Genomic DNA, 133,916 nt, shown 5'->3' with positions numbered 1-133,916 from the left:
AACTTGAAGCAGATATTGATTGTTAACTCTCTCATTCTCTAGTTCTTTGAATTCTCTATTTTCATTTACTGCATAAATTCGCAAGCTTTGTGCCTTCAACTTGTTATCTGTGCATGAATCCTGGGAGTGCTTTGGTAAGCTTCATTTTTTTTTTTTTTTTTTTTTTTTTTTTGGTTTACGAAGAGCAAAGAAAATTTCCATCCCATAGAAGCAAATTATTGGCCTGAAACGGTTGTCTGTTTGGTTTATATGAAAAGAAAGAAAAACAGAACTTGGAATTTGAAAAAATTTCTATATATTCTCAAGGAAAGAACATTGCTTTTTTGTGGTTTTCATTTTTTGAGGCTCAAATAAAGTCCTTCTCATTTTGCTTTGTGATCTATTTTGTTTCTCATAACTTGTTTCTTATATTCATTTACCTCTTCTTTTCTTGCATCCTTTTTTGTCCTTTGCATTTCTATTATTTTTTTTTTAGTGCTTATGCAGCAAAAAACCATGCAAGTTTTAGCTAGTCTTTACTACATTGAAGCATTTTGTATCAGTATTTCGAAGATTGAATACACAAGGAAATGTGCTTACTTTTTGATGTGTTGGTTTGCAGAGTTGATTTGCTTGGTGAGATTCAAAAGATTTTAGGAGATGAATAGTTCGAAGACATAGAATCGAAAATCTAAAATTTTCTAAATTGATTAGTATAGATTGGTTCTATAGTGAGAGGAGTGGTGGAAATAATGGCTATCAGATTGTGTTCTATCATCTCAAGGTTGCAAATGGAGGAGAGAACGAGAATCGAAAAGGAGAAGAGAAGAGAATTGAGGAGAATGGAGGAAAGAGAACAGATACGGAAAAGAAAAGAGAAGGAATATACCGTCAAACCATTTTATTTAACATCCAGGTAGATGGTTGGTGCGCAATTTTCGTCCTCCAAATCAACTGCATTCAAATTAATTCTAAAAAGACCACTAGAAGTGTATTGTTGCACAATTCACCTAAATTGATTCTAAATCATGAGTTTGGAAAAAAACTTTAAAAAATCTAGATTCACACATTTTTAACTCCAATAATGCAGTCAATAATAAAATTTGTCTTTTTGTTGTTCGCATTCTTGAATGAATTATCTTGATTTTTTCTGAAGGTCTTTATTTTATTTATTTTCCTTTTTTTTTTTTTAGCTTAATAAGTTCTTCCGCTTCGACGAAGTTCCGATTTGCCGAAAAAGAAAAGAAAGAAAAGAAATGAAATGAAAAGAGGAAAAGTAAAAGGAGAAACGAAGGGATAGAAGACGACAATCTTATAGTTTGAGGAGTCCAGATAAAAACGCGCCAAATCAACAAACCCTCCCAGTTCCATACTAAATTTGCCCTCACTTCCACCATCGCCATCACCTGTTACAAATTTACAATGGGCAAGCAAAAACAGCAAGTAATATCCCGCTTCTTCGCTCCCAAATCCAAAATCCCATCGAGTCCTGCTCCTCCTTCGTCTTCTTCTTCAACCCCCCCTCCAAAAATCTCAGCCACAGTCACTTTCTCTCCCTCCAAACGCCGCCGTACCTCCCGACTCTCCTCCCCAAATTCCAAACCCTCAAAGCTCCCCAAACTCTCCCCCCACACCCACAATGCCATCCCCCCTCTCCCGAACCCCTCCCTCCACGAAAAATTCCTCCACCGACTACTAGAACCTTCCACAACATCTTCAGAACTGTCATCTCAAAACCCGAAACCAAACCCGACCAAATACACCCCCTTAGAACTACAAGTCGTGGACCTTAAAAATAAATACCCTGATGTTCTTTTGATGGTGGAAGTTGGTTACAAGTTCCGGTTTTTTGGTGAGGATGCCGAAATTGCGGCAAGGGAGTTGGGGATATATGCCCATTTGGATCATAGCTTTATGACGGCGAGCGTGCCTACTTTTCGATTAAATGTCCATGTGAGGAGGCTTGTGAGTGCTGGGTATAAGGTTGGTGTGGTGAAGCAGACCGAGACCGCTGCAATTAAGGCGCACGGGGAGAACCGGCTGGGCCCCTTTTGCCGGGGGTTATCGGCATTGTACACTAAGGCGACGCTAGAGGCAGCCGAGGATATGGGGGGAGGGGAGGAGGGGTGGGGGGGAGAGAGTAATTATTTGGTTTGTGTGATGGAGAAGGGTGTGCTAGAAAAGAATTTGGAGTGTGGAGTGGAGAGTGGGTTTGACGTGACAATCGGGATGGTTGCGGTGGAGATATCTACGGGAGACGTTGTTTATGCGGAGTTCAACGATAATTTTATGAGGTATGCGCTTGAGGCTGTGGTTTTAAGCTTGTCACCTGCAGAGTTGCTTCTTGGGAAGCCTCTCTCTCAGCAAACGGAGAAGGTAGCTTCGTGGTTACGATGATAAAGTTTTAAGCAATGGAAAAAATGACATTTTTTCTTCTTCTCATGTCTGAGAAATATAAGGTGCTAAATTTGTGCTGATGTTAGTTGGGGGCTTCACTCCTCTTGTCGGTTTCTATTTTGAGTTTACATCATTTTTTTTTATCTATAGATAAGGTGACTTTGTAATTTTGTTAATTAGTAGGTGATAGAATTTAAAATGCAATAACAATTGAAAGGGAAAAGAGAAAAAATAGAGAGAGGATGAGATAAAGAACTTTGAGGTCTTGCATCTTTGTTATTCTTAAATTGAATTTGCATCATAGATTACTTCTATTTATTGGAGAATTGGGGATAATTCAAAGATGGAGATGATACAAATAAATTTTTAAGATATATAATCGAACCATTCCTGAGATGATAACAAAACCTAAGATTTGAAATTCTTCAAATTATGCTCTAATATAGGCTTATTTATCTTTTGATGTGTGATTTTCCTGGCCTCTAAGTTGGACTTGCCTAATATAATGGGACTTATTGTAATTAGTTGTTACTTGCTTATGCTGGACCCTCTTCAAATGTTCGTGTGGAGCATGCCTCAGGAGAATGCTTCATAGATGGAGGTGCACTTGCTGAAGTGATGTCTTTATACGAGAACACGAGTGAAGATAATTTAGTAGATCATCCATATCATGCAAAACAAAGCACGAAGGTCACAGAGCAGGGAAACCATCGCCTGACAATTGAGGTATTGTATCTTTTAGTATTTTTTTTCTTGACGGAACAAACTGTATGGAACCTTTGGTATTCTCCTTGCACTCTTTTAGAGATAACTGCTCTTTCAGCAGATCCTGTAATAGTTGAGTGACGTCCTGATTACTTATCCTCATTGAGTTAGTTAAATTATGAGTGGTATAATTGCTGCAAAACTTTCTAAATTTCATCCCCTTTTACTAAAAATTATGATTAAATCTTTATTTCTGCCTAATTAAGGTTATTGTTTATAATCAGATGCTAACTTGCTGAATTTTTTAGTTCTGTACTTATCTCTCTCTTGCATTTTTATTTTTAATCATTTTTCATTCTTTTACACTTTACTATTTTGGTTTTGAAGGGGATTATGAACATGCCAGATTTGGCTGTCCAAGCATTGGCCTTAACCATTCGGCATCTAAAGCAATTTGGTTTTGAGAGAATCTTGTGCCTGGGAGCTTCATTTAGGCCCTTCTCAAGCAAAATGGAGATGACCTTCTCAGCCAATGCACTTCAACAATTGGAGGTAATTGCCTATTTTTGTTATGCTGAAGGTTCTCACCTTGGGGGTTTCTAATAACACTAGTATCTTGTGCTGAGCTAGCATCATGTCTGGCTCCTCTACCACCAAGGGACTTCAAAACGGTTAATCTTAGGATGAGGGCCAGTGGTGAATCATCTCAACTTCAGGAGTGAATCAGGCTCATTGACTCTGATGCTGAACCAACATACTTGGTGTTTTTATAACTTGATTGTCATCCATTATCACTCTCATAGCCCACATGGGTGGGCTGGCAGCCGGAATCCGGTGTTATCTTTCCAATGTAGGAGGGCTTAAACGTTTTTTACTTAGACCTAGTTGGAAGAATAAGGAACTTCCTGTACAAATATCATCAGGAATTTGTGAGCACTCCCAAAGAATGTTATATAATATATACAATGGGTTGTTTGGAGGCTTGAACAACTTCTTTTAATTTGATATTTCTTTAATGATTTTTTCAAACATGTTGGGATGTGGTGAGGGAAGATTTAATGAGAGTTTTCCATGAATTATTTTCGGTTGGGAAGTTTGAGAAAAGCTGTAACACCATATTTATATTTATCACACTTAATCCTAAGAAGATTGGGCCATCGGAGGTGAAAGATTACTGGCCCATTAGTCTTGTGAATGAGGTGTATAAGATCATATCGAATGTGCTCACAAATCGCCAAGGGGAGGCCCTGGGGAGGTTCATTACAAAACCCAAAATGCATTTGTGAAGGGTAGACAAATTCTGGATTCAATTCTCATTGCCAATGAATGTCTAGACAGAAGACTAAAATCTGGACAATCGAGGATCCTATGCAAATTAGATATGGAAAAGGCGTATGATCATGTTAATTGGGAGTTCCTACTCTATTTGCTTGGGAGGTGTGGGTTTGGGGAGAAATGGTGCTCGTGAATTAGATGGTGTATCTCAACGGCGAAGTTTTCAGTCTTGGTAAATGACAACCCAAATGGTTTCTTTAACAGCTCCCGAGGTCTAAGATAAGGAGATCCTTTGTCCCCGCTCCTATTTGTCATTGTTATGGAGGCGTTTAGTATAATGATTTTCGCCTTGGTGAACAATGGATTTATTGATGGCTTCTCGGTTGGTAATCTTACTAGGGGCTCCATTAATATATCTCACTTATTGTTTGCAGATGATACATTGATCTTTTGTGAGACAGAACAAAACCAAATTCAAGCATTGAAGGCATTATTACTTTGTTTTGAAGCGGCATCAGGGTTGAAAGTGAATTTTGATAAATTAGAGTTGATGCCAGTAGGTAATGTTTGCAATATTCGGCAATTGGCTAATACTCTTGGATGTAAGCTTTCCTCTCTTCCCATGAATAACCTTGGTCTTCCCTTGGGGGTAGGCGCAAGGTCTATATCGATTTAGGATACAGTGATTGAGAAGATTGAACGCAGATTGGTAGGTTGGAAAAGATTGTATATTTCGAAAGGTGGCAGGATCACTCTAATCAAAAGTATTCTTTCTAATTTGCCAACGTATTTTTTATCTGTATTCCCAATCCCAACAAGTGTGGCGAACCGCATCAAGAAACTTTGTCATGATTTTTTGTGGAGTGGGTTAGGAGGCGAATTCAAGTTTCATTTAGTCAAGTGGAATAAGGTATGCTCTCCAGTCTCCATCAGTGGGTTGGGTATTAGAAAGTTGAAGATTGCTTACTTGGGAAGTGGATGTGGAGATACAACATGGAACCGGATGCCTTATGGAAGTCGGTGATTGAACTTTAATATGGAGGTATGTTGGGGGGTGGGGCACTACAGAAGTTCACGGGGCTTATGGAGTAGGAATTTAGAAACACATATTAGAGGAGGGTGGGGTATATTTGCTAGGCACACTCAGTTGGTATTGGGTTTTGGGTCTAGAATAAAATTTTGGCCTGACCGGTGGTGTGAAGATCATGCTCTAAAGGGTTCTTTCCCTTCAGTTTTTAGAATTGCATGTGAGAAAGATGCATCAGTGGCTGATTGTATGGAGTTCTTTGAGGACCTAGTCCGATGGAACATGAATTTCATTAGTGCGGCCCAAGATTTGGAAGTTGGCAGCATTGAGGAGTTTTTTGGTCTTCTATACACCATGATACCGAGAACACAAGGCGCTGACACGATGTGGGGGTTACCCACCGTTAATGGTATATTCTCGGTCTGTTCTTTTTATAAGACTCTTACACAACCATAGAACACTGAGTTCCCATGGAGAAGGATTTGGCGAAATAAGGCGTCTCCCAAAGCGGCATTTTTTGTATGGGCAGCAACATTGAGTAAGATCTTGACATTGGACAACTTACAGAAACAAAGGGTGATCATAGTAGAGTGGTGTTGCATGTGTAGGAAAAATGGTGAAACTGTGGATCCTTTGCTATTGCATTGTGAGGTTGTTAGAACGTTATGGAATGAAGTGTCTAGCAGGTTAGATCTTGCTTGGGTGATGCCTGCCATAGTGATTGAGCTCATGGCCAGTTGGACCAATCTATGAGGTCTCGCACAAATCTCAGCAGTGTGGAAAATGGTTGCGATATGTTTTCTGTGGTGCCTATGGAAGGAGTTAAATGACCGGACATTTGAAGACAATGAGCGTTCATTAGAAGAACTTAGATTATTTTTTGTCAACACTCTTTTTTCTGTGGGCCACAGCTGTAGATTTTCGTGGCCTCAATTTTCATGAATTTCTAGTTTCTATTTTCTCTTCCTAAATAAGTGTTACCTTTTGTATACCATCTTGTATACTTGGGCTATGCCTATTCATATCAATATAATCGTTTACTTATAAAAAAAAATATTTCCTTATTAGTAATATTCCATTTCAATAAGACTAAATTGCTGTGTCCATTGTACTGATTAAAAACAAATATTATGTCCATTCTCTTTAGGTTTTGAAGAACAGCACCGATGGATCCGAGTCCGGCTCCTTGCTGCAGTTCATGAATCATACTCTTACTATCTATGGGTCAAGACTTCTTAGGCACTGGGTATGTGGTGGTCCGGTGGATGTGGATTTTGATGGATTTTGCTTGCAATTTTATCTCTTTCTTTCTCCAGTATTTGATTAGGTTCCATTGCATGACACAGGTAGCGCACCCTTTATGTGATAGAAACATGATTTCTGCTCGTCTTGATGCTGTTTCTGAGATTGCAGAATCGATGGGGTCTTCTAGGGCTTCGCAAAATATTCAAGGGTTAGATGGGGAAAATTCTGATACCACAGTTGTACAACCTGAGTTTACTTATCTACTTTCTTCAGTTTTGACAATGTTGGGGAGGTCACCCGATATTCAACGTGGTATAACAAGAGTCTTCCACCGGACTGCCACCCCGTCCGAGGTGATGAATGACTCATTCTTTGTCCTGCTAATTGTCCTGCTAATGTGTATTGCTATGCTTATATAGGTCATTCATATGTTGCCTTTCCAGTCAATGCTACTAATTTTTATGCCTTGGAAGTGTATTTATTACATTGTGTGGCATGCTGACAGTTTTTACACGATTGGATGTTACAGTTCATTGCAGTCATCCAAGCTATTCTATGTGCTGGAAAACAACTTCAGAAAATTCACCTTGAAGAAGAGGATAACGTCAAAAATATGCGAGCCAATACTGTGTACTCCAAGCTGTTGAAAAAGTTGATTTTGACTGCTTCATCATCCATTGTAATTGGCAGTGCTGTGAAATTGTTGTCTACCCTTAACAAAGAAGCAGCTGATCAAAGAGATCTAAAAAATTTAATTAGCACTTCTAATGGTCAATTTCCTGAGGTTTGTACTATGTATAAGGGGTTTCATCAGCTGAAAGTGGCGGGTCCCCCTCCCACCCGGCCTTCTCTGTGTATGTGTGTGCTTCATCTTGCCTTTTTTAACTATGCTCTCTGAGCCCTCTTGGTATGATTCTTTATCCATAGGTTTCTAGAGCCCAAAAAGAGGTTCATATGGCACAGGAGAAATTGGATTCTCTGATTGATTTGTATCGCAAGCAGCTTGGAATGCGCAAATTGGAATTCATGAATGTGTCTGGAACAACACATTTAATAGAGGTAGTTGAGTTTGAAATTCAGATGGACTTTTTTCTTGGTTATTTGAGATTCCTGTGCAAGTTGTAAACATTTTTTTAAAATTCAAGATTCCACCTGTCTTGTTGCTTCATAGTTAACTTTGTACTTCAAGTGCAATTTTCTTTTTCTCCACGTACTTTACAGTGCTGTCTTTGAATCAAGTGTTTGAGTTGCTGTCTCCAAGATAGATTCTGGTAAATGACTAGGTATTTATGTGTTCTAATATTGTGGCATTTTTAGTGTATTTACCATGCAGTCCTGTTTTTTCCATTTCTTTTTCTTTTTGAAGTTGGTGAGGGGAGGGGCAGTTGGTAAGGTTCAATTAACTGATGGTCTATGTTTCTGTTATTGTTTAACCTAATAATGAGTAAACAAGTTATTTAAAAAAAAAATAGATCTCTTTTGGTTGGTGGTGTTGGTGTGTTTATTTGTTTGGCTATTCAGTGTTATTGACCATGTTCGCTTTGTCTTCCTGTTTCAATGATTGGCGTGACCTTACTTTTGGTTATTTTCCTCAAAAAATATATTTTGATATTCAAATAATATATATATATATATATTTATGATAAGTAAGAATAGGATATCCCAATTGGAATAATAATAATTATTATTATTCCAATTATATCTGCAACGTTCATTTGTATACCTAACTTAGAATAGCTTTGTTGCAGTTGCCCGTAGATGTGAAGGTACCCTTGAATTGGGTTAAGGTAAATAGTACCAAAAAAACAATACGCTATCACCCACTGGAAGTGTTGACTGCTTTAGACCAGTTATTGCTGGCAAATGAGAAGCTGACAGTTGCCTGCCGAGCTGCTTGGGATAGCTTTCTAAGGGAATTTGGTAAATATTATGCTGACTTTCAAGCTGCTGTTCAAGCGCTGGCTACTTTGGATTGTCTGCATTCCCTTGCCATTCTTTCCAGAAATAAGGTGAGAGTTAATTACCCCTTCTGACCCTAAATAATACCACTCATATCCCTTTTGGGAAGTTCCAGAAGTATTCTACTGTAACAATGTTGAAAAATAAGTTTTGCACTTTCCACAGTAACTGTTTTCCATTTATTACATTTACTATGATGTACTCCCACAATAAGCAGTTGCTGTTCTTTTTTTCCTAGTAAACTGGGGGATTGCGATCCCCTGATGTCTCACAAGGTCCCATACTTGGGGGCAGTGGAGGTACCAATTGGCCCAAGGGCCATTGGCAAAAGCATTTATTGTTACTTTCTTAGAATTTGTGCTTTTTGTCCAGGTGAAAACTAATTTGTGGCAAGAGTAAAATTTCCACTATATCTGCGACTTTAACTTGATGCTATATTTTCCTCTTGATTAATCTGCTGCAGAATTATGTTCGTCCAGTTTTTGTCTATGAAGATGAACCTGTTCAAGTACACATCTCTTCTGGTCGTCATCCAGTATGTGTTCAAAATTTATTAAATTTTTTTTACCTCGGTGAGGGATCTTATTGAGTCTAATTTAACTGATATTATTATGTAACTGTCAATATATTGCTTTTCAATCAAGGGATTTAGTCCTTGAACTACATACTCTTATGAATTCAGAAACCTATTTCAATTTGTTTGCTGAGAGGCTCTTCTATCTAATCTCAGGGCTTTGGCTATTATTGGGTGCAACCGTAATGTTTTTGTGTGGAGTTTATTTCTATATCATTTATGACTAAATTTATGGTTAGTTAATAAAAGAATGCATGGCATGGCTCAGGAAAAAAAAAAAAAAAAAAAAAGGAAGAAGCAAAATTCTTACTGTGAAAATTATATATGTTATAGATGAGTTAGAGTTGAAACACTGATAGAAAGTTTCAAATATATGATCTATATTTTGGAATCCCTATTCTTAGGTTTGGAACACTTCATATTCTTTCTTGAACAACACTTAAATCCTTTTTCCATTCAATATAGTACAATTGGTAATTGAAAAATGCCATGCAACTCCACAAACAGGTTATAGAAAGAATATAAGTATAGCAATTCTTCTTGTGCATTGTGTGGGTGCACAAATAGTTTATAAGTAGTATTAGGGATGCTGTATTACATAGATCATGTTTCTTTCCTAGCATAGAGATTAAGTGCTTGTGTGTATTTAAACTTAAAGAAATTTTGATAGTACTTGCCATAGTTATCATTTTTTCCTAAGGGAAAGCAGCTTCTGAAGATGAGGGGGCAGAGCACGGTGACTCTTCCATATAAGTTGATAGGGTCAAGTTGACGTTCTGGAAAGCTATGTTGCAATTTCTACATAATTCTTAACATGTCCAGACTCTCTCTCTCTCTCTCTCTCTAGGCTGGTAGAGACACTGTGAACTGTGACCTATTCTTTGTTGGAGAAGTGGTTTCCAAGTTTCTGCCTACACCCTCTGGGTCACAAGCTGAACTGGCATGCTGATCTGTCATTTGGGGAGAAAGGACTGGGGTGGGGCCCCTGAGGGTGGATTATGTTGGTGGTTCTAGTTAGTAGTTTATGTTGACATAGCTTGTAACCTTTAGTAAATAATTTAAGGAATTCACTTTCTTTCATCAAGTATAGCTGAGACACTTTAATTTGTTCAAGTTCTTGGATAAATCATATTTCATCAATAATGTTTATTAAATTGCAAAAAAGAAGATGACATGATACTAGCGTGAGTTTGTAATACTGATATGTTTAGGAAAGGCCATTTTCCCGTTAGTCATTATGGCCTCCTGTTTACTGCTTGCCACTTTTGACCAGGTTTTGGAAACTATGTTACAAGACAATTTTGTTCCAAATGACACGAATTTGAATGCAGACGGTGAGTATTGTCAGATTGTTACTGGACCCAACATGGGTGGAAAGAGTTGCTACATTCGCCAAGTTGCTCTCATTGCCATCATGGCTCAGGTAAGTTCAAATCTCCCAACTACTCTCTATTGTTTATGATCTAGGGCATTAACTGTATCAATAGGAACCATGCGCAACATTTTCAAATCAGTTTCATTCTTTAAAAATTGGCCGGTCCTCTTGTTTTCTCCATCCTGTCTACAGAGTTACACTTTTATGTAGAAATTTTCTCTTCAGACACAAGTTTCAGTTTCATTGTAGCTTTTGGATTGTTGGAGTCGTGCTATATGCCTTACATAATATAAACTTCATCGTTAGTAAGAAGACCCAGTATTCATCCTTGGAAAAATGCAATTGATTAGGGTTCTTGAATATTAACCAGAGTTCTTCTTTTTGCTTTTTTTGTTCATCTTAGTATTTATTTGCATTATAATCTGTGATGGATCTAGTATGTTTCTCTTCAGCTGGTGCTGATTGTTGAATACCTTTTGTAGTGTCCAAAATTTCCCTCTTACGGTTTTTGTTTGACAAGATGGATCTCTTACAGAATTTGCTGTACTGGAATTTTCTATGGTTCTTTAGGTTGGTTCCTTTGTACCAGCATCATCGGCAAAACTCCATGTGCTAGATGGTATCTACACCCGAATGGGTGCTTCTGACAGTATCCAACAAGGGAGAAGCACCTTTCTAGAAGAGTTAAGTGAGGCTTCAAATATACTCCACAATTGCACAGCACGTTCATTGGTTATCATTGATGAACTCGGGAGAGGCACAAGCACACATGATGGTGTAGCTATTGCTTATGCTACATTGCATTATATGCTAGAGCAGAAAAGGTGCATGGTTCTCTTTGTCACCCACTACCCTAAAATTGTGGATATTAGAAATGAATTTCCTGGCTCTGTGGGGGCATACCATGTTTCATATTTGACTTCACATGAAGACATGGATATAGAAAACTCAAAATCTGATCATGAAGATGTGACTTACCTATATAAGCTTGTGACTGGCGTTTCAGAGAGTAGTTTTGGTTTTAAGGTTGCACAGCTTGCACAGGTAACTTGAAATCTCCTGTCTCTCCCTCTCTCCTTGCAGTTATGTGCTGTGATTCATATTATAAATTTGCCTCTTTGTGACAATCTTTATGAAGTGGATTTCTACTGAAAAAGAGTAAATCACATATACATGGCAAATGACAAGCTTACCTTAAATTTTGGTTTTAGCGGAAATTTAAAGAAAGAGGGAAGGGAGAAGTGGGAAAAAGGGAAATTTAAAAAGTTGGGAAGGGAAATTAATATCTTGGGTAAGTAGATATTCTGTTTTTACTCTAGGAGGATGAGCCTCTTTTGCAGGTGCTTTTATATTGGTGTGTTGTCACCGAAGCTTCACATTTAGTACATGTTTTGACTATTGCTTTTGTTATTTGCAACTCCTACCTTCTGCAGCTACCTTCAACATGTATTAGTCGAGCCATTATCATGGGTTCCAGGTTAGAAGCACTTGTAAACAACAGGGCAGGAAGTAGATTGGGAAAAAAGCATCTCCTTGAGAAACTCCTTATTGATAATGACCCACAAACACAAAAGAAAATGTTGGAAACTCCAGAGTGCTTCCGTCCTGGAGGGACATGGGATTTAGAAGACGTCAATGTTGCATACAAGGGATTCTTTTTTAGCTTGAAAGCAGCAGTATCTGATGATGAAGTTGCAAGAAGCATCCAGCTTTTAAATGCTAGAAGCATTGCAAAGGATCTAGTAAGCAGGTTAGGATGAATTGGATTGGGTTTGCCTCTCTCTCTCTCTCTCTCTCTCTCTCTCTCTCTCTCCCCTTTAGTTTTTTTCTTCGGAGAAACATTTTTTAGGTGGACTATGTTTTTTTGGGTGTCTTGGTTGGTGGTGCTTCTGTAGAACTAATTTTCATGCGGCAATTCAACCCATTCCATTTTGCAGTCGGTGACTCGGTGGGGAGAAGGGTACTGGGGACTAGCATCATATAGGATGCACCTTATCAAATTTATTTTCCAAGTATGGCTAGCAAGCTTGTGCACTTGCACACAGTAGATTATATGAAATTGCATTATGGACTTGCTCTGATATATCCATTTTTAACTATTTTTCAGGGTACAAGGCCATTCCTGAAAGTGTTTTTGAGATGGCATGTCTCATTCTACGGCAAGGAGAGCTAACAGTATAGCAATGGGGGCAGAGTTCACGTGAAATTCTTCAATTTTGTAGGTAATAGTTTTGTGTTAAAAATGTCTTTGGAGATGGCATACATCATTCTACTCCATTTCTGTTGCCTCTTTCCGTCCTCTCTCTCATTCATTTCTATTTCATATCCATGTGAGTTATCATTTGATGTAAATATCACAAGACTCCGATGTAACCCGAAAATGTAATTGGTGAAACTTAAATGTAAATTAGTATATGCAACAGAAAAAAGGGGAATTCCTTCTTCATTTCTCTCATTTTCTTTTTGGGAGGGAAAAAGAAGTTGTAGCATATGTAAATGAGTTAATTCTCTACCCTGAAAGGGAAAGTGACGAATAGCTTGGTCGGTCTATGTCAAGCTCAAGTTTCCTGGCTAAAACTGAAAGCCAAGTGTTTCCTTGACTATCTTGATTATGTTATGAACCCGGTGGCTGAAATTTGGACAAGAGGATGAAACCTAGAACAGAGAAGTGAAGAGGAGAATAAGTGAAGAGATTATGCGCATTGAACTAGAAGTGTGAACTGTGAAGTGCTTAAGTAAGAACTGGAAACGACAACATAAAAAGGGAAGGAAATGTGTGCTGTGGGTCCAGAAGAAAGAAGTCGTGTGCGTGCATTTTGTTTGGAGTTGGGACAGTGTGCGTGCGTTTTATTTTAAGTCTGGACAGTGTGTGTGCGTGCGTGCGTGCATTTTATTTGCAGGGGTGAGCGTTTAATAAGTGTAAAACGCACCATTTGAGTTTAAAGACTTCAAACGGTGTGTTGGGGTTGAAGTATGGAAATGGATACATGTGCGTCTCAAGTCTGTGAGGTAATTTTCAATGGGTCTGTCAGTTTATTTGCAAGTCTAGCAAGGTTAGTTTATCAAATAGTAGAGTTAGTTACATGTCAGAAATGAGGGAATAAAGGGGAAAGAGAGACGAGAGAATAATCTTTTGGGAAGAATATTGTAGTTGTGATCCCATCCAAACAGCCACCAAAATAAGACCCAAACACCCACAAAATTCATATAAACAGCCACCAAATCAAACCCAAACAACCACCAAGATCCCATCCAAACAGCCACCAAAATAATACCCAAACACCCACAAAAAATTCATCCAAACAGACACAAAATCCATGCCTTCTATCCAGAGCATTAACCTGACCATACCATAGACTGCTTTGGCTGAAAACACTCGATCAAAAAACCAACAGCAGCAACAAGTTGATGCCGTACAAGTTCAGATGGACCAAACTAAACTGGAGCTCAATGAGGTTAAGACAGATGTTCAAGAGATTAAGGACATGTTACGAGCCCATTTCGCCCAACAAAACAATCTTCCACCTCCCCCACTTCCACTCCCACACAACTCATTCCAACTGGAATTTGAAAACCAAGACCCAAGAAGATTCAACTCCAGGGGTGTCAAACTAAAATTTCCTTATTTTAAAGGATCTAACCCAGTTGCTTGATTTTTTAAAGCCAACCACTACTTTGATTTCCACCAAACCCCACTACCTCATCGTTGTCGATGGCTTCTTACCACATGGAGGGCGAGGCCCTTGTATGGTTCCAAGAAGCTGAAAATGGTGGATTATTCCGAGATTGGGAGATGTTTTCCAAGGCTTTACTCCTTCGCTTTGGTCCCACGGCGTATGACGATCCAATAGAGGTATTGATGAGGTTGAAACAGTCCGGTACTGTGGCTGCTTATATGAGCCAGTTTGAGGCATTGGCCAATCGCGTGAGAGGTCTTTCCGACTCTCACAAGCTGAGTTGCTTTCTCAGCGGCTTGAAAGATGAGGTTCGCATCCCAACCCGTATTTTAAACCCTGTACATTTAAATGCAGCATATGGGTTAGCAAAAATGCAAGAGGAGTATCATTGTTGTACAAAACAATTCACTAAGTCTACGGGAGAAAAATCAAATGCCATGGGAGGGGGTAATTCCTTTCAAAGCTCTTACTCGGGTGAGACTTATCACAAATGGAAAAACCCAACGCGGGGTACTAAATCTGTTTATTCAACACAAATGAATGAAAAACATCGCAAGGGCTTATGCTACCATTGCGATGAGAAGTGGAACCCTTTGCATAAATGTAGAAGTCCAAAAATCTACTTGTTACAAGGAAGTGAGGATGAGAGTGAAGAGGAGAAGGAGCTGCCTAGTGATGATAATGATGAAAAAACCCAGCAGGAAACACTGTCCAGCAGCAAAGAACAGCCTGAAATATCCTTGGCTGCTATTGCTGGAACCCCCACATAAAAAAACGATGCGTGTAGTTGGAAGTATTTTTGGTGAACAAGTGGTTATATTGTTGGACTTGGGCAGTTCACACAATTTTATCGACACGGTTGTAGTCTCAAGATTAAAGCTGCCAGTGGATTACTCAATTAATTTGAGGGTGGGTGTAGCCAATGGGCAAGGCCTAAGTAGTGAAGGAATCTGTAGAACAACCCATTTAAAGGTCCAAGGTAACTTGCTAAACCCACATCTTCATTTATTGGACCTTACTGGTTGTGACATTGTGATGGGCATCCAATGGTTGGAAATATTGGGTCCTATTACTTGGGATTTTTCGAAAACCCTTATGAATTTTGTGTTGAATGGCAAACCTATAGAATTCAAGGGATTAAAGTTAAACTCATCGGTAGTAGAGGACGATGATAAGTTGCTTAAGGCGACTATGACTACCAGGAAGAGCATTTTACTGCAGATCATGTGTGAGGAGGTAACAAACGAGAAATGTGGAAGTGTGGATGGGCAAATTTTTGATCTGTTAGAAGAGTTTGAGGGGGTATTCAGTGAACCCCAAGGGCTGCCACCACCTCGTACCCATGACTACCATATAGTCCTCAAGGAGGGCACTCAACCAATTTCCAATAGACCTTACCGATACCCATATTACTAGAAAACTAAGATTAAGAAGATTGTGACTGAATTGTTGATTTCAGGGGTGGTTCGGCCTATTTCTAGTCCATTTTCGTCCCCTGTTTTGCTGGTTCGTAAAGTCGATGGTAGTTAGCGGCTTTGTGTGGACTATAGGGCACTCAATAAGGAAACGGTAAAGGCAAAGTTTTCTATTCCAGTTATAGACGAGCTGCTGGATGAGCTCTTTGGGTCGGTGATATTTTCTAAACTCGATTTACGTTTGGGCTATCATCAAGTGAGAGTAGTGCCTAGTGACATCCCCAAAATAGCATTTCGTACTCATGAGGGACATTATGAATTTTTTGTGATGCCTTTTAGCCTTACCAACTCGCCCGCCACATTCCAATGGCTCATGAATGATGTTTTTAAATCTTTTTTGAAGAAATTTGTGCTTGTATTCTTTGATGACATTCTAGTATATAGCAAGTCAATGGAGGAGCATGTGGGTCACCTAAGAGAGGTGTTAAACATGCTGAAACAACACTGCATGTTTGCCAAAAAATCCAAGTGTCGGTTTGCGGTTAATGAAGTTGACTATTTGGGCCACATTATTAATGATAAAGGAGTGATGGGAGATCCCTCGAAGGTTGTTTCTATGGTAGAGTGGCCCGAGCCTAAGAATGTGAAGGCCTTACGAGGATTTCTTGGGCTCACGGGATATTACCAGAAATTTATCCAGAATTATGATCTCATCGCTGCTCCACTTACCTCATTACTCAAGAAAAACGATTTTTCTTGGAACCCGGAGGCTAGCAAGGCTTTTACAGCCTTAAAACAGGCCATGTCCCACCCACCAATCCTTAAACTCCCTAATTTTAGCAAGCCATTTGTAATTGAGTGTGATGCAAGCGGAAATGGAATAGGGCAGTGTTAATGCAGTTGGGGTAGCCCATTTATTTCCTGAGTCAGGCCCTTAAGGGCAAGGCCTGGCTACTTTCGACGTACGAAAAGGAATTATTAGCTCTTGTGACAGCAAGACAAAAGTGGAGGCCCTACCTCTTTGAGCAGCCTTTTATCATAAAAACTGACCAACAAGTCCTTAAGTTCTTGCTAGAACAACGCGTGGGAACTGAGACGCAACAGAAATGGATTACAAAACTAATAGGTTATGACTTTTCTATTGAGTACAAAAGGGGTAAGGAAAATAGGGTGGCGGATGCCCTTTCAAGAAGGGAGGGGGAAGACCAAGAGGCTATTTGCTCAGCTATGATTTCATTTCCTACGCCTCTTTGGATTGAGGAGTTGAAGAAAAGCTACCTAGATTCTATGGAGTTAGTCGAGTTACTTAAAAACCTGCACCAAATCCAGAACATTCCTAAAGGGTTTTCCTTACAACAAGGGTTGATTGTTAAGAAAGGAAGGTTGGTTTTGAACCCGGATTCAAATTTTAAGCTAAAAGTTCTGCAGTACATTCACAACAACCCCCAGGCAGGTCACTCCGGGTATTTAAAAACATACCACAGGGCCAAACGTGATTTTTATTGGAAATGGATGAAGAGGGACGTCAAACAGCTGGTGAGAGAATGTGAGACCTGTTAAGCTGTTAAATATGAAACAACTTGTCCAACAGGGTTGTTGTAACCCTTACCCATTCCCAATCAACCCGGGACCGACATATCACTTGATTTTATTGATGGTTTGCCTAATTCTAAGGGATTCAATGTTATTTTTGTTATAGTGAACCGTTTTTCGAAGTATGACCATTTTATAGCTTTGTCTCACTCCTACACAGCTCAAGTAGTCGCAGATGTGTTTATGAAAAATATCTTTAAGTTGCATGGGTTTCCTAGGTCCGTGGTGTCGGATAGGAACCCTATTTTCTTAAGTTCTTTTTGGCAGGCTTTATTTCACTCCCAAGGTTCTTCTCTTGACTACAGTTCGGCCCTACCATCCTCAACCCGATGGCCAAACTGAGGTGCTTAACAAAGGTTTGGAATGCTACCTAAGATGCTATGCAGGAGTGAAGCCCAAGTCCTGGTCAGTTTGGCTACCTATGGCGGAGTGGTAGTATAACACCACTTATCATACATCAACAAAAATGACCCCCTTCGAAGCTGTGTACGGGCACCCTCCCCTTACCTTGCTATCTTATGTTCCGGGAATAAGCACTAATAGCTCAGCAGACCAAGTTTTAAGGGATAGGGATCAGGTGATACAGTTACTAAAGAACAATTTGAGTGAAGCCAGTAATCGAATGAAGCACTTTGCTGATAAAAAAAAAGACTGAGAGACAGTTTGATGTAGGGGATTGGGTCTATTTGAAGTTATTACCGTACAGACAAAAAACCCTAGCTATCCGACACAACCTGAAATTAGCTCCCAGATTTTATGGGCCTTTTCAAATTGAAGTTAAAATAGGTGCAGTGGCTTACAGATTAAAGCTTTTCGAGTCTTCCAAAGTTCACCCAACATATCATGTCTCATGCTTGAAGAAGAAAATCGGCCCCCAAGTTCCAGTTTTTCCATCACTACCACCTACAGAGCACACAGGGGAATTAAGACCAGAGCCAGAAAAAATCATTGAAAGACGTATGAAGAAACAAGGGGAAAGAGCAGTTACCGAGGTCCTCGTGAAGTGGTTGGATTTGCCTACTGAAGAAAATACTTGGGAGTTATTGTGGGGTCTGCAAGGCCTTTACCCACACCTTGTGGGCAAGGTACTGTGATGAGAGGGAGTTTATTATGAACCCGGCGGCTGGAATTTGGACAAGAGGATGAAACCTAGAACAGAGAAGTGAAGAGATTATGTGCATCGAACTAGAAGTGTGAACTGTGAAGTGCTTAAGTGAGAACTGGAAACGACAACGTAAAAAGGGAAGGAAATGTGTGTTGCGGGTCCAGAAGAAAGAAGTCGTGTGCGTGCATTTTGTGTTGAGTGGGACAGTGTGTGCATTTTATTTTAAGTTTGGGCAGTGTGTGCATTTTATTTTAAGTCTAGGTAGTGTGCATGTGTGCGTGCATTTTAATAAGTGTAAAACGTACCGTTTGAGTTTAAAGACTTCAAACGGTACGTTGGGGTTGAAGTATGGAAATGGATACCTATGCGTCTCAAGTCTGTGAGGTAATTTTCAATGGGTCTATCAATTTATTTGCAAGTCTAGCAAGGTTAGTTTATCAAATAGTAAGAGTTAGTTACATGTCAGAAATGAGGGAATAAAGGAGAAAGAGAGAGACGAGAGAATCATCTTTTGGGAAGACTATTATATTAGTGAATGAGGAGGTTTGGGAGCCATCGAAGTACTCTCGTGACAATACAAATTCTGCTAGTCTTTTTAACAAACATCTTCCGTGCATTATGTTCTTCTTCTTGCAGCAACCATCTCTTATGTTTCTTCATCTTCATCTATTACAACAGCATTTCAATCATGTTCTTAACGGATTAAGTCTAGGCTTCAAGTGTTTCCTTCCCATTTGAAGTGCCTTTTTCTTTTCTCGCTGTTCTCATACGTAAATTAGTTCATCCTTAAAAGTCGAACAATTTTGATAAGCTCGATACTTGTCATTTACTGTATAATTGAAAATGTTTTATTAATTTTTAAACCACATAAAAGTGGCCAATCATCTTGTTCTTGTATGCCACACTTACCTTTTATTTTCGTCACAAACATGTAATCGCAATGCTCTTAACTTTCTCCGATGCAAAATTAAAACATTTCATGGTCTCTAGTAATTTACGTACTGTAGACTTGGGATTTCAGTTCAACGAAATATAAGAAAATATCTGTTCATTTAACATCTTATATTTTATTATTTCTCTCGAATTTCAACACCATTTAACAATAAAATGGCAATGGATGACAATTAGATAATACCGTTTAAAATGAGATAAAATGGCAGTGGTCGGATCACTTTTTTCAAGTTCGAAGAATAAAAATTTTAAAGACTCGGTTTGGATATAGAAATACTCTTAATTTATCTCAATTCATATAATCTAATTATGATAGTTTTTTTAAATTTTTATATAAAATATAATAAATAATTTAATTTTTTTAAATTTTAAAATAATAATAATATTAAAAAAGAATATTTTATTCAACTTTTAACTTTTATCTTAATCAATATCATCTCATCTTAACTCATTATTCCAATCTCTAAATGAATCAAATTGTGCAAAAACAAAAAGTACAGATACTGCTATAATATTTAATGCATTTTTTATTTTTACTTTTTTTACTTAATTGTTAAGTAAGGATTTTAAAATGAATTTCTGATTTTTATTATTATTTTTTAAATATTTAATAAATTTTAAAAAGTTCAAAAAAATAAAAAATAAAAAACAAATTTTCTTTTACGTATTCTGTAGCTGTTTCGGTGGCCTCCCTGGTAGCACCACCCTAAATTCAAACTATCCCACATTCCAATCCCTTTAAAATTGGGAAATCCCATGAACATTCGCAGAGGAATCCACTCACTAATCTTAGGATTTCTAGAGTCTCAGTTGTCAGTGTAACTCGCCGTCACTGGCATGTCAATAGTCAAACTGACCGGTTCTTGAGGGAGTTCGTCTATAAACTGCCAGGGCTGTTTTAGTAAAATTCTCGGCTAGGAATCCGCATCTCTCTCTCTCCTGTTTCTTGGGCAGACGAAGAAAACCAAAAAAAAAAACCAGCGGTACTTACTTTATCGTTAAGTTTTTTCTTTTTTAGAGCCATGCTTAATCGTTAAGTAAAAAAAAAAAAAAAAAAGTTACCAGCGGGAAGAGTAGCTTTTTTTCCAAATAAAAATATCTCATTGACTTCCAAATCAAATCCAAACCAGTCCGACGCCCAGAACACGCATCTGATCGAGAAGTGCAACATACAATGTTTGAATGAAGGTCAGTCTGTGTCCCTTAACTTTTCGTTTCTTCAAATATGGGTTTATATATATGTTTGCGTGTACGTGTGTATGAGTGGTCTTATGTAGAGGGTGGATGTTGGATCAGGATAGGAAGATCTGATTGGATAACTTGAAACCCAGAAGTGTTTTGGGATTGAAAACTTATAATTGTGGCTTCTTTTAGGAATTTTTGGAGTTTACAGTGGTCACGAAGTTGAATTGTCCAATTCAGATGTACAACTTCTAGATCTTGCTTATGCTTGATATTACTATTTTACTTTGTCAGTTGATTTAATTCTTGGGTTCTTGGCAGTTACGAAAACTATTATGAGACATGCGTCTCGCAAAGTTCATTTCTTCAACTCTGTTTATGTGTGTGTGTGCAGTAATATCATAGGTAACAATTTGAGTATGCTAATAACTGAAAAAACTTTTTTACCGTACAATCTCCACTTCGGGTGGGAGTAACCTCATACAAAAATTCCAAACACAACTTGCATTATTTTGTTGGAAACACAGCCCGATTGACTATTGCCACATCTGGATGCAGTTATACAACAGTACATTAGCATAATGTAACTTGCTTAAGAAACTATCACCTTTTAAACAGAAAATTATTAGGTACTCCTGAAGTATAGATGGCGTTGGACTCTCGACCTATCATAAAATGTTATGCCTTTAAAATTGTTTACATAAGTACTAATTTTTAATGATATGACATGTTGTGATATGATGGAAGTACTAGTTCTTTGACTATAAAATAATTAGTCCCTGCACACATAGTAATTATGAAATACACTACCTATCCATAACTGCATATTTTTTGGCCACCTCATATTACATGACCGTGTAATTCCCCATTGCCCAGTCAATCACAACTGCTCCACCTCACAAGTTTTCTCATGTCTTTGCACGATTTTGGTCACTGCACTTTTTGGCCATCTTATTCATTGGAACCTATCATTCACCTCCTGAATAGGAACTGCGTGTAAGTTCAAGCTTGAAAAACTGCTGTCGAAGGCAATCAACCTCTTCCCAAGTGCTCACTCTTCATTGATTGTTTTATTTTTTCTTCAATTTGAATATTGGATTCACTCGATGAACTACATTCAATTAGAAAAATCTGAGAGAATCAGCATTTATGGTCATAGCCTCAGGGGTAAATTTCTCGCTGCGTTAAAACACCATCCATATTTATTTCCAATCGGGGAATCTCCTCACGTAGCTCACTCACATCAGCCTCCAAGCTTTCTCAATTTGCTTCTTGTTAGTTTTCATGCTCCAATATTGATAGGTCTCAATTGAAAAAAATTTACACCGGATAATCTCTACTTTGGGTGGGAGTAATTTCATACAAAACTCAAATCACAACCTAAAATGACCACAACCACATTACCTATTAATACACTGTATGAAACGAGATCAACAACACGTAAGGCACTAAAAACTACCACTTGCACTCACAGTAAATAGAAGCTAACACCACTTATCCATTCTGCATATTTCTTAGCCACCTCACATTACATGTACAACCTAGCTCCCTGTTGCCCACGATCATTCACACATCTGCTCTCATGGCTTTTGCACAATTTTGGTTACCATGTTCATCAGAACATGTTACAGTATTTATGTTATTGCATGATTTGTAATCCACCTTTGTAGGATTTGTTGGATTTTCGGTTTTGACTTGTTGAATGTTTAATTCTCGATGAGTATAACTCATTTAATTCAGATTCAGGCACTGAGCTACTGTTGGCCTTTTTTTCCCCCCAACTACAATTCTTTTCAAGCTACTTCTTAAACTAGAAGGAACTACTATCTGCCCAGTGAAAACTTTGTGGATTTTCGAATCACTAGCAACTTTTTTTTAATCTTCTTCATGTTTGTTATTTCCTCGCTTAGATGTCTGGAGCTATTCTATGTACCATACCTTTTTGTTCTGTATCCCCTGGTCTTCTGTTATTTGTTGTTGGAGATTTCTATTTTCTTTATACCCTTATATCTCACACTTAACCACAGATCTTAGTTGTTACTGTTCCTTTTTTTCCTTTTTTTTTTTTTCTTTTTAATCCACAACATCACCTTCCATCCCATTACTGAGAGGGACAGCTAATTGGCTCTACTGAGGCAAATACATGTTAAGTGGGCTTGACTAGGTTCTAGCATTATTATTTTCTTACTTAAAAGTCTTTAGCTATTCTATAAGTTATACTTTTTCATTCTGTATCCCTTCATCTTCTTTTGCCCTCATCTTTTTATAGCAACCTCTATGAAATCGTTATATTATTTATGGCCTTATATCTCTCAGATAGCATAGATCATAGCTACCATTCTTTTGCATTTTCTTTGAGACAACCTCGGCCTCCATCCCATTCTTTTGGTTTGGGGTGGTGCATTTGAGCTAGAGGTATTAGCTGCTTTATGAATCCTGCTTGCACATAATTTTTTCAATAAAGATTGTTTATTAGAATATTAGCTGCTTTATGAATCCTACTTGCACATAATTTTTGCAATAAAGATTGTTTATTAGACTTAGAGATTTGATACAGCGCAAGTGTTTATTTAAGAAACAGAATGGGTGATTAGTCGTCTATTGAAACCTGATTATGTAAGAGGTGTGTTAGTATCATTTATATTTTTACTAATTTCATTTCTTGTTCTACGCATTTTCATATGAATGTTGATGTGAAATATACTTTGTCATTGGCTGCATATTTTTTTGGCTCTCTTTTGTGAACAGATATTTGATTTTTGTTGATCTCCTATATGATCGGTAATATGTAATTAATTGCAAAAGAAGTGGTAATTTGTGGGTGATGTGACACTTTGATAGATTATGGCCATACTGCAAAAGAAATGTTTATTTAGTGTGTAAAGTATAATATTCCCTTAAGTGATATTTGATTTTTTATATTCTGCACTGCAAACTGCAGAACAAACAATTCTAATCTATTTCTAGGCTAGGTGTTTATTGCAATCTTCTTTGTGGCCATTTTTCCACCCACAAAAAGTTATCTTTGTTGCCTACTCTGCATAGGCTGGTTTTTGGGATTTGTTTGCCAATTGAAGTTATGAAAACAAACTGATGCTCTCAATGCCTGTCATTATCTACTTGGCCTTTTCTTCTCTCTTTAATGTTATCATGAATGAATTATCTTTATGTACAATTATTATAATTCTACAAATTTTACGTTTTATATTGACCCCATATACTTGTTTTCATGTAGAAACTTGGACACATTAAAAATCCATAAAAGAATTTTGAGAAGCTGCTGAAATGGAAGACGGTTACTCTATTGCGAGGAGATGGGAGGACCTGGACACTGATGTTTTGGTGAAGATTTTACAGTCCTTCAACGTCTTTGAGCTAACTTCAGGCATTGCTCATGTGTGCAGTGCATGGCGTATGGCTTGCTGCGATCCTCTGCTTTGGAAAACACTTGATTTATCAATGTTGAAATCCAATTTCATAATAATCCTATTAGATCCATATGTTTATGTTGATAGCCGTTCTGATAAGATGCTAACTCGTCTGTTGAAGATTTCTTTGAGTCTCAGCAAGGGAAACATAACAACTTTGATTTTCCATTTCAACCTATATGTGAGCGATGATCAGTTGACTTACACTGCTGAAAGGTAATTCCATTAATATTGGTGTTTTGGAATCGGAATATTTTAAGGTTTCTTTAAAAAGGCATGTTTGATGAAATGAAATTGATTCCAACTTCAAGCATTATACATCATCCCTTATTTAAGAGGAGTCATTGAAAGAGCAGGTTCAAAATCACAATCAATTCTTTTTTCAAATCCTGCTGTACCCACACGAGCTCTTCCTGCATGCCTTAAGTGACCTACAAATAGGAAGAATCCTTGAACAAAATGCCACCGAAGATGTATTGGGATATATATGTTTTTTTTTTTTTATGAATAAGATGTATTGGAATATTGAAGAGTAGTTTCTTTTTCTTCTTTTTTTTTTTTTTGGGGGGGTGGGGGGGATGTCTGATTTGCTGACCATGCTTCTTATTTTCATGATGGATGGAATATTGAACTGTATAGCGATAGTTGCTTTGTGGCTACATATTATAAAATGTTTTCATATGTTTATATCAATGACTAGTGTTGAATTGAGAAGTAACCACTACCTTTATTGCAGGTGCCCAAGGCTCAGACGGCTTGTTCTGCCGGCTTGGAACAGAATAAAAAAAACTGGAATATGCAAGGCCATTGGCACATGGAAAGATCTTGAATCCCTGACAATGCCTAAGATAGCAAATCCCCCATACCTCATGGAGGAAATTTCCAAGAACTGCAAGAACTTTAATAAACTGAAGATTATGGGCCCTTTTGATGTTTTATTTGCTTCTACACTAGCTGCATTTCTTCCAAAATTGAAGGTCCTAAGTCTCCGATGCTCAGTTGTATATAAAGATGCTCTGATAATAGTTTTGGATGGTTTGCAACACCTAGAGGTGCTTAACATATCGCATTGCCTTCTGATAGAAGTCCTTCCACCTCCTGCATCTAAAAGAGTTGTTAAAGAAATTGATGAATCTATCCGCAGAAGGGCTTCTCAGTTACGTGAATTTTTAACATGCATGAAAGATTCATGCATTATGTGCCAGCGAACGAAAAATGACGAGGGACTCATGAGGTGGTACAAGTATGAGGAAGGGCTTTGGAAAGCAGATGAGGTGAGCTCTCTTGCTCTTTGATCAGAGCTTTGCAGAATCATAGTTCCACGAATTCTCAAGGGTAGTGTATGACCCTCTCCTTCAGTGATTGTAATGCTTTTATGCTAGAAACAGAATAAAATGTCACTGAATAAATGCAAATGAAAGCTGTCATTGTGGTCTTGTGTTATTAAAGCTCCAGGTCAGTGGATTAGGGGGTTGAGAGGTTGGTTTTGGGGTTTTGATACACAATCTGCTTGTTTTCGGAGAGGGGTTACATAGTTATGGCATTATCAGTGTATATATATGTTGAGCTCGTCTTAGAATGTAATTCTCAATTTTGGTCACCCACGCCGAGCAATTACGAAGAAGTGGCGAATTACTGACTTTGTTGTCTCTGGAAGGATTCAAGGTAGCAATGATGTTCTGCCATTACTTGTTTGTTTTTACAGCACCGCATTTTTGTTTGCATATGCCAATCATGACCTCATATTTTGAATTATATCGAAGAAGATTCATAAAGAATGGATCGGTCCCTTCAAACTTTTCGTGATTGTTGCAGATTGTGAGAGATCGAATATAATATCGATAAGGCTCGTAAGGGTAGTATGAGAAAGCAAAGTTGGTTATACATGTATACACACACATATATTCGTATATATGCTGCATATAGATATGCTTGGACTATGCTTAGAGCGCCCTTTTTTTTTAGTATCGTGTAGTTGTGGCTTCTATGAGATTATTGTGGGGGGACATCCGCTCTCGGATAATACATCTTTTCAAGTGCATCCTACCAGGAATTGAAGACTTTCTAAGACCAAACTTTTACAAAGACGACTAATGTGGTAGACGGGCTTGAGAGTGTTGAACTGAGCCCTAGCTTTAGAGAGAGACTCCTCATTCTCTCTAAAAATCACTACCAAATCAAAACCTCCCTCGTCCCTACTCCATCTCCTCTCTAGTTTTCTTCTTTTCTTTTCATTTTTTGGTTGTTTTTTCAGGGCTAAGTATGGCGGAAAGTCGATCTGTTGCTCTCCAGCATCCGACGACCATCACATGCCCTACCGTAGATTTTCCAAGGCACCGATCTTTCAGACGAGCAAAGAATTTCGCCGAACGTTGTTGCGCGATCCAAAGTGGGCGCATGAAATCCACGCGCCATCGCAAAGGGTGCTATTTTGCCACTACACGTGGCTTTTTTGTGTCCAAGGCCACCGGTTACTTCAAACCTGACTGACCGCCATACTCCCATTGTGGCGTGTGACTCTCACACACCATCATAGTCACTTTGTTTGTTTTTTTCCTCCAAAGTTGAAAATGCAGTTCTCTGTATTTTTAAGATGTAATTCGTTCTTTTCCATGTATCTTTAATTTCTGTTATGTTTTTTGTTTTGAAAAAATAAAAACAAAAAAATACATAATCTCTTGGACTTTTGTTCATAGAGTGTGTCTCTTGAACTTTTTGTTTATAAAGTGTGTCTTCTACTCCGTCTTAGACAGAGTATAGGATTTGTAAATTCTATCTTGGACAGAGTTGTACTGTCTCTCAGACGGTGGTCTGTAGAGGTTTGCAATATAAACTAGATCATGTTAGTCACAATTATGTACTAGAGAGCTATTAAAATTATAGTTAGCTTGTTATGTATATTTGAGGACAAAGTTGCAATATCCGTTATTAATAAAATGAATATGTTTTATCCAAAAAAAAAAAGTGCATCCTCCCAGGTCAGGAACTGTGGCCTATTTTGGTCGTAGCTTAATGAATCCATTTTAGGATCTTAATGGATAGGATGGGAAAATATGCTACCCAAAAAGGGTTCTGCTGGGTTTGGTCCTTGCATGGGTTAGGAGAACTTGTAATCTCCGATTTGCACTTTAGGTAATTTTAATAAATTGTGCTTGTGCTTGTGCTGGTCAATCTTCTTGGTAGGTGCGCCCAAAGCTTATGTCATTGATGATCCTGTCCAACGTTTCAGTCTATTATCGCTGCTTAAAGAAAAGTATGGAGAGAGAGAGAGAGAGGGGTTGGGGTCGTGGATGTTATGAACTATCATAGCTGCTTAATCTGACCGATGTTTTTAAGATTATTGAACTGTCGATTAGATTTAAATTGCACAAACCTTGATAAATAATTGTATTTACAGCAATATAGTCAAGTTTTCCTCACAAACATCAAGAGTTTTGAAAGTCATAGGGTTTGATTTAAATTGTTGAAGCACTTTTTTTTCTAAAATGATATCTGAAATTAGTGCCATACTTAGCATTAAAAAAATAGAAGTTTCACATGTTGAAAAAGTCATGTAAAATGACTTCTTTGGCATGGTGTGGCTGTGGCTTAAATAATGGCTTCATTGGCTTGGTTCTGATATTAAAAAAGAAAGATGTTATTCATCATCTCACATCACACATTTTACATATTTTAATATTATTTTTTATTTTATTTTATTCATATTAAACAAGTTTGGATCTTCATGGGAAGCCGAGTTATTTTCACTGCAAAAACTGGTACTCATCAAATAAAATGAACTAGCAACAACAAAAGAGGAAAGGTATGCAGCGATTCACTGATTTATTTTCTAGCACTGTAATTTTATTCTTGCAAGAAAGCTGGAGGAAGATTTTCAGTACCTGTTTGTTCCTGCCACTGCCAAGTTTGACATCTTTACCTACCATGTCTCTGCCGACCTCTCTGATCCTCATCAGACCCAACTACTCTTCCTTTGGTTTTGTCGACAGGGTTATTTAACTGCAACTTCACAAATCCTCATTTGGATTGTGTGGTGAGTGTCACACATTGTTATACTTTGTATAAATAACTATTTTTGTCAAAATCATATCTAAGGAGACTTATAGTCAAGAAAGAGATCACATGGGTTATTGTCATCAACAGATTTCTTGTGATTATTTTAAATGTAACTTGATACCTTACACACTCGGAAAATTTCCTCAAATAATGTACTCGTTTTGTGACAGATTACACCTTCTCTTCTAGTTTATATTACATTTCACGAGGTTGAAACTTAACACACATTACAAACATAAATTATAAGAATTAAGTCGGATGGTTAATCAATTGTTGGTTGTGCCATCAGAAAATTCTTATTTAAACAAAAATTTTGTTACGTACAATCACTTTTACGTATTTTTTATACATTATATTAATGTGATTGGTTAAAAGAATTATTTTATATTAAAAAATGACACAGCCAATCACATTAGTAAAATGTACAAATGAGTATGCAAAAATAACTACACATAAAATTTTTGTTTAAAATAAAGAAAAAATGTTTCATCTATAAGAGAATCTCCCCAAAATAAATACACAAATAATATAGTTTGATATATTATGAGATCAAATCACACTAATTTTTAAATTTATTTTTATGAGATCCGACCAAAAATATAACATTGGAGAATTCAAATATGAGAATGCTTTCTCCCTAAGGGAGGAAGGGGTCCATCTAATTAAGTTGTACACACATTTTGTCACGTCATCTTACAAGTTGATAATTGAGTTTTAGAATGAATTGAGGCAAAAACCATAATTTATAATACCCTTCGAATGTCGTTTCTTTGTAAAATAGGACATACTTCCTTTTTATTCAAATATATAGAGATGCAATCCAAACACAACTAATCAATTCCCCTCAAATACAAAGTTATTAGGCTCTTCACAATCCTATTCCTCTCCCTTAATTTATGTAATAAAAGTAGAATAAAAGAAAAACAAACTAGTTGAGAATTACCGGACAAAAATGTAATAACAACTAAAACAAGAGGACAATTACACAGGAAAGTCCCCGTCTCCATCTTTTTATCTCCACTCATCTTTTTATCTCCAAAAAAACATGGAAATGGTGTAGAGAGTAAAGTGAGAAGTTTGAGCAGAATCCCCAAAGGCTGAGAATTTATCTTTGGACCCCAAAACTAGGACTTCTATAATTTTATACCATCTAGATTCTAGTATGTTGTGGAATCTTCTTATCTCCAAAACCAGACAAAAGAAGAGAAAACATGCAAGTGAGAAGTTTTATAGAGAGGAACCCCCCAAAGACTGAGAATTTATCTTTGGACCCCAAAACTCGGTCTTTTTATAATTTTGTATAAGATACGCATTGTTTGTCTCTTCGTCCTCTCCCCCGGGTCTCTCTCATCCGCTGAAAATCAACCCAAAACCATTACAATTCTCTTATGGCTCTGGAACTGTGGGAGACACTGAAGGAGGCGATCCCAGTCTACACGGGGCTCTCTCCGGCGACCTTCTTTACGGTTATCGCTCTTTTCTTCGCTGTATACTATGTGATATCGGGTCTGTTTGGGTCTTCCGACCATCATCAGAGGTCTAGGGAGTACGAGCAGCCGTCGCAGCCTCCGCCGCCTCCGGTGCAGCTCGGAGAGATCTCCGAGGATGACCTCAAGCAGTACGATGGATCCGACCCCGAGAAGCCTTTGCTCATGGCCATCAAGGGCCAGATCTACGATGTGTCGCAGAGCAGGTAAAGTTAGCATCTGGGTTTGTAGTATTGAATGTGTAATCAACTCGGTTAGAGTGATATGTATCTTTGGGATTCTTGGGTATGTGAGAATTGTGGAACTTTTTTTGTGGTGGAGTGGGGGTGTGTTGGATTTTCTTTTGGGTGCATAGAAAGGCCTTTTTTTTTGGTAAGCATGTAAAAAGGTCATGCTGTTAGCTCTCTTTCTCTCCATCTCTCATACACATACACATACACGTACACACGCACATAAAAGGGGATTTTATTTTTGGATTTGCTTTTTAGTATGTCGTGACTCCATGAAAACGCACATTTACTTGTAGAAAAGTATACTTATTTCCACGAACGTAGTCTTAGCTCGTTGTTGAATTGTTACCTCTAGGTTCTTATGAAGTCAGACGGGCTTGTTAAATAAATTTTATTTAGTTTTTTTGTGCTTTAGGATCCATCGGATCTTTCGTATGATTCGACTTCTTGGTGTGGTAATTTGGTTGTCTAACAAAAAATAACAGAATTTTAAAATAGATTTTCCCTATTAATGTTTGCAATTAGCTTGCCTTTACTTTCCATATTTTTCTAATTTCTTTTCCATTACAGAATTTCTTGTAGATTTGGATTAACATCGTGCTAGGCAATGACATAAACAATATGTGTTGTATTCACAGAAAAGTGTGTTCATAGTTTGATACAGCAAACTAGATGAGAGAAGAATCTGTAGTCCATGATGAACCTCGTAGCTCAAATTTGAGTGGCACTGCCTTGAGGCAGGGAGGGGTTGGCATGTTGCCTTATTGGTTTCCTAAATTTGTTTTCACAAACCTTTTCTGCTTTTTCTACATGCTAGGTTTTAGATCCACTTCGGCAATTCATCTGTGAGTTTATTGTGAAACTTAACACTATTACCTACTACCAAACATCACCAGGGTTTACGCTGTTAACAATCAAAAGTAACTGCTTGTTTTTGTTGATTGTTTATGAGGTCATTGCAGGCTTGTAATTTTCTGTATCGGGATACAAATATTGTTATGTGACTACTGTTTTATAAAGAACAATGTTGGGAATTATCTTTTCTGTGTTTCTTTTCAAATTCAATATTTAGGGAGGCTTTTAATTTGATCACCTCGATTGATCTTCCTGGCAGGATGTTTTATGGACCAGGTGGACCTTATGCATTGTTTGCTGGAAAGGATGCTAGCAGAGCTCTTGCAAAAATGTCCTTTGAAGAGAAAGATCTGACAGGGGATATAACCGGTCTAGGTCCATTTGAACTCGAGGCTTTGCAGGACTGGGAATTCAAGTTTATGAGCAAGTATGTTAAGGTTGGAACCGTCAAGTCTGTTCCAGTGACTGATGGGGCACCGACCGGTGAACATGCAGAATCTACCGATCGCGATGTTGCTAAGCCTGCTGAAGATGGTCCATCAGAAAGTGCAGCTGTTATCACTGAGGAAACTCCTGCTGCTGAGGCTGATGCTGCAAAAGAGTAATCGTTGGGTAAATCAATTGCCACTATTGCAAACTTAGTAAACCATTTCTAATGGAGAAGCTGAAGAAGAGTAATATGTGGTGCTAGTATTTCATGAAACCTCGTTTGACTCAAGTTTAAGATTGCAGTCTAGAATACATCTCTTAAGAACGGACTTGTTTGAAGTCCGGATTGTCAAATAATGTATGGATGATGCTAATCCCTAGGGATTCAGAGCTGCAACTTATTCTATCACCTTCAGTGAATTTTCTTTGATAAGAGGATTGTGTTATTGATAAATTACATATATGGAGTTGCCTTATGCTTCTTAATATGCAATTATATTTGTAGCTTTTGCTGCCAGACCAGGATTGTGGTGGCAACTGGCATTGTTTAGCATATCTGAAAGTTTTCTAGTATTCAAGTCTTTATGTTGATATTGTAGAAACTCAGGAAAAATATTTACGTCAAAATCGTCACAATAATCATAGGTTCCGGCTGTGAACTACAAATTGCAATTTGGGTTAGGCTAGGTCTAGTGGAAGAACATCTCCATTCTCCAGTTGGTCCCCAGGGACGTAGATCTGAGCGCCGTTTATAATGGGGAACCAAATCTCCTCATAATATATTAATAGGGAAGGAAATTTAATTGAGGGCTTTGTTTGCTTTCTTATGGTTGGAAATCTTTTCGTGTGTTTGGTAGGGGTGAAAAGATAGAAAAGGGAAAATGACTTGTCGAACACGAAAGGCCCCCCAACCAACCTATAGGCTCAAACGTCACAACAAGGCTTGTCCCGTCCATGAAATTTAATTTAATTTTGATTCCAGCTTTTCATTCCAAATGGTTTTGGCATTCCTACCAACCTAGCAAGCAGAGATGAATGGTCAAGGCCCTCACTTCCAGGATTGAGCACTCGAAAATCACGCCCGTAAAAGGTTGGATGTAGCGAAAGGTCGTTTTCTCAATCTGCTTGTCAATATAGTTGGTACGACGTACGAAAATTTAAAAATTCTTTTCAATCACTATTTATTATCCAACATCTTACATAAAAACATCCACACATCTTATAAAACACCCCACATTCGATTAAAAAAGAAAAAAAACAAAAAAAAAAATATAAATATATAGTATGAAAGTGAATAAAGATTGATATACCACAGAGGTTACTAAAGAGAATCAAAACGACTTTATCATGAATGGTCTGTCTTCCAATCTTCTTCTATCCAATGGATCTTCTGAACATCGAATTTCTTTTCGGCTCACTCTTCTTCCTTGGATGTGCTGAATCCTTCCTTTTGGTCCAGAGAAAATCGACCCGAAAATTCTCTCTGTAGTATGCTTTAAGATCTCAAATGGCCTGTATACTTTCTAGTTCATAATTCTTGATATTGCTTTCTGGCTTTTGGTCCACCTGCCAATACATTTAGGGTAGTCCTGTGTGTGTTTATGGAGTAAGCAATATCTTGCAACTTGTAAAGGAACTAGATAGAATGAATCCTTGTTTTGATTTTCTTCAGACACTGATTGATTTGGGCACTCAATCATTCAACTCAATAGTTTTGAAAGTGTACCGCATCGAACATTTTACACAGTTGCAACTTGTAAAAGAACTCATAAATCATATAGAAAACCAGCTAAGAAATTCCCCGTGTTTTCTGTCCCCATATATAAAAGAGAAATATGAATGATATATTTAAATATGTTAAAATGAACCACATGGTCCATGGTCGTTATGGGTTCGGCACGTCTCTTAATTTTATTAAAGGAACTTGACAGGTATGCTTTGAATTGACCTTGAAAATAAATCCATTTTGGCACCAATTCTCAATATATCTATATATATATATATATTCTGTAACCATGATGAATTAGGTTTGTGTAGGAATAATATTATGTCTTGTTGTAATGCCAGGACACTTGAACTACTTGCCTAGTCCTGATCATATTTAGATGTTTACAAGCATCAAATGAGACTCAATATATTTATTTGGCTCATCTTCTCCATCATAAAGTTGTCTGATTCCATTATTTGTATGTATATATACGTTTCTTCAAACTGGCTTTATACATTCGAAGAGCTTTGAAGAGCTTATTCTCTCTTCTTTAACTCCTTTCCCATTCTCTTTTTCCATCATTTTTGAGACATGGGAGTTCACAAGTTTTCCCTTGTAGCTGTGATCCTCATTATTCTTCTAGCATTAGCACATCCTTCTTGTTGCCGGCAAATCAACAAGGCACTCGATGAGGAAACGGAACCAAGAATAAGAATTGCCGAGCCTTCTTCCACATTTCCAAGGCATCTACGTACTATTGCTCATTTTGCGGCATTCAGAGACAAGAAGGTGAAAAGTGCACACATTGTTTCGCATCCACGTATTCCAGGGGGACCAAACCCACTTCACAACTGATTGGCTGCTGATGCTATGTTTCCAAAGGATATACGGTTTCCTTGCTACCTCATTCAAGCATTTCTAAGTTTGCTGTTCTTCTCCATGGACCTGAAGGCCATTTAGCTTGTCTCGATATGAAGCTTCGAATGATGGATTTAGAATTAGCCATTAATACATGTTTAGAACATCAGAGCATAGACTTCAGTCATGTGTGTACTAGAAGAAGTATGTTTTCAACCTGTGGCTTTGATGAATTCAGTATTTATCACATTACTCTTTCGAGAAAATTATGATGAACAATGTGAGGATTTACTTGCTGTCAAGTTCCAGAAGTTTTGGACGAGTACCACTCTACTTTCGGTGGAATTGGAGCCATGTTATGGCTTAAATCCATCTTGAAGGAGCGCTCAGGACTCTCTCTTGTCTGGATCTCTCTTGAGGTTCATTAGTAAGATGCCAAGTAGATAAGACTCATGTCCAATATTCCTACATACTGGATTACCACCACTTTGCCCTCAATAGGGATTACACTTTACAGTCATGCTATGGCTTAAATCTGTCTCAAAGAGTGCTCAAAGAAAAATTATTAGTGTGATATGAACTATTGCTGATTTGTAGCAAAACTCGTGCTCAAAACTCTGTGTCGTCTGCACCGCTCTGTGGAACTTTCCGACATGTTAGTGAATTAGAGTATATCAACAGCTAGTTTTGCTTCTTATTCTTTCCCTAAAAAAACACATTTAGACTTTCCCAAATGAGAACAAAAACATTATCAAGCCTTTTGAAAACATCTTCACAAACCAAAGTTCTAACTAAGTTATTATCCTGCTCGTGCATGATCCACCATTCCCCTGTTCGGCAAGTCCAGATTCAAAGAATAACGAGGGGTTTCTTTTTCTTACATATTTAATTATTATTTTATCCATTCAAGAAGATGGCATATGATTTAGTTAGCTTAGGTCAATGGCATAAGAATCAAGACAAAATTTTTAAAATTGGAATAGGTCAGATCTCATGTATACGTTTTAATTTTTCTGTTTTCTATGATGCTTTGCATATTGACCTCATGACAGGTAACATATGAAAGGGCATATTTTACTCTTTAAATAAATGCATTTCTTACTTGGCTTAAGTACCAAAATATTGTAGCATACTAGAGGTGCATGAATAACATTAACCTGATCAATGATGATTGATAATAAACAAATATCCCAGACTCCAGTAACTTGATGATACAACGTGCACGACAAGGTTGCATCATGCTCTCTACCTCTTGAAAAGTCGACGTCTATTTCCAAAAATAAGTTTGTAAAGGAAGTTCTCATCATCTTTATGATATTCAAACGAGCTTTCAGAGCATATGTTGAGCACAGAACCCAACCAAAAACAAAAGCACTTTGTCTTGTATCGAAATTTGAGTATAAAATTGAGGTACATGTAACGGTCTCTCTATCGAAAGCGACCTCCTCAAAAGTAATCTCTTGGCATTAATAAATGCATGAGATGCGCTTGCAACAAAAAATAAAATTATCTGAGTCTTGGAAATGGATAATAAACGAAGATGCGAGCTTTGGCTGGTCTGACCTCTATAGAGAGACTTTCAACCTCCCAACAACTACGAAAAAAGAAAAAACACAAACAAACAGACTATGCTTTCTACGCTTTAAGCTTCCCTTTACTAGCTATTTTTCCATCATTATTTTAACTCATCGTTCCCAACAACTGGGTTATTCTTCTTCCTACCGGCCGTCATTATTGTGTTTTCAGTACTCATGCAAGGTTCCACCAGTTCTCGTCAATAAATTTAACAAAGTTCAGGGACCAAGCGTTCTTCCATGTTTCTGCGAAGCTACTAGATCTGCAATCCTTACCTCTTTGGAGTCCGGCCGGAAAAGATCAATGTCTCTTCAATTCACGCTGTTAATTCCTTACACAAGTACTCGAACCTGTACTTCTTAGCTAAACTTATAAATTAGATTTAGGTGATGTTTGGATATTGAGTTTAGTTGACTTTAGTTGAGATGAGAGTTGAAAGTTAAATAAAATATTATCAGAATATAATTTTTAATACTATTTTTGTTTTGTAATTTGAAAAAGTTGAATAGTTTATTATATTTTGTTGAAAAGTTTAGGAAAATTATAATGATTAAATGAGATGAGATAGATGAAGAGATAGTGATGATCCCCAACAAACACCCCATTACAACAACTACAATGCAAAAGTAAAAATAAAATGGATTTTGGGATCAAAAACTTAGTTCCCACCTGTATCCTGCAAAGAGGGTGCCATCTTAAATAACAGTTTTTTACATTTTGTACAAAGTTGTGCGAACTATGATGCCACTGTTGGAGGAGTGGATGTTGAAGGTATACTGGAGGTTGTTGTCTAGAGATGTTTCCTAAAGAGACCCGTTTCCTTGCCTCAAGATCATCAGTTAGGGAAAGTAGAAACATAATAAGAATTAGACTGACATTGAATAGATTGGACTGCGGCTGATCAAGTTTCTTCACGCTCGCCTGTGAAGGTGCGTGGAGACCAAGAGTCGGTGATTGTGAGATGGGGTGGGTCAGATTAAAAGATCTTGAAGTGACGAATCTACTGGTATGACGCGTGTTGCGTGTAGCTGTTGGAAGCATTTTGGCACGACAGCGTGTGAGAACTACTCGTGGATCCTCACGTGCCGAAATTTTTGCCCCAATTCCGCTTCATCTTGATAGGTCTGCAGTTAGGGGGTTGAGTGGTAGAACGTGCATGCAGTCCGTTGTCGGAATGCAGTAGATCTAGCCAAAACTAAGCTAGTGAAAATGAAAGATTAAAAATATTAATAAAAAAATTAATGAATAGACAGTATTGTAAAATGAACGAAAAAGAGGATGAGAACACACATAAAATAAAATGAGCAAACTTTTCTAGAGAGAAGCGATAGTTTCTCTTTCTAGAAAGAGAGGAAGGGTTTTTTTCGTTGAAAAACATTGGCACATTAGCATTTTAGCAATTAATCTTTCTCAACAAAGTTGAAGGCATGAACATTAATATCGATTAAGAAGTAAGGCAATTTGAAATAACACAAAAAATGAAGTAATTTGTTTTCCCTCGGATATTCAGCCTTGGAGCTTCGGTTAATTAGAATGGTCCAGGTTTATGTACAACCAACATATAGGTGTGTTAATTCTACTTCATGAGGTGACGCCCAACTAACTTATAGGTTTTACAGGATAGGGGACATAAGGTGAGTGAAATTGAGCCCCAAGTGATAGCATGCAACCTGCATGTTTGACTTTTAGGTTGTGTTTGGTTATTGAACTAAATTCAATTCATCTCAAATTAAATATTAATGAGACTCACTATTTTTTTAACTTTTTATAAAAAAATTTAAATTCATCTCAACCAATTTCTTACATTTTAACTTAAAAAATTAAACCCGTTTCGATTTTAAAAAATTAAACCTATTTTAATAAGACCCATAAAATATTACTATTTATAACTCATTTTAACATCCAAACGTGGTATTACGTTTGGATGTTAAATATAATTGCACACTATTTTCTATTTCTGATTTATTTCTATGATAAAAGAAAATGGACGAATTATTTAGTTTTAATAAATATGTAACCTTTGAGTTTAAACTCTCTCTTATAATATAAGAATTCATCCATTAAGTGAGGATTATCAAATAAAATGGGAGTGTTGTCTTCTTTAAAAAAAAAATGTTAGGTTTGATATACCTGAGCTACTATTTTTGGGCTGCATTGTATACTGTTTTTTATTTTACTTTTTATACCTTAATGTTCTAAATTGAAGTCATTAAAAAAAAATTTTTACCGAGGTCCGTTTGTATTTAGAAAATATTTTATCTTATTATTATATTTTTTTTTTAAATTTTCACACAAAATATAATAAATAACTCAATGTGAGATCTCTAATCTTATTTGTGTTTATAATTCCGTATATTTTATTTAAGTGTATTATTCTATTTATTTTACTTATGATAATTTTAATTTATTCTTGGTGTGTTTTTATTTTGTTGGGCTTATGTGTAGTTAGTTGTAGTAATTTATTTTTGGGCTGTGTGTGATGCGAAGCCCAACCCGTGTGTAGTTTTGAACCCAGCCTTGTGTTTAAACCCAACCCGTGTATTTAAGTTGAGCCAACCCATGCATCTTGAGCCCAGCCCGTGTAGTCTCTCAACCAAGCCCCTCATTTTACTAAAACGACGCCGTTTTGGATAGAACCCTAGGGTTCCATCACTTTCTCCATGCGCCATCCCTCTTCTTCTTCATTCTTCTTCTTTTCTTCTATTTTCTTCTTCTCCCTTCTTGTTCCAGCAGCTGCCGTGAGCCACCATCACCTTTCTATGCCAGCTCTGTGTCGCTCGGTTGCAGCTCCGAAGACTCGCTATCCAGTTGTCGCTCCACGCGGCCCCCCTTCCACCTTGAGCTCCCATTGTTGCCTCCGTGTCATTCGGCATGTACACTGAAGGCTGCTGTCAACCCGTCGCTTCACCATGCGACCCTCTCTGCCACGCATCTCCTCCACGGCTTGCACTGCCATTATTTTTCATCTTCTCTACCCGTGCGACACACAGCTCTTCAAATCGCCATAGTTGATCTATTTATAGTCCACGGGTTCCCCAAACTAATTCTTCCAAGATCATCATCCTCTTTCTCTCATTCAAGCCATTTTCATCTTTTGGTATTTTGAGTTTTATTCTATGAATTTGTTGGTGAATCCGAGAGGTTGTGAAGTGTTTTGCCGTGTTTTTCTTTGGTTGCTTGACCATCCCCGTGAGTCATCCGTGTATTTTAACTTGTAATTTGACCCAACCCGTGAGTTGAGAGGCCTTTTTGGCATTGCTCCGCCGTGAGCTCTGTCGTGTGCCGCCGTTGTTGAGCAACGCCCCTTTCGTTTGATCTTCCAGATTTGTTTCATTTTTCTTGTATGTAATTTTTCAATTTTAAAATAATATTGTTATAATTATTATTTGTAAACTTTTGATTTGTTGGTCTATTGGAATTGGGCATTAGGCCGTTGAAGTGTTGGGATGTTAATTGGAGTTGTTGGAATTAGGCCTTGGGCCGGATTGGAGGACGGGATTACGCGTATTGTTGGTTGTAAATTGTATTTTTGTAATTATTGTGAATTTGTAAATGAGATATTTAATATGTATTTCAATAAACTGTTGAAATATATATTTATCATTTTTAATAAATTGTGCTGTGAAGTCAAGTTATCTGTTTGGAATTGAGACTGTTGTTATTAATGGTGTTGGTGCATGTGTATCACGACCCCAAGCCGAGATGGGGCATTATCTCGGTGGAGCTCCTCTGGTCACTCGGGAGCGTAACAGACTGACGTGATGTTCCCTGAGTTGTCGCAGGGCGATGACGGGAACGGATGAGACGGTAACGCTCTTGTACCGATTTCGTAACCTTTTGGCTGACGAAGTTAGAGGATGCTTGGCTATGTATGCGCTAGGCGTAGAACTAGGCATCGCTCGTTACGAAGTCTCATACACGGACGTTAACCGTGGTGTGACGATGAGAGCCAGGGTGTGCGGACAATCCATAGGGGAGGTCGTGGTGCATGCATAATTAAATTAATGGTTATGACTGGGTCAAATGGGATTTTTGGCTTGAATGATTAAAAGTGTATTTTTGGAAAAAATGAATGTGGTTTTGATTTCTGCATATTTGTCAGTATGGAGACGTATGATTACATTAATGTGCTTTTAAATTTCTTGGATGTTGTTTTTGTTAATTACTTGCTGAGATGTCATAATCTTATTGCGGTGTTTTACCCTATGGTTCTGTCTTATGGTGTCGTAGAGTCTGACGCAGAGCCCGAGTATGAACCCGAGGGATCAACTCTGCCGGAGGTTTGAGTTGCTGAGATATTGTTCAGCGTTATGAGATTTGTTTCCCTTATGTTATTTCTTGTCTTTAATTTATCTGTCTAATGACTGTATAATTCTTGTAAAGTTATTTTACTGTTTTTGAACAATTCTGGTACTTAATAAATAAAGATCTTATTATTTCTCCGTTGCGAATATTGTTTTGTACACTTAATGCATGTTGTACACACTCTGAGCACTGGTCGTTGGGATGTGTGATCCGTGTGGTCAACATCCAGGTGTCACGAATTCCATAAAAATAACACATGGAGATCGAGAGCGCCACACTCAACTTTTTCAAATTCTAATTCAACTTTTCTAAATTTTAAAATAATAATAATATTAAAAAATAATTTTTTTTAATTTCCATCTAAAACTATCTTATCTCATCTCTGAATCCAAATCAACCCTAAGAGCACTTTCATTGGATTAGCTAAAAGTTAAATCCATTGAAAGTTTAGTTATTAAACCATAAAATGTGATCACATTGGAATAGCTAAATTCTATTCACTTCTACAATAATTAGAATTTAGCTACAGTCACTTCTAAAATTATTTTTGAATTTGAAATGAACTATTCATTTATCAAATACATTTTATATTAATTATTTCTCTCTCCCTTTTATATCAATTATTTCTCTTTTTTTTAAATGACAATTGAAAAATATATAATTAGAATATTATTACTAATTAATATATAATATTATAAATAGTAAAATATGATAAAATAAAATAAATTCATAATTAAAAAAATTAAAAATTTTTTAAAATTATTAATTACTGATTACTATATAATGAATAAATAGATAATTCAATTTAAAAATTTAATATAAATAATCAAAGTTAAAGAAAAAATGACTATTCTAATGTAAATACTTATATAAATAAAATAGATAAAAGTTAAATTTATTTTATATTTATCAAAAATGTATTTTAGCTTTAGCTAATTGAATGAGGGGGCTCTAATTGAGTTGCTAGACATTGTACTTATGGAAGGGACACAGGAGTCTTTTACTTCAAAGCGAAGGACAGCGCCGATCACGAATGAACAAAGAGAATCAGCATATGTCAGGGAGCACCGTGAAAATGTGACGACTGAGGATAAAGTCCCGACAAGTTTTAGGGAGCACCCAATTGCAACGCACAGGGTTTGGGAACACGTGGTTCTGGAGTTTCCCATTTGTCAAACCGAGCTCTCACTCCATGCTCCGTTCTTGAGAGGGCTTGACTAAACACATATTCAGAGAGAGAGAGCTATTTTCCGGCGATTTTTGGCGAAGAAAGTCATATTCCGGCAAAATATGAATGACCAGGGTTCAGATGACCTTCCGCCGGGTTGGACCGTGGAGGTGAAAGTGAGAAAGAACGGTAAAAGAGATAAGGTAAAAGGAAAAGAAAACAAAATTAAAGGGTAATTTTGGGTCACAAGTTTACTTCTTGCCTGTCGCATTTCAAGCTTAAAGATAAGATCTTTTTTTGATAAGTATGCTTAAAGATAAGATCTTCTATACAAGTATACTGTCGGGACTATTTATTTTAGCTTTTGTTTTCTCTCATTACTTTCTATCTCTGGTTTATAGACAGATTTGGTAAAGAGCATTGCTGCGCTTTAAGAAATTGGAGTTTCTTTGTGAATGTTAAATTGCTAACATTCTTCGTTTTCATCTAGCGTTTGGTTCAAGTTATTTGTTGCGTAGAGCGTGGTAGACGTATTTGATTCCATACGTGTTACATGGAAAACTTGCTTTCTGAGTTATTGGGAAATTCCTGAAGGCCAAATTATGGAAATTTTTTCCGTTTATGCTGTGAATTGTGATGGTGAATGCATAAAAAATAGATTATAGAACGATGTGCACGATTACATTAAGAGTAAAGAGCACTGATATTCTTATGCTGTATAGGACCTTAGAGAGACTGCTGTTAGGAAGCATAGGGACTAGGGAGTCCAAAAGCAGAACAAAATTTGTGCTTGGGTGGTTTTGGAAAAAGGATTGTCTTAAGAGGAAGATTTTGAAAGAGTTAATAATTCGTTTCTAATGTGTTTTTTTGTATCTTCTTCTGACTATTTCTGTTTGGAAATGGGAGGCCTCGCAGCCTGTGACTGAGTGCCGTTTCTGGTTCTGAAGTAACATTGTTTGACTACTTATGTATAGGATAGTTTAATTTGGTAATTTTGAGGAATTCTATGATTATCTAGCCAATTAATGTTGAGAAATTTTCAGGGATTGTGTATTCTTCATCAGGATCTGTTTATGAAAATTATCACAATTCTGCACGATTATGTTCCCGCCCCCCGGCCGCAGGAAATATGCATATTTTATGTCCTTCATACATTTTTGTTGGATATAGGACCATGTAAAGATTTTGTCAAGATTAGATAATTTTTTTGTTCGGGTTGTCAAGTTAATAAATCTACATCACTTATTACCTTTTCAGTGTCTCCTCCTTGAGATTATTGATTGAAATGAAGACTCCAACCCAGATAAAATATTATGAGGTTACAGGAGCTCTGGTTTATCAACTAGTGTGGTGATCTAATTCAGGTTGACATGACCATTTATGCTTAGTGCAGTATTACTTTGCTCCCTCAATGGGACAAAAATTCTATTCCGGGGTAGAGGTATCTCATTATCCAAACAGTCAAGAAGCCAGCAATCCTCAGCCAGAATAAAAGATAAAAGACACCCTTAAGCAATCTGCAAAAAATGTCTCTAGTTTAACCCAATCTGATCTTGATGAAATTGTTTATTTTTGTGATCTAATATGAATCAGATTTTATTAATTTAGAGATGAAAAATTTGATTATTCAAGCAAACTAGGTTGTAGTTGAGAAAGCTATAGCAGAAGGATTACCTCCAGGATGGATCAAAGAAGTCAGAGTAACAAAAAAGGGTCATAAGATCAGAAAAGACCCGGTACTCAACCTCTACTTCCTTTTTCTGGTATTTTGGTTTCAATCAGATTTCTTTTTTCATTTAATTGCAAGTCTTCCGTATGTCTTTTTCAAGGGTCATCTCACATTGTGCTAGTTTCTTGTCATGCGTTGCTCCGTCATCTAATATTTGAAAATTGTTTGTACTCTAGATGTTATGAATTGCTTGGCCGTGGAAAATTGTCTGTCCTTGATCAGTATTTGATTTCTGCAGCTCTACACTGATCCTATCAGTGGATATGTTTTTCGCTCTATGAAGGATGTATCTCGCTATCTTGAAACTGGGGAATTAGGAAGGCTTGCGTTTAAGCCAAAGGACAAAGTCAGCATTGGTGTAGAATTGGAATGTGATAGCACCTCTGTAAGTCCACTCATGATTGAATCCACAGAATCTTTGTCTTATCACTGGGTTAAGTTATTCTATCATCCCGCACTATCTTTCTTCTTTCATTTCAGCTTTAGGATGGCCAGTTCATAGATGGGCGATATCACAATTGAAGCTTTTGGAAAGATGGAACAATTTTTATTTTTATTTTTATTTTATGTTTTTGAATGAGATTTTGTCTATAGATTTGGAGGTTTGTTCATTATTTAGATCTATATGGTCTTTGGAAATATGTATTATCTTTTAACTGTTCTCAATTTATTAGCTCTAGATGAGAGAGCAAATGTACTTATTTAACCAGATCTTTTCTTTTTGTTACTCTCTTTGTCACATGATGTTGCAAAGAAGCAGAAATTAGCACTAAGTATCCCTGGGAAACAGATAATTTGTGATCAGAGCCCAAAGCTCAATGATATGGCAAAGGATGAACAGATACCTAAATCTGCGTGTACAGTGAAATGCCTTCCTTTCTCTGAGCACACTTCTGATCAGTGTAAAGTTCTATATTTTCATCTCAATTTAATATTATTTCAGTGCTGTCACATGTTTTCCTCTCATCAATTTTCTTTCATCCCCTGTTACTTTGGGTGGGGCATAGATTTTAATTTCATTTTATCATGGGAAGAGTATGATAATTCCCAATTTTCTTACAAAAATCATCATTGAAATTTGTTAATAAACATTTACTTTGAAAACTTAAGCTATTGGAAAATGGTGGAATGATGCATGGCAAGAAATCACATTAGAATTCGGCTTTTTCAATGTTAAAATTAACTTTTATTTCTTGTTCAAGAAGACATGCGTGTGTGTGTGTGTGTGTTAGATTGGGGTTTGATAGAACATTTAACTGATGGAAGTATTTGCATCCTATTCTTGTCTATCTACAGGAAATATATATATGCACACATGCACACATTTGTGTGCATTTGTGTGTGTGTGTGTGTGTGTGTGTGTGTGTGTGTTTGTATGATACACACACATGCACAGATATAGAAGTTCAGTCATGGTTTTGTTGATAATCCTTACTCCACGAGCCAAAAATTAAGATGTTGCATCTGATCTGTATTTAATACTTGCAGCAGGGAGGCTGGACATTCATTTGAGCAGCTCAAACCTGCTGGAAGCCAAGGTTTCAGAGCAGATAAAAGGGAAGAGTGATTCTGCTGAAAGTTTGTTTGTTTCTGCTCATGCTGTTGGATTTATTCCGGATAATCAATCATTGAGAAATGAGGGGACAATACATGAAGTTGGAAAGGCCCAACTTGGTATGCGCAAACCTAAAAATAAAAAAGAATATAACTTGCCTCGTCGAGCTTCAAAACGACTGGCTGGACTTGATATTGATCCAACCCCAGAACTAAAAACTAGTCGAGCCCGGCGAATTGTTGTTAAGCAGTCAGGGGAGGCAGGGGCTAGTACACCTCCATGTTGTTCCCCTGGTAGTTTGGCTCCTTGGGAATCCCAGCAGCCTACTCAGCTTGAGGGTGAGCTGGAAGCAGAGAGTAATGTTGACAGCTCTAAAAGCACAAAAGTGTTGGAGTCCACCAATAGAACACATAGTTATGCAGACTCGACTACTCCAGTAGAGCATACTGGAAAGGCACAAAGAGAGCATAAGGATGAGCAAAAGCAACAATCCTCTACTGCTTCGCCTGTGAGGAATGCAGCTATTTTGGAAGAACATGCTGGAAAGGTCGAAAAAGGGAAAGAAAACAATGAGAAACCAGATATTCCTATCGAACTGCCTTCCATGGATCTATGGTCTGATCCATGCATCCAATTTGCTATAAAGACTCTCACTGGAGTAGGTGTTGACAATCCCAAAAGCACAGAACTGTCAGCGATATCAACCAATAGTCAGCATGCTACTGGGGACTTGGCTACTTTAGCTTTTCCAGAGCAAACTAAGGTAGAAGCAAAAATTAAGGGTGACATGAAGCAAGGATGCCCAGTTGTTTTGCCTTTCCAGAACCTAGCTACTCCAAAGCAGCATGCTTGGAAGGTTGAAAATAAGTACAGCGACTATGAGAAGCCTGGATCACCTCTCAATATGACCTCTTGTGATTCATGGATGGACCCATGCATAGACTTCGCCATAAAAACTTTGACTGGTGCAATTCCAGTGGATTGTGTTCTTGATATTCATAACTCCTTTCAGTCACAACAAAGCTCATCGCAAACCCAAACAAGTAGTGGCTTGACCTCATCAAATGTTGCTTTCAATAATTCTTGTCAAACTGATTTTTTTTGTCAGCAGTTTGACACTCTGGAGAAACCTGATTATAGGCATCAAGCTCTGGTAGATCCTGTATTACTGCAAACAGGGCATGCTGGCTTACAGAATTCAGGTACCACTGTTCTCCACCAACAAAGTGAAGGGAGAGGATCAAGAGGCAATAGATGCCAATAATAAGCAATCCGTGTGTACTGACTTCATTTGTACAGCTTTAGAGACCTCGTAGAAAGATGCTTCCACGCCTATAACCTTTTTTTGTTTCTTGTGCTAATTCGCCACTGCAGCATGATTCCTATCCAAGTTGATTCCTTGTACTTTTTAAGAAGCAGCTAGGCTATAGTTGTAGTTATGCATGCTTGTGTCTGGAGCTGTATTGTTAATCAGGAAGCATGCATGGGGCACTCGTCTTTTTATCAGTTTACACCGTGTAATGCCACTGGGCTTGTGTTGCCTCTAGTTGCTTTTCTTTGCTTAAGCTGTAATTTCAGTTGCCCATCCCACTTTGAGTGTTTTCCAAGCACTCTAGTTCGACAACTGATGCGATTACTAGGAGTCTAGGAGGAAATCTTATGACCAAAGCACTGGATCACTGTATTCATCTTGTGATATTAGACTTAAACCACTGATATTTTGTTAAATCACTTCTGATAAGTTGCCATTAGTTTCATCTCTTATTTTCTTTTGATATTGCTTCATTTATGATCCCATTCCCATAATATAGATTTGTGAATCAGTGATTTGTTACCCTTTAACTGGCATCTGTTAATGAACACAATGGAGTGATGGGATTTATGAATGGAACGATTGAATTAACAAGCACTAGCCAAAGTATATTAGCATACTTAAAAGTAGCTTTATGTTTGATATCCACCACACAACCGAAGGTGGCATATCTTTTGCAATCGCAAATGATTGATTATACATTGATTACATTTGTCAAAACTAGTAACTAAGTTCTCTAGATTTCCCGTGGTAATCATCTACAGAGTGAGTTTCTTTAAATCCTAACCAAATTTCGGTTTGAAAACCATAGGAAGGAGTGCATCGGGTGAATTTCTTTTTAAATCCCGACTGTATATTTGAAGTTGTAGTCTTACCAAGAGCACAATGTTTTAAATATACAATAGGAAAATGCTAGCCGTATGAGTTTTTATCTTTATTTTGATCGTTCATGTATTTAATTTTTTTTTTTTTTCTTAAGGATTAAGAAAATGATTTTTAGTGTATCAGTATATTTTTTTAAAAAATATACTAATAAATATATTAAAAAAATATAAAAAAGTAAAAATAAAAAAGCAACTTTGTGCTAATAGGTACACCTAGCGGTCAAAGTTGGATAACACACTAGCACAATTCAAATAAAAAAATAATTTTGTGCTAGCGAGCACACCTGACAGTCAAAGCTGGACAGTACGTTAGCATGACTTTTTATATACCATTATTATTATATTTTAAAGAAATTATGAACTACTGAATTTATTTATTAATTTGATTTATTAAATTGTGGCCGTACGTCCACGTGGGAAACGACTTCGCTTTTAAGAGCCAGCAGACCCTTGAGGACGTAGGCTTTTTCTTGAAAGCGGGACTTTTCCAATCTTCGTCCCGCCAATTCCCAATCTTTGATAGAAGTAGGAACCCCAGGCACGCAGGCAGGAGAAGGAATTCCTTGGTTCTTCAATCTTGAGCCCAAAGACGACGCAAAACAACGAAAACGGAAGAATGCAGATTCGAGTGAAGTGCAACTGCGGTGAAGGGAATTGCCCCGAATGGGCAATCTTAGAGTTGCAAGGCGCAGTAGAAGCTCAACCTTCCTTCCAAGGCCGCCTCCAAAACCTCCAAATCGGCATCCTCTGCCGCCCTTCTTCTCAGGTTCTTTTCTTTCTTTCTTCATTAATCATATTATCGTTTAATCTACCAGTCAAGCAAGATTCTAATAAGGGTTTTTTTTTTTTTTTTGCCAATTTGGTTCAGGAGGTGTATACTTTTACGGTTGGGTATCATGAATTGACGGGATCGAAAGTCTCGTTGAAGAAGCCACTGTTGGTTCTGAAGAAAACTAAACACTCCGACCCAGACCATGAGATCGGTGAGGGTGATTTTTCGTCTAGAGTGGAATTAGAAGTTATCGGTGTCATTCGGCATCGGATATTGTTCAAGACGAGGCCAAAGGCCATCATTTCCAGTTAAGCTTATTCTTATTATTATTATTATTATGTAAATCTCCTCGTATTCATTGCTCTTTTTTTTTTTTTTTTCTATACTTCATAGTTCATATTGTTGCAACTTGCTGTTATAATTAAACTTAAATAGCATGGCATAAAAACCCAGCAGAATATCTAGCATGGGAAGTGGGCACGGTAAGTTAAATCCAAGAATAGAATTTGTTATTTGTGATCTGGGTCGTCAATTCATTTTGTTTGAGCATTGATGGCCATGCGGCAATCAAATTGAGCTGCAAGTTTATAGTTCATCCACTCTGCATTGCAATTGGTACCTGATTTCTAGCCCAGATGACTCTGCATTCATATAGTTCAACTTATGCAAGAAGATCACTAGCAATCTCCTTTGCTATCATGTGTTTGTGTGTTCAATTAAGGGCTACAAAAAAAAAAAAAAAAATGAAGGTTCAATGTAGTAACTCTTTTCCTTTGCCAAGATGAGGTCAGGTCTAGAAGTAGTAATGTATCTTGTTTGAAAAAGAAAAAAGACTTTTTCGGTTGAATGATTATGGAAATACTCTAGTCACAAATAGATTATGCAAAAGTAATACCACAAACTGATGTGGTTCGTCAGATTATAAAGTAGATCTAACAGACTACGTGAAGCCATGTCAGTTTGTGAGATTAATTTTATGTAATCAATCTCTTTGTAGCTGTAGCAGTACTCATCATATGGTGGAATTTAGTTATTCCTTCTGCACTCATCCCGTCTGTATAATTTAGCAGTACTCATCCCTTCCGTATAATTTAGCATGGTGGTATTTAGCAGTATTCATCCCTTCTGTACAATTCTTGTATGGTGGAATTTAGTTATTCCTTGCATAGTTGCATGTTGGAACTTGTCCAGTAAACATTGAACATCTTTTCATGTTTTTCCCTCTTTTCTCAGAACCACAACCAGCAATGAAGGAAAGAGTCGGCATGCCCGGTTCAGTTGTCTCAAACCAAACAGCATGAAATCCTTGTGGTAATTTGGAAACTTCAGGTGTTAAAATGGTCCAGTGCTCTGTGATTAGGATTGCTTCCTGCGCTTTTGATAAGATTGCATCGTTTTTCCAAAAAACAGTCGTCAAATGTTCGGCTTATCTCGTAAATAATTGCAAACAAATTCTGAATTATGATGCCGTAGCTAGGAGCCTGGATTGCTACATCTTAAAGCACGTAATGGGCTGGATTGAACATGAGTATAAACTACGGCCGATAGATGATTAAGTAGTCATATATCCAATCTATTTATTCTGTGTGTTGATGATAAAAGAAAACTACGGTTTGGTTTAGATAGTGTGCTAAGACGATATGAAAATTGAATAAAATATTATTTTTTAATATTATTTTTATTTTGAAATTTAAAAAAATTGAATTGTTTATTATATTTTATTTAAAAATTTAAAAAATTTATAATAATTAGATGATATGAGTTTAGATATTTCACTCTCAAAACCAGAACTAAATAAAGCCCAGCATGTTAGGTCTATTACTAATGGTTGTGCTATCAATGAAAACCATTTACCGAAGTGAATTGATCGGTGAATGGAAACCGGCATTCGAGCAAACAGAGTGCAATGAAAAATAAAACGAGGTACCTTAGGTACCCATTACCTATTTGAATTCTAGCCCTGTTGTGATGCTGCATGTTTCTGATATGAATAATTTTATTTTGCATATCACACGCCACACGCCATATATGTTTTAATTTTTTTTTCTTCTTTTCCCCTTAACAAGTATGTAATATATGTATGATGAATATAACAACTCAATTAGTTTAACATGAATAAAATAAAATAAAAATGAAAACATGTATGGTGTGTAGTGTGGAATGCTGAGTAGCAAAGCTCAAGCGATATACTCTTGTCTGGTATATATGGAATCAAAAACTCTATGTGCAGTCACTTTTGCGTACTCTTTGTGCGCTCTACTAATTTAATTGGATGCGTAACTTTTTTTTAATAAAAAATAACTGTTTTGACTAATCACATCAGTAGAGTGCGCAAAGAGTATGCAAAAATGACTATATGTAGCAAAACATTAATAGCTGCATTACTAATCAGAACTATCTGCGAGGCGAGGGGAGAATCCTTCATTTGAAATATAAATCGAAAAATGAAAACAAGTATCATCTGCAATTTTGTCCGTCAATAAAATGAGCAATACTAGTCTGTTTGAAGAGGTTTTCAAAACAAAAATATTACTTTGTAATCATGTTGAATCAAATATTAGACCTTGATTTATCTACAGAAGTTAAAAGAACAGGGGAAAAAACAACTGCAATGTGATATACTCTCTTTTATGCGGTAGCAGAGCCATTTACACCTGCACGAACTCTCAACTTTTCAGTTCTCTTGCTTCTCTCCATTGCATCGACTAGCCATTCTATGCTTTCTTTCATCCCCATCCTGCAATCAAGATTCAGAAATTTAATGTTGTTCACTTCTTTTAACATCTGATGAATCTCAGAGCTGCCATGATGTTGGAAACGAAAAAATGTACGCCACTCACCCATCATTTGCTGAAACAGCTTCAAACATGTAGACCCTTTCATCCAACTTTTTAAGATCGAGATAATGAGCAAGTTCTTCAGCTGATACAGCTTCAGCAAGATCCTGCCATCAAAGTGAAATGTAATTGACTCGGACCACCGTCATTGAAACACAAAGATACGAGGAGAAACCTATGACACTCCATTCAGTCTTGCAAAGAATAAGAAGGCAAAGTAGAGAAAGCTTTCTCATCTCAAGATATCAAGTATTTCCTCTCTCCATATAGAACACAAAAGAATGGATGGGGTAATTTCATCAGCGGCCAAAGTTTATGATTGAAATACAAAAGGAAACTAAATCAAAAGATCAAAGATATTGAAATACAACAGAATAGGAACAGGAAAATGATTTGTAGACCTATAAGTGGTTTACTACGTCACAATAGAGTCCCAACTGAGAGAGAGAGAGAGAGAGAGAGATTCTTGTAGAAAAAAAAACATTTAAAATAAAAGATGCACATTATTTTATCCCAAAGTCGTTCAAAAAATCAATTTCCAATTTTTCAAAGTCATTCACAACATTTTTCGATTTCAAATGTAGTCAACATTATTATTGCTTTTCACAAATACGCAAGCACGATATGATAAAAATTCCATCATTTTATTGAGAAGTAGAAATCAAGTTTGAAGTTTCTTTTGAGCTGGAAAGAGGTAGCAGCTGATCTAACCTGCTTGTTAGCTAATATCAATAGAGGAGCTCCTTGCAAATCCTCATGTCGAAGAGCCTTCTCTGGTATTACATCGAAGGTATTAGTACCCAATTCAAGTGCTACTACAACAAGTTTTCACTAGTACTAAAATCGTAGTGAATTCAGTCAGCTATATGCATTGACAAGTTATAGTAATATAACATCACTGACCTAGAGCAGATTTTGAATCTTCAAAACGTGATGGACAAGCAGCATCAATTACATAGATCACGGCATGTGCTTCTTCATAATATTTCTCCCAAATTGAACGAAGACCAGGCTGCCAGGATCAAAATCTTGCATCAGTGAGTAACTTCATGAATGACAGCCCCCTCCCCTCCCAATTCGACAAAAAAAAATAAAGAAAAGGAAAGAGACCAGAGAGGAAAGAACGCCATAAAAATTAAAAGGCACTATTATAATATTTTTTTTATAAGCAATTAAAAATTTTATTTAAAATAAAAAAGGCGTGGCCTAGCCGCCTAAGTACAGATGATGTATACAAGAAAAATACCTAACTAGAAATGGAAACAGAGACAAGAAAATCATGAAAACACAGCTTATTAAAATCTATGGTAACTTCCTAAGGAACAGGGTAAAAGAAAACTTTAAGCTCCTCCATCATCTGCAAGCAATCTTCAAATTTTTTTTTTTTTTTTTTTTTGGGTAATAAGTAATCAAGATGTATTAATAAAAAAATAGGCAAAGCCAAATGTAGTACAAAGAATGCCCTAACTACATAGGGACAATAGATACAAAGAAATCATGGAAATCTTGGCCATTAAAATAAACGGTGGAGGTCCAAGTACAAAGGATTCTAAAAAAGAAAGCAATAAGTTCCTCTTTCGATCTCTCTTTGTCCTCGAACGTCCGTTCATTGCGCTCCTACCATACACACCACATGATGCATATAGGAATCATCTTCCATACCACTTTGATCTGTTGATTTCCTCTTAGATCAGTCCAGCTAGCCAAAACCGCTACTATTGTCTCGGGCATAACCTAACCCAAGTCTAGTCTGCTAAATACCTCATTCCATAACCCTCGAGCTACTTCACAGTGCAATAGAAGATGGTCCACAAATTCACCCTCATTCCTACACATGCAACACCAATCTGCGATGATCACCCTTCGTTTCCTCAAATTATCCGTTGTGAGGATCTTATTCAAGGAAGCGGTCCACACAAAAAATGATGCTTTGAGAGGCGCCTTATGTCACCAAATTCTTTTACAAGGAAACTGAATAGGGAGCTCATGTGAAATGGATTTATAGAACGAACAAACCGAGAAAACACCACTTGAAGGTATCCACGACAATGAGTCAGCATGCTGGTTATTCGGTTTGAACGAGTACAAAAGCCTGAAAAAGGATGCAAAGCTGTCCATTTCCCAATCATTTGCCGTCGGGCTAAAATTGATGTTCCACTGGATTTGTTCCCCTACTATCACCATGACATCCGCCACTGAAGCATCTGTATCATTTGCAGCCCTAAAAGAGATCAGGGAATAGATCCTTTAAAGCACCATTACCACACCAAGAATCATACCAGAATTTGATCCTAGCCCCATCTCCTAGGCATAATCGTGAGTGACGAGAGAAAATCCCCCATCCTTTTCTTATATGTTTCCACAACCCCACTTCATATGTCCCTCTCACTTCGCCGGTACACCATCCCCACCATAAACCACCATATTTGCTCTCAATCACCAACTTCCATAGGACTTCTGATTCTTTATGGTATCTCCACAACCATTTGCCAAGTAGCGTCCGATTAAAAATTCTCAGATGATAGATAAACAAGCTTGTGACAGATTTGGCTCTGTGCATCAAATCAGGCACAAAAGGAAAACTGGACCAAATAAAATAAGCCTTGGGCATCAGCTCTCTCTTTTCATCATCTTAGCTTCTAGCATCTTATGCTATAGCAACAGTTTTTTAATCAAAGTTTGTCGGGATAGTAGTACTCAAGACAAAACCTTTTCTTAAACTAAGTTTGCTGAAACTGTTTGTTTTTTTTATTGGCACCGGGTGTCCAGGAACAGCATCCTGATTAATTCCGGGGGTGCACAGACCCTCGTCAAGGAGTTTCCAGCAAGTGCACCTTGGGTAATTCAAGGGAAAACTCCCCCAGTCCGATGGCCCCTAGAGATTTTATTAATAAGACCTAGGGGGAGCATACCCTCAAGCCCAAGGCCTTTACCACTTGAGCCAACCCCTAGGGTTAACTGTTTTTTTAAACTAAGTTGATATCTCAAAACAGGCAGTTAAGTTTCCATGGATGAGCTGATTAGGGCTGTGTAAAATTCTGAAATTTCTGACTCCGCCCGACATTTGCTCCGATTCCGACTCCTTCAGAGTCGGAGTGGTCGGAAAACGAAGTTGGAATGCGGAGTGGCTCCAAATAGGGAGTCGGAGTCGGAGTTGGAGTCGGAGCTCCGAAATTCGACTCCCATTTTTTTTTGAAAAAAATCAAACTACACCGTTCCACATTAGTTCCACTTAATGTGGAACGGCGTCGTTTCATCATACGGGGGGTCCAAAACGCAAGACCCCCCTTCCCTTCCCTTCCCTTCTTCCTTCTTCCTCCTTCTCTCTCAAGTCTCACGTCTGGACGGCTGAACCAGTGAACCTCCACCTCGCCGCCTCGTTCCCTCTCTGTTGCCGCCGTGAGTATTTTCTCCTCCGTAGTGCGCGACTTCAATCTGAGCTTCAGCCTACGGTGAGAACCCGATTTCGAGCCCTAAAATTAAATTGCTTGATTTAATTTTATGTATTCCGTTACTCATACTCTCATAGCATGCACATCTGGGTATTTTGTTGTGATTGAAATGAATTTGTTTTGTAAATTTGTAGTAAGGAAATGTGTTTGATAAAATGTGTAATGTGTTTGTAAGTTGTGTTGTATACATGCAATGTGTTTGATAAAATGTGTAAGAGATGTTTCTATGAAATTAGACAGAGTCTCCTTAAAGCAATGTATTGTATGCATGCAATATTGCAATGTGTTTAATCTGAAAGTAACAAGAACAACTGAAAGTATCATATTGTTATATATTATATATAGAAAATAATGACAAGCTGGGACATTTGAGCCTAGATATAATTGATTAATTGAGACCTTGAGCTCGTGACAGTCCATATATGCACATATAATAATAATTAATAATCATGTGTAATATAGCCTATATCTACATGGATGGGGATCATGGTTGGTGGATTATGCATGCTAGCTTGCTCATTAATTAGCTAGGTAAGGTATATGAGTGTAGGTTGATCCCATCCTAATCCTAGACCCTTTGAATGCCAAGTTGATTTCCCATTATCTCTTAATATTAAATGTTTTTGGGGTTTTGTAAAATATATGATCAATGATTCGAGACATGATTACTAAAACAATGGACTCACAAGTTTGTTGTTGCAATGTTATTTTTTTTCTTTTAGGTATATTAATATTTTTTTTCTTATAACTTTATATACAAGTTTAAAATTTGAGCTTGAATTATTAGAAAACATAGTCAGTGTTTATATGTATATATGCACAGAATGAGAGAGAGAAAGAGAGGGAGAAGCATTAATTCATGAACCACGTATAACTACTCAATTTAACTTTCTTTGAGTAGGAATGTTGTATATCATGAATTTACCTAATCAGCAGAAAGCAAATGAGCTAGACACAAGTACTACTCTTTAGTGGGGTTCCACTTTCACTACCGAATCTAAGTGTCTAAAAGGGAGATGGAGTGATGGCAAACCTAAACAAGCCACACACATCGTACAAAACAACATAAATCATCATAGTTTAAAAATAATCCAAAACCAATAAAGATCAGTGCTAGCAGAAAGAGATTTCCTTCCATAAAGCTCGATTTAACAACCCCTAGCTAAACCCATTTATTAATTTAATACCCCAAATAATTTATTTTTGTTACATGCATGACCATATATATTTATATATATATATAGACGTACGTTTGAATTAGATAAATTTAATGCATCTTGATCTATATATAAATACATAACAATTTTATATAATTAAGGTTATTAATTAGCTAGGTGGTGGAAAATTTAATATATATTTTTTTTAATGACATGATAACAATTTTTGTAATTTGGTCGATAGGACAACACCACATGAGAGACTACTGGCTAGTTAGCTGGGCGTGTGCAGTACCATGGCCTGTGGTGGATAGACTTTTTATCATCAAGTGTTTAACAAGTGGAAAAGCTAGATAGATCAGACAAAATACGCATACTATTATTGTAGTCACCTTTTGTCTAGAATTATTGTCGAGGCCGAGGTTGATGTTGATGATCTTATTCATGATAGACAACATTCCTGTTCCCCCTCTTCCCCTCCATATATACATATATATGTTCTTTATCTATCAAAATTGATCTTATTCAGATGTTAGCTTAAATTAGTAATGTTTTGGAACACTTTATGATATAATAATACATGTCCTATATCTTTGCATTGATTTAAATTTTATTTTTAAACTGATTTTTTGCTTCTAATTTATTTTTTCCATTTCATTGATTGTGATATGAATCCTAGACCTAGTGGAGATGATCGTCCACAAGGGGATGTGGCGGATGCCAATGCTATAACTCCTACCCCGGTGGATACTTCCACCCCTAGAGCCACATTTAGGTCAGCTACATCTAAAGCAGCTACATCTTGTGCGAGTAGTCGACTCCCACTCCCAGTAGATATAGAGGATGAGGATATGTTCAATGAAGAGGAGGAGATGCTCAGATGCTCATTGAGCAAGATCAACCACCACGGCCTTCTAAAAAAAGGTCGTGGACATGAGAGCATTTCACCAAAATTCCTACTGATATTGCGAACTCGGTAGCAAGATGCCATTATTGTGGGCAGCTTTGTGGATGTCATTCGAAAAAGCAAGACACCAGTGTGTTAATAGCACATCTAAATAGTTGCCAACGATATAAGATAGCGAAGGAATTGGCGGCCACTAATCAGACCAACCTCAGTTACCAAACTTCTACAGCCACTGATGGTACACAGACTAAGAAATTGGTCATCACTCAATACAGTGAAAAGATGTTGAGGGACATGCTTGCAGAGATGATAATTACTGATGAGATGCCCTTTACCACGGTCGAGAAAAGAGGTTTCGAAAGTTTCTAAACTTTGTTGAACCACAATTTCCCATTTCATCACGGTATACGGTGATGAGAGATTGTATGAAAAGGCATGCAAAAGACAAGACAGAGATGAGGAAGATGTTTATTACCACTGGCCAGAGAGTGTCGTTTACGACTGACACATGGACGTCCATACAGAACGTCTGCTACATGTGTATGACAGCACACTACATTGACAATGAGTAGATTTTGCATAAAAAAATTATTGGTTTTAAAGATATTGTGGATCATAAAGGTGCATCCATTGAGACGAAAATGGATGATTGTTTAAAGGACTGAGAAATTCAAAAAGTGGTGTATTACAGTTGACAATGTCAGGGCCAATGAAACAGCAATTAATTGGTTTAAGCGGAACACGACGGTGAGAGATGATGTCATTCAGGCCCACGAGTTTATTCACGTTCGATGTTGTGCTCATATCATCAACCTCATAGTTGTTAAGGGGTTAAAAGAGGTTGATGATTCCATTACCCGAGTCCACAACATTGTACGATATGTAAGGAGTTCCCCTCAAAGGCTTGCTAAGTTTAAGGCAATAGCAAAAGATCTTAAGATTGAATGTTCTAGTATGTTGTGCTTGGACGTTCCGACTCGATGGAACTCTACATTCATGATGTTGGATGTGGCACAGAAGTACCAAAAAACATTCGAGCGGATGGGGGCCTGAGGTCTGCTTTGTTGGAGTTAGTTAGACAGGGGCTCGGTGCGCCGGACGAACATGATTGGACCAGAGTGAGCTACTTTGTTTAATTTTTAAGAATTTTTTATGACATAACCATGCGGCTATCTGGATCCAAATATACGACTGCGAACTCATTCTTCAGCGAGCTCTCGGAGCTTCACTTCCACTTAAAAAATAGTTGTACTAACTCTGTTGGATTGTTATCTGTTATGGCTACGAGGATGAAGAACAAATATGATAAATATTGGGAGAATATTGAGAAGATAAATAAATTGCTATTTGTGGCTGTGATCCTTTATCCCTGATATAAGTTGGTCGTTCCAGAATTTTGGATAAATTTCATCGTCGGGGCAGTGAAGGCTGCAGAGTTTATTAGAGTACTAAAAAGTGATATTGATGACCTATATAATCACTACAACAATAGTTGTCAGCCTTCATCCGCAGTTGGCAGCTCCTCACATTCGAGGCCGACGGGGTCGACAGCTTCCTTAGGTGATACTGACCCATTTGTAGGGGTTAGAGGTCATTGTATTATCCAGCAGTATCATCAACTCATGTCAATAAGGAATATTATGCATTGTACATCTGAGGTTGAACAATATTTTATATAAGTTGTCGATGCACCTAATGATGTATTTCAGCTATTAACTTGATAGTATCCAGTCATTTTCCATGTAACCCGAGATGTGCTAGCCATTCCTGTCACTACGGTTGCCTCAGAGTCAACATTTAGCACTATAGGTTGCGTGTTAGATGCTTATCGGAGTTCATTGTCACCATCAACCGTAGAGGCCCTCATTTGCACACATAATTAGATAAGTGAAACTCCCATTGGACTAGATACCGTTAGCCCGTTGGCGTTGATGCCGAGAGCTATAGGCTTGAATCGGGTAAATTTATATGCTTTTAAATGATTATTTAATTATTTTTAATGTTTCAAACTTCTACTTTTTATAATTTTATAGATCTAATTGTGAACCCTAACATAATTACCGATGATTGAGAGTCTGAGACGGACGCTCCTTGAGAGTTGGGATGGAGCTAAGAGAATCCCCTTTCTTGGTAAGAATGAAATTCTACTACTTTACCGTGTTCAGTTTTTTTTTATCAAATTTTTCATTTATTGATTGCAGCTTTCTATTTTCATTTCAGGCATGATCAATGGACCATTGAGATTTGAGTGAAATGAGCATTTAATATTTATGTAGTTAACTTCCAAGGATAAGTCAATGTTGTTATTATGTTATAAATGGGACTGTTAAACTTATGGCTATATCATACATGTTATTTAGTTTTTAAACTATTGTATTTAAGCTCTTTTTTTTTATCTTTTCCTTATTTTATTTTTTTACAGGTTTGGACTTGGGTTTTAGTGATCATATTTAATAATTTATGTAGTTACATTACATTGTGCTCGATCCGAGCAAAAACTGAAACAAGGACCCACCACATGGCACATGATACTCTTATTAGTCTTAATGTCTTATATTTATTTTTAGATCAAGTCATAGACACACCTACCTCTGTTAATAGTGCTATGTCATGTAATGGATCAAATTTATTTTTGCATATAATTTATTTAACAAAAGAAATTGACCACGTTATTTATTTAAGTACTATTATTATTTTTTGTTTTTTAGCCCAATAGACGGTCAGAGCTCCGATCGGAGGTCGGACTCCGATTCCGTTCGGAGTCAGAGTCGGAGCTGAAGCAAAAATTTCGCTCTGACTCCTGTCAGAGTCGGAGCTCGGAAACAACTACTCCAACTCTGTCGAAGTCGGAGCTCAACCCTAGAGCTGATTATAAAGCCTTGCCATTCAACTTCTTTTCCTATAAGCTCCACATTAAACAACAAATTCACTTAAGTTACCATGGATCGTAGATGAGGGTGTAGGTTGCAGCCTAGTGGTCAAAGTGCAAGCTTGGGAATGGGCTGTAAACTTAGATATCCTGGTTTTGATTCCTCACTATGAGTTCCCTTTATTACCAGTTTCGGGGGGTTCAATCGTGTATCCGGAGTTTACTCCCAAGGGTGAGTCCAAATGCTTTGTATTGGTGAAGTTCCGCATCATAAAAATACAGTTGCCATGGACGAGCTGATAGCCTCCCTTTATCTGCACTTGGAACCTCAGGAGACTAATTCCAAATCCCCAACTAGGAATTAAGTAAAAGTTTGACCTGGTTGCTCTTTAAAAAGTCCACACCAGCTAACTAAAGTAACTATGTAAAGTTGAAAATTTTATTTGGAAAAATGACAATTTGGGTTTCCAAGAACAAATATCATCAACACAAATGCTTTATTCGTTGGTTTTAGTGCCAGGTTAGCCACCCTCAAATAAAGAAAACCCACTACTGGGTTGTAAAACATTGGAGAAAATTCCTTTCTAACTAATACTAGATGCTCCAAGAAACAAATACTACCGCATGCTAAGTGAACATTATTAGTTTTTTCCACTGTTCATGACATTTTAACACTGCTGCATAAAATATATTGTTTCTATGTGTGGATATTCATGTGTGTGTGAAAATACACCAAAAATTTTATAATTATTATCTATGAATTGACATACCTGACCTCCAAGGTCCCAGAACACAAGTTTTGCATTTGAAACTTCAATGCGACCAATATTGAGTCCTACAGTAGGAACAATTCGATCAGGGGGTAGGCCTTCCAAGTTTGAGTACACTGACTTCAACTTTTCCAACAAAGTCTACAAAAGAGTACATTATATAAGGATTATGACTGATGTCCAGCAGATATTCTTAACACGAATCAAGTTTGAAAGATCCACATATTGCTGGATATAGCAAAAGATCCTTTCAAAAATGATGCAACAGAGTTCATTAATCTAAATAGAAAATAAGAAGATGATGCATACTGTTTTCCCAGCCTTGTCAATTCCAAGAATGAGTACATGAAACTCAGTCTTACTAAACATGTACTTCCAAAGTCCATAAAACAATGAGAACATCTCTGACTTGTTTACTCTTCCTTATCACTTGATCCTTCTAACCTTCAAGGGCGGAAAGGAAAGGAAATCATAACAGCTAATTTGGCCTGGCTTGCACTCAGTTTAATTCACCTGGAGAAGGAATAGATATGGTCAATATTACATGGTATAGAGAACAGGAATAATTATTAAGTGTAATGGCCCGACCTCTGGTTACGTTTTCATTATTTATTTTATTGGAATTGACATATAAACAACATAGAAAAGTCCAACTCTTTCAAGATATCTAACATTACAACTGACAGGCATAAAGCTTAGAGATCTAGTGTTTTGCTAGAATGAGAACAAACAAACTGGAGTCTCCCTATCAAAATTTTAAATAAGCATCTAACTGACAATTTTGTAGACTTTCTGTATTACCTAGTGTACTTTCTGAAATGTTGACAAATCCATAGTCATCTTACACATTTTCTTTCTCATTATGAAGTTCATCCACGCACAATGAGAGAGAGAAAGAGAGATATCAAATCATTTTCACTTTGCCTCTTCAATTTCCAGGGCTCATTGGACTTAGAGAATTTTCCGGAAAACTCCTTGATGAGGGTCTGTACACTCCTGAGATTAGTCGAGACTTTGTTCTCGACACTCAGTGTCAATAAAGAAAAGTACATCTAAGAAGTCTACAATTGATTGAGTGCATGATATTCAACTATTCTTATTTGCTCGCCAAACTTTTCAATCAACAAGATGCAGCACAATTCTGTGAGTGGCAACCCATCAAACATCTAAACCGAATTAACAAAACTTCAAACGCCGTATTATCCCTGAAGAACGGAATAAAATTGTACAAGTAAAATCTAATTGATAAGAATTTGAGAAAGTCAAGATGAGAATAATAACAATCGTTATTATTGAAAAATAAAAAGAAAAACAAAATCATTTCAGAACATCATGAAATTAAGTTCAATCACAATCCTAAACTTGGATAAAAAAAATTGAAATCGACAGAGATTAAGTAGTATTTCCACGCTAAAAATAAAATCCTCACTCATAAAAGACCCAGATCAAGAAGAACCGCCATGCATGGGTTTTATCAATTAAAATGAAAGTTAGCTACAGAGTTGATGTCAAAGGTCAGAACTTCGTACTCTTGGGGATGTAGGGGAGCTGTGGTGACTACTGGTGAGTCTCTCTTGCTTCGATGGCCCTGCAAACTGCAAAGCGTAAAATGAGAGCTCCCGAATAACAAAGCCTTTTCTCTTGCTATTCGTTCCCAAGCTTCTTTCGGATTTGTCCGGCTCCTCTTATTCTTCTTTCCCAAATACCCATTCTACCCTTGGCGGAGTTACTGACATTCTACTTCATGTTAGTGGGCCAGGCCGTTAATGGCAAGTCAACTTATAATGGGCCATGGCTAATGTGGCTAAGCGATGGGCCATCTTTTGTCTAATTCCACTTTTAGAATCAAGTTCCAACTTTTAACAAAGGTTTAAGACCATGATTACCTAAAATATCAATCTTGATTAGAGGTGTAATCGTTCCAATTTAATTCGATTTTAGATAAAATTTAGAATCGAATTAGTATACACTGATTTTGGATTTTCAATAACTAATTTCGCACAAGTTATTTCCCTAAACCGATTCTTCCAATTTTACTGATTCCAATACGATTCAGTCCGATTTTAATATGTTATATATTATATAATATATAATAGTATATTATAGTATATAATATTGTAGTGATAATATATTGTAGTATATTATAATATATATTATAATTATAATATATAATGCAATATATATTATAATTGTATCATAGACTATAGTAATATATTATAATATATAGTGATATAGTATTAGTATAACTATTAAAACAATAGATTATAGTAATATAAGATTTTAAAATTTAATATTATATTAATTAGTAATTTATCATATGATATAAAACTATTTTATATATAATTATATATTATATATAAGAATTATATATAATATAAAAAATTATAATATATATATGAATCGGTCTGATTCAGTCCAATCCTATCCAATTTACCAGTTCACCGATTTTTTTTTACACCCCTAGTATTGATTGCGTTCTTTCAACTCTTTTTTTTGGCTTTTTTGAGAAGAAGAAAAAAGAATGTTCAATAGAATTCCATCCACCCAATTTATTAACTATTTTTGCACTAATAAGTAGCGGTGAACAAGGATAAGTTATTTATATACCATTCAACATTCATATTCATACAACAGTATATTAAATAAATATAATCCGATCGTGAATAAATGTATATTTAACTTTGTCATGTAAACTTGGTTTTTTATTTTATCAAGAATAATGCTAGTATACCTCTTTATTTTGATGGCTCATATATTTAATTTTTGTTAATGATTAAGAAAATTATTAATTTTTTTTAAAAAATTATTTAAATATGTTTAAAACATATTTAAAATAAAAAATATATATATAATTTATACTAGGTGGCACACAAAGTGAGCACATGATGGTGGCAGAGTAGCCACTCTTTTACCAATTCATTTAGGTCCATGGTGTTGAATATCAATCTGACTAGAATATTAGGTCTCGTTTATTTTCATTTCTCTAAATTTATCTCATTACATTTTATTTAATTATTATAATTTTTTTAAATGTTTATACAAAATAAAATAAATAATTTAATTTTTTTTAATTTTAAAATAAAAATAATATTAAAAAAGAATAATACTACGTACAGTCGTGAAGTGTATAAGTACCATGCAGTCGTTCTGAAAAAGAGTGAGATCTACTGTTAAAAAATTAATTTTTTTTTATATGAATCTTATATTTATTTATTTTTTTAAATAATTATATGACGCTTACATTTTTATAACTGTAATTATCATTTTTCATTCCTAGAAGGTATGTTAAAATGTTAAAAGTACAACGAATAATAAATATATTAGCAATATTTCTTACAAAGAGAGTTTAGAGTTTGACTTATGGACAAGAAAGCGAACGGATAAGATCTAGACCTCGTTTGTATTCGTAACTCATCTCAATCTACCTCAGTTCATCTCATATCATTATTATAATTTTCTTAAATTCTCACATAAAATATCATAAATAATTTAACTTTTTAAAATTTTCAAATAAAATTTTCAAATATCCACATAAAATATAATAAATAATTTAATTTTTATTCTACTATTCACAAATCATCTCAATCCATCTCAAAACCATTTCTTAAAATGCTAACAGTTAGACCGTTCGTTTGCTTGACTATTTGTAAGGACCACGGGGTACCGAACAGACTACCATTTCTAGGGTCAAATCGTCAAGGGGTAATCCTGGAAAGTGAAAAAACTAAAAAAATGTGATAGCAATAAACGGGGCACACGCCCACGGTTTTGAGAAATGCTCGTTCGCAAAATTCCGTTCGTTCTTTCACAGGTACCAGAGACTTTCTTTCACAGGTACCAGAGATTTTCCCTCTCTAATTATTGAATCTAGGTTCAAGATTTTTCACAATTGAATTTTACGTTAATGATCTGTTTGATTCCTGAGAAACCGTAAAGAGGGAAAAAAACGAAAATTTTGTTTCCTTCAAAAAACAAAAGAGATTGAATCGACTGCGTGCGTGTTTTAGTCAGCTATCATACGGAGTGTATTGCGTATCTATTTTGTCTTGGATATAGAGATTTATTTTGCATATTTTCTAGGTCGTGTTTGACGCTTTAATGTATTGTTTTGATTGGTAACGCTTTAATGTATTGTTGATCTGTGGCTCCATTGTTTTCTCCCCCTTTTAATTGACGGATTTCTATTCTGGTGTGTGGTTTTGTTCTTTGTTTGGCTCACAGGTTTTCAACTTCTTCAATTTGAGTTTTCTTAAATTTGTCCTAGGTTTTGGTCGTCTCATCGCTGTTCACATAATAGGGCTTTTCAATTTTAAGCAATCCCAGATGTGTTCGTGTTCGTGTCTAGTTCTTGCTTTATATAATCCTCTTTGGTTTTATTTTTGATCGAGTATTCAGGAAATAGTGTTTTTCTTTTTTTTTATAAGTAATAAATTTATTCAAAGAAATAGGCATAAACCCAAGTACACAGCGTATACAAAGGAAACACTTACAACTTCCAAAAACAAAACGAAACTAATACCAGAAAACAAAAAAAGATGCAGAAAATTATCCTCCATTACAAAAGCTTTAACCCAAGAACTCAAAGTACTCAAGAAAAAATCCCTAAGATCTCCAAATGAGCGTTCTTTATCTTCGAAGCGTCTCCCATTTCTTTCAAGCCAAATGTACCACATAAGACAAGGAGGAATCATCTTCCAAACTCTCGCCGCCTTCTTACAACCCTTCAAACCCTTCCACCCTACTAACAAATCCACCACTTCTCTAGGCATTACCCAATGTAATCCTGTCTAACTCAAAACCTCATTCCACAAGAATCTTGTCACTTCGCAGTGAAAAAAAAGGTGATTTACTGATTCACCATCCCTTTTACACATGACACACCAATCAGCAATAAACAGACCTCTCCTTCTAAGATTATCAGTAATCAATACTTTACCCAAAGATGCCACGCAACAGAAAAAAGCAATCTTAGAGGGAACTTTCACTTTCCAAATATGTTTCCAAGGAAAAACACAACTACTATGGCTTGACAAAATTCTGTAATAAGAAGAGACTGAAAACTTAGCATTTCCAGCAGAAATCCACACCATGCTATCCTCTCTTTCAAGCACCAACTTTGAACTGTAGAGTTTAACCAGCAGAGCCTTAACTTCATCCACTTCCAGTCATTAACGTCCATTTGAAAAATGATATTCCATTCAACCTTGTTGTTACTACTGCAGTAAGAATCATAAATAGTTGCATTATGATCCCTAGCAATTCTGAAAAGGGTAGGAAATTCCAGCTTGAGAGCAGTATCCCCACACCACAGATCATGCCAAAAGAGAATCCTCTATCCATCTCCCACCTTCAATCTGAAATTATTGGAGAAGGAATCCCATCCTTTTCTAATAAATTTCCACAAACTAACCCCATAAGCTCCACTAGCTGCATTAGTACACCAACCTCCCCACAAACTTCCATATTTCACTTCTATCACATTTTTCCAAAGGGCCTTACTCTCCAATGGATATCTCCAAAGCCATTTCCCAAATAAAGCTCTATTAAAAACCCTAAAATCTTTAATCCCCAAACCACCATGATCTAGTGGTTGACAAACCTTCTTCCAACTAACCAAGTGAAACTTCTTTTCCTCTCCATTGCCTCCCCATAAGAAATTTCGAAATAAACTCCCAACCCTCTTTTCAACTCTTGCCGGAAGAGGAAAAAGAGAAAGGAAATAGGTGGGCAGGTTGGACAAAGTGCTCTTTATGAGAGTTAGTCTTCCTCCCTTAGACAAGTATATCTTCTTCCAACCCGCTAACCTCCTTTCAATTTTTTCAATCACCCCATCCCATATGTTGACAACTTTAAAAGAGGCTCCCAAAGGAAGCCCATGATACCTCAAAGGCATAGAAGAAATTCTGCACCCCAGTAAATTAGCCAAGTCTGATAAATTCACATCATCCACAGGAACAATTTCAGACTTTGATAAATTAACTCTTAACCCCAAAGCAGCTTCAAAACACAGCAAAAGTGCTCTTAAAGCACGAATATTATCCGATCAGGCTCAGTAAAAATCAAGGTGTCATCAGCAAATAACATCACCCACAGGAACAATCAGGCTCCCATAGTTTGATTCATATTCACTAATAACTAATAAGATTTATGATACGAATTTTTTTTGGTAAGGTAGATTTAAGTGAGGATTTTCCTTATGAAAGGAAGATTTAAGAGGGTTTTCAGTTTGCTGCTATGCTGTACTGTATATGAAAATCCTATGTTAAGAGGCTACTTGGAAGGTGCTTGTCATGATATTGTTTATATATATATATATATGGAAAATGATAGGGATCCCACTGGGGGATCCCATTCATTTATCCCAATCCTTTTTTTTTTTTTAGTTTTTTTTTTTTTTTATGTAGTGATTAAGACTTTTTTTTGTTTTTTTCACATCATTTTTTTAACACTTCTAAATATTTAAAAAAAAAAAGAATAAAATTTACAATATTATTAAACAACATTTTCTTAATCACTATGTAAAAAAAAAACAACGGGATGCTTAGACGGGATCCCCCAGTGGGATCCCTAGCATTTATGCTTTTTGATTTTTGCTACATTTATGCTTGCAATTTCCTGCTTGTTTAAAAGGTTTAATAATACTTTCATACGAGTCATTTCCATTCAATAAGGTGTAAATTTCCTTTCACCTTTCTCATATTCCACGTAGAAATCCTGTAAAAATCATTATTTTGATAGTTGATGTTGAGAATCTAACTAGAGGTTTAGCATTTTTTTTTTCAGTGAAATAAAGTGATTGAGCTACTGTTCAGCATCTGAGGGCATCAACAGTCCAGCAAAATGAAGTAATTCACTTACTCTCTTTTGATTGTTTTGTCTGAAGTTGGTTATGATTTGATGTTTCCTGAAATATGGTAAGAAATGATTTTTTAGCCTTTTAGATATAAACCTTTTTGGAAATATTAATAAATCAATAAATTTATTGTCATCGACTCATCAGATCTTCAGAAGTGAGGTGTTCATTGATCTTAATTATTTTCCAATAACAATTGCTTGTAAGCTCCGATCTTTGTGCTATTCAATTTGTAACATATGATGATAGGGTTGAAGTGGGTGTTACAACTTGAATACCGTGGATGCTACACCCATCAATTTGGAGGAAAGTTCCAGAAAGTCATTAGAAAAATCATGAAAAGAGGGTTAAATTATGGTGGTATTAAGGATGACAGATTCAGATCTTACGAGTTAAGAGATCTAACATTATTGAAGAGGTAAGGTCAGATGTTTTATTCAAACAGTGAAGGCTTGATTTCAGTAATAAGGGTTGAACTTAGTTGTAGTACAGGTGCTAGAGGAACCAGATGAGTTCTAAACATGTGAATCAAGGCCCCAGAAAAATGCACGTGATTTAACAGATGTGGCCATAAGGAGATCAAAGTGGAAGAGAGTTATTTGCTCACCACCGTGGAGTGTGTCTGGAAGTTTTAGATGCAAAGCATGAACAAGTATTTATGATGTAGCAGATACATGGAGAAAGTACACTTATAAGATGTTCGGGTTTTTAATGTGGGAGAAAATATTGCATTTTCCATTTCAAAAATCAGCTCAACAGTTATAAAACAAATTTCAGCTCAATAGTTCAAAATGCCCTACTGTAATTTTCTGGAGTCAGCTGGCATGGGACTATTTAGTGCTGTGAATGCAAGATACTTTTTGGGGGTTTATTCTTTCGAGTTTTACTTTCCCAATCGTGCATTAGAATATTGGTTTGTGCACCATTTCTCTAAAATTTTATGAATTCTTTGTTGTCGAGTTTTTTTTTTTCCTCTATATTATTCAATTTTTGTTTTGTTTCAATATATACTAATAATTGTAGCATTTTCTCCCATTTGCTCAACAGGGGGCGTGTAAGATGGGATGAGACTAATCTGGAGGAAATTGAGGCAAATAAACCTGTAAGGCAGAAAATCACTGAACCCAAGACACCATATCACCCCATGATTGATGATGATGGTGAGTCAATTTCCACTTTGGTGAATGTTATGTATAAGGATGTCGTATGCTAAAAGTGTTCATGAACTTTTTACTTTGAGTAGTGCCATTCTTGCTCCAACAGAAATACATAAACGGGTGTCAAATGTTGGCAGGATCACATTGAAATTGACTTTATACTAGTATCTATGATTTTGTGGCTGCTTTGAGAAAGTTTCTTTGATTTTCTAAAACAATGCTGTTTGAATTGTGCTGAACAATGTAGGATCTTTGTCTCCGATACGGAATAGGTTTGACGATATTGTCAGTGATGAAATGCATGCTGATGAAATGCATGCTGAAGCAATACGAACAGCTTTGAGTGATGTGGCTTCTTCAAGTACAAATGATGGACGGAAATCAGGTGGTTGGACATCATCTGAGGATGAGGCGGATGTTATGGAGCAGGATGATGAAGGTTTTTCACAATTGCTTCTCTTTAGTTTTCACCTCTAAATTGATTTCAATGTTCAAGGTTTCCAGATAGAGCAGATTGCCATGTCCTATGTGGATTTATTGAAATATGAACAAATAGATAGATTTAGCTGAAGATGCGAGTATTTTCTCCTTCAGGGCGTGTAGATTGTCTTCTTTAATGAAATTTAAGAATTTTGGAGGATGTCATCCATTGGTTTCAAACATAATCTTATGTTGCATTCTTCTGTTAACAGTTCAGTCAAATTTTTTTACCTGTTACGTAAGGTACTTTAGTTCTCATCTTCTTCCATGATAGCAGTTGGCTGATTCTAAAGGACTTGGAAAAATATGATCAAAATATTTCCCTTATGCCCTGGCAGTCCCTCTCGGAATGCATTTTTTAGTTTTGAATTGAATAATTTGTTTTGCATCTATGACTCCAATTATGACGTGTGCCCTCTGCTGTGTCTTTTGTGAGAAATTTTCAGATTCTGAGACTGATAGGAATGGTATCAGCTTTAGGGAGCACAGAAGAGTTCACTATGATGAATTCCGGAAAGTAAAAGAACTCCGGCGTAAAGGTTCATTTCTTGAGGATGAAGTTGATGAGGATGGTTATGGTAATAGGGAAAGAAATGGGAAATGTGATTCATCTTCATCATTAACTACTGGTGTGAAGGAAATAGACATCGATCAAGAAGGTACCGCAATTTTGCCTCAAAAATCTTCTGCAGCTCCGGCCAATGGAGTCTAGCTTGAGCCAATCAAGGACCTGAAAAACTGACAATTTTAGTTGCTTATCATTTCAGTTTTGTGTTTTTTTGGTAAGAAAAAACTTAATGACTGGTATGTTTTTCAATGCTTAATGTAAATAACTCTTACATTTTGGCATTGTTGTGTGACTATATGTTCGTGTTCCACGAACAATCTAAGCGAGTATGTTTTTCGAACCATCTAAGCTTTGTCATTCAACGATCAGAAATTAGCATATTCTATTTGCAACTATACCGAAATGTGTGGTCTCAATTAGATACGGAGCATCTTGTAACCTTGTTTCTGCTCTAGGCCTTGACACACTCTTTTGATTTGTGGGTGTTTCAGTGGATGTGTGTTTGTACAGAGAGTTTTGCTTCTTTTTTTTTTTTTTTTTTCCAAATTTTGAAAAGAAAAAAACTAAATTCTTTTTAGAGCTTAAAAGTTAAAACTTTGACCTTGGAAGAATTTATGACCGTCCTACAAGTAATCTTTTAAATCTCTCATTTTTTTTTGTTTCTACAATCACAAATTTGAAGGTGCGACAATTTTAGAATTAAAGTGGAAAGCATCACTTAAAATGTGTGGTATTTCACTCTCTCGTGTATACTCCCTGTATTCTTGGGCTTTGCCTACTCTTATGAATAAAATACCTTGATTATGATCAAAAAAACTATATACATGTATTGTTTACATGAACGCTGACAAAAATATATTTCGTAATTTGAAATTGTGATTCCATCACTAGTTGAAAGTCAAAACAACCATCCTTTGCCATCTTTTGAAGCTCTTAATGTTGGACTTCTGCTTTCTTTTATCGTCTATATGATACGTTTGCCATACGTAAATCCTGAGTATTCAATAACTTAAAATTCATCAATGGTAAAGTTCAGCTTATTTAAAAAATAAACAAACAAAAAAAACAGGCATTGGACTTTCGCGTACGGCCTTTGAAGAAGGGTCTGAGCCATACAGATGAGTGTGTGTGGACTGTGGCTATTAAGCATCAAGCAACTGGGAGCCTGTGCATCCATCCCATAATCCTTGTAACTTGCAAGCGAGGCCCTTATTTTAAAGCCACACCCACATTCATAAATGAAATAGCACTAGTTGGATTGGAGGTTAAATACTTGGTACCCACTTCACTCTTTATAATTGCCATCCAGCCCGCATAGAAATATACATGCAGCCTTCCCTCATTTTTGCATACAGACAAATTATATAGACTATTAACCACTCTTGCCTGTCCCTCGTTTTTGCATTTAATATTTATTATACACCTCAGCCTAGGATGAAAAAAAAAAGCATCTATAAAACATATATAATTGTTTAGTTCTATTATATATAATTATTTTTAGATATTTTTTACTCATATTACATTTAATTATTATTTTATATTAAAAAAATAATGCAATCATATTAGTAAAATGCAATGAATACGAAAAAATGATTTTTGATAATTGTTTTAGTAAGATGAATTTCCAAATCCAAGCTGAAAAGATAAGACAGACCCAGCCATACATACATATATATTATATATATATGGAGAGAGAGAGAGAGAGAGAGTTCAATGATGGAGTCCCTTGCTTCCCAAATCTGCTCCCACATATCCGCTATCTTCTCAAAACCCACGCTCCCCCACCCACCGCCCTTGGACCTATTAATCACCGAGCTGACCACCGTTTCGTCCCAAAACGGTCGGGTCTTCCTCTACGGAGTTGGGCGAGAAGGCCTTATGCTCAAGGCCCTCTGCATGCGCCTTGCCCACTTGGGTCTCTCCTCCCACTTCGTCTTCGACATGACCACTCCCCCCATCACCACCAACGACCTCCTCATCGTCTCTGCCGGTCCCGGCGGTTTCTCAACTGTCGATGCCATATCCAGCGTGGCACGATCTCACGGCGCCAGAGTTTTGCTTATCACTGCTCAGCCGGAGACGGGTTCTTGCGTGAAGCACGCGAGTGCTATTTGCTACGTGCCAGCGCAGACCATGGCGGATGATGGAGGCGCCGTGGAATCTCGGCCATTGCTTCCGATGGGGAGTGTGTACGAGGGGGCTCTGTTCGTATTGTTTGAGATGGTGGTGTATAAGTTGGGTGAGGTTCTGGGTGAAAGTCCTGAGGCCGTCCGATCCCGCCATACTAATCTGGAATGAGATTGGACCTGTATATTGTACTGGTGAAATCTTTATCTTTTCTATTAATAATAAATGCAGAGTAAGGGCATTGGTAATTCGGTAGTGGTTTATATATCTTTATACGTAAAATTATCCTTTTTAAAGAATGATTTTGCATATAAAGAACTTGTCTCATATTGGATTATGCATCTTAAAATTAAATAATAATAAAATATTTATTATGTTATAATTTTTTTTTTTATAATTTTTTTCCCTATAAATCTGGTTTGTACATTTAGATGGTATGGTCTAATAAATTCAAGTCAAATTATCGCAAAAAAACTCAATATACCATCCAGCTCAAATAAATCCAACTCCAAGTCCAATAAATTTCATACAAATTCAGTACTTGGACATAATGTAATTCCATACAAATTCAACTGTCTAAATAAATTATATACTTCAATTCAACTGCCCCAAAATAAATTCCATACACATTCAACTTCCAACCAAAAGAAATTTTATACACATTTATCCTTAAACCTCATGTATCAAAATCAATTTAATAGAAAATCTACAAAATTGATTTTAATACAATTTGAACTACTTCAAGTTGGACTTGGCAGCTCCATATGTCAACCAGCAGCTCCACAGCAGTAGCTCCACAGCAGCCTAGCTCCACAGCACCTCCACAGCAGCCCAGCTCCTTCCCACAGCAGCTCCACAAAAGAATGATGCAATTTGGTGCAACCACAATACAAAAAGTACCCAAAATATGTCACCACAATCAAAACAATTACAAAATATCATCATCAAAACATACTACTCTGTACGAGATATAACATTATTCCTTTGTTCCTCAATGATCTCCATTTGAAGATTATGGAAATATTCTTGCTGCAAACCTTTCATGGAATCAATATCCAAGTTCATAATTTCCATATCAGTTTTTCTCTTTTTAAGAGCTACCAAGTCAGATCTCTCTCTTTCAGTCTTAATTTTCAACTCAAGTTTTCTCTTCTTAAGAAGTAGTAACTCAAATCTTTCATTCTCATACTTCAATTGTGATTCTCTTCTCTCCATCATAGAAGTCCTCCTATCATCTTTCATTTGGTTTAAGGCCTCATTAATTATTATATTTTGTCTTTCGTTACACTTTCTTTCTTTTTCTCTTGCTTTTTCAACCTTTTTGCCCATAGGTCTCTCACAATCGACGGACACATTTTCCATGTCTTCCCCTAAAGGTATTGAGTTTGGAGTAATACCTGAACTTGTTCCATTTTTTTTTCTTTTTATGAGGTCCATGTGTGTTTGCCATTTCGGTTGGTGCCTCAATAAATTCCAACAATGATCTATGTTAAAGTTAAGTTTTTGGTTCTCTTTGTACAAGATTTTTGCTTTATCAATCTACAAAATATTGGAACAAGATACAACTAAAAACATTGCAAATACGTAATAATTATAACCACAAAACATAAGAAAAAACATTATACTTTGCCTTGCTCGGTTGCACCGCTTGGATGCATTCCTTCAACTTGGGCTAAGCTACCACAGAATTTATTGACGCATTTTTGAATGATTGATCACCGATTGGTCAATGAGGATATAGACCGATCTTGACAATTAGGTTTTTTAAATGTGTGGTAGTAGTCATAAATTCTACTCTACATTTGTGTAGATGATTGATCAGTCCCTCATATGGAGTCCATACTAATGTTAAGCCAAGCTGAAACGAGGAGAATATCTTCCTCTATAGTAAATGACACACCCAGTTGGGATTTTTGTTTCCTTTTTTCCCGTTGGGGTTGTGTCGCTTGGACATCAACACTTGCACTGCCCATAGGGGGTTTGTTAATATGATCTTCACCACTTTCCAACAGCGTGGTGAAGAAGGGATTCTCATCAATTAAACAGTTCATCCTTCAACAAAATATTGAAGGATAAAATGTTACTAAAACTACCTCAACAGACGAAGTATGTATGCAACATATAAAAAACAAAATATATGGAAAAAACTATATATGTATGCAGTGCACATGGGAAAAAAAATATGTCTAAAGGCATACATACCTGATGACTTAATGGTTTGATAAATATACAATCCAAATCAAGAAAAAGGGCAGAGACATAAGCACTGTTTTAAGCAAAATCAATCTTTTAAGCTTTCACCACAAGTCTACAAGCAAAACCACATGTCTACAACCAAAATAATGCATTTCAATTTTTGAGAAAAAGGGCAGAGACATAAGCACTATTTTAACCAAAATCAATCTTTTAAGCTTTCACCACAAATCTACAATTGAATATGTATTTCAAACACACAAGTCTACAAGCAAAACCACATGTCTACAACCCAGTATAATGCATTTCAATTTTGAGATTTTGAAAATAAATCCAGTATAATGCATTTCTATTGAAAATGAGACAGATTACCAACAACATGTCTACAACCAAAATAATGCATTTCTATCATGTTCATTTTCTACAACCAAACTGAGATTAAAAAAGAGACCTAAGATAAAAAAGACAGATTACCAAACTGTCATGTTGAATCTGTCAATAATTAGAGAATGGCACGAGTGCCGTGTTGAATCTGTCATGTTTGAACTCAACCTCGTATTATACAGAGTAGTTTTCTCAGACATCTTGGTAATAAAATGGTAGAGAACATAAGCAAATCATACCAGTGTAGGAGAAATCACAGCATGTATAACACTTGCAAACATAAGCAAATCATACCAATCATACCAATCTCGGTTGAATATAAGGAAAAATCACACAAAAAACCCTAAAAAAAAATTCTAATTAGGGAAATCACACATTCCATGAGGGGAAATCACACAAAATAATTTGTGAAATCAAAACAAGTGGCTTACACGAAATTACCTTTTCTAGGGTTTGTGAAATCGCCGAACGAAATCGAGTATTGGGCGAGATAAGAGGTCGTCGTTGATGAAGGAACAGTCCCGTCGTGCACTTGAGCTGAGCTTTGTGTAATGGTGTAGCAGAGCAGAGAGAAGAGAGGGGAAGGGGGAAGACAGTGCAGCGGAAATGGGTTTGTCTAAGAGAAGAGAGCAAGAGAGAGCAAGAGAGAGACTATTATTTGGTAAATCTGGCTTGTCGAAGAGAAGAGAGCAGAAAGAGCAAGAGAGAAGAATGAATCATACCAATCGAAGAGGGGAATGGGTCTGTCGAAGAGAAGAGAGCGAGAGAGCGAGAGAGAGGATGGAGGGTGACTTTTCGCGCGAGAGAGATGAGCCGTTCGGATAGAGAGAGAAAAAACATTATTTTTAATGTTTGAAGACTAAAACAGTGCTTCTTCAAATTTGAAGAAGCACTCTTTATAGTTATGGATAAAAATGAAGATGGATACACCAATGTGGACGATTTTATAGATATATTCTTCAAATTTAACAATGAAGATGAAGATAAAGAAGCCACTGCCAGTGCTCTAAGGCTGGATTTGTACGTTGTGTTGAACTCAATTGGAAAATAATTTTTTTATGAATAATAGTAAATTAAATAGTGAAAATAGTCATATAAAATTTATTTAAATTGAATTTAAAATGTATTTAAATGTTAAGAAGAGTTTAATATTTTTTATAAAAAATTAAAAATGATTATGAATTTCACGTTAAAAAAGTTTTGAGTTGAGATGAGTTTAATAATTAGAAAATGAATAATACTAGAGCTCCCGTTGGGGCTCCCGCTAGAGCTCTAGTATGTGTTTTCATGAGTTTTTTTTTTAAATTATTTTTATATAGGATTTTTTTAACACTTTTAAATATTTTTAAAAAATAAAAAAAATACAATATTATTAAAAAACATTTTTTATATGATTTTTTATTTTACTTCGTGATTAAGAAAATATTTTTTAATGATTTTTTTTTACTTTTTAATTGAGGAAATATTTTTAATGATGTTCTAAATTTATTTTATTTTTTAAAAATATTTTAAGTGTTAAAAAAATTTATATAAAAAATAACTTAAAAAAAATACATGAAAACACATGCTAAAGGAGTGCAATGGGAGCCTCCAGCTGAAGTTGTAGTATTGTCTTTTAAGAATTGAGTGTTTGGATGTTAGATTTAAATGTGTATTTAGATGTTGAATTGAGTTGAGATGATAAATATTATTTATTATTATTATTATTATTTTAATATTTAAAAAAGTTGAATTGTTTATTATATTTTGTATTAAAATTTAAAAAAATTGTAATGATGAGTTGAAATGAGTTTAAGAACCAAACGAAACTTTAACTTTAAATTAAACTGAATTCAGTTGAACTCAACTGAGCTCGTTAACCAAACGGAGCCTAAAAAAACATATTCGAGTAGAATTTAATTTGTCTCTAAAAAATAATGATGATGTTCATCCAGAATAAAAGGACTTGGCTTGCCTCAGTTGCATTTTTAACCAGATATCTTATTTTAAAATTTAATGGCCAGTGATCAACGTAACAACTAAAATCGCAACAAGAAGAACAACGCGTACAGCTGCCGTGGGAAGGATTATATCCCAGCAAAAAGTTGAGACCTATTGAATTATAAAATCAAAAGCAACCGAGTTGAGTCTCAAGAAAAATCTATTAGAGGACATTGCAACCATAAATGCTAAGTGTCTCAAGAAGAAGCAGTGTAGCTATGGGTTTCCAACAAGATGGAAGAATTTAAGAAAATATTATATTATTTTCATGATGTGTTTTTAATATGGTGCTCTTTATAAAATAGTCTACTATGGTTGTCGATCTAGTTGAAATTGTAGGACAGGTGTTTGTAAAAAGCACTCTTAGAATGTGGAGTGGGATGTCTTGTCTTGGTTTGTAATATAATGTTGGTAGAATACATATATATATATATATATATATATATATAGATTGTGTTACTTTCAAAAGTTTAATTAATAGTTATATTTACCAAGTATGGCTTTCGAGAATTCACTTCTAAACAATACTTATGTAACACTTATCTTGAGCATTAATAAACTAGCACTCAAAAAATAATACTACACAAGAATTAAAATGTTCAATACTTGCTCCAATATACAGAAAATAAAAAAGGCCTACAATATTCTCCATTGTATCCTTAAACCAACCATGACCAAGGTTTAAAAAATAAAAAATAAAAACAAAAAACAAGCATGACTAAAAGGGTCATGCAAGCAAGTGGTTTATCAGAAAAATAATTACAAAACGATTTTTACAAGTGCAGTGACACTATATAAGAAAATAATTGTTCATCTTTACATCACATATTTGTTAAGAAAGAAAAAAAAAAAAAAAAAAAAGGTGTATGATATACGTACCATTACACGTGTTAGTTAATAGGTAATTTCTTATTATTTTTGTAACAGGATCCAAGCTGCATCTAGAATAAAGTATATATATATATATATATATATTATATTTTTGAAGTAATTTATTATTTTAATGATATAATTAAACACAATAGTAATAATAATAATGTGTTTTTCTATTTGCTATTCGGCCTAATCCTGAGCCATATTGTGAATTTGTGACCAAATTTTAAACGCCACTTATTCCGGATCACTCAAACTTGAGCATTTGATAGGGCTGGATTTTGTGACCCCGCTGCAACAAGCCACAAAACGTCGTGTCACTGTCATTGTTTTGTTTCCTTATCCTGATATATAACATGTCATTGATAGGTGGCCTTACAATATTGTACGTACCATTCATTCTGTTTTCATCTTTTGTCACTGTTATGAACATACTAATCTTTGCATCATGGGTTACAGCTAGGGACATAATGCTTTTGATATTTGCACTATTTTCTGTTCATACATTGCTCCCACAAACAACGAATTTTGGGCTGTAGAGTTAACAAGAGAAGAAGTTTGTTTGTATAATTTTTTAGTAAGCTATGAAGAGATCATCATGCAAAATCTACTTGCAATCTACTTGTATTTGGTTCTTACATTTAATAATGGGTATGTTTGCACTCTTTGCTTGATTAAGTTGTAATCTTTTCAAGTGGTTGGCCAGAAGTTTCTAATGATTTTCACGGTGTAAAAGAATACACGCAATAAAACACAAAAGCTAGCTCATCAAAGCTCGTGAATTAAAGAGGTTTGGGTACGTAGCTGACAACATGGGAGTGGAATTTAGGAGCAGAAAATGTCGTCCTCATCATCATCTGGGCTCAGCCTCTTGTTGTTTAGTCCACTTTTCGGTTACCAAATAGCAAAGCTATCCACTCTTTTAACAATGAAAAGAAATGTTAGGGTTAGAGAAAAAGAAATGACAATGAAATGTTAGGCTGATGGCTATGATCGATCCAGACTGGCGAGAATAATGCCCCAAAGTTGTTACAGAGTTTTGATATTTCGCAAAGGCCGCCTTCTTTTGGTCCGTCCACAGAATAACTCCACTTGGCACGTTTTGTTTGCAAGTATTTTAAAAGGAGTAATTTTACTTATAGTCACTGGAATGGATAAATACTGTATAGTTCTTTTAAAAAAAATAAAATTTATTATTAAAAAATTAATTTTCTTTTTATATACATCTCATATTTATTTATTTTTTTTAAATAATTTTGCAGCACTTGCATATTGAATATGATTATAACTATTATTTGAAAATTAATTTTTTAATAGTAGACTCTAATCTTTTTTAAAATAACTACACGACGTTTGTGCACTTCACAACTGTACGTAGCATTATTCGAAACAAAAACTAACATATTTCACAATACATGTTGTAAAATAAAGATATTTTGATAAAATAATGTTACTTTTATAAGATAGTTTATAAAAATTCCCATTTTTTAAAAATATTATTGTATAAAGTATTGTAAAAATTTATGTGTATTTATCATTTTTATTCATAAAAACCTTAAAAAATCTCTCTTAATAAGATGTTTATCCAAATTTATCGTTTCCTTATAATTCATACAGTATTTTTGTCCAAAGATATTTTTTAGGTGCCGTTTCGATAGCTAATTGGTTTCGTCTCATTTCATCTCATTCAATCTCATCTCAACATTCAAACATTAGTATAAAACAAATACTTTTCAATTTCTTTCTCATACTTTTTATCTAATTATTACTAGTCAGTACAATTTTATCAAATTTTCATATAAAACATAAAAAACAATTCAAAATTTTCAAATCTCAAAACAAAAATAATATTATAACAATATTTTAATTTTAAGATTAAAATAATCTTTACAAAAACTTAAGACTTGGTTTGGTTTCAAAAACTTTTCAAACAATCTCATCTCAATATCTAAATACTATTCAAATAAAAATAATTTTTAATTTCAAATTTTCAAATTTTTTACTTAATATCATCTAATTATTACAACTTTCTCAAAATTCTGAACAAAACACAAAAAGAATTCAACTTTCTCAAATCTTAAAACAAAATTAAGATTAAAAAATTATATTACAACCCTATTTTAATTTTATAATTTTTTTATTCAATTTTTTCTTTTTCATTTCTAAAAAATCTATAAAAATCTTAACTCAATTTATTTTATTATTGGCAAGGAAGAAGTGGTATGTACTCTCCATCTGTATGTAGCTAATAATTACTTAGTAGTTAATAAGTGTACAATATAAATATTATTGGAAGAGATAAAATATCACAAGCTCATACGAATAGGCTTATCCCACCGAAGGGTCCTCATTAAAAGATAAAAGAACAGAGAGGGAGAGAAAACAAAGAGAAGACAAGGAATGAAAGGACAAGAAAGTAAGGAAGAAAGAGAAAATGATGAGAAGATGTCAGACGCGCAAGAAAAAAACTGCCAATCACCACCCCTTCCCATAGGCACATAGGAAGAGGGTTAGATAAAGGAAATGACCATAACTCTAGGGGGCTTCAGCTTCTTCAACCTCGAGCGGAGGCTGCTAATCACCACCACTCCCCATAGTAAGATGCCAACACGCATGGAAAAAGCTGTCAATCACCATCACTGCCCATAGGCACACGAAAAGAGGGTTAGAGATAAAAGGAAATGGTCAGACAACTCCAGGAGGCTTAGTCGAGAGTACCAATGATAGGGACATCACCAAAAAATAAAGCTCTAATCTTTATTGTATAGCGAGGATGAGAGGTCATGATAGATTATAAAACAAACATATTATAGTGGATTCTTCCCTCCCCAAAATCCAGTGGACGTAAGCCTAATGTCGAATTACATAAATCTATGTGTTATTATCTCTTTATATTCTCTTTTATTTACTGTTTATCGCCATGGCCCATGGATGTATGCATCGATACTGTACAGCCGCACTGGATCACTTATGGGGGCTTCACACTTCACCGATCGAGGCCTAGATCATTATAGAGGATCGAAAATGACTCTTTCATCCCTTTCAACCTACTATTCGATTTTTGACATTAACAACTATAAACCATAGTGCACAAAGAATACAATATTTCTAATTAAATATATAATAACGGTAAATGACACAATTATTTGAAATATTAAAATATGAGAACCTCTTTGTAGTTTATATTGATTCCGATAAATTTCAAGCTAAAAAGCATTATTACAATTGGTCAAGTCTGAGGGGCAAAGAGATATAGATATTTCGCTTACAATTATCTTGCCAATTCGTGTAGATATTTCGTTTACACCGTGCATAATTTTTATAGTCAGATTTTTAATTAAATTAGTATCCAACTATTTTAAAATTAAATACATAATTAAATTAGTATTCAACTATTTTAAAATTTTAAGTTAATAGTTAGATTTTTAATAATTAATATCACAATAGAAACCACGTTATGACTTCAACTTACCGAATAAGTGACCTATAAGTTGGATTAAAGTTTATAGGCATGACGTCAAGCCATTAAATACAGATAGATGAGTAAAATTATTAAAAGAGAAAATTACTATCAGATTAGTGTTAATAGAGTGAACAGCCGCAGACGTCAGATTTAAATGCGTAATAAATATTATAATCTTAAAATTTAGATATGTAACCAAATTAATATTCAAACCGTCTTATATAATTTTTGGATTACTAATTGGATATTTAGTAATATAACAGTGACGGATTTGATGGTAGACGGAGAGTTTTGTATTTTACTTGTTCTTCGCGAGTTCATAAAAGCGTGGCGTGTCCCGTCCCACGTCGAAGAGACAAAGCCTAAACAACATGCAGAGTATAAGTAGTAATATATTTATATATATAATTCTTTTTATAATTATATTTTAAAATAAGATATTTATATAAAAATATTATTTTATAAGTTATTTTATAAAATTACTCCTCATTTAAAATATAATTATATAAAATATTATAAAAATGTTATATGTCTATCGTTTTTCATGCAAGTATATAATGTACAGAACTCTTCGTCCTAAGAGCATTTATAATAATTTTTTTATCATATCTTTTAAAATATATAATTAAAATTTAACTTTTTTTATATAGTAACTTTCACAATATATCATAAATCTATTTATCTATTTTTTTATATTATTTTTTAAATATTTTCTCTAACTATCAATAAATTTACAATATCCTTATATATATTTTTATATATACAATATATTTTTATATATAATGAGATATAATTCCATACAAAATAAAAATTAAAAAAATAAAACATGGGATCATATTATAAAAATATTTTAAAAATATTTTATGAAACATAATGAGACGAAGGTTTTTTAGATGATTAAAAAAAACCCTTGCTTAGATGGCGAAAAGCAATGCAAAAAAAAATATATAAAAAAAATATGCGATGTATGAAGATTATATGATATCGTGTAGATTTTTTTTTTATATCCATGGCGACTTGTGAGTTCTCTAACAAAAGGATATTTTCGTAAATCTGGATAAATAGGGGGGGTGAAGTCATCACGTAACGCCAAAAAGGCAAAAAAAAAAAAAAATATCATGAGGGAGTACCAGTTGACACTGACATAGTCAGCATCACATAAAATAAAATCCCCGTTAAGAGATATTTTTTTCTGTAGCTATTTATTTTCTTATTCTCTACTCAAAAATATCTCTCAGTTCCTGAAAATTCAAATCTTCTAAAAAGGCTCCGAGATATTTTTTCCGACTTTATTCATACCCGTAGCCGCTCGAGTACATAAACTCTTTCCTACTCGCCCTCTTTCACTTGATGATCCAATTTTTTTATTTTGTTTATTCAAGCCGTTTCTATTTTTCGATAAACTGAAATGTTTTTAACGAGGTTAGAAAAATATCTATATTATTTATCATAAAAATAAATTCAAATATCTATATTCATCATTAAGGTCTGATAATAAAAGAAGATGAAATGATTTTAGATAAAAATTAAAAATTAAAAAAAAAATTATTATAAAATTATTTTTTAATATTATTATTATTATAAAATTTTAAAAAAATTAAATTATTTTTTATATTTTTTATAAAAATTTAAAAAAATTATAATTATAAGATAAGGTAAAATCATTTTAATATCTAAACAAATCTAAATATAAAAATTAAATCATAACAGTTAAAATATTTGTATGTTTTGTAGAAAAAAAATGAATTATTCATACGAAATAAATGCAGGCAATATATTTACACGTGGATTCAGAAAGCAGAAGTCAAGAAAAACACATGCGCGTGTACTACAAACACAGCGAGTAGTTGGTTCTAGTACTCCCTCTGGAACAACCACATTCTGCCCTACTACACTATATAAAGCCCAAGAAAACCTGCGCTTTCCTACGAAATTTATAAAGCATCTCTCCTCCATCAAAACCATTTAGACTGTTTCTCTGCCGATTCGGAGGTGGTTTTCCTGTGCCATGGACTCGCACTTTCTGACCCATCAAACTGGTTCGTGGACCAACGAGAAGCACTTGCGGTTCTTAAACACCATGGAGGCCTCGTTTGTGCGTGCAATGTTTGAGAGGAACGGTCGGATTGCTCTCCGCCTGGACCGTCACTTGCCGGACAGCTTGGAGTCAACCTTAGATTCGAAGACGCATAGAAGAGAAAAACACGCCACCCCAGGTAAAATTAATATCAATTACTGTTTTGGTCTCTGAATCATGTTTGTGTTGATCATTGGCTGTGATCTAAATTCTAATCGTGCACTGGGGTGCAAGTGGCACATGCAATCTCTTGATCCTGTCAATATGGGCTTTTCATATATTCATGGTGGAGATTTTAGACTCTTGTTTAGTTCACATTCTATGTTAATAATATATGTGTAATATATATCCCTTTTGCTAGATATAAACATGTACGTAGAGGTGATCAATATTTGACAGATGAATCATCGGTTTAAACTTGCGAAATTAATGGGTTTCGACTCGCCAAAACAAACACAAGCTGCAAAAATTTGGGTCCTGTCGAATATGCCTCGAGATATTATTTGTGGCATTCTGATTTCAATTTTTCTTATTAATCCTGATCTGATGTCTCCCCGGCCTATATATTGGAGTTTTGTTTTAGTAAATGATCGATGCCAGTTTTCTTTTTTGTTTTTCTTGCAGTCCGTGGAGCCAGAATGGTCTGTAGGTCTGACAAAAGAGCAAGGAGGAGGGTATCATCTGGCCCCTGCAAACCATCTCAAGATCAGGTTATTACACATTTTTGCAATAAACATAATACACTGTGCGTTCTTAATTTTTTTTTATTATTGACTGGGTTAGAATTTGAAGTGATTTTCAACCAACACGAATATGGAATAATGGGTTGTAAGAATTTCAACCCGATCTAATCTCTCTCTCTGATTTATATATATGGCTCTTGCTAACCATGAACGGCCTTATAATAGTCATCAAGCTTTGTTCGTATACATAGAGCCTGTCTTTAAAAGTTGATGTTACTCCCACAACGTCTGGTTCATTTATTTTCTTGGAATCGATTTGAGAAGGCAAGCAGTTGATCTTTACGATATACTAAACATTTGTGTACCAACAGGTGGTTCCACAGCTGGAAAGCAAAATAGGTGCTGATAAAGATGAGAGAGACAGCCCGATATTAATGGCACCTGCCATCTGAGAAAGATTCTTTCTAGCTGGATTAAATTTTCTTTTATTTTTTGTGTTTTCTCCCCCTCATTTTCCTTTTTGCCTGGATTATGTAATAATAATATGGCTTATTATGGCTGGAGTGATTCGTGGGAGATGATCTAGATATGGCCATTTTACTTTCTCTTTTTTTTTTTTACAGTATTGTAGGGTTTTGTTTTTTCCTCCTCAGAAATGAGAATTGATTTGTTGTAACGTCTCAACAGAAGGTCCCAATCATATGATTTATACTTTAAAAAGATTAGTCAATGATATAATTGAAGTCTTATTAAAATTTTATAAAGAACAATAATTTCTCAATCCCAAATAATATTTGTTGTAACGTCTCAATAGAAGGCTCCAATCACATGATTTATACTTTAAGTAGATTAGTCAATGATATAATTGAAGTCTTATTAAAACCTTATAAAAAACAATAACTTTTCAATTCTAAATAATATAGAATCTCATACATCACATACTCTTATATTTTATCATATGTGATATAATGTTTGTAGCTTTATTCCTATAATATTCGTGTCACAACATTTATTACCAGTTATTATATAATGTTATTTTTACTATACATGTTCACATGTACTCTCGTGCACATTTACCTTAAGTGTACTTCAGTTACTTTTATTTTATATTTCGTGTACTCTCATTTTTTGTTATACATAGGGGATGAGAGATTCAAGATTTGGTTCTTTTATTGAGAAATCAAGGTGTTGCCAATTGATCCATATGATCTTAGCTCGTGTACTCTCATTTTAGTAATACAAGATATTCTAAAATTTTCTCATTTTCCTCTATTCGTCTTCCCTCCTATCATGGTATCAGATGAAACCCTAACCCTAAATTAGTGAAGCGCCGTCATGCCTAATTCTTCCGTTATTCCACCTCATTCCTTTGTGAATTATTCGAATCCTTATTATATTTAGAGTGATCATCATCCTGGAGCAATGCTTGTCTCCCAACCAGTGACTGGAGATAATTACCTTACATGGAATCGGTCCATGTCTATGGCTCTCATTGTCAAAAACAAACTCTATTTTGTTGATGCTGCCTTGTCGTTGCCTGTTGAGAACGATCCGATGTATCATGCTTGGATTTGTTGTAATACTGTTTTTCTTTCTTGGTTACTCAATGCTTTGTCGAAAAGAAATCACCTCCTCTGTCATTTACATCGATTCTACTAAAGAGATGTGGAATGATTTGAATGAGCGATTTGCTCAAAGCAATAGGCCTTGTATATTCCAGATTCGGAAAGTTGTTGCCTCTTTGACTCAAGATCACACCTCTATAAGTTCTTACTTTACTTGATTGAAAAGTTATTGAGTAGAAATGGTCCATTTTCGACCTTTGTCTCCATGTTCTTGTGGAGCTATCAAACAGATTATTGAATATCAACAAGAGGACTATGTCCTACAATTCTTGATGGGCCTTAATCAGTCTTATGCTAATTTACGAAGTCAGATCTTGCTTTCTAATCCATTTCCTCCGATTAATAAGGTTTTTTCTCTTATTCTTCAAGAAGAAAAACAAAGAGAGCTTGCTTCCGATTCTTTATCTTCTAATGAATCTATTGCTATGTTGACTAATCATGATTCTAGCAATCTCAAAGGTTTTGTTGGCTCTAGAAATGGCAAACAACCTGTAAATCATAAGGAACGGCCTTATTGTACCCAATTGTGGTTTATTGGGTCATACTATTGATAAATGCTATAAATCCATGGTTATTCACTTGGATATAAAGCAAAATCCAGAAACCCTACTGCTAATCATGCCACTGCTAGCCAATCTATTTTAGATTTGGTTATGGTTCCAATTTTTCCTTTTTCTCAAGGGCAATGTTAACATCTTCTTAGATTTCTTCAAAATAAAACTAATCCTTCTTCTATGAATCAAGAAGGTACAATTCCATCCACTTCTCCACCTGCACCATCAACTTCCTCTGCACCATCTTTTTCATGTATTTCAATTCCTAATTATTATCAGTCTTCAGTTTTATCTATTATTGATACAATTGCATTTCATCAACAGCCTTGGATTCTTGATTCTGGAGCAACTGATTATATGATTTGTTCTCTCCCCCTTTTTTCTTCAATACCAACCCCTGTCAATATCTCTGTGAAATTGCCTAATGGCTCTTGTATTCAAGTTACACATATGGGCACGGTTAGACTTTCTGATTCTTTAGTTCTGACTGATGTTCTATATATTCCCACATTTACTTTTAATCTCATTTCAATTAGCAAGTTAACTTCACAGTTATCTTGTTTCTTATTGTTCTTACATGGTTTTTGTTATATCCAGAACCTTTTCAATTGGAGGGCAATTGGAGTAGCTAAACATTCTCAATGTTTATATCATTTGCTGCAAGTTTCAGGCACCTTTATTTCTTGTAATTCAATTACATTTTCTCATCGTAATTCTGTCAAAAACAGTTCTCACATTTGGCATTGTTGCCTTGGACATATTTCTGATTCTAGATTGCATGGTTTGTCTTATGATATTTCTTGTTCTACAACTCCAAATAATAGTCATTGTAATGTTTGTCCACTTGCTAAGTAGAAAAGACTTCCTTTTCCTTTAAGTTCCTTAACTTCTGGCTCTACTTTTGAGCTCATTCATTGTGATATATGGGGGTCTTTTTCAATCACTTCATATGATGGTTTTAATTTTTTTCTAACCATAGTCAATGATTATAGTAGATGTACTTGGATATATTTGCTTAAATCCAAGTTTGAAACACGTTCATATCTACAATCTTTTTTTGTTTGTGTTGAAACTCAGCTTAATTGTAAAATCAAAATCATTCGTACTGATAATGGTTTAGAGTTTGATATGAAATCTTTTTTTTTTTCTAGCAGAGGAGTTGTACACCAACACAGTTGTGTTTACACTCCTCAACAAAATACTGTTGTTGAAAGAAAGCATTAACATATACTCAATGTTGCTAGATCTCTTCGTTTTCATTCAAATATTCATTTACAATTTTGGAGTGATTGTATCCTTACTGCTATCTTATAAACAGAATTTTCACTCCTGTTTTAACACATAAATCACCATATGAAGTGCTTTTTCCTGCTCAACCTCAGTACAATCATCTTAAAATGTTTGGTGTTCTTTGATATGCATCCTTACTTGGTAATCCTTCCTCTACCAGGTTTTTTGCTCGAGCCCAAGTTTGTGTATTCTTAGGATATCCTTTTGGTATGAAAGGATACAAATCATATAATCTTCATACTCATTGGATCATCATTTCTAGAGATGTCATATTTCATGAACATATTTTTCCTTTCAAACCAGACTCACCTTATCGACATCTTTTCTCTAAAAAACAGAATCCTTATTCTTTCTGTCCAAATCTTGTCCTACCAGTTCCTCTTTCAGATGCTAAAATTTCTTCCTTTTCACACAACTCTCTACCCACTCATTCAGATACATTTCAGAATTCATCACCACCAATTGTCATTCGCAAGTCTACAAGAAATAAAAGACCACCTGATTACTTGCAGCATTACCATTGTTCCTTAATATCAAATAATAAAGTTACTACTTATCTCCTGATTGATGGTTCTTCAGCTTCAGGTACCCTTTACTCTAATTATTCATATTTGTCGTATTCCAAATTTTCTTCTTTCTATAAGCATTTTTGTTCCTCTATTGATTCCCTATATGAACCGAAATTCTTTCATCAAGCCATCACATATCCTCATTGGAGGGATGCAATGACAGCTGAAATCAATGCTCTTGAAGCTAATAAAACTTGGATCCTAACTGAGTTACCTCCTGGCAAGCAGCATATTGGCTATAAATGGGTTTACAAGTGCAAGTTGAAATCTGATGGCACTTTAGAAAGGTATAAAGATCAGTTTGTTGCAAAAGGGTATACTTAACGAGAGGGAATTGATTACTTTGATACTTTTTCTCCTGTTGCAAAACTGACCACTTTTCATTGCTTTCTTGCCTTAACTGTTATACACAATTGGGAGTTGCATCAATTATATGTCAACAATGCATTCCTTCATGGGAATTTGGATGGGGACGTATACATGAAACTTCCTTATGGTTTTTCCAAACCAATAGATCCTCGAGTTTGTAGGCTGTTTAAGTCTTTATATGGCTTAAAACAAGCCTCTCGTAAATGGTTTTTTAAATTCTCAACTCTCTTATGGATTTACTTAGTCAAAGTCTGATTATTATTTGTTTACTAAATGTTATGGTGATTCTTTTGAGGCAGTGTTGGTATACGTGGATGATATTGTTATTGCCTCAAAGCATTCACAAATTGTTGCTGATCTTAAGGCTTTCTTAAATCTCCATTTTAAGCTGAAAGATCTTGGTGTTTTGAGGTATTTTTTTGGGGCTGAAAGTTGCCAGATCTGCTAAGGTTATATCTCTTTCTTAAAGAAAACATGCCATTGAAATTGTTTCTGACTCTGGTTTATTAACTGCTAAACCTGCTAGCTGTCCAATGGATCAAAACTTAAGACTTTCCAAAATAGAATCTGAAGGTCCTTTATTTACTGATCCAGCCTTTTACAGAAGGTTAATTGATCATCTTCTTTATTTGACACTTACTCGACCTGACTTGTCTTTTTATGTTACTACTTTGAGTAAATTTTTGGATCAGTCTCGACAATCATACTATGATGTAGATATTAAAGTGGTTAGATACATCAAAGCTACTGCAGGCCAAGGATTGTTCTTCCCTAGCAGGTCTTCCTTGCAGCTTAGAGGATTTTGTGACTCTGATTGGGCCACCTGCCCTAATTCTAGAAGATTCGTTACTTGTTTTTGTCTTTTTCTTGGAGATTCTTTAATTTCATGAAAGTCCAATAAGCAAGTTACTGTTTCCAGATCATCTATTGAAGTTGAGTATCAATCTACGACTTCTACTTGTTGTGAAATCAAATGGCTTATCTCTCTCTTTGCTATTTTGGCATCTCATTTACTTCTCTATCTGTTTTATATTGTAATAGTCAGGCAGCCATTTATATTGTTGCTAATCCAGTTTTCCATGGAAGGACTAAGCATATTGAAATAGATTGTCATTTAGTTAGAGATACGGTTCAACATGGTGTTGTTGTAACTCTTCATGCTTCTTCTGAACATCAGTTGGCAGATTTTTTCACTAAACTTTTAGCTTCTAATAGATTTTATACTCTTTTCAACAAGCTGGGTGTGCTTAATTTACACATTCCAGCTTGAGGGAGACTATTACCAGTTATTTTTACTTTACATGTTCACTTGTACTCACGTGCACAGTTACCTCAAGTGTACCTTAGTTACTTTTACTTTATATTTCGTGTACTCTCATTTTAGTAATACAACATATTCTAGAATTTTCTCATTTCCGTCTCTTTGGGTTCTCTTTTATCACCAGTTTTGTATATTCTTCTAGAATATAGACCAATGAAGAGTATTAAAAGAAGTGTGGAAATGTTATTTTCTTGAGAACTGTTATATATACAAATAGATTACACAAAAGCAAACTCACAAAGTGACGTGGTTTTATGAGATTCGTTAGATCTACTTTACCATAAAAGTAATTTTACAATTTGACGTATCATATCAAGTCACGTCAATTTATAAATTTATTTTTGTATAATATTTTTGTAGCTGAAGTATTTTTCTATTTTCTTTGAGTCCCGTTAGTAGGTTCTTACCCTTCAAGGAAGCATGTATTATATCATTTTATTTGAAACAAAAATAATTTCTCCTAACATACAAAATCACCAAAAAATGGAGATTTCACTCAAAAAGCGGTCAATGGTTACACAAAATTTCGTAAATTGTTTAGGTGAACTTAGGTTAATAGCAAATTAATGACCTCTATAATCTATATAGAGAGCGTACAAGTTTCAAATAAATACTAAGATTACGTTTAGACAGTGAGACGATATTAGATATTACGTGAATAATAATAATAAAATAATAAATATTAGTTGAATAATCTGAGAAAGGTTCCTAAAACATTCATTGAAAAAGGTCCCCGTGGACTTGTTTCTTATTGAAAAGCTTGTTGTACAGATAACTAATGCGAGATATTGCGGGTGTTTGAGAAAGTTAGATGTTCGTAGTTGCAGCCGCTTTCCATTACCGTAAAGAATATTGGCCAAACTAGTACAAAAAAGGGGTTAAGAAGATGGAGACAAGGACAAGTAGTGTGTGTAGGCAGAGAGTTTTTAGTCTTTGACCTGCTGTCATATGACTAATAATGCAATGCCACTTGACTTGTCACAACTTTAATTTGAAGCTCATCTATCCGGAAAATGAGGCAGATTTTTTTTTCCTCTCTCGACTTTGTCTTGGTTACACAATTTAGATAAGATAAAATGAAATATTTTATTAAAAATTAAATAAAATATTATAAATAATTTAATTTTTTAAAATTATAATAATTATGTAAGATGATATGAAATAATTTAATTTTGTTAACTAAACCGACCCGTCTTTCAAGATCTTCAAGGGGGACTCAAGTAATTGAGCTACTTCAATAAGTAAAATTTGCTACTGATTTGCGTCAGCCAAAATACTTTGAGATAGATCGACTCCTCTCTTTGGAAATGCATTTGCATATACTTTCCCATTAGACTCGATGAAATATTCAGAGTTTCGTTATATACAGATTTATAGTCATTTTTATATTTTTTATTAATGTGATTGGTCAAAATAATTATTTCATATGAAAAAATATAATGCAATTAATTATAATAATAAAATACATAAAAAATACGTAAAAGTGAATTTCTTATTCGTGATTCGTGAATACCCAATCAATTTCACATGGGGTTGGAACAGCGAGGCACTATTTTCACATGGGGTTCAGCTAGCAGCCTAGCACATTGTGCAGTTTTGAGACATAATATTCGTAGAAGGGGTGGTAGATTACAAAATCTGGGCTCAATCTCAAGATGGATGCAATCAGCTTGGAAGTTTCTTCGAGATCAATCCCTTTTTTCTCCTTTGCTGCTTGGAAGTTTATTCTCTCTTTAATCATAATGTTGGTTGCAAGATTACTTTTACACATTCGTATAGGAAAGATGTTAACGAAATACACAATAATACAATAAAAATTATAATGAATTTAACATTTAAACAAAATCAATTTGGATTGAGGTATGAAAATCTCGCTCTCTTTCTCTTTAACGAACTTTTCCAAACTTTTTCAAATATTCAAAATTTTTATCTAATCATTACAATTTTCTCAAATTTCTAAAATAAATATAAAAAATAATTCAACTTTTCAAAACTTAAAATAAAAATACTATTAAAAAAATATTTGAATAATATCTTTATTTACCTTATTCTCTCTCATTTTCTAAAATTTTATAAAATATATTAATTTAAATAATTTTACTATTATTTATAGATCATCTCATTTCAATATCTAAATGAGATATTAGATTTGATTAATTTTTGAATCTTTGTAATCGTCAAAGTCTCTAATTGTAAAAGATATTTCTTCACATAAAATGAGAAGTGCTAGTTTTATTGTCCTAAAGAAATTTTGTAAGAGTACATTTACAAACAAACGTGACTTTATGAGATATGTTATATTTATTTTATAATAAAAGTAATTTTAGAATCCGACGCATCACATCAATTCAATTAAGTTTGTGAGTTTATTTTTATTAAATCTTTTTATAGTTAAAGTATGTTAAAGTATTTCTCTTATAATATTTTCTTTAGTTTTTTAAATACTCTTTTCAACAATTAATTATAACACACGCGTGATTGATTTGTAAAAATTTTTTATCTCATTATATCTCATCTTATTTAATCTCATTTCCAAACATCATTTGAATATAAATATTTTTAAATTAATCATTACAACATTTTTAAACTTTAAAATAAAAAATAATTCAACTATTTTAAATCTCAAAATAAAAATTATAGTATAAAATATTTTAATTTTATAATCATTTTTATTCAAATTTTTCTCTCGTTTTTCAAATTCAATAAATACTTAACTCAACTATCTTATAACTATTTACAAACCATCTTAATATTATTAACACGAGATTCTTATTTCTTACAATCAATTCCAATCCCATTAGCCAAAATCCTCATATATTAGTGAAAACGAAAAGAATTATAATTTCTTTTATTTTCTATGTAGTCGATAAATATTAAAAGAAATTATTTATCATTTTTTATCATCTCATGATATGATGTTAGATGATAAATTTATAAGTAAAATATAATAAATAATATTTAATCATTAAATATCATATTATGAAATAATAAAAATATGATAAAAATTAAAATAATGAATAATATTAATCATATAAAAATCCATAAAACGTATTGCAAGACTTTTTTCCAAGAGTTCTACTACACAGCCACCCACTGTTCACGCAACTTCCGCACTCCAGCCTACGTGGCTTTTTTTTTTTTTTTTTAACATTGGTCCAGAACATTCATTTGAATTCCAAAACCCACCCTCCCCTGGCGCGTTCTTCTTCGCTTCTTTAGAAATCTTAAAAAGAAAATACTACCAACGAAAGCAAAACTCGAAAAATCCAAGATCTGGAAAGCAAATCAGTGGGAGAAAAATCAGCCAGCTCCCGTTGGATTGGGACATGCGGATTTAAACGTGGATTCAAAGAGAGGTTTGCTATTCGCCACAATGCAGTGCGTAAATTGAGTAATTTGAAGAGTTCATTTTGCAGATTAAAGACATCAACTATTCCGAGACTCTACGAACACTCCACCTTATCTCACTCTGCAATCCCAACACCCAAAATAGAAATCACAACACACGAAAATGACCATACTAGAAATGCAGACCAACAAAATCCAAAATTAAGAAAGGAAAGCGTCATCCTCATCCCCTTCTGTTCCCTTTCAAGAAACCATTCACTGCAACCCCCATTAACATCTGTAATCAAAAGCATTGAAACCAACTATGCTTTACATAGATCTGAAATTTTTGAAAATATGATAATTCGATCAATTCCAAGCCAAGAGTCGGTTTAGATCTATACAAATGAAGTGAGAGGTATTTTTATTAAAAGGGAATCCAGAAGGATTTTACCTTCTTCTCGGGTTTCTTCCTCTTCTCGAGCTCTATATCTTGCTCTCCACTTTCGGACGAAAACTCACGGCTGGCTCGCTCTTCACCTTCTCATGAGGGATGGTTGCTGAGGGAGTCGTCGCTGGTGAGGGGTGAGGGAGTGGGAGAACAGAACATTTCGTCGGACTCAAATGAACCAGGACGTGAGCGACCAAACCGGTTCGCCACGTCAGGAGGAGTACGGTGTGTGTTGTTTTAAACCGGGGGATGAATAGATTTGTTCTTTTTCCAAATGGGACAATCCAAATACCAGATGGGTCCGGTGTAAATGGGTGGGTTTGACCCACGCACGCAATCCCCGATCAAACCAACAAACAACGCATCCATTGTCGTTGACGACTCCCCAAAATTCCATTTCAAAACCATTTGAGATCTCATCTCATCTCTTGGAGTAACCCTACACAGTGTTTGTCCCCCTCCCCGAACCAAAAACCTTAAAAAACAATGCTCCAGTTCCTTCTAACCTACAAGAACCCAATCCTCCACACCTCTCTCTCCCTTTCCCTCACTTTCCTCCTCTCCTTCTTCAAGATCCCCTCCCTTTTCCTCCATGGCCTCCACACCTACATCCAACCCGAAAACCTCCACCAAGACGCAAGCCGCGCCGCCATTAGACGACCCGAGAGCTCCAATCCAAGCTCCACTCTCCAGGGCTACCAGCACTTGTCTTCCAAACCCAACATTGAACCCCGGAAGAGGAACAAGTCCAAGGAAAAGTCCGAATTCGATGAGAATAACGCCCAGATCTTCCGGATAACGCTCGACCACAGTCGCATTCAATCCCGGCTCTATTTCCACGAGTATCGCAGAGTTTTTACTCTCTCATTTGTGGCTCTTTCTTCTTTACTGCTTCAATTTTACTTGGGGGTTTCAGAGAGCTCTGGATCTTTTATAAATGGGACTTTTGTTCCCCTTCTGTTTGGATTTATCCTTCTTTGCAATCTAGTTTTATTGCTTGCTAAGGTTTCGTTCGAGAAATCTGCGTCGAGGAAGTCGGAGAAGCAACTGAGTGTGCTTCTTGGGGTTTTGGGGTTTACGCTGGGGCTATTGATTTGCTTTGAGATTGTTCCTCGGGTTTTGGATTTCCGTTTTGAATCAATTAATGGGGTTTTGAGGGTTTTTCTTGCTGTTTTAATGGGCTTCATCGCTGGCTTTCTGCTTATGCCGGCATTAAAAAATGCAAGGTCTTTTTGGCTTGGAACTGATCAGCTTCGAAGCAATTTATCGATGATTCATTGTGGATGGTTTTCTAGAATGATTCTTTATGCGAATGCAACGTTGAGTATGCTCGCGGCATTGCTTTGGATTAATCCATTCGTTGAGATTCTTGTTAATAAGAACATTGATGATGCTAAAGGAGCGCGTTTAGTTAGTGAAATTGGGGATGCTGAAAGGTTGGCTGGCAATGTGGGCATGTCCCTTTCCGATTTTAACAAGCTCAGGTTTTGGTGCTTGTTGCTTTTGGGTTTATTGCAAGTTGTGGCTTTAAGACCGAACTTGCAAATGTATCTGAATGAAGCATTGTTGTCTTGGTACCAACGGTTGCACGCCAGCAAGATTCCGGATTTGGACTTTAGCAGGGCGAAGGTCTTTTTGCACAACCACTACTTATGTCTTGTAGTTTTGCAGTTTCTTGCACCTCCGATTCTTGTGCTTCTCTTTGTTGGCTTATCTCAGATTGATGGTAACTCCTTTTTGAATTCCCAATTAATATGTAGTCTACAGCCATGTTCTTCTTTTGTTAAGGAAGTGGCGTTGTTTTTGGCTTGGTGGGTTGTCTTTGTTTGGGCTGTTTTCAGTTCAGGAAGCCTTGTATTGTATCGTCGTGGCATTTTGTATATGTCTTGATGAGTGATTTTTGGTTTTGGCCTCCTACACCTGTTGCATTTTTGAGTGAAGAGTGTCATGCTGGAAATGCCATTTTTCATAACGGTGATGTTCACAATTCCCCAAACTACGTTATTATTTCGGTACTGTATTTTTCACCCCATCTGTCCAGACAGGTATGCATTTTATATTTATAGTGACTAAAGTGACTTGAAACGTTTCTGCAGTTAATTTAACTTCCTTGATTTCATCACTTACTAAAGTATCAATGGTTTAGTCATGACAAGCTATAGGCATATCAAGCACAAAAGTGAGTCTTTTCACTTTCATTTTCTGTTCTTCAACTGGAGAAGTATGGCATCTAATGGGAGCAACAAAGCCTTATCATCAGATTAAGCAAGCGGATGGTCTATTTCCCCATTGGATTAAGGTCTTGTCTAAATATCATATTCATATTGACATCGTACGCAGCTATATTAAATGTAAATCTCATGTTGTCATTATCCTTATGATATACTTTCATGCAAGACTATGCAGAGTCTAAAACATGACTGCTTTTCTTAGGTATATGAGTAATCACGTTTTGAATCCACGCTGTTAAGCAAATGTTGGTCCCTCCATATCCCTTTCTTATATTGCACATGAAAATTCATTGTCACAATATTCTAATCATCACATTTTGGCGTTATTAGCATTCTACAATTGTCAAATGCAAATTGGATACTTTTTTTTTTTTTTTTTTTTATAGGTAAATGCAAATTGGATACTTGCATACATATTCTCGTTTCCTGCATCTTCTTGATTTGTTCCTCCCCCCTTCAGTCAATTTGTTTTATGGGAATGGATTGTTTTATGCATAAGATAACTTGCTCATGGTTTTGTGACTATCGTATACTTTTTGCTACAATAAAGATAACGACTGCGTGTGCAAACAAAGACCAACTTGATTCTCTAGGCCTGTCCAATTTTCTCTCTCTCTTCCTAGCTAACTCCGATCTTTTTAAGAAGCTGATATGTAACTGTATATTTTTCTGTTTGTTGCTATTATCTATTTTTAGAGATATTCTCTATTAAAATCATTTTGATTATATCAATAAAATGCTGTGCATTCTCTTACAATAGTGGTATTATCAGTGCGTTTTTTGTTGGGGCATCACCACTGTTGTGAAAACTATTACATACATATTTTTATTTGAGATTCATAGACTTAACATGCTGCTTGTATCTCAGACGCTCATTCAAATATATGTGCGTTCGGCCTCTATACATAGCACCGATCAACATATGCTGCTTTCAAGTGAATTGTGACGTAATCTCAGTAGGATTGGCACTCATTGTGGTACATAATGATTAGAAGGTTCTTGCTTTTAGATGAGTCATATTGGTTATTTTCTTTTGGTTGGGTATCAACATAGTGGAAAAGAGTTTATAGGTACTTCTGGTTGAGAATTTGTACCCTTTGGTTCAACCTGAAGGTAACCTACTCATGTTCAGGTTGGATCTAGGTTGATCAGGTCAAAGCTTAATCTGACTTTTTTCCTGTGTTAATACAATAGGGTTAGCTCGTGTCGGCCGATCCTCTAAAAGTAAAAATCTCTTGGTGCTAAAACAGAAGGGTGGCACTACAGCCACCGAGGAATCCTCCCGATAAGTGCATTATTTATTTTTTCATGTATTTTTTTAATCTGTTTAAATATTTTTTTTTTAAAAAAAATACAACATCTTTAAAAAAATATTTCATTAATCATCAAGTAAAAAAAAAAAAAAATCTATCGGGACCCATTATTAGGATCCCGAGAATTTTCCAAAATAGAATCTGTTGTTTAGGGTTTTTGGTTGTACTTTTCCCACCCTTCTACTTTCATTTAGCAGCTTGTCGTGCTGGTAAGCTTTCTGAAATGAGGGGTTGGGGCCTCCTGCGATTTTTATTTTGTTTGATTGTGGAGGAGAGGTTGGAACTTGAATCTGTCTATTACAATACTTGTTATGAGATCAGGCATATTCACTGTGACTACTACATCCTGTGAGCCCCGTGGCTCAAGATCATGCAACTCTAAAACCAATTGGGCAATACTCCAGCCACCATTTGATTATTCCAATAGTAATAACAATAGCCCACTATCATAAATCAATTGTGTTAGCTGATCCTACGTTGGGTCAGCTATCATATCATAGAAAGAAAAAGGATAGAGAGAGAGATCTGAATTCTGAAGGAGTGAATCGAGTGATTATATAAGTGAATGAGAGTTTTAAAAAAAACCCATGTACCGGTCCCCGAAGAGGATGAAACCGGTTTTAGTCATGCGGGTACCGGGCTAGGTGTGTTCTGGGCCGGAACCCATACCTGGTTATCCGGGTTTTGAACTGGGTTGGGAAAAAAAACTTGATCGAATATTTTCTTCCATTTTAATTTTTATGCAAGATTTTCCCTTTTGGGTAATAATAGTAACAAAATAACGAAAGAGCAGGTTTCCTTTGCAGGATAACAACTATTGTTTTCTTCTTTTTCCTCCAATAATATTTAGGATAATGCAAGCATTGTGAGGGCAAAACATCGTATTCGAAAATGCAGACATGGATCGAATTTGGACCCGCTATGAGGGGACCGACGAGTAACGATGCGGCCCCCAAACATCTGGATACCAGGAAAGTAATTTATTTTTCCCCTTGCAAATTTGGCCTCTCTTTAACAAAATTGAAAGGCAGAAAATGACCACCAAAAGCGCACAGTTCCATATAAAGACACGTTTGGCCGTTTTGGCACGGATGGGAATCCAAATCAAATTACTGGAATTATCTAGCCAGAAGCCAAGATTTAAAATAATAATAATAATAATATAAGAGAAAAAAGAAAGAAAACATTAGGCCGGTTTCGGCCTCATGTGATGCCTCGTGAGACCAGCTTTGCTTATTGATTTTATTGACTAATAAAGATAGATAGTAGATTAGTAGTAATGTTATTTTTCATCTTAAATTTTATCATTTTTAATCATATTGGCTGACGTGACACATTTTAAGTGTTTCGTAGATCAATTATTTTAATGAAAGGCAACTAATAAAGATAGATAGTTGATTAATATGACTGAAGATAACAAAACTACGATTAAATTTATAAAGAAAAAAAAAAAACATATCTTGTCTATTAAACCTTTAGAAAGTATACACGCGGATGAAAACACTCAGGTCTCGTTTATATTTGTAACCCATCTTAACCCACTTTAACTCATTTTATTTCATTATTATAATTTTTTTAAATTTCTACATAAAATATAATAAACAAATCAATTTTTTTAAATTTTAAAACAATTTTTTCAAATTTTTACATAAAATATAATAAATAATATAACTTTTATTCTATTATTCACAAATCATCTCAACACATCTCTGAATCCAAATCACTTTTCATTCAACTAATATTCACAAAAAAAATACAACATTCTTCTTCATATTAAAGGTTTCATCTCTACAACTACAAGAGCTTTACAGATTAGAGGAAGTACTTCTACTAGCACTGAAAAATGGAATTAGGAAATTTCAAAGGAGAAAAGACGTAACATTCCTTCTAATCACCCATCTTTTTTTCAATATAGGCTGCAAAAGTAATGACAAACCTACATGCTACAAGCTTGGACCAACTGGTAAGTTTAAGGTTGTGTTTGAGCAGTGAGATAATTTCAGATATTTTTAAATATTTTATGAATAATAATAAAAAAATAATAAAAAAATAATAATAAATAATAATAATAAATAAATAATAAAAAATAAAAAATAATAATAAAATTTTCTAAGAATAATAGAGGGCTAGTCACGGCCATTAATCTAAAAGCATGAATAGAGGATTTTCCTCGAGGTAGGGAAAAGTTTACGGGAAAGTAGCCCAAAATTTGGACCTAAAAAGAAAGAAAAAGTAGGAACATAAGAGAGTCTTCTCCGTAGATATTATGTATATTGGGTTAGGAGTTGGGGAGAAACAAGCAAGCATATGCAGCGCAACTTAGATTGACAAGAACACAAATTACGAATGGGGTATTAAGTATTTTCTTAGAAAAAACTTGAGATAGAAACCAAAAAGAACAAAGTATTTATAAGGAAAAGAAAAAGAAATATACGAAAACGCTATTCCTGTATATAATATATATATATATTCAATTCTGCTACAGGTACCCGCCTTCGGGTACCCGTTGCGGAATCACCGCAATTTTATATTATTTTAAAAAAAAATTAAGAGTTGAAGTCTACGGAGGCGTACAACAGCGAAACGCACCGTTTTTACTGTACATCGGTCTTCATTGTTTTTGCGCTCTCAGAAACCAACTATAGGCAAATTCAGCATTTGAGCTTCACAGTGAAACCAAGAACCACAAAAAACATGAAAATCGCAAGAGTTAAATTGCAAATAACATTAGTAGGTATGAGGAATCATGAACCAAATAAATCGCTAATTATATCAAAAGATTGAAATTCATTTCCTTAACATTTTCTTGGCAACCAAACACAACCAGAGTCAGTAATCAAAAAAATTAAGTTACTAAGAAATCAAGAGAACCACCTTATCCTACTTGACGATAAGGAGCTTCTAGGGTTTCTTGGGTGGTGATCTCGATAGGGCCAACGAATATGCAAGAGGGACCCTCGGCAAGGGCGTTGTTGCATGTGGGGGATCCATTGGCCTTGGCAGAGATCCGGACCAAAATCGGAGCTACGATGTGGTTAATTCTGGAAAGTTCGAAGACTGTGGATTCGATTACGTGTGGAATGAAGGAGGAGGCGCTCGTGTGGAGTGTGGGTATGCTCTGTTTTAGTCCCTTCGTCTTTCGTCTGGCAGCACGGTCGTGGGAAGCTTGGAGGTTTGAACAGTGCGAGGTGAAGATTGGGGACCGAAGCGTTCTTTCATGGATCATTCGCGAGTTCAATCATCTTCGTCTGAAGCTCTGTTGATTTCGTTTCGTTAGTCTTGATTTTAGACTCTTCGTACCTCACCAACACTTGCAGTGGCTCGTTTATTGTTGGGTGTCTATGACGAAGACGGAGGAGGGTCTATCAGTTGAGGGCTGCAAATGAAACACAGTATTTCTGGCATCCACGTGGAGGCCCGTGTACGTAGAGGTACACCTCCCTGGTGCAAATAGAATTTTTCATATATATTATATAATAACTGGCCCCCGAGAATGAACTTTAATATTTGAGAATAACTTTAACAAAACAAATCTAGATTTGTCAATTAGTTGTTAAAAAGTACTTACGAATCACTGTATTCGCTCGGCAGTGGCCGCATGCATGAGCTGTTGAAAATAAACACAAAAAACCACAGACGTACGTACCAATCGTTGTCCCACCATTATTATTCATGTCCTTCCTATTACTATATAAACAGAATAACCATGCCACTATGTGTCGGCCAACCTTTATTTACCTCAAATTGGTCTTCATCATTTTTTTTAATCATTCTTTTTTCAATGTCTAAAATTATTTTTATTATAAAATAAATTTAATATATACAGTCACGTTAATTTATAAATTTAATTTTATAAAAAAAAATTATAACTATTACACTTCTAATAATTTTATTAGTTTTGTGTAAAAATTCAAAATAAAGAAAAGTGGAAAAGAGAAATAAACGTTGTGCATATATATCATTTGGCACCGAATACCTAACTAAATATGATATTTGGCGCATGTTTTACTGACGATAATGCAACTTAATCTGTTCGTTTTTATTAGCATAAATTTTAATAACGAGTCTAATTCGAAGAATAAAAATAAATAAAAAATGAGAGTAAGAAAATGTTAGTCTTAAACTGCAGATAATATTTTAAGAGAAGTATTCATTTTAAGGCTTCGTTTGGATGACAAACATCTCTCAACTCATCATTACAACTCATTCAAATTCCAACATAAAATATAATAAATAATTCAACTTTTTTAAATTTTAAAATAATAATAATATTAAAAAATAATATTCTAACAATATTTTATCATCTCAACTCAACTCACTTTAACATCCAAACGCAACCTTAGTATATAATCTTTATCCTTTTAGTATTTTATTTTTTATTTTGAGAATCCTTTATCCTTTTAGTATTAAGGAGAAGGTAAATATAGCGCATTCAGTCAGACCCACCAAGTGCCGCAGTCGCACACCCACACGCACAGAATACGGGTAAAGAGAAGGCCTCCCACGGAAGGAAGCTTCCCGAGATAAGACGTAGCCTAGTAGCTTCTCGTTCTTTCCTCTCTTTTCGCTCTCCCTCTGTCTCTCTCTCATTCTTCTTCCTTCGGTTTCATCGTTGCTTCTCTCCTATGCTCATCTCCTCTCACCATTAAAACCTACCTCTTCGAACTTTCTAGAACCAGACCCTCTCTCTCCATAGTCTCCGGCTAAAAACATTCTCTATTTCGTTTCAAAGTTTCTTTTTTTTTTTTTTTTAGGTTTTTAGTTTTGTCTTCTCTAATTAGGTGGCTTTCATATGGCTCTGCCGGTGGAGCAAAACGGTGAGTCTACCAGCGGCGACTCTCAGAGATCTCTACCCACGCCGTTCTTGACCAAAACGTATCAGCTGGTCGACGATCACACCATAAACGATGTCATCTCATGGAACAATGACGGATCCACCTTCATCGTCTGGAACCCGACCGTTTTCGCCAAAGACTTGCTCCCTAAATATTTCAAGCACAACAATTTCTCCAGTTTCGTCCGCCAGCTCAACACCTATGTACTCTCTCTCTCTCTCTCTCTCTCTTTCTCTCTATTATAAATCTTGTTTTTTTTTTTTTTTTCAGTTTTTTTCAGTTTTTTTTTTCCTTTTTTCGTAGGGATTTAGAAAAGTAGTTCCTGATCGGTGGGAATTCTCAAACGAATGCTTTCGCCGTGGTGAGAAGCAGCTTCTGCGCGAAATTCAGCGCCGAAAGATTACATCACCTGCTGTCGCAGCTCCGGCGCCGTTAACGATAGCTGCAGTTCCGACCTCGAAGCCGTTAACATCGCCGTCAAATTCCGGAGAAGATCAAGGGATGTCCACGAACTCCTCGTCGACAACGGCACCTGCTGATCTCATAGACGAGAACGAGAGGCTGAGGAAAGAGAACGTGCAGCTGAGCAAAGAGTTGGCGGAAGTGAAATCGCTCTGCAACAATATCTTCGCTCTGATGTCGAACTTCGCGAATAATAACCCATCAGAGAGTGCTGAAAAACAGCTCGATTTGTTGCCGGCTAAACGTTTCGCCGGCGAGGGGTTTACGGAGGCTGAGACGAGCGCAAGGCTTTTCGGCGTGGCGATCGGTAGGAAGAGAGCGAGGGAAGGCGACGGTGCAGCGGCTGAGCACGAGACGGAGTTGAGGCTTCAGCAGCCTGGAGCCGGGGTGGCGAAATCAGAGCCGCTTGATTGTCAGAACGATGCTGATGATCGAAAGTCAACGTGGAGAAAGCACTGCCACTGGGATAATCGTAACAATCAGAGCGTGTGTAATTGATTAGTGGTTGATGGAGGTTGGGAGTTGTTAGCTTGGATTAGCGGTGAAGCACTGGATCCGAGTCTCTACGGAACAGGCATGTGACGAAATGGATCACGTGCGTTGTCAACCCAATGGGACCCATTTCAAGAAGTTTCTTAGAACTTTTCTGCTCCACTCTTTTAAGAGTTTGTTTTTTGCCCCTTTTTTTTTTTTTAATTCAAAATGGAAATAATGCTTTAATTTATCCCCTGTTATTTTAGTTATTATTGCCCCGAAAGCCCAACTGATAATCTATTTTAAGAGTGTTGTTCTACAAATACACGTTGTTGTACTCATTATAAGCGGTTTTTAATTAAATATTTGACATAATTAATTGTAAAACATATACTATATATATATATATATATTTTGTTATTATAGGGACGATAAATCTTGAAGAAAATATATATTGTATTATCCAAGAAAGAATAGAAATCCTAGGCTTGCTATGTTAAGTAAAATTAGTTTTATATGCGGTTAATATAATTGCTATCTATCTAATGCTTTTTTAAGTGTATGGTTTTATTGTTAATTAAAATTGTGGCAATTGGGTTGGTTGGAGGTATTTATCAAGTTGTAGAAAAAAGAATTAGAATCGGAGTAATATGTTATGCAATTTTAAAGGAATAATGAAATCTTTATAAGTTACTAATATATTGTTAAAAATTTTGATTACCAATATTTATTTTTAATAATAATGCGCTTATATATAGTAAATAGGAAAATATTATAGTCACAGAGATATTATATTAAATAATTTTATAAATTAATTTGATTTGATGTTATTCTTAAAATTATAATGTCTTTTTTATAGTAAAGTAAATCTAATGAATTGGATAAAATTACTTTAATTTTTAGAAATAATTTTATATAATTTATTTGTGACTCTAGTATTGAAGGTGTATTGAAGGTCAATATGGTAAAATCTTTTGATCAATTAGATATTTGTGATTGATGTCTCGTTTAGTTTTAGAGATGACATGAAATATTTTGAGATTAAAATTAAAAATTAAATAAAATATTGTTAGAATATATATTTTTAATATTATTTTTATTTTAAAATTTAAAAAAATTGAATTATTTATTTTATTTTATATAAAAATTTAAAAAAAATGTGTAATTATTAGATAAAATAAATTGAAAAGTTTTCTAAAAACAAATCAGACCTTAACGACTTCTACAACTAAGTATTGTAAAAAATGATGATTATGTCAGGCCTTATAAACCTTGTTATTTCATGCGATAGTAAACAACTAAGAAAATATTAATTTTTAAAAACTTATCAATCAACCATTTGATGTCATTGAAATAATAATTAAATATAAGAAATAATTTTTATAAAAAAATACTTTAATTATAAAAAAAAAAAACTCAAAATATTTTATGTAGTATGTTAAATTATAAAATAATGTAAAATTATGTCAATAACTGTTTCTCCTTTTTCATACGGTAACGTTGGCGACAGCTTTTGATCCTTCACTTTGAAATTTGAATATATAGCTACGTTGTTGGTTGTCCAGATTCATTGGGAGTGGATTTCGTTGATGCAGCTGAAAAAAAAAAAAAAAAAAAAAAAACGAAAAAAAAGACTACATCTGTTACTCCGTAAGTAGACATATAATGAAAGTCTAATTAGTCGACTGTGATTTACTATTTGATTTTAATTTTTTATTATATTTGAGATTGTAGCATTAATATATTTATATTATATGTTTTGTTTATTATATTTGAAATATAATTTTAATAATAAATATTAATATAAATTGTGTGGATCATATTTGTTTAGATTGTAATTTTAGACTTGTAGTTAATTTTTTATTTTATATAGATATTATTTATATTTATATATTTATATAAAATCAATTAAGTCAAACGTGTCGTGTTGTGTCATATCGTGTCTGTTCAACTCATTAACGTAAATGGATTGAAACGGAACGGGTTGGATTGTGTCGCGTCGTGTCAATTTATTTCTTATTCATTAACGGATCATAACGGGTCGTGTCGTGTCAAACTGTTATTTTATAGTATCGTGTTCGGGTTTAAAATTTTGACACGAAATCCTTAACAGATCGTGTTCGTGTCGACCCATTAAGTGTAATATATATATATCTTGATACGACATAAATACGACCCGTTAACACAATTTGATACCCTAATTGAGAGGGGATTTCGTTGATGCCGCTGGAAAAAAAAAAAAAAAAAGACTACATCTGTTACTCCGTAGGTAGCCATATAATAAAAGTCTAATTAGTCGACTGTGACTTACTATTTGATTTTGTCAAAGAAAAACAAAGAGAAAAGGAAAAGGAAAAAGGAAGCTTGGTTGGTCCCGTCATGCAACATGAAAGCAACTTTCGGATTACTCGCTGACATAGATAGTACTGTTGCAGGTGCAGAGTCTTTTTCTTCGCATTCATGCTAACATCTTCCTCATTCATTTCCGCATGTATCACGTCACTCAGCTCCTTAATAGCACTCTCATTGGAATAGCTAAATTAAAATATATTTTTTATAAATATAAGATGAATTTAACTTTTAGCTATTCCATTTATATAAATTTCTACATTGGAATAGCCATTTTTTTATTATATGAAAATAAAATAATATAAGATGAATTTAATTTTGACTATTCACATCAAATCTCCAAATTGAATTATCTATTTATTCATTATATAGTAATGAGTAATTAATAATTTTGAAAATTTTTTAATTTTTTAATTATGAATTTATTTTATTTTTTCATATTTTACTATTTATAATATTATATATTAATTTGTAATTGTATTCTAATTATATTTTTTCAATTGTCATTTAAAATGGAGAGAGAAATAATTAATATTAAAAGGAAAGAGAAAGAAATAATATAAAAAAGATTTGATGAATGAATAATGTCTTCCAAATTTAGACATTAGTTTGGATATTACTGTAGCTATATTCCAAATATTTGGAATATAACTAATTCAATGTGAGCAATTTATCTACCTAATAGCTAAATTTTCATTAGATTTAACTTTTAGCTAATCCAATGAGAATGCTCTAAAAGGATATCTTATGCCTAATCAACACCCTTATTTTCTTGCCTTCTTTCCTTTCTTCAGAAACAAGGGAAAAATTTTTAAAAAAAAACAAAGGAAACAATCTTTATTTTCTTAATTCTTTCTTTTTAATAATCAAAATTTTCATCGCACCGTTTACAATGCAAAGAGATAAAGACAAATATATGAATCTCATAGTATTAAATTAGAATGCTGACATTGTTGAACTTAACATTAACTATTGTGGAATACATAGAATGTATTTATCTCTCTACGAATTATATATATAAAAAAAATGGATCAGAAAATTAATAACCAAACGACAAACGCTACATTTGAGAGAGGGACAGGGATGCTCAGCTCTGATATCAACTTGGGATAAAGACTTTTTCTCGTGCAGGGCTGAAAGGTATTGGACCTTGCCCCTATTACTATTAGTTTTATTTATAGTTGTGGTGTACGTAAGAATTGAATAATTTATTTGAAAAAATTAATAAATATAAAATATATATTAAAAAAATATTTTTTTAATAATAAATTTTATTTTTTTTTAAAATAATTATACGACATTTATACACTCTATAAATAATTTGGCGATGAGAGATGGTGGTTAGGAATAAAATATCACAAATACCGAGTCTTTTAGGGAAAGGGAAAATTGCTTCATACGCCAAAACTTGGCAAGAAAACGGCATTTGGAAAATTCTTAGCCAATTTATCTTATCATTACATATTTTTTAAATTTTTATATAAAATGTAATAAATAATTCAATTTTTTCATATCTCAAAATAATAATAATATTAAAATATAATATTTTAAATTTTCAAATAAAACATAAAATTATCATTTTACCTCCCAAACCTATGTTAGGTTCTGAATGCAAAAGGACAAAATGTAGATCTTACATTATTTGTTACTGTTCATGAACACAGGCAAAAGTTGAGGTAATTGTGATCAGGCAAAAACACGCCTCGTTTGGTTACATAGTTAAGATGAGATGAGATGATATATTTTGTTGAAAGTTAAATAAAATATTATTATAATATAAATTTTTAATATTATTTTTGTTATGAGATTTAAAAAAGTTAAATTGTTTATTATATTTTGTGTGGGAGTTTGAAAAAGTTATAATGATTATATGAGATGAGATAAAATAGATTAGTTTTGTGTAAACAAACCAATCCGTGTGATCACAGTAAAGCTTATTAATTATTGTAAATTTTGCATAATCTGTTAGAACCAACATAGAAGCTGCCATCACAACATTCCACCTCAGCCACAATTTCCCACAGCTCATCAAAGGGACATAAGCAAAACAATGATGATTCTAAAATAAATGAGCTATCATTCTGTTAGAAATTTTCTGTACAATTAGTTAGAGAATCAGATTCTTTTATTCATGCATGTAAATACTATAAATAGGAAGTTCTGTAGATTGTAAAAAACAAGCAAACATATCAATAAGAAAAACAAATTCTCTGCAACTTTCTTCTCTGCATTTATTTTTGTTCTCTCTGTTTTCTTATGCAAAACATTCAGTTTTATTAAAACTGTTATGGTATCAGAGCCATAATGGCTTCAGACACCAATACCCCACCGCCTCCTCCTCCTCTAACCAACAAAAACCCTAAAGATCCCTTTAGCACATACTTTCTTAATCCAAATGATGGACCTGTGACTCTACTTACCAATCATCTTCTCACTGCTGATAATTACCATTCATGAGCACGCACTATTCGTCGCTCATTACGAATCAAGAAAATGACAATGAGATTGTTGTTTTTGCTACTTCTATTCTTAACCACACTGAACCAAGCACCTATGCACAAGCTGTAAAAAGCTTAGACTGGCGCAAAGCCATGGACAATGAGATTGTTGCTTTAGAATTGAACAAAACATGGGATGTCATTGATCTGCCTATTGGAAAAAAAGCTATTGGTTCAAAATGGGTTTATCAAATCAAATACAACATAGATGGGACAATTGAGAGACACAAGGCACGTTTTGTTGCCAAGGATTACACCCAAGAAGAAGGGCTTGATTACCATTAAACATTCTCCCCCGTTGCCAAACTTGTAACATTCAAGACATTGCTTGCTGTTTCTACTATCAAATGGTGGTTTCTACAACAATTTGATGTTAATAACGTCTTTCTATATGGCGAATTGGAAGAAAAAAGTATATATGAAAATACCTCTTGGTTATTTAGTTCAAGGACACAACAAAGTTTGCAAGTTAAGAAAGAGTTTGTATGTATGGCCTTAAACAGGCCTCTTAACAATGGTATGCTAAATTCTCCTCTTCATTGCTCCATTTTGGTTTTACTTAGTTCCGAACTGATTATAGCTTTTTTACAAAAGGAACTGATAAATCTTTTGTAGCATTATTTGTGTATGTTGATGATTTAATTGTAGCATCAAATGATCATCACGAAATTTCTGCTCTCAAAGCATTTCTGGATTCACAATTCAAAATAAAAGACCTTGGGACTCTTAAGTACTTCCTTAGTTTGGAAATAGCGCGAGATTCAACTAGCATTCAACTATGCCAAAGAAAATATGTCTTGGACATTTTGCATGATGTTGGTTTACTTGGTTGCAAGCCAAGTTTAATTCCTATGGATCCAAACCTCAAATTTAGCAAAGATGAAGGTCAGTTGCTACATGATCCCTCTGAATTCAGAAGACTACTTAACCATCACACGGGCTGACCTATCCTTCTCAGTTAATCTGCTCAGCCAATACATGAGTACACCTCCACATCTTCAAGCAGCTTATAAAATTTTATATTATGTTAAAAAGTCACCTGACCAAAGATTATTTCTTCCTTCATCTTCTACTTATCAACTTACTTCCTACTGTGACTCGGATTGGGCTTCATGCCCTGACACAAGAAGGTCAACTACTGGATATTGTGTCTTTCTTAGAAGTCACTTATATCATAGAAATGCAAGAAGCAAACCACCATCTCTTGAAGCTCTGCTAAACTAGAATATAGATCCATGGCTACTGCATCATGTGAGCTTGTTTGGTTAAAATACTTGCTTGTTGATCTCACAATTCCCCATCCTCAATCAGCTACCCTTCACTGTGATAGCAAATTTGCTTTACACATTGCCTCCAATCTCTTTTTCATGAGAGGACCAAACGCATTGATTTAGATTGTCATCTAATTCGGGATAAAATTCAAGAGGGTCTGATCTCCACTGCATACACACTATCACACTCCCAACTGCCTGACATTCTCACCAAAGCACTTCATTCTCCTTTGTTTTATTCTTTGTTGCTCAAGATGGGAGTCATTGACATCCACTCTCTATCTTGCAGGTGGATGCTAGAACAAACACAGAAGCTGCCATCATAACATTCCACCTCAGCCACAATTTCCCACAACTCAGCAAAGGGACAACAGCAAAACAAGGATGATTCTAGAATAAATGAGCTGTCATTCTGTTAGAGATTTTCTGTACAAGTAGTTAGAGAATCAAATTCTTTTATTCATGCATGTAAATACTATAAATAGGAAGTTCTGTAGATTGTAAAAAGCAAGCAAACATATCAATACAAAAAGCAAATTCTCTTCAACTTTCTTCTCTGCATTTATTATTATTCTCTCTGTTTTCTTATGCAAAACATTCAATTTTATTAAAACTGTTTTAATCTATCAATGAAAATGCAACGAAGAAGATAACAGTAGTTAAGACACTCAAATAAACAAAAGATTTCTCCAAAAAAAATTAAATAACCAGTTGAGGACTGTCTTTGTCCATGGTCTTCAAGGACCTCCATTGTAAATACGAATAATCCTCCAAGACTCTCAAAGGATCACCTTTAAAAGAAAAAGCTTTAAATAAGTGCTTCCTTGACAATTGCTTCAATAACTTCAGGCTATGGATATTTTCGGGCATCGGCACCAATCACCATGGCTGGCAGCAAGCAACTGAATTTTCTCATTTTGAAGACCATGGTCCATGCTTGAGTCACTGTCATAAGGTGCTCTAATGGTACAGTAATAGGCACGCATGCAGGGTGGGCATGGCGTTAAAAGGAAAGATGCATAGATGGGGTCGTAATCGTTTGCCGAAATAACAAAACAAAAAAAAGAACCGCGGATGCACATCAAATAGGCCCTAAGCATAACGCGACTTTCATGCCCTTTTTTGTGCCGCAAACATGACAAGCAATGATTAACACTGAATAAATATGTAAACCTTTTTACATGAGATATCATTTAACTCGCAATCATGTTTGAAAAGCTAAATTGCAATTACGTTACTAAACTGAAACTCTCCCAAATCAAGATCATAACTTCCCCTGATTAGTTGATAGTATTATTGTGAGAAAGAACTCTACATCTACTCTTCTTTGATCGCTTTCAGCAACTTCAGTACTTGAAGCATGGTAGGCCTATTAGCAGGAATGTCAGACACGCATATACAAGCAATCTGCAGCATCTGAAGCATCTTCTGCTTTGAATCAGCATTGAGAACTGTAGGATCGAGAACATCAACAGTCTGCCTCCTATTGATCTTCTGAAACACCCAACCAACCAGATTCCCGCCTTCAATCTCTTTAAAATCAGGTCCAGTGGGCTCTTTCCCGGTCGCCAGTTCAAGTAAAATCACACCAAAACTGTAAACATCTCCCCTTGAGGTGGACCTTCCACTCTGCCCGTACTCCGGAGGAATATAGCCAAATGTTCCCGCAATATCAGTGGAAACATGAGTCTCACAAGCACTGATTAATCTTGCCAGCCCAAAGTCTGCAACCTTTGGTTCAAAGTCTTCATTGAGTAAGATGTTGCTGGCTTTAATATCTCTGTGAATTATGTGGGGGACAAACCCATGATGAAGAAAAGCGAGCCCACGTGCAGCACCAGTTGCAATCTTGATGCGTTTATCCCAGTCAAGGACTTCAAGGGCCCCTGTTCGATTTCTCAGCCAGAGATCCAAGCTCCCATTGACCATATACTCATACACAAGGAGCTTCTCCTCACCGAAGGAGCAGTACCCAAGCAATGGGACGAGATTTTGGTGCTTAACCTTCCCCAAAGTTTCCATTTCAGCCATAAATTCTCGATGACCCTGTGTTTTAGCTTCGCTCAGCTTCTTAACTGCAACTGTTTTTCCATTTGGCAAGGTTGCTTTGTATACAGTTCCGAAACCTCCATCTCCAATTATGTTTGTCTTGCAGAAATTGTTAGTGGCTTCAAGAACATCAACCAAGGTTAGTTTCAGAAGAGGCTGCTCAAACATGGCTACATTGATGCTCAAAGGTTCCTTTGATCTGCTGCTGCTTAAGAAATAAAGATTATGATCTTCAAAACTGTTTAGTTTGCTTTCCTCTATCTCCTCAGGATCATTCCGCCTGCAGTTCCCAGTAGTCCATCTCCGCAGAGCAAAAGCTACAGTAACAATGATAAGTGAAACCGCTACCACAATCCCAGCAAGTCCCCAAGCATTTAACAGTGCTGATTTCTCGAAGCTTCTAATCTGGCAGTCTAAACCCATAATTTTCCCACACAGATTTTTGTTCCCGGCAAGTGAAATTCTTGATAGATTCAGGCAAATCCCACTTCTGGGTATAGGCCCCTCCAATCTATTTTCATCTAAATTCAGGAAAAACAGGTTGATCAGGCCGCATATTTTCTCTGGTATATGTCCAGAAAGCCTATTCCTTGAAAGATCAAAATACTCGAGCTGCATCAGGTTCCCAAGGTCTGGCGGAATATCTCCAGCAAACAAATTTCCATGAAGATCCAAATGTGTCAAGTAGGACAAATTGCCCAAAGATCGTGGCAACTCGCCACCAAAGAAATTATCACTCATATTCATAGTTTCAATCTTCCAGGACATGGAAATGGAGAAGAGCTCATCAAGCTGACCAGAAAACCTGTTCTTTTGAACATAAAGACCCACAAGGTTCAGCATGCTTGATAAAGATGCAGGAAGCACACCATCGAGCTTGTTAGAGCTCAAATCTAAGTGGGTCAGCTCTTTTAAGTTCCCCAAACTCATTGGAAGTGAACCGGATAACTTATTACCAGTCAAATTTAGCTTCACCAAACTACTCAAACGACCTAAGCTTCCAGGGATTGTGCCTGTGAGCTCGTTATTTCCAAGATACAATCCTTGAAGCTTGAGGGAATTGCCAAACTCTGGTGGAATAGAGCCAGTTAGCAAATTCCCTGACAAATCCAAGGTTGTAAGATTTATTAAGTGAGAGAGGGAGCTCGGAATTCCTCCAGAAAGCATGTTGTTACTCATTAAAAGATCCACCACCACCACACAGTTCCCCAATTCTTCAGGTATTGGACCAGACAACTGATTGAAGGACAGATCAAACACACCATGGTGTTGAACAAAACTCAAATCAGGCATTGTGGCCTGATGAAAATACAATGATGGCTTTGAAGGAATGGACCCAGATAGATTATTATGAGAAAGGACAAGGCATTGTAACTGAGCCAGGCCGGCTAGTTTCTCCGGAATAAAGCCATAGAGAAGGTTGTTTCCAAGGTCCAATGTGGTGAGTGCGTTGCAGTCACCAAGCTCGGTTGGAATAATCCCTTCCAGAAGATTCGAATTTAAATTTAGAACAGAAAGGGCAGTGAGATTTCCAATCGCGTTTGGAATATTGCCTGTCAACTGATTATTACTAAGAACAAGCCTTTGCAAAGCAACTGCATTGCCAATCTCCATAGGAAGAGAACCCATTAGCAGATTATTCCCAGCAGAGAATTCCATCAAACTCATCGAATTCCATAGACTCGCAGGTATTGTACCCGTAAAGTTATTTGAGTCAAGGTCGAGCACCATCAGCGGAAGCTCAGAAAGGTACGCTGGTATCGTACCAACGATCTGATTATTCACCAAAACCAACTGGGTAAGATTCCTGCACTTTAAAAACGTGTTCTGAATCGTCCCGGACAGGAAATTACTATCAAGATCAATCTCCGCAAGAGACGCGGCATTGCACAACTCCTCTGGTATGGAACCCGTCAAAAAGTTATTGCTCAAACTAAGGTGGCTAAGCATGGAGCAATTCCCAATCTCGGACGGTATTTTCCCGGAAAACCGATTGCTTGAAAGCAAAAGAGAGTCCACCATTTGCCACTTTCCAAGCCAAGAAGGCAGCGGCCCCGAAAGCTCATTCTTTTCAGCAGAAAATGACAACATGAGGATCTCAGAGAGTTCCTCTGGCAATGACCCGGACAACGAATTAAACGAAAGCATCAAAGTTTTCAAGTTCCTACAGTTTCCAAGCTCGGCCGGGACCGACCCATTGAGCTCAGCATAGACAAGATTCAAAATACTCAAATTCTGCAACTTCCCAAAAGCCTTTGGGATTGAACACCTTAATGGGTTGTATGAAAGGTCAAGTTTGCTCAGTGACTCTAACTTTGAAAACTCCTCAGGCAATGGACCCGTTATGAAACAGGACGGTGAAAAAAAGTTTTCGAGCTTTCGTAGCTCGCCAATTTCTTTAGGAAACTGACCAGAAAACTTGTTAATGCCAATATAAAGATCAGTTAGGTTCTTCAAGTAACCAATTTCAGGTGGGATTGTGCCAGAAAATGAATTGTTTGATATGTCCAAGGAACTTAATGACTTGAGCTTTGGGAAAAGTGTTTGCGGGAGAGAACCTGAGAGGAGGTTGTTTCCAAGGTCCAAGAACTGTAGCCAGGTCAAGTTCCCGATCTGGGCCGGCAAGTTGCCAGTGAGTGCGTTGGCCGAAAGTTCTAGAGTTCGAAGCTGAGTTAGTTCTCCGAGCTGCTCTGGGATTTTACCAGCGAGAGAGTTGGCTCCGAGTTTAAGGATTTGCAGCTGAGTTAGCGCAGTGAGTTGAACCGGGATCCCCCCGGACAGCTGGTTGCCGCTCAGAGAGAGCTCCTTCAGGCTTTGAAGATTGGATATTTCAGATGGTATTTGGCCGTAGAGGGAGTTGGTGGAGAGGTCGAGAGAAATGAGGCCGGAAAGAGAGAATAGAGAGAGAGAGAATGGGCCTTTGAGGGACCGAGTTGAGAGGTCGAGTTGGGTGACTCGGCCAAGGTGGCAGGAGACACCGACCCAGTTGCAGAGTGGGGTTGATGAGTTCCATTGAGATAGAACATGTGGGTCTTCAAGTGAGCTTTTGAAGGCCAGGAGAGCTTTTCTTTCTGGGTTTTCCGCATTGCGGTCTGAAATGGCCAAAAGAAATAAATGGAGTACAAAGACAATGAACAATTGAAGCTTGAAAGCCATTACTCTTACCAGCAAGAGAAAGAGAGAAATGAAGAAGCTTAAAGGCAAAAGTCCGTCAAAGAGTGGGAGGGATTGAGGTGGTGGGAAAGCTTGAAAAATGAAAGCCATAGCCAATAGCCTCCCCATATACACAAACACAAGGGGGCGAAGATACTGCGCCAAAAGCCAAAAGAAGTTACATGTGTCAGAAGAGGGCACGTAGCTCACGTGTCAGTGAGAAATTGTAACGGCAATTTTGGACTTGGTTTTGCAAGAAAAACCCCTCAGGCTTTGCTATTTATCCTTTTAACAACACCAAGATCCCATTGGAAACGTGACAATTCACATCGCTCACCTAATTAGGAATCCTCCAACTTGGCTTAGCTTGGCTTGGATTGGATTGGATTGGCTTAAAGCAGACAACCCGACTTTTGTCCATCTTTATCTTTTTTTTTTTTTGGTTGGATATCTGTGGCTTTTGTCTCTCTTTCACTTTGATCTTTTTCTTTTTGTTCGTGCGTTCAAGATTACTCTGGTCGCTTTTTATATATGAGTGATTCCTGCACCTTGCATGGTTATAGTTGCAAGGTTGAGTAGGATCTAGGCACTCTATTACTGCCCCCATCAGCTTGTTATGCTGTTCTATTATAAGTTGATTCTTAATGCTTTAGGATGATTTAATATGGTAAAGAAGAATCTTGTCCCATCAAAGTACGAAAAATCTACGGTGGAGAAGTCACCAAATTTTCTATCTTTTTCGTTCGTGCCAACCTAGATTTTGTGTTAAAATCCCAATGCACTGTTGGGTTAGTGATCTTTCCCATTTGTTTAAAGGGCCTACTGCATATTTTATACATTGCATTCCCTCTCCTCATCTGCTATATGATATTAAAAGTTTTTAGGATTCTCATGTGGCCCGAAATCATTCGGCTCACAAAAACAATTCAACATGATGGAGGGTTGAAACTGAAAGAGTGAAACAAAACCATGCTTTCAGTTTCAGATGTTCAATGTGAGTTGCGTGACTGTCCTTGAGTAAATTATAAGGAAGATAAAGGACTCTCTATGCTGAGCATGTACAAAGGTACAGTCCAGACTGTAGAGATTCTGGCATAATGAAATCTTTAAGATCAGACAAATTATGAGATTATCTTGCAAGGAAAAAGATAAAGAAAAAGAGCTACCATTGATTGCCACAAAAATGACTTCTTTAGTTTAGTTCTGAAAATGGGTGCTTTATCAAGAGACAAGAATCCTGTTTTTCCACTAGCTAATCTTTAGAGGTATTTATGAAAATGAGTGCCCTCGGCCTCATTTGTTTTTATAGATAAAATGAGTTAAAATTAAAATTAAAAATTAAATAAAATATTATTAAAATATATATTTTTAATATAATTTTTATTTTAAAATTTATAAAAATTAAATTATTTATTTTATTTTGTGTGAGATTTTAAAAAAATTATAATAATAAGATGAAATGAATTGAAAAGAATTGAGATAAATGTATTGGGCATATGGTACGTAGTAGAAACAAAAATGGAGAGCAATGAAACTCTTCTCTTAAATCCTTTATCCTGCATTTTAAGTGATTTTGATATTTTATTTTAATTATTAATTTCTGAAATCATCTTAATTGTGATACATGAGTGATATTTAAGACAAAGAAAGTATTTTTTTTTTATTGTATACAGTTACATGTTTAACTCTCATTTGGAACTAAAAAAAAACTGTCATTTTGAAAAAAGAGCAGTTCTATATAATTTACACACTACAATCTATTAATTTATTCTTTAGAATGATATGATCAGTTTGATCCACCCAAAAGAAAAGAAAAAAAAAAAAAAAGGTGGAGACATTGTTTATGGGAATTGGGAAAGAAAGAGCACGTCTAGATTGCCTTGAACAAAATCCAAAATTTCTATCCACCATACCCGTAAGAACGGGGGGGACCCGGCCCTCCCTCCTTCAGCTGATTAGGTTCCATCGTGCAAATATTATTCTGTCCCAGGAGGTTCCTATGATGTACGATCAGAATCCAAAAAATACAGATTTTGAGGCTTTGAGCCCCAGGGGGCCAGGTGGCTCCCGAGAACTGACAGAAAGTAGCAGCAAGCCAAAGGAGATAAGTTTTTGGGCAAGCCAAAGGAGAGAAGTTATTAAAAATTCCTACGCTTATCATTATAATTTTTTTATATTTTTATATTATATAAAATAAAATAAATAATTTAAATTTTAAAATAAAAATAATATTAAAAAATATATTTTAACAATATTTTATTCAATTTTTTAACTTTAATCTCAACTCATATCATCTCATCTCCAAATATAAATTAGACTTAAAGTTTATATTAATCTAGTTTGAGTATTGCTCAGAATACATCATTATTATTTGTTATTTTATTATAATTTTTTACTTATTTTTTAATATTTTTTAATACTTTATTATTATTATTTACAAAATATTTGTAAATATTTTGCTACCTAAACATAACTAAGACGTGTGAATGATAATAAAAATAATAGTAAAGTACAATGAATAATTTATAAATAATAATATTTATTTTTTAAATAAAGGAAGGCAATATTTGATAAAATTTTAGATTTAATTATTAAATTTATCTTAATTTAAAACTTCTTTATACGTGAGATTCATAAATTTTTCAATTCGATACTTATTTAAATGTGAGACTTGTAACTTTTTTTAATTCATTACTATTTATAAAAAAATTAACTTATTTTATTATTATTTATTATTATTTACAAATTTCAAATCATAAATTTTATTAATATTTATAAATCATTTCAATTTATCTCGTCAAATCTCATAATTCAAACGAGTGTGAATGTAGGATTAATGCGGGGTTGTTTCGTCATTGAGAATGGATGGGACGTAAGAAGAATAACCCTACGGCTACGGGACCTCGGACGTATGCCTGTGGCAGCTATTTTTTATCCGAACATTTTCCACACGCAAAGACATTATATTTAATATTAAAATTTATTTTAAATTCAATATGGAATAAGTATCTATTAGTCTGCTGTAGTGTACAAGTAAAGAAAAATATAGAAAAATATACCATATATATATATTTACCTATTGCTGACCTGTAGTTATTAATGACAAATGAATGAACCAAGAAGGGCTGCTAGGTGGTCCCCCCAAATACACAGTGACAGATATTGTTCAATTACGCAGTACATTATTAGCTTGTTATGCATTAAAAGCCCCAGTAAAAACGACGGAAAATTTAAAAATAAATAAATAAATAAATAAAACAAAAAATAATTTGCTTAGCCAAAGGAGTTATTTTTGGTTGAGGGGATGTTGAGGGGGGCCGGTATTTATTTTTGGTTGGGTGGAAAGAGCTTTTTTGGGGGAGGGGGCCGAAAGGTAGGACCTGCATTTGCCTTACCCAAGCACGATGATCTTAGGCTCATAACCGAGCATGTTGCGGTGGTTGAGATGGTATTATGCAGATAGAAATATTGTACCAGGAAACATTAAATCAAACATCTTATGCGCACGATCCGATCCAACCCAACCAAGCCATGGTAACATGGTAGACCTCAGAGCATCCATTTCCATACCTGTCCCCTACCTACTTACTGTTGAGGCCTTGATTTGGCAAATCACTCCACGGCCCAGCCATGGTTGGGAAGGGCCCCCCCGCTTTATTTGTAATATTTCTCAATATTAATTGGATGCAAAAAAAAAATATTTGAAACGAGTTCTTACATGAAATATAACCAAATGGAGGGACAAACACTACGGGTCTTTGGAGTTGTACCGAATTAATGATGGGATTCTTGAAGCAGTGGGAAAAGAAAAAACAAAGAATGGAAGATTGAGAAGGATAGCGATATGACTTTGCGTGACTAAAGTAACTGACCCAAAATATTCTGCTTTTCAGACTCAGAGTCCCTCTCTTTGTAAGAATCTTATGACATCTTTAAAATTCAACCAGAAAACTGGCACTTCAATTGAGTGTGTGGTACATCATTGATACACTGCATTGTTTTAGAATGAAAGTATTTTTATAAAATGAAGTTATTTTTATAAAATATTTTTATTAAATTTTTATTTATTTTAAAACATAATTATGTAAGTGATATATGTTTATTTCTTGATATATATCAAGATTCCTCGGGTCAAGTGCAGCCCTTTCTTCTTCTTTTTTCCCTCTCAATCTAAGTTTTCGTAAATAGTTTTGGATTCCAACTCTTGTCATTTGCTTCTGTTGTTCACCTAATTTACAACAACTCACAAGACATCATGACCAACAAAACATGCATAGTTATACAACACAGCAGCAACCAACCACTTCATTCAAATTAAGATATGGGTTTTGTTTGGGACATTTCATTTCCCAGACATAAATCAAGTAATCTTTGCACTGCCTAATATGGTACTACTACATGTAAAAAATGAACCATCACACGAACTAGAGGTAAACTACAGCAAACCAGAGAAAGGAAACAGAGTATTAATATCCTAAGCAGTAGACTAGGGGACGTACAGTACAAATCTCCGTTCCAAAAATTACCTGATTATGATGATACCCGGAAGCTCTAATTCCCAGCAGCATGGGATTTTTCTCCAGGGTTCTTTATTCCTAATTCAAAGATTATCGACGCCTTTCCGTGCACCATAACGATCCCTTAGGCACATAACGCAAAAAGTGCAGTAAAATCTACCTGAAAGTTGCTAAGCACTGTTATCAGCGAGACTATGGGAGGGGGGGGAAGCTTGTGTGTTGGTTTGGAGTAAAACAGAATATAGAAAAATGAATCATTGGGCCTTGATGGCCCAAACGCATAAATCAAAGATAAATCACTCGAAGCACAACTATCGGTCTGCTATCTAGGCATCTACTTACGGGCTTGGCTCACATATTAACGGGCCCGCATTTCATTTCTGGCTTGCATACAATTAAGCCGTATATATCATATAATGATCAAATGCTCTCGGCATTTTGTTTTCTTTTGTTTTTGTAAAGCATAATTCGTATGAGAATAGTTATTCCCCAGTAATTGTAGCATGGTGAAGTTTGGGTTATGTTTGCTCAAGTAATATTTGTAATTTTTTTGGAAGTTATTTAAAAGAGTAAACCTTCAGACCGGTTATGGTGTAAAATTGTAATTTACATCATCTAATAAAAAATGGACACGTAAGAGATTCACTTTATTTATTGTGGGTGTGCGTTCAGAACATTTTCCCTGTCAGTCTCTCTCCAGTCACATTTCCTCTTCCTCACATCGGCCTTTCTCTCTCTCTCTCTCTCCAAACAGCCCCACCTGGTCTTCGATCACTCTTCTCAACAGGCTGCGATTGGAATCCATGATCTCCTTCAACCAAAGCAAGAACGCGATTTCGATATATGAATGATAATTAAAAGAATTCAATTGTTTTAAAAAGAATAAAATTTAAAAAAATTTCAAATTTTCCTTTTCCTTTTCCTTTCTTTTAAATTTTCATTTTAAATTTTAAAAAATGTTTTGGTTTCTTTTCCTTTCTTTCATATATGTTTTCCTGAATTAGTTTTAGTACTTACAAGGAGATTCTACGGTATGGCTTATTATTAATTTGAACGGAAAAGATCGATCATTAGAGCCTCGTAAAAGTGCGAGAGATCGACGTACGTGTCAAACGTCGGAGACAAAAAAGGCTACAGAGTCTCCATGCATTAAAAATGGAGTACGTACGTTTACGCTGGAGATTCATGAGGAAGTGATCAAAAGCCTGTCGGTAAAGAAATAAGGAGGAAAGCTTTACATGCATGATTTCTATCTCCCAACTATAGATTCATGTGGCAGACATTTTATTGATATATTCTTTTTAAAAACCAATTTATAAAGAGGTGTCCAGCATGGCCTGGTTTATTCCATCGATCCAAATTCCAATCATTCACCCATCCATTATATAACCATCGAATAGCGCACGCTAGTTAGTGATCACCAGCTGCATCCTGATCTCCAAATTCGTTTGGTCCTTGGCATCTGCTGCATGCTTTCCTTCAAAACACAAAAGTTATACTTTTGCTGGCGACAAAAGTTGGCTCAACACCTGGCATTAACGTACGGTCGAGAACTAATGCTACTGCATGCTCTTCAATATACCGTACGTGAGACAGAGTGAGAGATGGGACTGATCATTTCTCTTCTCCAAACGTTGGCTGATGAGCAGATTCTCTTTCTTTACAGCTTGTATTCTTTGTTAGTATTATTATCCTTCCATCCGGCCGGCAATGATTCCGGCCAACTATATAGCATAGGGAATAAATCCGGTTTTATTTTAATGGGTTTAGTGTAAAATTCAAAGATAAATACTTTTGCCTTTTCTTGGCATCATCATGCATGCTTTATTTTCTTTTTGTTTTTTTATCATACTATTACAATATATTTTATTAATGGAGATCACAACAAATATGGGCTTTTCTCACGAATTCTTTTTCCATGATATACCATCGTGGCAAATAGTAGGCTGATGACACGAAAATTATTTGTGGAAAAAAATACAAGCTTTTTGGCACGAGATCATGTTGGCAAGAAAAACTTTGTGGGAAATGATTTTTTGCCACGAAACAAAGGCCTTTTGCGGCGAGTAATAGTCGCCGCAAATAAACCAACCAAAAATATGTTGCTTTCGTGGGTTATTAGTTTTTGCCACAAGGTAATTAGTTTTTTGCGGCGACATTTTCTTGCCGAAAATAATCTTACCAGAATAATATCCTTCTCGTGAGTTATTAGTTTTTTGCGACGAGATTGTTATGTTTTGCGGCGACATTTTTCGCCACAAATAAAGTTTTAAATATGGGTTATTTTTATTTGCGGCGGTGTTATAAGTTATTTCGGCGATAATAATCCGCCGGAAATTCTACTAAAATTAAATCCCCCGCTCGTTTCTTCCTTTCCCCCAAAAAACCCCCCGCGATAGTCTCCTCCCTCTCTCTGTCTCTCTGTCTCTCTCTCGCTCTCCCTGCGACTGTCGAGACTCGAGCCTCTCCTCCCTACTGCGCCAGCGCGAACGGCTCCCCGTGCCGTCGAGCCACCGTGGGTGTTCCCCCTCAGCCCTCCCTCTCGCCGACTCTCTCTCTCTCTCTCTCCCTCTGCCTCTCGGATCCCAACAGATCCGTGCACCTCCGCCGTCTCCAGCCGTGGCCATCACCTCCCTCAGCCGCCCTACGGTTCCGCCAGCTCCACCCCAGCTCCCGCATCTCTCTCCCTCGCACGGTCTCTCTCGCGGGTCTCCACGGCACACGCCCCACGGTTTTCTGATTACAGTGGCCTTCCCCGCCGCCGTGAGCCACCATCTCCGCCTCCAGCCAAGACGCAGGACCACCACGAGCAACCCATGGACGCAGGAGCACCTCCCGGACGCCTCCTTAGCTGTCCAGCCCTTAAGCATGGTAAAAATCCTACCTTTGTGTCTCAAGTGAATTATTTTAGTGTATTTTTGCAGGACAAACTCGTTAATGAGCTATGTTCACTTTTCACATTATATCAATCTATATATGCTTATTCTTGTTTCATGAATCATTAACTTATGTTTACTTCTACGAGTGTTTGTTTAAACATCTTACATCCCTTGTGACTATGTAAATAAATCACATATCAGTTTGGATGTGAACAAAAAGTAGGTGAAAATGAAAAACTCGATCAAATAGCTTCTTATATGACCTCTCATTATTATTATTTTGCTCATCTACTCAATTTGAATATTAATAATACCTCAATTCTAATTTATAGCATTTCTCTTCATCTAAAATTTGTATGCCCCCATGCACCTATATCATTATCTGCAGAACATGATTACGGGTGCTGCACTGGATAGGGGTATTCTTGTTGTATCTGCCCCCGATGGCCCCATGCTGCAGACCAAGGAACATATCCTGCTTGCTTGCCATGTGAGCATCCTTCTAATGGTGGCTTGTAAATTTTATCCATCATATTTGTTTAGCTTATGCATTGTTTGGTGCTTTTAGAGTAAACTATATGAGGATTTGTGAATGCATTTGTGCAGGTTGGTGTGCCATCATTTGTGTGTTTTCTAAATAAGGTCGATGCTATTGACGATCCTGAGTTACTGGAGCTTGTGGAAATGGAGCTACGTGGTAGGGTGGCTTTTTGAGAATGTCGTTTAAATATATATATTTCCACACTTAGATTAATTTTGATTCTGCATTACAAGGTACAAATGAAGAGATAGGCAAAAAAGCTATCCTGAAATTAATGGATGCTGTGGATGAATACATTACTGACCCTGTACGCCAGCTTGACAAACCTTTTCTGATGCCTATTGAGGATGTATTCTCAATTCAGGTAAAAGCATTCATTCAGCATCAATGGTTAAGCTTTTCATTAGGGAAGAAACTGCATTTGAGTGAGAATGAATTTTATTACTTATTTTCACTATGCTTCTGTGATTTATGCCTTTCTGCATTTGAGGGATAACTTAAAGTTGGCATAGACTGTATGTTTTTATTTGCATTTCACTTAATTTATTGATTTCAGTGGATCCATAGAATAAAAAAGTGAAGAAATAAGGTAGTGTTACTGAAATGTCATCATTTCCGCAATTAAACTTTTTATGAAATGACCATTTCAGACTATAGGCCTTTTATCAATGTTCTTGTTTGATATTCTCTGTGCTTTAAACTTAAGATGGATTCTGTACTCTTTTGCTGCTCATATACTTTTATGGACAAAGATTTTTCTTGAAAATTTCAACATAGTCTAATTTTGCTATATGCAGCAAGCATGCTAGATTAGTGGGCAGCAAGCATGCTATATGCAAGCATGGTCAACTAAAGTAAGTGTAATTTTGCTAGATTAAATTACATGGGCAGCAAGCATGCTATATGTTTTATTAGTGAAATTATGTATATGGAAGTGTGTAGAGGAATTCATGAATTTGGTGCTAAGTAGCCAAGTGTGTTATGTATTGATGGAATGGAGTGGCTTCACTCACTACAACAAATATGGGCTAAGGTATGGCAGACCTTTATGTTTCCATTGTTCTCACTTCTCCTTACCTATAATTTGTTTGATCTTAAGCTATTTTTGCCTCTTTAAGCTAAGTTCTTGTTCTTACAGCTACTTTTCTTGTCTCAAGGCTACGGGCAGCTTCACCACCAACCATCCGAGACATTCTTAGCCCCAAGAGTTTTGGTATAACCTCTATTTCCCTATCTCTTAGATTAATAAGCACACTTGATTAAATGATCTTGTATTTGAATGCTTGGACATAGGCAAGTTGTGTTATATTGGGTTGGAATTGATTTGAGCCATGAATGAAACTTATAAATCTTTATGATTGTGTTTAGGGTTGGTGTATAAATAAAATTCAAGATTTATACATTGAATGTGTTGGTTTCAATGAACCAAGAAAAATAATGTGTAGGTTGGGAATTGTGTGGAGCCATGAATGAAGCTTATTAAAATTTTAAAATTTGTAATTGTGTTGGATTGATGTAGATGTGCAGCAAATATGTTAGTAAGTTTTATAATTGATAAATTGAGTATGTGTATGGGCGGCAAATATGTTAGATTTTACTTAAATGCAATGGTTTATAGATTTGAATTTACATGAAGAACTTGAAGTCCAATAATTGGACAGATTTGATTATGTTGAGTGTGCTATGCATGAACAATGGATTGTGTGATAGAGCTTAGTTTAGGAAAGTTATGCATTTTTTCATTGATTAAATAAATTAAAGGTAGTTTAATTATAAACAAATTTTAATTAAATGTAGTTGTTTGGGTTAGTTATAATCTTTCATTGGTTCGGATATAATAATTATAGCCTCTATTAGACTATTTGTTATGATTATTTTTGGCTCAGTGTTTTTTTTTTATTAGACAATTTTATTTTTTTCTGAAATCTCTTAGCATTTGCCGCGAATGAAACTCATGGCAAATACTTTTTTTTGTGGGAAGTAATTATTTCCCACGATAAAATTTCTTCATAAATAAGTATTTTTGACAAAATACTTTGTGAAAAATATATATTTCTGCCATCTAGTACTATTTGTCACGAAATTTTGTATGTTTTTTCCGCCCTTGATGTTGTGGAGAAAGATATTTTTTTGTCATGAGTTAAATTTTTGGTGAAAAAAGAGCTTTACTTCACCGGTTATATGCCACCAAGCTGCCACGGATCAATTTGGTGAGAAAAATCTTTTTGTCACTATGGATATATTTTTTCTGACCATTGTTCATCTTGACAAAAACTAGTATATGTTGTAGTGAGATATATAGCGGCGGTCATTTCCACCACCCATCGAGTTCTTATATCGGTCGTTGATGCAATTTTCTGTGTATGTAAACATGATTGTTAATGCATAACTTGTCACCACCGAAGTTCACGTCTCACATACAAGGCAATAAATCACTTCTCCAATTGAGCATGACAGTTAGCTCTCTTAACTCCAACAATTGTCAAACATATTCCACCTTTTGTCAATCATATCCCTCTAATCATGGTTACCATTTTTTGTCAACAGTATATATAATATATATTGTATTCTCTGTAAAGTTACTGTTAATAAGAAATAATAATATTTTCATATCTCATTCTGATTCATGATACCAGAGTTCCACTGACACATGTCTTTTTTTTTTTTTTTTCGAGAGAGACACCTCGTTCATGACTTCTTCGTCTCCTTCCAGCACCAATGTCTCTCCTACTCCACTAAACCCCACCGTTCTTCTCACCAACATTACATATCTCATCACTTTAAAATTAATCCGTGAAATTACATTCTTTGGATTACTCAACTTCTTGATCCTTTCCTCAAAGGCCAACAACTCTATGGCTTCGTTGATGGTGCTCATCCATCTCCATCTCCTATAATCACAACAAGATCCTCTCAAAATAAAAATTCAATCGTTGTTCCTAATCCCGCTTATCTTTCCTGGCATCAACAAGAACAACTTCTCCTCTCAGCTTTAATTTCATCCATTTCTGAAGATGTACTTTCTCAAGTTGTAGGACTCCAGACCCCACAAGAAGTCTGGACAAATTTAGAGCAAACCTTTTCCCTCCAATCTCATGCCAAGGTAATGAATGTTAGGTATAATCTTGCCTCTCTAAAAAAAGGCAACCTCTCCATTTCCGAATTCTTTTAGAAAATGAAATCTTTTGAAGACACCTTGGCTGTCATTGGCCAACCACTCATGACTGTGAACTAGTCAACTATGTCCTTGCTAGTCTTGGATCAGAATATGATCCTTTAATCACTTCTATCACCACCCGAATTGATCCAATGACTATACAAGAGGTCTATGGCCATCTACTCAATTTTGAGCTGCGATTAGAATGCTGGCACATCCCTCCAGATCTCACCAGGCCAGTGCTACAACCAACATCACTTCAAAAGGCTCTGCATCTCGCGAGCGTTCTCGCAATATTGATCCCACGGGCTCTAATCCTCGGAATAATTTCCAGTAGTCCTCTCGATCACATGGTCGAGGACATGGTAGTGGCCATCATCATCTAATGGATCTCAACCTATCTGCCAAGTTTGGAACAAGCCTGGTCACACAACCCTAAAATGCTATCATAGATTTGACCAGGCATATTAGGCAGAACAACCAAATCAATACCAAGCTTTCCTTTCTGCAAGTTCGTCTATCCCTGATCAAAATTCTTACCCTAACACTACCGCCACTCACCACCTTACATTTGATTTTAATAATTTGACCATTCGTGCAAGTGAGTTTATGGGTAATGATCAAATCAAAGTCGACAATGGCGCAGGTTTATCCATTTCTCACACTGGTGTCTCTAGCATTCCAACTCCTAAAACGTTATTTTTTAAATAACTTCTTCATGTTCCTCTTATTCAGAAAAACTTATTATCTATTAATCAATTTACGTGTGATAATAATATTTTCTTTGAATTTCACCCCGATTTTTTCTGTGTCAAGGATCTCACTATGGGGAACATCCTCCTCCACGGACCAACTAAAGATGGCCTTTATTCCTTTTCTTCGCACCTTCAGCCATTGACCAAGGTTGCTTGCACTGGTGAAAAAGCATCTCTTCAAACTTGGCACAACCGTCTTGGTCATCATTTTCTCCGCATGGTCAAGCAAATTTAATTCTTTCATGAACTTTTTACATTCTCATATAAGGCTGCTTCAATTTTATTTGTGACTCTTGTCAACAAGTAAAGAGTCACAAGTTTCCCTTTTACTTGTCACCGTCTAAATCAACAAATGTTTTAGAATTAATTTTCTCTGATGTTTGGGGCCCTTCCCCCATTCCTTCTAGTGATGGTTATCGATACTATGTCACATTTGTTGATGATTTTAGCAAGTTCATTTGGTTGTTTCCTCTAGCTCGCAAATCTGATGTTGAGAATACTTTATATCATTTTCAATTATTTGTGGAATGCCAATTTTGGACTAAAATCAAGGCAATCCAAATAGATTAGGGGGGGTGAATATCGTCATTTAAACACTTACTTTCGTTTAAGCAATATTTCCCATCGTCTAAGTTACCCTCATACTCATGAGCAAAATGGGACTGAAGAAAGGAAACACAGGCATATTGTCCATGCTGGTGTGCCAAAGCATTTTTGGCTTGATACTTTTCAAACTGTATGTTTTCTTATTAATCATCTTCCCTCTCCAGTTATACATAACAAATCTCCCACTCAATGTCTTTACAATGTTAAGTCTGACTACAAATTTTTTAAAACTTTTGGATGTGCTTGTTGGTCCAATTTACATCTCTATAATTCTCACAAGATGGACTATCAATCGGTCAAAATTGTGTATTTTTATGGGCTACAGTTCTTCACATAAAGACTACAAATGTCTCCATCAGTCCAAGGGCAGGACTTATATTTCCCGAGATGTCCGTTTTGATGAAGCTCGCTTCCCCTTTCTTGAAGCCCATTCGGCCAACAATTCTAACGCTTCTACAGCTAAAAAAGCTATAGCTTTTCTTCCTTTTTTGCAGGTCCCGTCTACGCTAGCAAGGGCTTCACCCATGGGCCAACAACATGATTCCTCCACTAGCCCACAAGCCCAACAACCTTAGGCCACGTCTTCATTTTCTCCAGCAAGTCATCCTTCTCTACAATCGATTGATGCTCCTGCTGCTTCAACTTTTGCTTCCACTGACCATTCAACAGCTAATTTCTCTCCACCCACTGTTGTTTCGGTCCTCTCTTCACCTTTTGCTGAGCAATCCTTGCCTCCAATAGCTATCTCCAATTTCACCATAGTTTTGGCACCTTCTTCTCCACCACCCGTTGCTCTACCCACCCATCCAATGGTCATCCGCCTCAAGAATAATATTGTGAAGCCAAGATGCTATACAGATAGCACCATGCGGTAAATCTTTCACCGCTGCCTCCAAAGACCCCGCTTGGCATCAAGCCATGAAAACTGAGTTTGATGGTCTATTACAAAACAGAACCTGGTCTCTTGTGTCTTACCACCCCTTCATGAATTTTGTTGGTTCGAAATGGGTGTACTAGTAAAGAGAACGGCAGATGCCAGTATTGAGCGTTACAAGGCACGACTCATTACTAAGGGATTCACATAGCAACCCGGTATCGACTACAATGAAACTTACAATCCAGTGATCAAGCCCCATACAATTCGACTGGTTATTTCCATCTCTGTCACTCGTGGTTGGCCCATCTGTCAACTTGACGTGCAAAATGCCTTCTTGCACAGTGAAATTTTTGAACCGGTATATATGGCTCAACCATAAGGTTTTCTTCATCCTCAGTTCCCTTATCACGTGTGCAAACTTAACAAAGCTATTTACAGACTTAAGCAAGCACCACGTGCTTTGTACTCAAGGCTAAGTCATCGGCTTTTAGAACTAGGTTTTCAAGCTTCACAAGCAGATACCTCTCTGTTTATATATAGAACTTAGGTGGTGCAAATCTTTTTTCTCATTTATGTTGATGATATCTTGGTCATTGGCTCTTCTAAGGCTGCCATTGATAATCTCATTCAGCAACTTCGAGTTGATCTTCCAGCTAAAGATCTTGGTCAACTAAATCTTTTCTTGGGCATTGAGACATCTATGCAACCTGATGGTATCTTCTTGAGTCAATCTTGATACATCTCTCCTCCAAAAGACCAACATGTCCAATGCAAAGCCTGTATCCACGCCTATGTCTTCATCTCAATCCCTTTCTCAATTTGATGGTGATTCTTTCTCAGATCCCACTCTTTATCGAAGTACAATTGGGGCATTACAGTATCTTATTCTTACTCGACCCAACTTATCTTTTGCTATCAATAAGGTTTGTCAATACATGCAACCTCCCACAGTCCACCATTGGACCGTCGTCAAGCGAATTCTTTGCTATCCCAAATCCACCCAAACTCAAGGGTTGTTCATCAATCGTCACTCATCATTTCCATTACAGGCCTTCTCTGATGCCGATTGGACATGATGTCCTGATGATCGCCGATCTACTAGTGGGTATCTTATCTATTTCAGATCAAATCTTATTTCCTGGAGTTCCAAGAAGCAAGAAATTGTTGCTTGCTCAAAAACTAAAGCTGAATACAAAGCACTGGAAAATTTAACTACCAAACTCACATGGTTAGAAAGTCTTCACAAAGATCTTGGCATTTTTCTTCTTCAGCCACCTACCTTGTGGTGCGACAATATTGGTGCCATTTATCTCTCAGCCAATCCAGTTTTTCATGCTCGCACTAAACATGTGGCAATTGACTTTCATTTTGTCCTTGAACGTGGGCCGGCGGTAACTTATTGTCCTTTTTATTTCTGGCAAAGATCAACCCGCAAATGTTCTTACCAAACCATTAATCACAGCAAAGTTCTCTTTCTTATGAGACAAGTTCAACATTTGCTCACTCTTGTTGAACTTGCAGGGGCATGTTAATGCACAAGCTGTCACCACCGAAGATCATGTCTCGCATACAAGCAAACAAATCACTTCTCCAATTGTGCATGACAGTTAGATCTCTTAACTCCAAAAATTGTCAAACGTACTCCACCTTTTGTCAATCATATCCCTGTAATAATGATTACCATTTATTGCCAACAGTGTATATATTGTATTCTCTGTAAAGTTACTGTTAGTGAGGAATAATAATATTTTCATATCCCATTATGTTTCAAACATGAAGCCGAATCAAATCGAACACCATTGTGTTTTAAGTTCAATTTTTTTAAAACAAAAATACATTTTTCACCCAGAAAATACCACATGCTCTCAGTTTAGTACCACACAAACTATCACATTATATATGAATAAATTAACTTCAATTTACACTCTCTTTAAATATATTTTTTTAAAATACCAATACACTCGTAAGGGGATTTCTCCCTCACTCATATGCCTAGTAGGCGCTCGGCCGAGAGTAATGGGCTTCGCCCGGATACTCGGCCTCAATGCCCAAATTTGCCCAAGAAGCAATTCACTTGCTGGGGAAAGTAAGTAATGATGGTTGATGGGACAGACACGCCTGACACCACTCAGCCACATCCGCTCATGGGGACTCGTATAGGGCAAAACGGAAAAGACGGAGAACCTTTGATCTTCTGATAAGGGAACATCGACGAACGGCAACAGTGCTTGCAGAATAAAACGATCAGGAAGCCACGGCGCATTAATGACACCACTACTTGAGCAACACACCACATTAATGACTTCGTCGCAGAGGCATGCCGCATTAAAGGAGTATGATAAAATAAACAGTAAAATGGACATGGGCTCCACAGGGGCAGACACGATCTGTCACCTCCTGACTCCTGATATAAATAGTAATTTCCAAGTACAAAAAAACTCTCTCGCTTCTCTAGTCTCTGGACTTTCTCATTATTTATAAACTTCTAAAATACTTTACTGACTTTGGCATCGGAGACTCTCGGGTCCCAAGGCCGCCCTCTCCCAGCTACTTTATACTTTATTTTCATAGACCCAGTTTTGAAAACCTAAGTTGCTGGAACCTAACCTAAAGACATACAAAAGACGACGTTAACAACACTAATAGTAATTTCCTTAACCATTAAGCAAAAAAAAATTAAATACATGAGCGGTCAAAATGAGGAAGCAAAATTATGGGGCATACTATCATTTTCCATATATATATATATATATATACTTATATATCTATTTTATTTGCACACTCAAGAAAAGATCTTAATTGAAAGTAGAATATGAAATTAAGATTGAGATATATAGTTTTTAGTGCATGTTAAAATCATCAACCCCCATTTTTTTTGTTTTCTTTTTTGTTTCTCGCAGCTAATTTTGAGTTGAATAAAATCTCGAGAGTTTGGCTTATGTGCAGATATTAATATGTGTCAAGGTACTTAACCAATCAGTATACTGATCGATGATACCAAACTCATATATAAAATCAATCAATACAGAACTAAAATTTTATTAATCTTGATTCGTTACTTTCTGAATTGAACTTTTAACATAAACACTAATAATTAGGAGCCAATATTGAGTTGTGAGCTCCTCATCAGAAACAGAGGTCAGAAGTAATGCTACATACAGTCGTGGAATGCAAAAGTGTCGTGCAATCGCTTTAAAAAAGAGTGAGGTCTACTATTAAAAAATTAATTTTTTTTCATATGGGTCCCATATTTATTCATTTTTTTCAAAGTGAATGTGCGGCGCTTGCGCACTCCACGACTGTATGTAACATTACTCTGAGAGGCCGATTATCTCTCTCTCTCTCTCTCTCTCTCTCTCTCTCTCTCTCTCTCTCTCTCTCTCTCTCTGTTTTATTTTATGTTAGGAATTCGAATATCCACTCCCTTTTTCCTTGAATTTAAATCTCAATAAACCAATTCATGAGAAAGGATCATAAGAAATTTTCACTTGGAATGCATGCATTAGGAAAAGGAAATAAGAACAGGTTCGATATATGTACCTCGTTAATTATGTACTGCATGCACACATTTGGTGGGCTATATATATATATATATATATATATATATGATTGTCGACTTTTCTTTTCTTGGAACTAAACTCTGTTTACTTTAGACCAAATTCTTCATTATGTTGATTTAAATATTAAACGTATAGTTTCCTCAAATGGTACAACTTGAATTCAAACGCTTATTATCTTATATATATAATAATTAGCGAAAGGGCTGCCCAAGAGGTTGTCGTCTATAGATTATCACGTACACTATGGTTTTAGGAGCACTACAATAGATTATATATCACCACTTGTTCCAAAAATTTAAATTGATGAAAAGAAATAGATTTAGTTCTTTGTGAAAAAACAGTGGTTCTATCCCATACAACACCTAGAAGGGGGTGAATAGGTGTAGTTCAAATTTTGTGGACTAATAAAAATTAATGGCAAGAAGCAAATAAAAGATGACACAAATCATACAAATAATCAACACAGGGATTTGGTCACGAAGTGGAAACTCATTTGAAGAACGTCTTCAAATTCTAAAACCACTCCGGGTGTAAGCCACCACCTAAAATCCACTATAGAAAAAGTTTATTACAACCAATTTAGAGACACTCATAAAACCTTTGTAGTTCCTAAACTTGGTTTGCAACATCACGAGTGACCCACTCGATCTCTACACGAATGTAGTGTCGGAACTCCGACCTTCTATAGCTTTCCACGAGAACATCTCGATCTCTGCATCAACAGCAGCTCCGAAAACCTTCCGGCCAACAAAACGTCCACTTCAATGGACTTTGAATGAGATTTGATCTTGAGAGTGGTGTGGTGGATTTGTGTTTGTCCAAAAGAGATTCACAAGGTGAGGAATAGGTTTCTCTCTTTGGCTCTTGAAACACTTAGGGTTTTGCACTATTTTTCCACACCACAGAATAGAAATGATTTGTTTTATTTATAGTCCCAACAAGTCACGGCGCTCAAAACATGAATTTTAGGTTGTCTTTGAACATTGGCTCGAGCGAGGTGTCGAGCGAAGGTCGAGTGTACGTTATCTTCTGAAACCGCTCGAACGAAATGTCGAGCGAAGGTCGAGCGCACGTCTCTGAATGAGTTCTGCTCGCGCGCAACATCGAGCACACATCGAGCGAACCACTCTGGATGGGTTCTGCTCGAGTGCCACGTCAAACGCACATCGAGCGAACCACTTTGGATGGGTTGTGCTCGAGCGCCACGTCAAGCTCACCTCGAGCGAACCACTTTGTTTGGGTTCCGCTCGAGCGCTGTGTCGAGCGCACATTGAGCGAACCACTCTGGATGGGTTCTGCTCGAGCGCCACGTCAAGCTCACCTCGAGCGAACCACTCTGTTTGGGTTCCGCTCGAGCGCTGTGTCGAGCGCACATCGAGCGAACCACTCTGGAAGGTTCCGCTCGAGCGCTACGTTGAGCGCCCATCGAGCGAGCCTCTCTGGAAGGTTCCGCTCGAGCGCCAGTCGAGCCATGTTGAGCACACTTCAATTTTTTTTATTTTAACACTGCATCAACACTTGTTACAACTCAATTTTACATAGGTTTTCACAAGAATATGCCAATTAATTAATTTTTCCCTCAACAATTTGTATTATATTCTTAACAATATTTTTATTGGACCGGATTTTTTTGTTGCAAAAGTCATGATTTTGGTTGCAGATCAGGATCATTTGCCACCAAAATATATATGATCATTTGCAATCAAAATCATGAGATCATTTGCAACCCAAATGGCCTTATTGTAACAAAAATTTGCGGGTTCATATCTTGTAATTGTTAAGTACTTCAAAAAGAGTACTGGTGTGACTTGGCCATGACCACGACTTGTGCCAAAAAAGAGTTTTCCAAATACTACTGTAGTCAAAGTTATTAAAAAAAACTGCCATATATATATATATGTATATATATTATATGTCATTGTCCCAATTCAAGGATTCTTGGCATTCTTGTGCAGATCTTCTTTCTCAAGCTATTCTAGCTCCATCAATGTCAAATTTCATAGCCTTGCATCATCGGATCTCCTGCATCATCAAAAGGTTAGATATATAATGGCTCCGAGCTTGCCAGAAGTAATAAACTGTCTACATGATTTGCTAGACAAATTAGAAAATGGCTACGCCGTGCATGGCAACACAATCATCTATTGATGATTGATCATAACCAAACAAACCTAGCTACAGTAAAAATCTTTTGGTTCCTCCCAGCTCAGTGTCGAGCAAAGTATTTCTATCGCCGAGTTAACATGCACCTTTTGTAGTCCAGACCTATATATATGACAATGTAGAGGATCTCCCATCAGGGTAAACTCGATCCCATCAGGAATGTGTAAGTTTGAGGTTATTTGATAGCTAAAAAAATCAGTCCAGGCCAGGATTTGATCTTTAATTTATGCAGTGCTGTACCATTTAAACCCAGACATCAGTATTGCATGTATTCCAGCGCCTACCCAACTGTCTATATTAGTTTATTAATTGGACATAGAACTATGGCTATACATGTGGGCTGTGGCAATATATATGCTCCAGTCCAATAACCATGCAAATTGAGAAAGAAGAATAAAATAGTTTTTATACTTATTTAAGAAAGAAAAACCAGTCTGAAAATTCTTAATTGGTACTTGTGCTATCTCATGTGCTATATAATATACCATTTAAAGCCAAAAATCATGATTTAAATTTTTTTAAAATAAATATTTTGCGGTCAAATTAGAAAATGGCTATATATATGTATATTCTTGTAGCAATAATGTGCTCTAATAAAAAATAATCTAGGGTTATTTAAGAAAGAAAAACCAGCCGAGGCTCTTAAATTATGCTGTGATATATATCCCATTTAAAGCCGCACACCACCGATATCATGAGCACAGATAATTAACAAGCCACAGTTGCTTAATTAATTCTGGTCTTTATCCATCCAATAAAGAACCCATTTCCATGTGCCTGCAGATAAGCGCACCTCAAAAGCCGAATTTCCATTTATCCATGATATTGTATTATATTGGGAAAAGTTGTATTATTCTCCATTCACATAAAAACCAATAAGCGAAAGACATGTTAGATTCTGCAAGACAGGAGAACTATACATAACTCATGTAGCTATCTTTAAGCTTTTCACATGGATATCTTACGACGTACTACTCAGCCAATTGACTTCTCTATTTGGCATCTTTCCCCACTCTTGGAAAGAGACATTTCAGTTCGGAATTAGCTCATTATAACACGCGTCCGATCCACAACTCTTTTTTGATTTATACATGTATTCTTACAGCCTTCCAAGCTCTTGAAGTCTCTTTCAATTCTTCGTGGCTATAAAACCTCTCTCATATTCACACTCCCATTACACCAAATTAGACATTACCACAAAGCACTTCTCCGTTCTGTCTCTGTCTCTCTCTTCTCTCTTATATACAGAGTACTGAGCTTTTTTTTTTTTTTTTTTCCTAATGTCTAGGTTCATGGAACCACTAATTGTGGGGAGAGTTGTGGGAGAGGTGGTGGACATTTTCACCCCAAGTCTTAGAATGAATGTAATCTACAACTCTACAAAGGAAGTTGCCAATGGCCATGAACTCATGCCTTCTGTTATTATTTCTAAACCCCGCGTAGAGATTGATGGGGAGGACATGAGGACTGCTTATACACTAGTGAGTTTATTAATTAAAAGTTGGCCATTATATATGTTGCATTAACAACATTAATGTGTTTTTTCTGCTACTACTAATGCTATATATATATATGTATATATGCATGTGTCGATCTCTGATCTCTTCTCTCTTTCCTTGAAGATTATGACAGACCCCGATGCTCCAAGTCCTAGTGATCCGTATTTAAGGGAGCATCTCCATTGGTACTGTGTATATCAAGTCCTGGTTCTTTTTATACTTTTCCTTCAATATGTATCGATGAATTTTGATACGTAATATATCTTTCAGGATGGTCACTGACATTCCTGGCACCACTGATGCTTCTTTTGGTGAGTTTATATATGTATATAACCCCTCTCTCTTTACGGTAGCCCTAGTTTTCAGTGTAGTACTGCGCCATGACATTGCATCAATTTTTTAATGGTTATTTAATTAAAATCGATGGCTTTTGATTTAAACAGGAAAAGAAACTGTGGGTTACGAGACTCCGAAGCAAGTTGTTGGAATCCATAGGTACGTGTTCCTCTTATTCAAGCAGAGTGGGAGACAAACAGTGAGGACTCCAGCTACGAGAGACCATTTCAACACAAGAAGATTCTCAGAAGAGAATGGTTTGGGTCTGCCAGTGGCTGCAGTGTACTTCAATGCACAGAGAGAAACCGCTTCAAGAAGAAGGTGATTATTCAATGACAGGGAAAAAGTAAGAGGAATGGGCATTCCTCCATCGAAAAAAGTTGTTTTCAATTTCCATGTTGTGAGTATGTTTATGGGCACGGTGTAGTTTTCCTTCTGCTTTTCTTTTTCGCCCTGTCCTTTTGTAGGACGAACTGTACTTGGTACTGTGCGTCCAAATCAGGTAGGCCGTGACCGTATTTTCTGTACTACTAGGTTTTGGGAATCGATGGTCCCATCACTTTAAGTTTTCTTGAGGATCGATGATCATATATAAAGTGATCCAGTTGGTGCATGGGCACGTGGCATGCTGAGTTGTGCTATATGGTGATGGTTTCGAACCTCATTCTATAAGAGTACTGCCTGCCTGCCTGCCTGCCTTTCTTACTTTCTTTCTTTTCTTTTCTTTTGAAATATATATCATTACAAATTTACAATACTTTCCTTTGATATGAAGGAGAATTCTCATGATGTGGGATTCATTATGATCAGTACTCACACAAATGACATTCAAGCAAGAGTAATCGAGAATGCTGCATAATTTGACGCCACTAATCTGACGCGCGTGCGATCGCAATCCATTGAAAAGAAGGAGTCTAATTTTCTACAGTTTGTTAGCGATCAAGATTAAATTCTGCATAATTTGACGCCACTACTTGGGTGGTTTTTTTTATATATTTTTTTTTATATTTTTTTTTTTGGTTTTATTTTTCTTAAATTAATGAAATTATTCTACTCATCATCCATATTCCACACATTTAGTAAGAGAAAAAATATAGTGTGTAGTGTGGGATGATGAGTATAATTTTTCAATAATGTAATACAAATAATTAAATCTATTTCTTCTTATCATTTTAAATCTTTGGAATAAGTAATGATTTTACATATACGGTATCAGATAAGAGGTTTTGAATTCAAATCCTAACT

General features: G+C 35.8%; 15 protein-coding genes and 1 non-coding gene across 31 annotated transcripts; 14 read left to right on the top strand and 2 right to left on the bottom strand.

The window, feature by feature from the left end:
• Positions 1-1,235: 1,235 nt before the first annotated feature.
• Positions 1,236-13,027, top strand: LOC108998607 (DNA mismatch repair protein MSH3). 2 transcript variants are annotated; one of them, XR_001997361.2, is made up of 14 exons: positions 1,236-2,355; positions 2,902-3,102; positions 3,469-3,633; positions 6,531-6,629; positions 6,730-6,981; positions 7,158-7,412; positions 7,556-7,687; positions 8,377-8,637; positions 9,051-9,122; positions 10,435-10,584; positions 11,107-11,580; positions 11,970-12,286; positions 12,474-12,548; positions 12,644-13,027. XR_001997361.2 is itself a non-coding variant. In XM_018975200.2 (13 exons), exons 1-13 carry the CDS (start codon positions 1,402-1,404, stop codon positions 12,660-12,662), a joined length of 3,351 nt encoding a protein of 1,116 aa, XP_018830745.1. In that variant the 5' UTR covers positions 1,236-1,401; the 3' UTR covers positions 12,663-13,027. The 2 variants fall into 2 exon arrangements, 1 of the variants encoding a protein (XP_018830745.1); XM_018975200.2 differs by lacking the exon at positions 12,474-12,548.
• Positions 13,028-16,079: 3,052 nt separating this feature from the next.
• Positions 16,080-16,523, top strand: LOC108998525 (uncharacterized mitochondrial protein AtMg00860-like). The gene has a single exon (XM_018975093.1). It carries the CDS (start codon positions 16,080-16,082, stop codon positions 16,521-16,523), a length of 444 nt encoding a protein of 147 aa, XP_018830638.1.
• A 3,671-nt stretch (positions 16,524-20,194) lies between these two features.
• On the top strand, positions 20,195-26,742 carry LOC108998643 (F-box/LRR-repeat protein At3g48880). Of its 2 annotated transcripts, XM_035694944.1 has the most exons (4): positions 20,327-20,465; positions 23,695-24,103; positions 24,624-25,161; positions 26,142-26,742. In XM_035694944.1, exons 2-4 carry the CDS (start codon positions 23,745-23,747, stop codon positions 26,145-26,147), a joined length of 903 nt encoding a protein of 300 aa, XP_035550837.1. In that variant the 5' UTR covers positions 20,327-20,465; positions 23,695-23,744; the 3' UTR covers positions 26,148-26,742. The 2 variants fall into 2 exon arrangements, with proteins under 2 accessions (XP_018830812.1, XP_035550837.1); XM_018975267.2 differs by lacking the exon at positions 26,142-26,742 and having other exon boundaries at positions 20,195-20,465; positions 24,624-25,526.
• Positions 26,743-29,204: 2,462 nt separating this feature from the next.
• LOC108998597 (membrane steroid-binding protein 1) lies at positions 29,205-31,497 on the top strand. The gene is made up of 2 exons (XM_018975180.2): positions 29,205-29,636; positions 30,775-31,497. Exons 1-2 carry the CDS (start codon positions 29,332-29,334, stop codon positions 31,118-31,120), a joined length of 651 nt encoding a protein of 216 aa, XP_018830725.1. The 5' UTR covers positions 29,205-29,331; the 3' UTR covers positions 31,121-31,497.
• Positions 31,498-40,492: 8,995 nt separating this feature from the next.
• Positions 40,493-45,602, top strand: LOC108998599. Of its 9 annotated transcripts, none has more exons than XM_018975186.2 (5): positions 40,493-40,761; positions 42,199-42,294; positions 42,526-42,672; positions 43,024-43,189; positions 43,776-45,602. In XM_018975186.2, the coding sequence occupies exons 1-5, from the start codon at positions 40,681-40,683 to the stop codon at positions 45,104-45,106; spliced, it is 1,821 nt and encodes a 606-aa protein (XP_018830731.1). In that variant the 5' UTR covers positions 40,493-40,680; the 3' UTR covers positions 45,107-45,602. The 9 variants fall into 9 exon arrangements, with proteins under 9 accessions (XP_018830731.1, XP_018830729.1, XP_018830727.1 ...); XM_018975184.2 differs by having other exon boundaries at positions 42,199-42,321; positions 43,042-43,189; XM_018975182.2 differs by having other exon boundaries at positions 42,199-42,321.
• Positions 45,603-46,521: 919 nt separating this feature from the next.
• Positions 46,522-48,269, top strand: LOC108998539 (chromosome transmission fidelity protein 8 homolog). Its single transcript, XM_018975103.2, has 3 exons — positions 46,522-46,804; positions 46,907-47,117; positions 48,044-48,269. The coding sequence occupies exons 1-3, from the start codon at positions 46,655-46,657 to the stop codon at positions 48,109-48,111; spliced, it is 429 nt and encodes a 142-aa protein (XP_018830648.1). The 5' UTR covers positions 46,522-46,654; the 3' UTR covers positions 48,112-48,269.
• Positions 48,270-49,213: 944 nt separating this feature from the next.
• On the bottom strand, positions 49,214-60,474 carry LOC108998666 (ADP-ribosylation factor-related protein 1). The gene is made up of 7 exons (XM_018975311.2): positions 60,332-60,474; positions 59,112-59,315; positions 58,803-58,943; positions 50,551-50,659; positions 50,359-50,420; positions 49,651-49,754; positions 49,214-49,547 (listed from the first exon to the last, which is right to left on the bottom strand). The coding sequence occupies exons 2-7, from the start codon at positions 59,202-59,204 to the stop codon at positions 49,439-49,441; spliced, it is 618 nt and encodes a 205-aa protein (XP_018830856.1). The 5' UTR covers positions 59,205-59,315; positions 60,332-60,474; the 3' UTR covers positions 49,214-49,438.
• Positions 60,475-62,531: 2,057 nt separating this feature from the next.
• On the top strand, positions 62,532-68,240 carry LOC108998655 (protein phosphatase inhibitor 2). 6 transcript variants are annotated; one of them, XM_018975286.2, is made up of 6 exons: positions 62,532-62,636; positions 65,586-65,647; positions 65,905-66,073; positions 66,703-66,815; positions 67,060-67,251; positions 67,739-68,240. In XM_018975286.2, the coding sequence occupies exons 3-6, from the start codon at positions 65,991-65,993 to the stop codon at positions 68,002-68,004; spliced, it is 654 nt and encodes a 217-aa protein (XP_018830831.1). In that variant the 5' UTR covers positions 62,532-62,636; positions 65,586-65,647; positions 65,905-65,990; the 3' UTR covers positions 68,005-68,240. The 6 variants fall into 6 exon arrangements, with proteins under 6 accessions (XP_018830831.1, XP_018830838.1, XP_018830834.1 ...); XM_018975289.2 differs by having other exon boundaries at positions 62,561-62,636; positions 65,571-65,647; XM_018975287.2 differs by having other exon boundaries at positions 62,598-62,613.
• Positions 68,241-69,541: 1,301 nt separating this feature from the next.
• LOC108998526 (3-hexulose-6-phosphate isomerase) lies at positions 69,542-70,237 on the top strand. Its single transcript, XM_035694890.1, has one exon. The coding sequence runs from the start codon at positions 69,574-69,576 to the stop codon at positions 70,156-70,158; it is 585 nt and encodes a 194-aa protein (XP_035550783.1). The 5' UTR covers positions 69,542-69,573; the 3' UTR covers positions 70,159-70,237.
• A 10,562-nt stretch (positions 70,238-80,799) lies between these two features.
• Positions 80,800-82,350, top strand: LOC108998592. Its single transcript, XM_018975174.2, has 3 exons — positions 80,800-81,096; positions 81,582-81,667; positions 82,012-82,350. The coding sequence occupies exons 1-3, from the start codon at positions 80,889-80,891 to the stop codon at positions 82,090-82,092; spliced, it is 375 nt and encodes a 124-aa protein (XP_018830719.1). The 5' UTR covers positions 80,800-80,888; the 3' UTR covers positions 82,093-82,350.
• A 9,155-nt stretch (positions 82,351-91,505) lies between these two features.
• LOC108998590 lies at positions 91,506-93,268 on the top strand. The gene has a single exon (XM_018975171.2). The coding sequence runs from the start codon at positions 91,633-91,635 to the stop codon at positions 93,034-93,036; it is 1,404 nt and encodes a 467-aa protein (XP_018830716.1). The 5' UTR covers positions 91,506-91,632; the 3' UTR covers positions 93,037-93,268.
• A 5,882-nt stretch (positions 93,269-99,150) lies between these two features.
• Positions 99,151-100,836, top strand: LOC108998591 (heat stress transcription factor B-2b-like). Its single transcript, XM_018975172.2, has 2 exons — positions 99,151-99,728; positions 99,829-100,836. The coding sequence occupies exons 1-2, from the start codon at positions 99,483-99,485 to the stop codon at positions 100,483-100,485; spliced, it is 903 nt and encodes a 300-aa protein (XP_018830717.1). The 5' UTR covers positions 99,151-99,482; the 3' UTR covers positions 100,486-100,836.
• A 6,853-nt stretch (positions 100,837-107,689) lies between these two features.
• Positions 107,690-111,870, bottom strand: LOC108998504 (leucine-rich repeat receptor protein kinase EMS1-like). Its single transcript, XM_018975065.2, has one exon. It carries the CDS (start codon positions 111,782-111,784, stop codon positions 107,897-107,899), a length of 3,888 nt encoding a protein of 1,295 aa, XP_018830610.2. The 5' UTR covers positions 111,785-111,870; the 3' UTR covers positions 107,690-107,896.
• Positions 111,871-119,568: 7,698 nt separating this feature from the next.
• On the top strand, positions 119,569-126,724 carry LOC108998527 (elongation factor Tu-like). Its single transcript, XM_035689546.1, has 7 exons — positions 119,569-119,667; positions 119,784-119,874; positions 119,952-120,082; positions 120,857-120,931; positions 125,721-125,826; positions 125,954-126,036; positions 126,635-126,724. Exons 1-7 carry the CDS (start codon positions 119,569-119,571, stop codon positions 126,722-126,724), a joined length of 675 nt encoding a protein of 224 aa, XP_035545439.1.
• LOC118344305 lies at positions 122,933-123,070 on the top strand. The gene has a single exon (XR_004798081.1). It is a non-coding gene; the product is annotated as a small nucleolar RNA Z247 (small nucleolar RNA).
• Positions 126,725-132,114: 5,390 nt separating the features above from the next.
• Positions 132,115-133,335, top strand: LOC108998549 (CEN-like protein 1). The gene is made up of 4 exons (XM_018975117.2): positions 132,115-132,317; positions 132,459-132,520; positions 132,606-132,646; positions 132,779-133,335. The coding sequence occupies exons 1-4, from the start codon at positions 132,117-132,119 to the stop codon at positions 132,994-132,996; spliced, it is 522 nt and encodes a 173-aa protein (XP_018830662.1). The 5' UTR covers positions 132,115-132,116; the 3' UTR covers positions 132,997-133,335.
• Positions 133,336-133,916: the final 581 nt, after the last annotated feature.

Source organism: Juglans regia, chromosome 1 (assembly GCF_001411555.2).
Source record: "Juglans regia cultivar Chandler chromosome 1, Walnut 2.0, whole genome shotgun sequence".
Taxonomy (NCBI): Eukaryota; Viridiplantae; Streptophyta; class Magnoliopsida; order Fagales; family Juglandaceae; genus Juglans; species Juglans regia.
Note: the sequence above shows the minus strand (reverse complement) of the source record. Positions and strands in the feature narration are given on the sequence as shown.

Excerpts from the sequence above, each read along its gene's own strand:
- LOC108998607 (XM_018975200.2), top strand. The coding sequence starts at position 1,402 with ATGGGCAAGCAAAAACAGCAAGTAATATCCCGCTTCTTCGCTCCCAAA. Across the intron at positions 6,630-6,729 it reads CAAGACTTCTTAGGCACTGG|GTAGCGCACCCTTTATGTGA; the intron begins GTATGTGGTGGT and ends TGCATGACACAG. Across the intron at positions 9,123-10,434 it reads TCTCTTCTGGTCGTCATCCA|GTTTTGGAAACTATGTTACA; the intron begins GTATGTGTTCAA and ends ACTTTTGACCAG.
- LOC108998525 (XM_018975093.1), top strand. The coding sequence starts at position 16,080 with ATGGAGGAGCATGTGGGTCACCTAAGAGAGGTGTTAAACATGCTGAAA.
- LOC108998643 (XM_018975267.2), top strand. The coding sequence starts at position 23,745 with ATGGAAGACGGTTACTCTATTGCGAGGAGATGGGAGGACCTGGACACT. Across the intron at positions 24,104-24,623 it reads TTGACTTACACTGCTGAAAG|GTGCCCAAGGCTCAGACGGC; the intron begins GTAATTCCATTA and ends CCTTTATTGCAG.
- LOC108998597 (XM_018975180.2), top strand. The coding sequence starts at position 29,332 with ATGGCTCTGGAACTGTGGGAGACACTGAAGGAGGCGATCCCAGTCTAC. Across the intron at positions 29,637-30,774 it reads TACGATGTGTCGCAGAGCAG|GATGTTTTATGGACCAGGTG; the intron begins GTAAAGTTAGCA and ends TCTTCCTGGCAG.
- LOC108998599 (XM_018975182.2), top strand. The coding sequence starts at position 40,681 with ATGAATGACCAGGGTTCAGATGACCTTCCGCCGGGTTGGACCGTGGAG. Across the intron at positions 40,762-42,198 it reads AGAACGGTAAAAGAGATAAG|GTTGTAGTTGAGAAAGCTAT; the intron begins GTAAAAGGAAAA and ends CAAGCAAACTAG. Across the intron at positions 42,322-42,525 it reads ACCTCTACTTCCTTTTTCTG|CTCTACACTGATCCTATCAG; the intron begins GTATTTTGGTTT and ends TGATTTCTGCAG.
- LOC108998539 (XM_018975103.2), top strand. The coding sequence starts at position 46,655 with ATGCAGATTCGAGTGAAGTGCAACTGCGGTGAAGGGAATTGCCCCGAA. Across the intron at positions 46,805-46,906 it reads TCTGCCGCCCTTCTTCTCAG|GAGGTGTATACTTTTACGGT; the intron begins GTTCTTTTCTTT and ends AATTTGGTTCAG. Across the intron at positions 47,118-48,043 it reads GCCAAAGGCCATCATTTCCA|AACCACAACCAGCAATGAAG; the intron begins GTTAAGCTTATT and ends CTCTTTTCTCAG.
- LOC108998666 (XM_018975311.2), bottom strand. The coding sequence starts at position 59,204 with ATGTTCTCATTGTTTTATGGACTTTGGAAGTACATGTTTAGTAAGACT. Across the intron at positions 49,755-50,358 it reads TGATATTAGCTAACAAGCAG|GATCTTGCTGAAGCTGTATC; the intron begins GTTAGATCAGCT and ends CTTTGATGGCAG. Across the intron at positions 49,548-49,650 it reads GCTGTTTCAGCAAATGATGG|GATGGGGATGAAAGAAAGCA; the intron begins GTGAGTGGCGTA and ends TCTTGATTGCAG.
- LOC108998655 (XM_018975286.2), top strand. The coding sequence starts at position 65,991 with ATGAAAAGAGGGTTAAATTATGGTGGTATTAAGGATGACAGATTCAGA. Across the intron at positions 66,816-67,059 it reads CCCCATGATTGATGATGATG|GATCTTTGTCTCCGATACGG; the intron begins GTGAGTCAATTT and ends TGAACAATGTAG. Across the intron at positions 67,252-67,738 it reads TATGGAGCAGGATGATGAAG|ATTCTGAGACTGATAGGAAT; the intron begins GTTTTTCACAAT and ends AGAAATTTTCAG.
- LOC108998526 (XM_035694890.1), top strand. The coding sequence starts at position 69,574 with ATGATGGAGTCCCTTGCTTCCCAAATCTGCTCCCACATATCCGCTATC.
- LOC108998592 (XM_018975174.2), top strand. The coding sequence starts at position 80,889 with ATGGACTCGCACTTTCTGACCCATCAAACTGGTTCGTGGACCAACGAG. Across the intron at positions 81,097-81,581 it reads AGAAAAACACGCCACCCCAG|TCCGTGGAGCCAGAATGGTC; the intron begins GTAAAATTAATA and ends TTTTTCTTGCAG. Across the intron at positions 81,668-82,011 it reads GCAAACCATCTCAAGATCAG|GTGGTTCCACAGCTGGAAAG; the intron begins GTTATTACACAT and ends GTGTACCAACAG.
- LOC108998590 (XM_018975171.2), top strand. The coding sequence starts at position 91,633 with ATGCTCCAGTTCCTTCTAACCTACAAGAACCCAATCCTCCACACCTCT.
- LOC108998591 (XM_018975172.2), top strand. The coding sequence starts at position 99,483 with ATGGCTCTGCCGGTGGAGCAAAACGGTGAGTCTACCAGCGGCGACTCT. Across the intron at positions 99,729-99,828 it reads TCCGCCAGCTCAACACCTAT|GGATTTAGAAAAGTAGTTCC; the intron begins GTACTCTCTCTC and ends CTTTTTTCGTAG.
- LOC108998504 (XM_018975065.2), bottom strand. The coding sequence starts at position 111,784 with ATGGCTTTCAAGCTTCAATTGTTCATTGTCTTTGTACTCCATTTATTT.
- LOC108998527 (XM_035689546.1), top strand. The coding sequence starts at position 119,569 with ATGATTACGGGTGCTGCACTGGATAGGGGTATTCTTGTTGTATCTGCC. Across the intron at positions 119,875-119,951 it reads TGTGGAAATGGAGCTACGTG|GTACAAATGAAGAGATAGGC; the intron begins GTAGGGTGGCTT and ends CTGCATTACAAG. Across the intron at positions 120,932-125,720 it reads TCTTAGCCCCAAGAGTTTTG|GCTGCCATTGATAATCTCAT; the intron begins GTATAACCTCTA and ends GGCTCTTCTAAG.
- LOC108998549 (XM_018975117.2), top strand. The coding sequence starts at position 132,117 with ATGTCTAGGTTCATGGAACCACTAATTGTGGGGAGAGTTGTGGGAGAG. Across the intron at positions 132,521-132,605 it reads TTAAGGGAGCATCTCCATTG|GATGGTCACTGACATTCCTG; the intron begins GTACTGTGTATA and ends TATATCTTTCAG. Across the intron at positions 132,647-132,778 it reads CACCACTGATGCTTCTTTTG|GAAAAGAAACTGTGGGTTAC; the intron begins GTGAGTTTATAT and ends TGATTTAAACAG.